Genomic DNA, 138901 nt, shown 5'->3' with positions numbered 1-138901 from the left:
GGGAGGGGCCAGGAGCCCTGCTCGCTTCAATCCCCTCACCGATAGACAGTTGCAGAAACTAGGATGCAAGAACCTTTCCTGGATGGGGTTTTGATTTTCACGAAAAGTGTGTCAGCTTTGCTTTCAGCATGAGTCTGATTTCCAAAAAATGCATTTTGAACAATTTAAAGATTTGATCTGCGTTGGCCGGGAATGGAACCCGGGTCAACTGCTTGGAAGGCAGCTATGCTCACCACTATACCACCAACGCCTGCCTGTCTGGGCTTTCTGATGGAGCGCCCCTTAGAAATAAGAATAAGTCATTGGCTGGGAATGAAAAAAGCTTGCGTTTGACGCAGAAGCAGTTCGCATCATGAGGTCTTGCCGGTCAGCCCAACATTTCCCCGGGACCCCTTAAAAAAGGAGCTTGGTTTTAAGTTTGGTTTGATTGAACAGTACATTTTGTTGGCTGGGCTGGGACCCTCTCCTATTTAGCGCAAGAGTGGAACGAGGCAGCAAGTTCAAGGAATGACATTGCATCCAGGCACTTACAGCTCTTTGTGCCCTAATGCCATGACACAAAAACATAATTTGAAAAAACTTAGCAGAGGATGGTTTCGATCCATCGACCTCTGGGTTATGGGCCCAGCACGCTTCCGCTGTGCCACTCTGCTGGTTGGAGAACAAGAGCTTTTCTGGGCTTTTACAGCCTACAAACCGACAACCCTAGACCCAGTTTCGAGTGAAGCGGGCAGTAGGCCTTACAAAGCCAAACAACCTGCAACCACGCACTCCCATCCCATGGCCTTTTGCAGACAGGCCTCATTTCTCTAGCTCACACCCTAACTGCCAACACCCCTTCCCCTTCTCTCTCTGTCTCTCTCTCTCTGTCTCTCTCTCTCATTCTCTCTCTCTCGCAAGTAGATACTTTACTTCCCAGGTGCAACAAAACAAGCCTTCTCGAGCTGGCAGATATGGGAAGGAAGGAAGGGCCAGTTTGGAAACTCAACTCAATTACCATAAATCCCCTGCTAAGGGTTATGGGGGGGGAGGAATGAAGGAACTTTGCTTCAGGGAAAGGGCTGCTGCTGCTTCAGCATGTGAGGAGCGCAGCCACACGTTTCACCTTCCTCAGTATGTTGGTTTACAGGATGAGAGAGATCCTGAAACCTCACTCTAATAGGCTGAGGTGCTGTGCTCGGTGGCCTGCTGGGACCTTTGCCCGTCAGGGCAAGGCGAATAGGCCTTTGTCAGGCCTTCGTCAGGGCTTTGTCGGGGAGGGGCCAGGAGCCCTGCTCGCTTCAATCCCCTCACCGATAGACAGTTGCAGAAACTAGGATGCAAGAACATTTCCTGGATGGGGTTTTGATTTTCGCGAAAAGTGTGTCAGCTTTGCTTTCAGCATGAGTCTGATTTCCCAAAAATGCATTTTGAACAATTTAAAGATTTGATCTGCGTTGGCCGGGAATCTAACCCGGGTCAACTGCTTGGAAGGCAGCTATGCTCACCACTATACCACCAACGCCTGCCGGTCTGGGCTATCTGATGGAGCGCCCCTTAGAAATAAGAATAAGTCATTGGCTGGGAATGAAAAAAGCTTGCGTTTGACGCAGAAGCAGTTCGCATCATGAGGTCTTGCCGGTCAGCCCAACATTTCCCCGGGACCCCTTAAAAAAGGAGCTTGGTTTTAAGTTTGGTTTGATTGAACAGTACATTTTGTTGGCTGGGCTGGGACCCTCTCCTATTTAGCGCAAGAGTGGAACGAGGCAGCAAGTTCAAGGAATGACATTGCATCCAGGCACTTACAGCTCTTTGTGCCCTAATGCCATGACACAAAAACATAATTTGAAAAAACTTAGCAGAGGATGGTTTCGATCCATCGACCTCTGGGTTATGGGCCCAGCATGCTTCCGCTGCGCCACTCTGCTGGTTGGAGAACAAGAGCTTTTCTGGGCTTTTACAGCCTACAAACCGACAACCCTAGACCCAGTTTCGAGTGAAGCGGGCAGTAGGCCTTACAAAGCCAAACAACCTGCAACCACGCACTCCCATCCCATGGCCTTTTGCAGACAGGCCTCATTTCTCTAGCTCACACCCTAACTGCCAACACCCCTTCCCCTTCTCTCTCTGTCTCTCTCTCTCTGTCTCTCTCTCTCATTCTCTCTCTCTCGCAAATAGATACTTTACTTCCCAGGTGCAACAAAACAAGCATTCTCGAGCTGGCAGATATGGGAAGGAAGGAAGGAAGGGCCAGTTTGGAAACTCAACTCAATTACCATAAATCCCCTGCTAAGGGTTATGGGAGGGAGGAATGAAGGAACTTTGCTTCAGAGAAAGGGCTGCTGCTGCTTCAGCATGTGAGGAGCGCAGCCACACGTTTCACCTTCCTCAGTATGTTGGTTTACAGGATGAGAGAGATCCTGAAACCTCACTCTAATAGGCTGAGGTGCTGTGCTCGGTGGCCTGCTGGGACCTTTGCCCGTCAGGGCAAGGCGAATAGGCCTTTGTCAGGCCTTCGTCAGGGCTTTGTCGGGGAGGGGCCAGGAGCCCTGCTCGCTTCAATCCCCTCACCGATAGACAGTTGCAGAAACTAGGATGCAAGAACCTTTCCTGGATGGGGTTTTGATTTTCGCGAAAAGGGTGTCAGCTTTGCTTTCAGCATGAGTCTGATTTCCAAAAAATGCATTTTGAACAATTTAAAGATTTGATCTGCGTTGGCCGGGAATCGAACCCGGGTCAACTGCTTGGTAGGCAGCTATGCTCACCACTATACCACCAACTCCTGCCTGTCTGGACTATCTGATGGAGCGCCCCTTAGAAATAAGAATAAGTCATTGGCTGGGAATGAAAAAAGCTTGCGTTTGACGCAGAAGCAGTTCGCATCATGAGGTCTTGCCGGTCAGCCCAACATTTCCCCGGGACCCCTTAAAAAAGGAGCTTGGTTTTAAGATTGGTTTGATTGAACAGTACATTTTGTTGGCTGGGCTGGGACCCTCTCCTATTTAGCGCAAGAGTGGAACGAGGCAGCAAGTTCAAGGAATGACATTGCATCCAGGCACTTACAGCTCTTTGTGCCCTAATGCCATGACACAAAAACATAATTTGAAAAAACTTAGCAGAGGATGGTTTCGATCCATCGACCTCTGGGTTATGGGCCCAGCACGCTTCCGCTGTGCCACTCTGCTGGCTGGAGAACGAGAGCTTTTCGGGGCTTTTACAGCCTACAAACCGACAACCCTAGACCCAGTTTCGAGTGAAGCGGGCAGTATCCCTTACAAAGCCAAACAACCTGCAACCACGCACTCCCATCCCATGGCCTTTTGCAGACAGGCCTCATTTCTCTAGCTCACACCCTAACTGCCAACACCCCTTCCCCTTCTCTCTCTGTCTCTCTCTCTCTGTCTCTCTCTCTCATTCTCTCTCTCTCGCAAATAGATGCTTTACTTCCCAGGTGCAACAAAACAAGCCTTCTCGAGCTGGCAGATATGGGAAGGAAGGAAGGAAGGGCCAGTTTGGAAACTCAACTCAATTACCATAAATCCCCTGCTAAGGGTTATGGGAGGGAGGAATGAAGGAACTTTGCTTCAGGGAAAGGGCTGCTGCTGCTTCAGCATGTGAGGAGCACAGCCACACGTTTCACCTTCCTCAGTATGTTGGTTTACAGGATGAGAGAGATCCTGAAACCTCACTCTAATAGGCTGAGGTGCTGTGCTCGGTGGCCTGCTGGGACCTTTGCCCGTCAGGGCAAGGCGAATAGGCCTTTGTCAGGCCTTTGTCGGGGAGGGGCCAGGAGCCCTGCTCGCTTCAATCCCCTCACCGATAGACAGTTGCAGAAACTAGGATGCAAGAACCTTTCCTGGATGGGGTTTTGATTTTCACGAAAAGTGTGTCAGCTTTGCTTTCAGCATGAGTCTGATTTCCAAAAAATGCATTTTGAACAATTTAAAGATTTGATCTGCGTTGGCCGGGAATGGAACCCGGGTCAACTGCTTGGAAGGCAGCTATGCTCACCATTATACCACCAACGCCTGCCTGTCTGGGCTATCTGATGGAGCGCCCCTTAGAAATAAGAATAAGTCATTGGCTGGGAATGAAAAAAGCTTGCGTTTGACGCAGAAGCAGTTCGCATCATGAGGTCTTGCCGGTCAGCCCAACATTTCCCCGGGACCCCTTAAAAAAGGAGCTTGGTTTTAAGTTTGGTTTGATTGAACAGTACATTTTGTTGGCTGGGCTGGGTCCCTCTCCTATTTAGCGCAAGAGTGGAACGAGGCAGCAAGTTCAAGGAATGACATTGCATCCAGGCACTTACAGCTCTTTTTGCCCTAATGCCATGACACAAAAACATAATTTGAAAAAAGTTAGCAGAGGATGGTTTCGATCCATCGACCTCTGGGTTATGGGCCCAGCACGCTTCCGCTGCGCCACTCTGCTGGTTGGAGAACAAGAGCTTTTCTGGGCTTTTACAGCCTACAAACCGACAACCCTAGACCCAGGTTCGAGTGAAGCGGGCAGTAGGCCTTACAAAGCCAAACAACCTGCAACCACGCACTCCCATCCCATGGCCTTTTGCAGACAGGCCTCATTTCTCTAGCTCACACCCTAACTGCCAACACCCCTTCCCCTTCTCTCTCTGTCTCTCTCTCTCTGTCTCTCTCTCTCATTCTCTCTCTCTCGCAAGTAGATACTTTACTTCCCAGGTGCAACAAAACAAGCCTTCTCGAGCTGGCAGATATGGGAAGGAAGGAAGGAAGGGCCAGTTTGGAAACTCAACTCAATTACCATAAATCCCCTGGTAAGGGTTATGGGGGGGAGGAATGAAGGAACTTTGCTTCAGGGAAAGGGCTGCTGCTGCTTCAGCATGTGAGGAGCGCAGCCACACGTTTCACCTTCCTCAGTATGTTGGTTTACAGGATGAGAGAGATCCTGAAACCTCACTCTAATAGGCTGAGGTGCTGTGCTCGGTGGCCTGCTGGGACCTTTGCCCGTCAGGGCAAGGCGAATAGGCCTTTGTCAGGCCTTCGTCAGGTCTTTGTCGGGGAGGGGCCAGGAGCCCTGCTCGCTTCAATCCCCTCACCGATAGACAGTTGCAGAAACTAGGATGCAAGAACATTTCCTGGATGGGGTTTTGATTTTCGCGAAAAGTGTGTCAGCTTTGCTTTCAGCATGAGTCTGATTTCCCAAAAATGCATTTTGAACAATTTAAAGATTTGATCTGCGTTGGCCGGGAATCGAACCCGGGTCAACTGCTTGGAAGGCAGCTATGCTCACCACTATACCACCAACGCCTGCCTGTCTGAGTTCTCTGATGGAGCGCCCCTTAGAAATAAGAATAAGTCATTGGCTGGGAATGAAAAAAGCTTGCTTTTGACGCAGAAGCAGTTCGCATCATGAGGTCTTGCCGGTCAGCCCAACATTTCCCCGGGACCCCTTAAAAAAGGAGCTTGGTTTTAAGTTTGGTTTGATTGAACAGTACATTTTGTTGGCTGGGCTGGGACCCTCTCCTATTTAGCGCAAGAGTGGAACGAGGCAGCAAGTTCAAGGAATGACATTGCATCCAGGCACTTACAGCTCTTTGTGCCCTAATGCCATGACACAAAAACATAATTTGAAAAAACTTAGCAGAGGATGGTTTCGATCCATCGACCTCTGGGTTATGGGCCCAGCACGCTTCCGCTGCGCCACTCTGCTGGTTGGAGAACAAGAGCTTTTCTGGGCTTTTACAGCCTACAAACCGACAACCCTAGACCCAGTTTCGAGTGAAGCGGGCAGTAGGCCTTACAAAGCCAAACAACCTGCAACCACGCACTCCCATCCCATGGCCTTTTGCAGACAGGCCTCATTTCTCTAGCTCACACCCTAACTGCCAACACCCCTTCCCCCTTCTCTCTCTGTCTCTCTCTCTCTGTCTCTCTCTCTCATTCTCTCTCTCTCGCAAGTAGATACTTTACTTCCCAGGTGCAACAAAACAAGCCTTCTCGAGCTGGCAGATATGGGAAGGAAGGAAGGGCCAGTTTGGAAACTCAACTCAATTACCATAAATCCCCTGCTAAGGGTTATGGGAGGGAGGAATGAAGGAACTTTGCTTCAGGGAAAGGGCTGCTGCTGCTTCAGCATGTGAGGAGCGCAGCCACACGTTTCACCTTCCTCAGTATGTTGGTTTACAGGATGAGAGAGATCCTGAAACCTCACTCTAATAGGCTGAGGTGCTGTGCTCGGTGGCCTGCTGGGACCTTTGCCGGTCAGGGCAAGGCGAATAGGCCTTTGTCAGGCCTTCGTCAGGGCTTTGTCGGGGAGGGGCCAGGAGCCCTGCTCGCTTCAATCCCCTCACCGATAGACAGTTGCAGAAACTAGGATGCAAGAACCTTTCCTGGATGGGGTTTTGATTTTCGCGAAAAGTGTGTCAGCTTTGCTTTCAGCATGAGTCTGATTTCCAAAAAATGCATTTTGAACAATTTAAAGATTTGATCTGCGTTGGCCGGGAATCGAACCCGGGTCAACTGCTTGGAAGGCAGCTATGCTCACCACTATACCACCAACGCCTGCCTGTCTGAGCTCTCTGATGGAGCGCCCCTTAGAAATAAGAATAAGTCATTGGCTGGGAATGAAAAAAGCTTGCGTTTGACGCAGAAGCAGTTCGCATCATGAGGTCTTGCCGGTCAGCCCAACATTTCCCCGGGACCCCTTAAAAAAGGAGCTTGGTTTTAAGTTTGGTTTGATTGAACAGTACATTTTGTTGGCTGGGCTGGGACCCTCTCCTATTTAGCGCAAGAGTGGAACGAGGCAGCAAGTTCAAGGAATGACATTGCATCCAGGCACTTACAGCTCTTTGTGCCCTAATGCCATGACACAAAAACATAATTTGAAAAAACTTAGCAGAGGATGGTTTCGATCCATCGACCTCTGGGTTATGGGCCCAGCACGCTTCCGCTGTGCCACTCTGCTGGCTGGAGAACGAGAGCTTTTCGGGGCTTTTACAGCCTACAAACCGACAACCCTAGACCCAGTTTCGAGTGAAGCGGGCAGTATCCCTTACAAAGCCAAACAACCTGCAACCACGCACTCCCATCCCATGGCCTTTTGCAGACAGGCCTCATTTCTCTAGCTCACACCCTAACTGCCAACACCCCTTCCCCTTCTCTCTCTGTCTCTCTCTCTCTCTGTCTCTCTCTCTCATTCTCTCTCTCTCGCAAATAGATACTTTACTTCCCAGGTGCAACAAAACAAGCCTTCTCGAGCTGGCAGATATGGGAAGGAAGGAAGGAAGGGCCAGTTTGGAAACTCAACTCAATTACCATAAATCCCCTGCTAAGGGTTATGGGAGGGAGGAATGAAGGAACTTTGCTTCAGGGAAAGGGCTGCTGCTGCTTCAGCATGTGAGGAGCACAGCCACACGTTTCACCTTCCTCAGTATGTTGGTTTACAGGATGAGAGAGATCCTGAAACCTCACTCTAATAGGCTGAGGTGCTGTGCTCGGTGGCCTGCTGGGACCTTTGCCCGTCAGGGCAAGGCGAATAGGCCTTTGTCAGGCCTTTGTCGGGGAGGGGCCAGGAGCCCTGCTCGCTTCAATCCCCTCACCGATAGACAGTTGCAGAAACTAGGATGCAAGAACCTTTCCTGGATGGGGTTTTGATTTTCACGAAAAGTGTGTCAGCTTTGCTTTCAGCATGAGTCTGATTTCCAAAAAATACATTTTGAACAATTTAAAGATTTGATCTGCGTTGGCCGGGAATCGAACCCGGGTCAACTGCTTGGAAGGCAGCTATGCTCACCACTATACCACCAATGCCTGCCTGTCTGGGCTATGTGATGGAGCGCCCCTTAGAAATAAGAATAAGTCATTGGCTGGGAATGAAAAAAGCTTGCGTTTGACGCAGAAGCAGTTCGCATCATGAGGTCTTGCCGGTCAGCCCAACATTTCCCCGGGACCCCTTAAAAAAGGAGCTTGGTTTTAAGTTTGGTTTGATTGAACAGTACATTTCGTTGGCTGGGCTGGGACCCTCTCCTATTTAGCGCAAGAGTGGAACGAGGCAGCAAGTTCAAGGAATGACATTGCATCCAGGCACTTACAGCTCTTTGTGCCCTAATGCCATGACACAAAAACATAATTTGAAAAAACTTAGCAGAGGATGGTTTCTATCCATCGACCTCTGGGTTATGGGCCCAGCACGCTTCCGCTGCGCCACTCTGCTGGTTGGAGAACAAGAGCTTTTCTGGGCTTTTACAGCCTACAAACCGACAACCCTAGACCCAGTTTCGAGTGAAGCGGGCAGTAGGCCTTACAAAGCCAAACAACCTGCAACCACGCACTCCCATCCCATGGCCTTTTGCAGACAGGCCTCATTTCTCTAGCTCACACCCTAACTGCCAACACCCCTTCCCCTTCTCTCTCTGTCTCTCTCTCTCTCTGTCTCTCTCTCTCATTCTCTCTCTCTCGCAAATAGATACTTTACTTCCCAGGTGCAACAAAACAAGCCTTCTCGAGCTGGCAGATATGGGAAGGAAGGAAGGAAGGGCCAGTTTGGAAACTCAACTCAATTACCATAAATCCCCTGCTAAGGGTTATGGGAGGGAGGAATGAAGGAACTTTGCTTCAGGGAAAGGGCTGCTGCTGCTTCAGCATGTGAGGAGCACAGCCACACGTTTCACCTTCCTCAGTATGTTGGTTTACAGGATGAGAGAGATCCTGAAACCTCACTCTAATAGGCTGAGGTGCTGTGCTCGGTGGCCTGCTGGGACCTTTGCCCGTCAGGGCAAGGCGAATAGGCCTTTGTCAGGCCTTTGTCGGGGAGGGGCCAGGAGCCCTGCTCGCTTCAATCCCCTCACCGATAGACAGTTGCAGAAACTAGGATGCAAGAACCTTTCCTGGATGGGGTTTTGATTTTCACGAAAAGTGTGTCAGCTTTGCTTTCAGCATGAGTCTGATTTCCAAAAAATGCATTTTGAACAATTTAAAGATTTGATCTGCGTTGGCCGGGAATCGAACCCGGGTCAACTGCTTGGAAGGCAGCTATGCTCACCACTATACCACCAACGCCTGCCTGTCTGGGCTATCTGATGGAGCGCCCCTTAGAAATAAGAATAAGTCATTGGCTGGGAATGAAAAAAGCTTGCGTTTGACGCAGAAGCAGTTCGCGTCATGAGGTCTTGCCGCTCAGCCCAACATTTCCCCGGGACCCCTTAAAAAAGGAGCTTGGTTTTAAGTTTGGTTTGATTGAACAGTACATTTTGTTGGCTGGGCTGGGACCCTCTCCTATTTAGCGCAAGAGTGGAACGAGGTAGCAAGTTCAAGGAATGACATTGCATCCAGGCACTTACAGCTCTTTGTGCCCTAATGCCATGACACAAAAACATAATTTGAAAAAACTTAGCAGAGGATGGTTTCGATCCATCGACCTCTGGGTTATGGGCCCAGCACTGGGCCCAGCACGCTTCCGCTGCGCCACTCTGCTGGTGGGAGAACAAGAGCTTTTCTGGGCTTTTACAGCCTACAAACCGACAACCCTAGACCCAGTTTCGAGTGAAGCGGGCAGTAGGCCTTACAAAGCCAAACAACCTGCAACCACGCACTCCCATCCCATGGCCTTTTGCAGACAGGCCTCATTTCTCTAGCTCACACCCTAACTGCCAACACCCCTTCCCCTTCTCTCTCTGTCTCTCTCTCTCTGTCTCTCTCTCTCATTCTCTCTCTCTCGCAAATAGATACTTTACTTCCCAGGTGCAACAAAACAAGCCTTCTCGAGCTGGCAGATATGGGAAGGAAGGAAGGAAGGGCCAGTTTGGAAACTCAACTCAATTACCATAAATCCCCTGCTAAGGGTTATGGGAGGGAGGAATGAAGGAACTTTGCTTCAGGGAAAGGGCTGCTGCTGCTTCAGCATGTGATGAGCACAGCCACACGTTTCACCTTCCTCAGTATGTTGGTTTACAGGATGAGAGAGATCCTGAAACCTCACTCTAATAGGCTGAGGTGCTGTGCTCGGTGGCCTGCTGGGACCTTTGCCCATCAGGGCAAGGCGAATAGGCCTTTGTCAGGCCTTTGTCGGGGAGGGGCCAGGAGCCCTGCTCGCTTCAATCCCCTCACCGATAGACAGTTGCAGAAACTAGGATGCAAGAACCTTTCCTGGATGGGGTTTTGATTTTCACGAAAAGTGTGTCAGCTTTGCTTTCAGCATGAGTCTGATTTCCAAAAAATGCATTTTGAACAATTTAAAGATTTGATCTGCGTTGGCCGGGAATGGAACCCGGGTCAACTGCTTGGAAGGCAGCTATGCTCACCACTATACCACCAACGCCTGCCTGTCTGGGCTATCTGATGGAGCGCCCCTTAGAAATAAGAATAAGTCATTGGCTGGGAATGAAAAAAGCTTGCGTTTGACGCAGAAGCAGTTCGCATCATGAGGTCTTGCCGGTCAGCCCAACATTTCCCCGGGACCCCTTAAAAAAGGAGCTTGGTTTTAAGTTTGGTTTGATTGAACAGTACATTTTGTTGGCTGGGCTGGGACCCTCTCCTATTTAGCGCAAGAGTGGAACGAGGCAGCAAGTTCAAGGAATGACATTGCATCCAGGCACTTACAGCTCTTTGTGCCCTAATGCCATGACACAAAAACATAATTTGAAAAAACTTAGCAGAGGATGGTTTCGATCCATCGACCTCTGGGTTATGGGCCCAGCACGCTTCCGCTGCGCCACTCTGCTGGTTGGAGAACAAGAGCTTTTCTGGGCTTTTACAGCCTACAAACCGACAACCCTAGACCCAGTTTCGAGTGAAGCGGGCAGTAGGCCTTACAAAGCCAAACAACCTGCAACCACGCACTCCCATCCCATGGCCTTTTGCAGACAGGCCTCATTTCTCTAGCTCACACCCTAACTGCCAACACCCCTTCCCCTTCTCTCTCTGTCTCTCTCTCTCTGTCTCTCTCTCTCATTCTCTCTCTCTCACAAATAGATACTTTACTTCCCAGGTGCAACAAAACAAGCCTTCTCGAGCTGGCAGATATGGGAAGGAAGGAAGGAAGGGCCAGTTTGGAAACTCAACTCAATTACCATAAATCCCCTGCTAAGGGTTATGGGAGGGAGGAATGAAGGAACTTTGCTTCAGGGAAAGGGCTGCTGCTGCTTCAGCATGTGAGGAGCGCAGCCACACGTTTCACCTTCCTCAGTATGTTGGTTTACAGGATGAGAGAGATCCTGAAACCTCACTCTAATAGGCTGAGGGGCTGTGCTCGGTGGCCTGGTGGGACCTTTGCCCGTCAGGGCAAGGCGAATAGGCCTTTGTCAGGCCTTCGTCAGGGCTTTGTCGGGGAGGGGCCAGGAGCCCTGCTCGCTTCAATCCCCTCACCGATAGACAGTTGCAGAAACTAGGATGCAAGAACCTTTCCTGGATGGGGTTTTGATTTTCACGAAAAGTGTGTCAGCTTTGCTTTCAGCATGAGTCTGATTTCCAAAAAATGCATTTTGAACAATTTAAAGATTTGATCTGCGTTGGCAGGGAAGCGAACCCGGGTCAACTGCTTGGAAGGCAGCTATGCTCACCACTATACCACCAACGCCTGCCTGTCTGGGCTATGTGATGGAGCGCCCCTTAGAAATAAGAATAAGTCATTGGCTGGGAATGAAAAAAGCTTGCGTTTGACGCAGAAGCAGTTCGCATCATGAGGTCTTGCCGGTCAGCCCAACATTTCCCCGGGACCCCTTAAAAAAGGAGCTTGGTTTTAAGTTTGGTTTGATTGAACAGTACATTTTGTTGGCTGGGCTGGGACCCTCTCCTATTTAGCGCAAGAGTGGAACGAGGCAGCAAGTTCAAGGAATGACATTGCATCCAGGCACTTACAGCTCTTTGTGCCCTAATGCCATGACACAAAAACATAATTTGAAAAAACTTAGCAGAGGATGGTTTCGATCCATCGACCTCTGGGTTATGGGCCCAGCACGCTTCCGCTGCGCCACTCTGCTGGTTGGAGAACAAGAGCTTTTCTGGGCTTTTACAGCCTACAAACCGACAACCCTAGACCCAGTTTCGAGTGAAGCGGGCAGTAGGCCTTACAAAGCCAAACAACCTGCAACCACGCACTCCCATCCCATGGCCTTTTGCAGACAGGCCTCATTTCTCTAGCTCACACCCTAACTGCCAACACCCCTTCCCCTTCTCTCTCTGTCTCTCTCTCTCTGTCTCTCTCTCTCATTCTCTCTCTCTCGCAAATAGATACTTTACTTCCCAGGTGCAACAAAACAAGCCTTCTCGAGCTGGCAGATATGGGAAGGAAGGAAGGAAGGGCCAGTTTGGAAACTCAACTCAATTACCATAAATCCCCTGCTAAGGGTTATGGGAGGGAGGAATGAAGGAACTTTGCTTCAGGGAAAGGGCTGCTGCTGCTTCAGCATGTGAGGAGCACAGCCACACGTTTCACCTTCCTCAGTATGTTGGTTTACAGGATGAGAGAGATCCTGAAACCTCACTCTAATAGGCTGAGGTGCTGTGCTCGGTGGCCTGCTGGGACCTTTGCCCGTCAGGGCAAGGCGAATAGGCCTTTGTCAGGCCTTTGTCGGGGAGGGGCCAGGAGCCCTGCTCGCTTCAATCCCCTCACCGATAGACAGTTGCAGAAACTAGGATGCAAGAACCTTTCCTGGATGGGGTTTTGATTTTCACGAAAAGTGTGTCAGCTTTGCTTTCAGCATGAGTCTGATTTCCAAAAAATGCATTTTGAACAATTTAAAGATTTGATCTGCGTTGGCCGGGAATGGAATCCGGGTCAACTGCTTGGAAGGCAGCTATGCTCACCACTATACCACCAACGCCTGCCTGTCTGGGCTATCTGATGGAGCGCCCCTTAGAAATAAGAATAAGTCATTGGCTGGGAATGAAAAAAGCTTGCGTTTGACGCAGAAGCAGTTTGCATCATGAGGTCTTGCCGGTCAGCCCAACATTTCCCCGGGACCCCTTAAAAAAGGAGCTTGGTTTTAAGTTTGGTTTGATTGAACAGTACATTTTGTTGGCTGGGCTGGGACCCTCTCCTATTTAGCGCAAGAGTGGAACGAGGCAGCAAGTTCAAGGAATGACATTGCATCCAGGCACTTACAGCTCTTTGTGCCCTAATGCCATGACACAAAAACATAATTTGAAAAAACTTAGCAGAGGATGGTTTCGATCCATCGACCTCTGGGTTATGGGCCCAGCACGCTTCCGCTGCGCCACTCTGCTGGTTGGAGAACAAGAGCTTTTCTGGGCTTTTACAGCCTACAAACCGACAACCCTAGACCCAGTTTCGAGTGAAGCGGGCAGTAGGCCTTACAAAGCCAAACAACCTGCAACCACGCACTCCCATCCCATGGCCTTTTGCAGACAGGCCTCATTTCTCTAGCTCACACCCTAACTGCCAACACCCCTTCCCCTTCTCTCTCTGTCTCTCTCTCTCTGTCTCTCTCTCTCATTCTCTCTCTCTCGCAAGTAGATACTTTACTTCCCAGGTGCAACAAAACAAGCCTTCTCGAGCTGGCAGATATGGGAAGGAAGGAAGGGCCAGTTTGGAAACTCAACTCAATTACCATAAATCCCCTGCTAAGGGTTATGGGGGGGGAGGAATGAAGGAACTTTGCTTCAGGGAAAGGGCTGCTGCTGCTTCAGCATGTGAGGAGCGCAGCCACACGTTTCACCTTCCTCAGTATGTTGGTTTACAGGATGAGAGAGATCCTGAAACCTCACTCTAATAGGCTGAGGTGCTGTGCTCGGTGGCCTGCTGGGACCTTTGCCCGTCAGGGCAAGGCGAATAGGCCTTTGTCAGGCCTTCGTCAGGGCTTTGTCGGGGAGGGGCCAGGAGCCCTGCTCGCTTCAATCCCCTCACCGATAGACAGTTGCAGAAACTAGGATGCAAGAACATTTCCTGGATGGGGTTTTGATTTTCGCGAAAAGTGTGTCAGCTTTGCTTTCAGCATGAGTCTGATTTCCCAAAAATGCATTTTGAACAATTTAAAGATTTGATCTGCGTTGGCCGGGAATCTAACCCGGGTCAACTGCTTGGAAGGCAGCTATGCTCACCACTATACCACCAACGCCTGCCGGTCTGGGCTATCTGATGGAGCGCCCCTTAGAAATAAGAATAAGTCATTGGCTGGGAATGAAAAAAGCTTGCGTTTGACGCAGAAGCAGTTCGCATCATGAGGTCTTGCCGGTCAGCCCAACATTTCCCCGGGACCCCTTAAAAAAGGAGCTTGGTTTTAAGTTTGGTTTGATTGAACAGTACATTTTGTTGGCTGGGCTGGGACCCTCTCCTATTTAGCGCAAGAGTGGAACGAGGCAGCAAGTTCAAGGAATGACATTGCATCCAGGCACTTACAGCTCTTTGTGCCCTAATGCCATGACACAAAAACATAATTTGAAAAAACTTAGCAGAGGATGGTTTCGATCCATCGACCTCTGGGTTATGGGCCCAGCATGCTTCCGCTGCGCCACTCTGCTGGTTGGAGAACAAGAGCTTTTCTGGGCTTTTACAGCCTACAAACCGACAACCCTAGACCCAGTTTCGAGTGAAGCGGGCAGTAGGCCTTACAAAGCCAAACAACCTGCAACCACGCACTCCCATCCCATGGCCTTTTGCAGACAGGCCTCATTTCTCTAGCTCACACCCTAACTGCCAACACCCCTTCCCCTTCTCTCTCTGTCTCTCTCTCTCTGTCTCTCTCTCTCATTCTCTCTCTCTCGCAAATAGATACTTTACTTCCCAGGTGCAACAAAACAAGCATTCTCGAGCTGGCAGAAATGGGAAGGAAGGAAGGAAGGGCCAGTTTGGAAACTCAACTCAATTACCATAAATCCCCTGCTAAGGGTTATGGGAGGGAGGAATGAAGGAACTTTGCTTCAGGGAAAGGGCTGCTGCTGCTTCAGCATGTGAGGAGCGCAGCCACACGTTTCACCTTCCTCAGTATGTTGGTTTACAGGATGAGAGAGATCCTGAAACCTCACTCTAATAGGCTGAGGTGCTGTGCTCGGTGGCCTGCTGGGACCTTTGCCCGTCAGGGCAAGGCGAATAGGCCTTTGTCAGGCCTTCGTCAGGGCTTTGTCGGGGAGGGGCCAGGAGCCCTGCTCGCTTCAATCCCCTCACCGATAGACAGTTGCAGAAACTAGGATGCAAGAACCTTTCCTGGATGGGGTTTTGATTTTCGCGAAAAGGGTGTCAGCTTTGCTTTCAGCATGAGTCTGATTTCCAAAAAATGCATTTTGAACAATTTAAAGATTTGATCTGCGTTGGCCGGGAATCGAACCCGGGTCAACTGCTTGGTAGGCAGCTATGCTCACCACTATACCACCAACTCCTGCCTGTCTGGACTATCTGATGGAGCGCCCCTTAGAAATAAGAATAAGTCATTGGCTGGGAATGAAAAAAGCTTGCGTTTGACGCAGAAGCAGTTCGCATCATGAGGTCTTGCCGGTCAGCCCAACATTTCCCCGGGACCCCTTAAAAAAGGAGCTTGGTTTTAAGATTGGTTTGATTGAACAGTACATTTTGTTGGCTGGGCTGGGACCCTCTCCTATTTAGCGCAAGAGTGGAACGAGGCAGCAAGTTCAAGGAATGACATTGCATCCAGGCACTTACAGCTCTTTGTGCCCTAATGCCATGACACAAAAACATAATTTGAAAAAACTTAGCAGAGGATGGTTTCGATCCATCGACCTCTGGGTTATGGGCCCAGCACACTTCCGCTGTGCCACTCTGCTGGCTGGAGAACGAGAGCTTTTCGGGGCTTTTACAGCCTACAAACCGACAACCCTAGACCCAGTTTCGAGTGAAGCGGGCAGTATCCCTTACAAAGCCAAACAACCTGCAACCACGCACTCCCATCCCATGGCCTTTTGCAGACAGGCCTCATTTCTCTAGCTCACACCCTAACTGCCAACACCCCTTCCCCTTCTCTCTCTGTCTCTCTCTCTCTGTCTCTCTCTCTCATTCTCTCTCTCTCGCAAATAGATGCTTTACTTCCCAGGTGCAACAAAACAAGCCTTCTCGAGCTGGCAGATATGGGAAGGAAGGAAGGAAGGGCCAGTTTGGAAACTCAACTCAATTACCATAAATCCCCTGCTAAGGGTTATGGGAGGGAGGAATGAAGGAACTTTGCTTCAGGGAAAGGGCTGCTGCTGCTTCAGCATGTGAGGAGCACAGCCACACGTTTCACCTTCCTCAGTATGTTGGTTTACAGGATGAGAGAGATCCTGAAACCTCACTCTAATAGGCTGAGGTGCTGTGCTTGGTGGCCTGCTGGGACCTTTGCCCGTCAGGGCAAGGCGAATAGGCCTTTGTCAGGCCTTTGTCGGGGAGGGGCCAGGAGCCCTGCTCGCTTCAATCCCCTCACCGATAGACAGTTGCAGAAACTAGGATGCAAGAACCTTTCCTGGATGGGGTTTTGATTTTCACGAAAAGTGTGTCAGCTTTGCTTTCAGCATGAGTCTGATTTCCAAAAAATGCATTTTGAACAATTTAAAGATTTGATCTGCGTTGGCCGGGAATGGAACCCGGGTCAACTGCTTGGAAGGCAGCTATGCTCACCATTATACCACCAACGCCTGCCTGTCTGGGCTATCTGATGGAGCGCCCCTTAGAAATAAGAATAAGTCATTGGCTGGGAATGAAAAAAGCTTGCGTTTGACGCAGAAGCAGTTCGCATCATGAGGTCTTGCCGGTCAGCCCAACATTTCCCCGGGACCCCTTAAAAAAGGAGCTTGGTTTTAAGTTTGGTTTGATTGAACAGTACATTTTGTTGGCTGGGCTGGGACCCTCTCCTATTTAGCGCAAGAGTGGAACGAGGCAGCAAGTTCAAGGAATGACATTGCATCCAGGCACTTACAGCTCTTTTTGCCCTAATGCCATGACACAAAAACATAATTTGAAAAAAGTTAGCAGAGGATGGTTTCGATCCATCGACCTCTGGGTTATGGGCCCAGCACGCTTCCGCTGCGCCACTCTGCTGGTTGGAGAACAAGAGCTTTTCTGGGCTTTTACAGCCTACAAACCGACAACCCTAGACCCAGTTTCGAGTGAAGCGGGCAGTAGGCCTTACAAAGCCAAACAACCTGCAACCACGCACTCCCATCCCATGGCCTTTTGCAGACAGGCCTCATTTCTCTAGCTCACACCCTAACTGCCAACACCCCTTCCCCTTCTCTCTCTGTCTCTCTCTCTCTGTCTCTCTCTCTCATTCTCTCTCTCTCGCAAGTAGATACTTTACTTCCCAGGTGCAACAAAACAAGCCTTCTCGAGCTGGCAGATATGGGAAGGAAGGAAGGAAGGGCCAGTTTGGAAACTCAACTCAATTACCATAAATCCCCTGGTAAGGGTTATGGGGGGGAGGAATGAAGGAACTTTGCTTCAGGGAAAGGGCTGCTGCTGCTTCAGCATGTGAGGAGCGCAGCCACACGTTTCACCTTCCTCAGTATGTTGGTTTACAGGATGAGAGAGATCCTGAAACCTCACTCTAATAGGCTGAGGTGCTGTGCTCGGTGGCCTGCTGGGACCTTTGCCCGTCAGGGCAAGGCGAATAGGCCTTTGTCAGGCCTTTGTCGGGGAGGGGCCAGGAGCCCTGCTCGCTTCAATCCCCTCACCGATAGACAGTTGCAGAAACTAGGATGCAAGAACCTTTCCTGGATGGGGTTTTGATTTTCACGAAAAGTGTGTCAGCTTTGCTTTCAGCATGAGTCTGATTTCCAAAAAATGCATTTTGAACAATTTAAAGATTTGATCTGCGTTGGCCGGGAATGGAACCCGGGTCAACTGCTTGGAAGGCAGCTATGCTCACCACTATACCACCAACGCCTGCCTGTCTGGGCTATCTGATGGAGCGCCCCTTAGAAATAAGAATAAGTCATTGGCTGGGAATGAAAAAAGCTTGCGTTTGACGCAGAAGCAGTTCGCATCATGAGGTCTTGCCGGTCAGCCCAACATTTCCCCGGGACCCCTTAAAAAAGGAGCTTGGTTTTAAGTTTGGTTTGATTGAACAGTACATTTTGTTGGCTGGGCTGGGACCCTCTCCTATTTAGCGCAAGAGTGGAACGAGGCAGCAAGTTCAAGGAATGACATTGCATCCAGGCACTTACAGCTCTTTGTGCCCTAATGCCATGACACAAAAACATAATTTGAAAAAACTTAGCAGAGGATGGTTTCGATCCATCGACCTCTGGGTTATGGGCCCAGCACGCTTCCGCTGCGCCACTCTGCTGGTTGGAGAACAAGAGCTTTTCTGGGCTTTTACAGCCTACAAACCGACAACCCTAGACCCAGTTTCGAGTGAAGCGGGCAGTAGGCCTTACAAAGCCAAACAACCTGCAACCACGCACTCCCATCCCATGGCCTTTTGCAGACAGGCCTCATTTCTCTAGCTCACACCCTAACTGCCAACACCCCTTCCCCTTCTCTCTCTGTCTCTCTCTCTCTGTCTCTCTCTCTCATTCTCTCTCTCTCGCAAGTAGATACTTTACTTCCCAGGTGCAACAAAACAAGCCTTCTCGAGCTGGCAGATATGGGAAGGAAGGAAGGGCCAGTTTGGAAACTCAACTCAATTACCATAAATCCCCTGCTAAGGGTTATGGGGGGGGAGGAATGAAGGAACTTTGCTTCAGGGAAAGGGCTGCTGCTGCTTCAGCATGTGAGGAGCGCAGCCACACGTTTCACCTTCCTCAGTATGTTGGTTTACAGGATGAGAGAGATCCTGAAACCTCACTCTAATAGGCTGAGGTGCTGTGCTCGGTGGCCTGCTGGGACCTTTGCCCGTCAGGGCAAGGCGAATAGGCCTTTGTCAGGCCTTCGTCAGGGCTTTGTCGGGGAGGGGCCAGGAGCCCTGCTCGCTTCAATCCCCTCACCGATAGACAGTTGCAGAAACTAGGATGCAAGAACATTTCCTGGATGGGGTTTTGATTTTCGCGAAAAGTGTGTCAGCTTTGCTTTCAGCATGAGTCTGATTTCCCAAAAATGCATTTTGAACAATTTAAAGATTTGATCTGCGTTGGCCGGGAATCTAACCCGGGTCAACTGCTTGGAAGGCAGCTATGCTCACCACTATACCACCAACGCCTGCCGGTCTGGGCTATCTGATGGAGCGCCCCTTAGAAATAAGAATAAGTCATTGGCTGGGAATGAAAAAAGCTTGCGTTTGACGCAGAAGCAGTTCGCATCATGAGGTCTTGCCGGTCAGCCCAACATTTCCCCGGGACCCCTTAAAAAAGGAGCTTGGTTTTAAGTTTGGTTTGATTGAACAGTACATTTTGTTGGCTGGGCTGGGACCCTCTCCTATTTAGCGCAAGAGTGGAACGAGGCAGCAAGTTCAAGGAATGACATTGCATCCAGGCACTTACAGCTCTTTGTGCCCTAATGCCATGACACAAAAACATAATTTGAAAAAACTTAGCAGAGGATGGTTTCGATCCATCGACCTCTGGGTTATGGGCCCAGCATGCTTCCGCTGCGCCACTCTGCTGGTTGGAGAACAAGAGCTTTTCTGGGCTTTTACAGCCTACAAACCGACAACCCTAGACCCAGTTTCGAGTGAAGCGGGCAGTAGGCCTTACAAAGCCAAACAACCTGCAACCACGCACTCCCATCCCATGGCCTTTTGCAGACAGGCCTCATTTCTCTAGCTCACACCCTAACTGCCAACACCCCTTCCCCTTCTCTCTCTGTCTCTCTCTCTCTGTCTCTCTCTCTCATTCTCTCTCTCTCGCAAATAGATACTTTACTTCCCAGGTGCAACAAAACAAGCATTCTCGAGCTGGCAGATATGGGAAGGAAGGAAGGAAGGGCCAGTTTGGAAACTCAACTCAATTACCATAAATCCCCTGCTAAGGGTTATGGGAGGGAGGAATGAAGGAACTTTGCTTCAGGGAAAGGGCTGCTGCTGCTTCAGCATGTGAGGAGCGCAGCCACACGTTTCACCTTCCTCAGTATGTTGGTTTACAGGATGAGAGAGATCCTGAAACCTCACTCTAATAGGCTGAGGTGCTGTGCTCGGTGGCCTGCTGGGACCTTTGCCCGTCAGGGCAAGGCGAATAGGCCTTTGTCAGGCCTTCGTCAGGGCTTTGTCGGGGAGGGGCCAGGAGCCCTGCTCGCTTCAATCCCCTCACCGATAGACAGTTGCAGAAACTAGGATGCAAGAACCTTTCCTGGATGGGGTTTTGATTTTCGCGAAAAGGGTGTCAGCTTTGCTTTCAGCAAGAGTCTGATTTCCAAAAAATGCATTTTGAACAATTTAAAGATTTGATCTGCGTTGGCCGGGAATCGAACCCGGGTCAACTGCTTGGTAGGCAGCTATGCTCACCACTATACCACCAACTCCTGCCTGTCTGGACTACCTGATGGAGCGCCCCTTAGAAATAAGAATAAGTCATTGGCTGGGAATGAAAAAAGCTTGCGTTTGACGCAGAAGCAGTTCGCATCATGAGGTCTTGCCGGTCAGCCCAACATTTCCCCGGGACCCCTTAAAAAAGGAGCTTGGTTTTAAGATTGGTTTGATTGAACAGTACATTTTGTTGGCTGGGCTGGGACCCTCTCCTATTTAGCGCAAGAGTGGAACGAGGCAGCAAGTTCAAGGAATGACATTGCATCCAGGCACTTACAGCTCTTTGTGCCCTAATGCCATGACACAAAAACATAATTTGAAAAAACTTAGCAGAGGATGGTTTCGATCCATCGACCTCTGGGTTATGGGCCCAGCACGCTTCCGCTGTGCCACTCTGCTGGCTGGAGAACGAGAGCTTTTCGGGGCTTTTACAGCCTACAAACCGACAACCCTAGACCCAGTTTCGAGTGAAGCGGGCAGTATCCCTTACAAAGCCAAACAACCTGCAACCACGCACTCCCATCCCATGGCCTTTTGCAGACAGGCCTCATTTCTCTAGCTCACACCCTAACTGCCAACACCCCTTCCCCTTCTCTCTCTGTCTCTCTCTCTCTGTCTCTCTCTCTCATTCTCTCTCTCTCGCAAATAGATGCTTTACTTCCCAGGTGCAACAAAACAAGCCTTCTCGAGCTGGCAGATATGGGAAGGAAGGAAGGAAGGGCCAGTTTGGAAACTCAACTCAATTACCATAAATCCCCTGCTAAGGGTTATGGGAGGGAGGAATGAAGGAACTTTGCTTCAGGGAAAGGGCTGCTGCTGCTTCAGCATGTGAGGAGCACAGCCACACGTTTCACCTTCCTCAGTATGTTGGTTTACAGGATGAGAGAGATCCTGAAACCTCACTCTAATAGGCTGAGGTGCTGTGCTTGGTGGCCTGCTGGGACCTTTGCCCGTCAGGGCAAGGCGAATAGGCCTTTGTCAGGCCTTTGTCGGGGAGGGGCCAGGAGCCCTGCTCGCTTCAATCCCCTCACCGATAGACAGTTGCAGAAACTAGGATGCAAGAACCTTTCCTGGATGGGGTTTTGATTTTCACGAAAAGTGTGTCAGCTTTGCTTTCAGCATGAGTCTGATTTCCAAAAAATGCATTTTGAACAATTTAAAGATTTGATCTGCGTTGGCCGGGAATGGAACCCGGGTCAACTGCTTGGAAGGCAGCTATGCTCACCATTATACCACCAACGCCTGCCTGTCTGGGCTATCTGATGGAGCGCCCCTTAGAAATAAGAATAAGTCATTGGCTGGGAATGAAAAAAGCTTGCGTTTGACGCAGAAGCAGTTCGCATCATGAGGTCTTGCCGGTCAGCCCAACATTTCCCCGGGACCCCTTAAAAAAGGAGCTTGGTTTTAAGTTTGGTTTGATTGAACAGTACATTTTGTTGGCTGGGCTGGGACCCTCTCCTATTTAGCGCAAGAGTGGAACGAGGCAGCAAGTTCAAGGAATGACATTGCATCCAGGCACTTACAGCTCTTTTTGCCCTAATGCCATGACACAAAAACATAATTTGAAAAAAGTTAGCAGAGGATGGTTTCGATCCATCGACCTCTGGGTTATGGGCCCAGCACGCTTCCGCTGCGCCACTCTGCTGGTTGGAGAACAAGAGCTTTTCTGGGCTTTTACAGCCTACAAACCGACAACCCTAGACCCAGTTTCGAGTGAAGCGGGCAGTAGGCCTTACAAAGCCAAACAACCTGCAACCACGCACTCCCATCCCATGGCCTTTTGCAGACAGGCCTCATTTCTCTAGCTCACACCCTAACTGCCAACACCCCTTCCCCTTCTCTCTCTGTCTCTCTCTCTCTGTCTCTCTCTCTCATTCTCTCTCTCTCGCAAGTAGATACTTTACTTCCCAGGTGCAACAAAACAAGCCTTCTCGAGCTGGCAGATATGGGAAGGAAGGAAGGAAGGGCCAGTTTGGAAACTCAACTCAATTACCATAAATCCCCTGGTAAGGGTTATGGGGGGGAGGAATGAAGGAACTTTGCTTCAGGGAAAGGGCTGCTGCTGCTTCAGCATGTGAGGAGCGCAGCCACACGTTTCACCTTCCTCAGTATGTTGGTTTACAGGATGAGAGAGATCCTGAAACCTCACTCTAATAGGCTGAGGTGCTGTGCTCGGTGGCCTGCTGGGACCTTTGCCCGTCAGGGCAAGGCGAATAGGCCTTTGTCAGGCCTTCGTCAGGTCTTTGTCGGGGAGGGGCCAGGAGCCCTGCTCGCTTCAATCCCCTCACCGATAGACAGTTGCAGAAACTAGGATGCAAGAACATTTCCTGGATGGGGTTTTGATTTTCGCGAAAAGTGTGTCAGCTTTGCTTTCAGCATGAGTCTGATTTCCCAAAAATGCATTTTGAACAATTTAAAGATTTGATCTGCGTTGGCCGGGAATCGAACCCGGGTCAACTGCTTGGAAGGCAGCTATGCTCACCACTATACCACCAACGCCTGCCTGTCTGAGCTCTCTGATGGAGCGCCCCTTAGAAATAAGAATAAGTCATTGGCTGGGAATGAAAAAAGCTTGCGTTTGACGCAGAAGCAGTTCGCATCATGAGGTCTTGCCGGTCAGCCCAACATTTCCCCGGGACCCCTTAAAAAAGGAGCTTGGTTTTAAGATTGGTTTGATTGAACAGTACATTTTGTTGGCTGGGCTGGGACCCTCTCCTATTTAGCGCAAGAGTGGAACGAGGCAGCAAGTTCAAGGAATGACATTGCATCCAGGCACTTACAGCTCTTTGTGCCCTAATGCCATGACACAAAAACATAATTTGAAAAAACTTAGCAGAGGATGGTTTCGATCCATCGACCTCTGGGTTATGGGCCCAGCACGCTTCCGCTGCGCCACTCTGCTGGTTGGAGAACAAGAGCTTTTCTGGGCTTTTACAGCCTACAAACCGACAACCCTAGACCCAGTTTCGAGTGAAGCGGGCAGTAGGCCTTACAAAGCCAAACAACCTGCAACCACGCACTCCCATCCCATGGCCTTTTGCAGACAGGCCTCATTTCTCTAGCTCACACCCTAACTGCCAACACCCCTTCCCCTTCTCTCTCTGTCTCTCTCTCTCTGTCTCTCTCTCTCATTCTCTCTCTCTCGCAAGTAGATACTTTACTTCCCAGGTGCAACAAAACAAGCCTTCTCGAGCTGGCAGATATGGGAAGGAAGGAAGGGCCAGTTTGGAAACTCAACTCAATTACCATAAATCCCCTGCTAAGGGTTATGGGAGGGAGGAATGAAGGAACTTTGCTTCAGGGAAAGGGCTGCTGCTGCTTCAGCATGTGAGGAGCGCAGCCACACGTTTCACCTTCCTCAGTATGTTGGTTTACAGGATTAGAGAGATCCTGAAACCTCACTCTAATAGGCTGAGGTGCTGTGCTCGGTGGCCTGCTGGGACCTTTGCCGGTCAGGGCAAGGCGAATAGGCCTTTGTCAGGCCTTCGTCAGGGCTTTGTCGGGGAGGGGCCAGGAGCCCTGCTCGCTTCAATCCCCTCACCGATAGACAGTTGCAGAAACTAGGATGCAAGAACCTTTCCTGGATGGGGTTTTGATTTTCACGAAAAGTGTGTCAGCTTTGCTTTCAGCATGAGTCTGATTTCCAAAAAATGCATTTTGAACAATTTAAAGATTTGATCTGCGTTGGCCGGGAATGGAACCCGGGTCAACTGCTTGGAAGGCAGCTATGCTCACCACTATACCACCAACGCCTGCCTGTCTGGGCTATCTGATGGAGCGCCCCTTAGAAATAAGAATAAGTCATTGGCTGGGAATGAAAAAAGCTTGCGTTTGACGCAGAAGCAGTTCGCATCATGAGGTCTTGCCGGTCAGCCCAACATTTCCCCGGGACCCCTTAAAAAAGGAGCTTGGTTTTAAGTTTGGTTTGATTGAACAGTACATTTTGTTGGCTGGGCTGGGACCCTCTCCTATTTAGCGCAAGAGTGGAACGAGGCAGCAAGTTCAAGGAATGACATTGCATCCAGGCACTTACAGCTCTTTGTGCCCTAATGCCATGACACAAAAACATAATTTGAAAAAACTTAGCAGAGGATGGTTTCGATCCATCGACCTCTGGGTTATGGGCCCAGCACGCTTCCGCTGCGCCACTCTGCTGGTTGGAGAACAAGAGCTTTTCTGGGCTTTTACAGCCTACAAACCGACAACCCTAGACCCAGTTTCGAGTGAAGCGGGCAGTAGGCCTTACAAAGCCAAACAACCTGCAACCACGCACTCCCATCCCATGGCCTTTTGCAGACAGGCCTCATTTCTCTAGCTCACACCCTAACTGCCAACACCCCTTCCCCTTCTCTCTCTGTCTCTCTCTCTCTGTCTCTCTCTCTCATTCTCTCTCTCTCACAAATAGATACTTTACTTCCCAGGTGCAACAAAACAAGCCTTCTCGAGCTGGCAGATATGGGAAGGAAGGAAGGAAGGGCCAGTTTGGAAACTCAACTCAATTACCATAAATCCCCTGCTAAGGGTTATGGGAGGGAGGAATGAAGGAACTTTGCTTCAGGGAAAGGGCTGCTGCTGCTTCAGCATGTGAGGAGCGCAGCCACACGTTTCACCTTCCTCAGTATGTTGGTTTACAGGATGAGAGAGATCCTGAAACCTCACTCTAATAGGCTGAGGGGCTGTGCTCGGTGGCCTGCTGGGACCTTTGCCCGTCAGGGCAAGGCGAATAGGCCTTTGTCAGGCCTTCGTCAGGGCTTTGTCGGGGAGGGGCCAGGAGCCCTGCTCGCTTCAATCCCCTCACCGATAGACAGTTGCAGAAACTAGGATGCAAGAACCTTTCCTGGATGGGGTTTTGATTTTCACGAAAAGTGTGTCAGCTTTGCTTTCAGCATGAGTCTGATTTCCAAAAAATGCATTTTGAACAATTTAAAGATTTGATCTGCGTTGGCAGGGAAGCGAACCCGGGTCAACTGCTTGGAAGGCAGCTATGCTCACCACTATACCACCAACGCCTGCCTGTCTGGGCTATGTGATGGAGCGCCCCTTAGAAATAAGAATAAGTCATTGGCTGGGAATGAAAAAAGCTTGCGTTTGACGCAGAAGCAGTTCGCATCATGAGGTCTTGCCGGTCAGCCCAACATTTCCCCGGGACCCCTTAAAAAAGGAGCTTGGTTTTAAGTTTGGTTTGATTGAACAGTACATTTTGTTGGCTGGGCTGGGACCCTCTCCTATTTAGCGCAAGAGTGGAACGAGGCAGCAAGTTCAAGGAATGACATTGCATCCAGGCACTTACAGCTCTTTGTGCCCTAATGCCATGACACAAAAACATAATTTGAAAAAACTTAGCAGAGGATGGTTTCGATCCATCGACCTCTGGGTTATGGGCCCAGCACGCTTCCGCTGCGCCACTCTGCTGGTTGGAGAACAAGAGCTTTTCTGGGCTTTTACAGCCTACAAACCGACAACCCTAGACCCAGTTTCGAGTGAAGCGGGCAGTAGGCCTTACAAAGCCAAACAACCTGCAACCACGCACTCCCATCCCATGGCCTTTTGCAGACAGGCCTCATTTCTCTAGCTCACACCCTAACTGCCAACACCCCTTCCCCTTCTCTCTCTGTCTCTCTCTCTCTGTCTCTCTCTCTCATTCTCTCTCTCTCGCAAATAGATACTTTACTTCCCAGGTGCAACAAAACAAGCCTTCTCGAGCTGGCAGATATGGGAAGGAAGGAAGGAAGGGCCAGTTTGGAAACTCAACTCAATTACCATAAATCCCCTGCTAAGGGTTATGGGAGGGAGGAATGAAGGAACTTTGCTTCAGGGAAAGGGCTGCTGCTGCTTCAGCATGTGAGGAGCACAGCCACACGTTTCACCTTCCTCAGTATGTTGGTTTACAGGATGAGAGAGATCCTGAAACCTCACTCTAATAGGCTGAGGTGCTGTGCTCGGTGGCCTGCTGGGACCTTTGCCCGTCAGGGCAAGGCGAATAGGCCTTTGTCAGGCCTTTGTCGGGGAGGGGCCAGGAGCCCTGCTCGCTTCAATCCCCTCACCGATAGACAGTTGCAGAAACTAGGATGCAAGAACCTTTCCTGGATGGGGTTTTGATTTTCACGAAAAGTGTGTCAGCTTTGCTTTCAGCATGAGTCTGATTTCCAAAAAATGCATTTTGAACAATTTAAAGATTTGATCTGCGTTGGCCGGGAATGGAACCCGGGTCAACTGCTTGGAAGGCAGCTATGCTCACCACTATACCACCAACGCCTGCCTGTCTGGGCTATCTGATGGAGCGCCCCTTAGAAATAAGAATAAGTCATTGGCTGGGAATGAAAAAAGCTTGCGTTTGACGCAGAAGCAGTTTGCATCATGAGGTCTTGCCGGTCAGCCCAACATTTCCCCGGGACCCCTTAAAAAAGGAGCTTGGTTTTAAGTTTGGTTTGATTGAACAGTACATTTTGTTGGCTGGGCTGGGACCCTCTCCTATTTAGCGCAAGAGTGGAACGAGGCAGCAAGTTCAAGGAATGACATTGCATCCAGGCACTTACAGCTCTTTGTGCCCTAATGCCATGACACAAAAACATAATTTGAAAAAACTTAGCAGAGGATGGTTTCGATCCATCGACCTCTGGGTTATGGGCCCAGCACGCTTCCGCTGCGCCACTCTGCTGGTTGGAGAACAAGAGCTTTTCTGGGCTTTTACAGCCTACAAACCGACAACCCTAGACCCAGTTTCGAGTGAAGCGGGCAGTAGGCCTTACAAAGCCAAACAACCTGCAACCACGCACTCCCATCCCATGGCCTTTTGCAGACAGGCCTCATTTCTCTAGCTCACACCCTAACTGCCAACACCCCTTCCCCTTCTCTCTCTGTCTCTCTCTCTCTGTCTCTCTCTCTCATTCTCTCTCTCTCGCAAGTAGATACTTTACTTCCCAGGTGCAACAAAACAAGCCTTCTCGAGCTGGCAGATATGGGAAGGAAGGAAGGGCCAGTTTGGAAACTCAACTCAATTACCATAAATCCCCTGCTAAGGGTTATGGGGGGGGAGGAATGAAGGAACTTTGCTTCAGGGAAAGGGCTGCTGCTGCTTCAGCATGTGAGGAGCGCAGCCACACGTTTCACCTTCCTCAGTATGTTGGTTTACAGGATGAGAGAGATCCTGAAACCTCACTCTAATAGGCTGAGGTGCTGTGCTCGGTGGCCTGCTGGGACCTTTGCCCGTCAGGGCAAGGCGAATAGGCCTTTGTCAGGCCTTCGTCAGGGCTTTGTCGGGGAGGGGCCAGGAGCCCTGCTCGCTTCAATCCCCTCACCGATAGACAGTTGCAGAAACTAGGATGCAAGAACATTTCCTGGATGGGGTTTTGATTTTCGCGAAAAGTGTGTCAGCTTTGCTTTCAGCATGAGTCTGATTTCCCAAAAATGCATTTTGAACAATTTAAAGATTTGATCTGCGTTGGCCGGGAATCTAACCCGGGTCAACTGCTTGGAAGGCAGCTATGCTCACCACTATACCACCAACGCCTGCCGGTCTAGGCTATCTGATGGAGCGCCCCTTAGAAATAAGAATAAGTCATTGGCTGGGAATGAAAAAAGCTTGCGTTTGACGCAGAAGCAGTTCGCATCATGAGGTCTTGCCGGTCAGCCCAACATTTCCCCGGGACCCCTTAAAAAAGGAGCTTGGTTTTAAGTTTGGTTTGATTGAACAGTACATTTTGTTGGCTGGGCTGGGACCCTCTCCTATTTAGCGCAAGAGTGGAACGAGGCAGCAAGTTCAAGGAATGACATTGCATCCAGGCACTTACAGCTCTTTGTGCCCTAATGCCATGACACAAAAACATAATTTGAAAAAACTTAGCAGAGGATGGTTTCGATCCATCGACCTCTGGGTTATGGGCCCAGCATGCTTCCGCTGCGCCACTCTGCTGGTTGGAGAACAAGAGCTTTTCTGGGCTTTTACAGCCTACAAACCGACAACCCTAGACCCAGTTTCGAGTGAAGCGGGCAGTAGGCCTTACAAAGCCAAACAACCTGCAACCACGCACTCCCATCCCATGGCCTTTTGCAGACAGGCCTCATTTCTCTAGCTCACACCCTAACTGCCAACACCCCTTCCCCTTCTCTCTCTGTCTCTCTCTCTCTGTCTCTCTCTCTCATTCTCTCTCTCTCGCAAATAGATACTTTACTTCCCAGGTGCAACAAAACAAGCATTCTCGAGCTGGCAGATATGGGAAGGAAGGAAGGAAGGGCCAGTTTGGAAACTCAACTCAATTACCATAAATCCCCTGCTAAGGGTTATGGGAGGGAGGAATGAAGGAACTTTGCTTCAGGGAAAGGGCTGCTGCTGCTTCAGCATGTGAGGAGCGCAGCCACACGTTTCACCTTCCTCAGTATGTTGGTTTACAGGATGAGAGAGATCCTGAAACCTCACTCTAATAGGCTGAGGTGCTGTGCTCGGTGGCCTGCTGGGACCTTTGCCCGTCAGGGCAAGGCGAATAGGCCTTTGTCAGGCCTTCGTCAGGGCTTTGTCGGGGAGGGGCCAGGAGCCCTGCTCGCTTCAATCCCCTCACCGATAGACAGTTGCAGAAACTAGGATGCAAGAACCTTTCCTGGATGGGGTTTTGATTTTCGCGAAAAGGGTGTCAGCTTTGCTTTCAGCATGAGTCTGATTTCCAAAAAATGCATTTTGAACAATTTAAAGATTTGATCTGCGTTGGCCGGGAATCGAACCCGGGTCAACTGCTTGGTAGGCAGCTATGCTCACCACTATACCACCAACTCCTGCCTGTCTGGACTATCTGATGGAGCGCCCCTTAGAAATAAGAATAAGTCATTGGCTGGGAATGAAAAAAGCTTGCGTTTGACGCAGAAGCAGTTCGCATCATGAGGTCTTGCCGGTCAGCCCAACATTTCCCCGGGACCCCTTAAAAAAGGAGCTTGGTTTTAAGATTGGTTTGATTGAACAGTACATTTTGTTGGCTGGGCTGGGACCCTCTCCTATTTAGCGCAAGAGTGGAACGAGGCAGCAAGTTCAAGGAATGACATTGCATCCAGGCACTTACAGCTCTTTGTGCCCTAATGCCATGACACAAAAACATAATTTGAAAAAACTTAGCAGAGGATGGTTTCGATCCATCGACCTCTGGGTTATGGGCCCAGCACGCTTCCGCTGGGCCACTCTGCTGGTTGGAGAACAAGAGCTTTTCTGGGCTTTTACAGCCTACAAACCGACAACCCTAGACCCAGTTTCGAGTGAAGCGGGCAGTAGGCCTTACAAAGCCAAACAACCTGCAACCACGCACTCCCATCCCATGGCCTTTTGCAGACAGGCCTCATTTCTCTAGCTCACACCCTAACTGCCAACACCCCTTCCCCTTCTCTCTCTGTCTCTCTCTCTCTGTCTCTCTCTCTCATTCTCTCTCTCTCGCAAGTAGATACTTTACTTCCCAGGTGCAACAAAACAAGCCTTCTCGAGCTGGCAGATATGGGAAGGAAGGAAGGGCCAGTTTGGAAACTCAACTCAATTACCATAAATCCCCTGCTAAGGGTTATGGGAGGGAGGAATGAAGGAACTTTGCTTCAGGGAAAGGGCTGCTGCTGCTTCAGCATGTGAGGAGCGCAGCCACACGTTTCACCTTCCTCAGTATGTTGGTTTACAGGATTAGAGAGATCCTGAAACCTCACTCTAATAGGCTGAGGTGCTGTGCTCGGTGGCCTGCTGGGACCTTTGCCGGTCAGGGCAAGGCGAATAGGCCTTTGTCAGGCCTTCGTCAGGGCTTTGTCGGGGAGGGGCCAGGAGCCCTGCTCGCTTCAATCCCCTCACCGATAGACAGTTGCAGAAACTAGGATGCAAGAACCTTTCCTGGATGGGGTTTTGATTTTCACGAAAAGTGTGTCAGCTTTGCTTTCAGCATGAGTCTGATTTCCAAAAAATGCATTTTGAACAATTTAAAGATTTGATCTGCGTTGGCCGGGAATGGAACCCGGGTCAACTGCTTGGAAGGCAGCTATGCTCACCACTATACCACCAACGCCTGCCTGTCTGGGCTATCTGATGGAGCGCCCCTTAGAAATAAGAATAAGTCATTGGCTGGGAATGAAAAAAGCTTGCGTTTGACGCAGAAGCAGTTCGCATCATGAGGTCTTGCCGGTCAGCCCAACATTTCCCCGGGACCCCTTAAAAAAGGAGCTTGGTTTTAAGTTTGGTTTGATTGAACAGTACATTTTGTTGGCTGGGCTGGGACCCTCTCCTATTTAGCGCAAGAGTGGAACGAGGCAGCAAGTTCAAGGAATGACATTGCATCCAGGCACTTACAGCTCTTTGTGCCCTAATGCCATGACACAAAAACATAATTTGAAAAAACTTAGCAGAGGATGGTTTCGATCCATCGACCTCTGGGTTATGGGCCCAGCACGCTTCCGCTGCGCCACTCTGCTGGTTGGAGAACAAGAGCTTTTCTGGGCTTTTACAGCCTACAAACCGACAACCCTAGACCCAGTTTCGAGTGAAGCGGGCAGTAGGCCTTACAAAGCCAAACAACCTGCAACCACGCACTCCCATCCCATGGCCTTTTGCAGACAGGCCTCATTTCTCTAGCTCACACCCTAACTGCCAACACCCCTTCCCCTTCTCTCTCTGTCTCTCTCTCTCTGTCTCTCTCTCTCATTCTCTCTCTCTCACAAATAGATACTTTACTTCCCAGGTGCAACAAAACAAGCCTTCTCGAGCTGGCAGATATGGGAAGGAAGGAAGGAAGGGCCAGTTTGGAAACTCAACTCAATTACCATAAATCCCCTGCTAAGGGTTATGGGAGGGAGGAATGAAGGAACTTTGCTTCAGGGAAAGGGCTGCTGCTGCTTCAGCATGTGAGGAGCGCAGCCACACGTTTCACCTTCCTCAGTATGTTGGTTTACAGGATGAGAGAGATCCTGAAACCTCACTCTAATAGGCTGAGGGGCTGTGCTCGGTGGCCTGCTGGGACCTTTGCCCGTCAGGGCAAGGCGAATAGGCCTTTGTCAGGCCTTCGTCAGGGCTTTGTCGGGGAGGGGCCAGGAGCCCTGCTCGCTTCAATCCCCTCACCGATAGACAGTTGCAGAAACTAGGATGCAAGAACCTTTCCTGGATGGGGTTTTGATTTTCACGAAAAGTGTGTCAGCTTTGCTTTCAGCATGAGTCTGATTTCCAAAAAATGCATTTTGAACAATTTAAAGATTTGATCTGCGTTGGCAGGGAAGCGAACCCGGGTCAACTGCTTGGAAGGCAGCTATGCTCACCACTATACCACCAACGCCTGCCTGTCTGGGCTATGTGATGGAGCGCCCCTTAGAAATAAGAATAAGTCATTGGCTGGGAATGAAAAAAGCTTGCGTTTGACGCAGAAGCAGTTCGCATCATGAGGTCTTGCCGGTCAGCCCAACATTTCCCCGGGACCCCTTAAAAAAGGAGCTTGGTTTTAAGTTTGGTTTGATTGAACAGTACATTTTGTTGGCTGGGCTGGGACCCTCTCCTATTTAGCGCAAGAGTGGAACGAGGCAGCAAGTTCAAGGAATGACATTGCATCCAGGCACTTACAGCTCTTTGTGCCCTAATGCCATGACACAAAAACATAATTTGAAAAAACTTAGCAGAGGATGGTTTCGATCCATCGACCTCTGGGTTATGGGCCCAGCACGCTTCCGCTGCGCCACTCTGCTGGTTGGAGAACAAGAGCTTTTCTGGGCTTTTACAGCCTACAAACCGACAACCCTAGACCCAGTTTCGAGTGAAGCGGGCAGTAGGCCTTACAAAGCCAAACAACCTGCAACCACGCACTCCCATCCCATGGCCTTTTGCAGACAGGCCTCATTTCTCTAGCTCACACCCTAACTGCCAACACCCCTTCCCCTTCTCTATCTGTCTCTCTCTCTCTGTCTCTCTCTCTCATTCTCTCTCTCTCGCAAATAGATACTTTACTTCCCAGGTGCAACAAAACAAGCCTTCTCGAGCTGGCAGATATGGGAAGGAAGGAAGGAAGGGCCAGTTTGGAAACTCAACTCAATTACCATAAATCCCCTGCTAAGGGTTATGGGAGGGAGGAATGAAGGAACTTTGCTTCAGGGAAAGGGCTGCTGCTGCTTCAGCATGTGAGGAGCACAGCCACACGTTTCACCTTCCTCAGTATGTTGGTTTACAGGATGAGAGAGATCCTGAAACCTCACTCTAATAGGCTGAGGTGCTGTGCTCGGTGGCCTGCTGGGACCTTTGCCCGTCAGGGCAAGGCGAATAGGCCTTTGTCAGGCCTTTGTCGGGGAGGGGCCAGGAGCCCTGCTCGCTTCAATCCCCTCACCGATAGACAGTTGCAGAAACTAGGATGCAAGAACCTTTCCTGGATGGGGTTTTGATTTTCACGAAAAGTGTGTCAGCTTTGCTTTCAGCATGAGTCTGATTTCCAAAAAATGCATTTTGAACAATTTAAAGATTTGATCTGCGTTGGCCGGGAATGGAACCCGGGTCAACTGCTTGGAAGGCAGCTATGCTCACCACTATACCACCAACGCCTGCCTGTCTGGGCTATCTGATGGAGCGCCCCTTAGAAATAAGAATAAGTCATTGGCTGGGAATGAAAAAAGCTTGCGTTTGACGCAGAAGCAGTTTGCATCATGAGGTCTTGCCGGTCAGCCCAACATTTCCCCGGGACCCCTTAAAAAAGGAGCTTGGTTTTAAGTTTGGTTTGATTGAACAGTACATTTTGTTGGCTGGGCTGGGACCCTCTCCTATTTAGCGCAAGAGTGGAACGAGGCAGCAAGTTCAAGGAATGACATTGCATCCAGGCACTTACAGCTCTTTGTGCCCTAATGCCATGACACAAAAACATAATTTGAAAAAACTTAGCAGAGGATGGTTTCGATCCATCGACCTCTGGGTTATGGGCCCAGCACGCTTCCGCTGCGCCACTCTGCTGGTTGGAGAACAAGAGCTTTTCTGGGCTTTTACAGCCTACAAACCGACAACCCTAGACCCAGTTTCGAGTGAAGCGGGCAGTAGGCCTTACAAAGCCAAACAACCTGCAACCACGCACTCCCATCCCATGGCCTTTTGCAGACAGGCCTCATTTCTCTAGCTCACACCCTAACTGCCAACACCCCTTCCCCTTCTCTCTCTGTCTCTCTCTCTCTGTCTCTCTCTCTCATTCTCTCTCTCTCGCAAGTAGATACTTTACTTCCCAGGTGCAACAAAACAAGCCTTCTCGAGCTGGCAGATATGGGAAGGAAGGAAGGGCCAGTTTGGAAACTCAACTCAATTACCATAAATCCCCTGCTAAGGGTTATGGGGGGGGAGGAATGAAGGAACTTTGCTTCAGGGAAAGGGCTGCTGCTGCTTCAGCATGTGAGGAGCGCAGCCACACGTTTCACCTTCCTCAGTATGTTGGTTTACAGGATGAGAGAGATCCTGAAACCTCACTCTAATAGGCTGAGGTGCTGTGCTCGGTGGCCTGCTGGGACCTTTGCCCGTCAGGGCAAGGCGAATAGGCCTTTGTCAGGCCTTCGTCAGGGCTTTGTCGGGGAGGGGCCAGGAGCCCTGCTCGCTTCAATCCCCTCACCGATAGACAGTTGCAGAAACTAGGATGCAAGAACATTTCCTGGATGGGGTTTTGATTTTCGCGAAAAGTGTGTCAGCTTTGCTTTCAGCATGAGTCTGATTTCCCAAAAATGCATTTTGAACAATTTAAAGATTTGATCTGCGTTGGCCGGGAATCTAACCCGGGTCAACTGCTTGGAAGGCAGCTATGCTCACCACTATACCACCAACGCCTGCCGGTCTGGGCTATCTGATGGAGCGCCCTTTAGAAATAAGAATAAGTCATTGGCTGGGAATGAAAAAAGCTTGCGTTTGACGCAGAAGCAGTTCGCATCATGAGGTCTTGCCGGTCAGCCCAACATTTCCCCGGGACCCCTTAAAAAAGGAGCTTGGTTTTAAGTTTGGTTTGATTGAACAGTACATTTTGTTGGCTGGGCTGGGACCCTCTCCTATTTAGCGCAAGAGTGGAACGAGGCAGCAAGTTCAAGGAATGACATTGCATCCAGGCACTTACAGCTCTTTGTGCCCTAATGCCATGACACAAAAACATAATTTGAAAAAACTTAGCAGAGGATGGTTTCGATCCATCGACCTCTGGGTTATGGGCCCAGCATGCTTCCGCTGCGCCACTCTGCTGGTTGGAGAACAAGAGCTTTTCTGGGCTTTTACAGCCTACAAACCGACAACCCTAGACCCAGTTTCGAGTGAAGCGGGCAGTAGGCCTTACAAAGCCAAACAACCTGCAACCACGCACTCCCATCCCATGGCCTTTTGCAGACAGGCCTCATTTCTCTAGCTCACACCCTAACTGCCAACACCCCTTCCCCTTCTCTCTCTGTCTCTCTCTCTCTGTCTCTCTCTCTCATTCTCTCTCTCTCGCAAATAGATACTTTACTTCCCAGGTGCAACAAAACAAGCATTCTCGAGCTGGCAGATATGGGAAGGAAGGAAGGAAGGGCCAGTTTGGAAACTCAACTCAATTACCATAAATCCCCTGCTAAGGGTTATGGGAGGGAGGAATGAAGGAACTTTGCTTCAGGGAAAGGGCTGCTGCTGCTTCAGCATGTGAGGAGCGCAGCCACACGTTTCACCTTCCTCAGTATGTTGGTTTACAGGATGAGAGAGATCCTGAAACCTCACTCTAATAGGCTGAGGTGCTGTGCTCGGTGGCCTGCTGGGACCTTTGCCCGTGAGGGCAAGGCGAATAGGCCTTTGTCAGGCCTTCGTCAGGGCTTTGTCGGGGAGGGGCCAGGAGCCCTGCTCGCTTCAATCCCCTCACCGATAGACAGTTGCAGAAACTAGGATGCAAGAACCTTTCCTGGATGGGGTTTTGATTTTCGCGAAAAGGGTGTCAGCTTTGCTTTCAGCATGAGTCTGATTTCCAAAAAATGCATTTTGAACAATTTAAAGATTTGATCTGCGTTGGCCGGGAATCGAACCCGGGTCAACTGCTTGGTAGGCAGCTATGCTCACCACTATACCACCAACTCCTGCCTGTCTGGACTATCTGATGGAGCGCCCCTTAGAAATAAGAATAAGTCATTGGCTGGGAATGAAAAAAGCTTGCGTTTGACGCAGAAGCAGTTCGCATCATGAGGTCTTGCCGGTCAGCCCAACATTTCCCCGGGACCCCTTAAAAAAGGAGCTTGGTTTTAAGATTGGTTTGATTGAACAGTACATTTTGTTGGCTGGGCTGGGACCCTCTCCTATTTAGCGCAAGAGTGGAACGAGGCAGCAAGTTCAAGGAATGACATTGCATCCAGGCACTTACAGCTCTTTGTGCCCTCATGCCATGACACAAAAACATAATTTGAAAAAACTTAGCAGAGGATGGTTTCGATCCATCGACCTCTGGGTTATGGGCCCAGCACGCTTCCGCTGCGCCACTCTGCTGGTTGGAGAGCAAGAGCTTTTCTGGGCTTTTACAGCCTACAAACCGACAACCCTAGACCCAGTTTCGAGTGAAGCGGGCAGTAGGCCTTACAAAGCCAAACAACCTGCAACCACGCACTCCCATCCCATGGCCTTTTGCAGACAGGCCTCATTTCTCTAGCTCACACCCTAACTGCCAACACCCCTTCCCCTTCTCTCTCTGTCTCTCTCTCTCTGTCTCTCTCTCTCATTCTCTCTCTCTCGCAAGTAGATACTTTACTTCCCAGGTGCAACAAAACAAGCCTTCTCGAGCTGGCAGATATGGGAAGGAAGGAAGGGCCAGTTTGGAAACTCAACTCAATTACCATAAATCCCCTGCTAAGGGTTATGGGAGGGAGGAATGAAGGAACTTTGCTTCAGGGAAAGGGCTGCTGCTGCTTCAGCATGTGAGGAGCGCAGCCACACGTTTCACCTTCCTCAGTATGTTGGTTTACAGGATTAGAGAGATCCTGAAACCTCACTCTAATAGGCTGAGGTGCTGTGCTCGGTGGCCTGCTGGGACCTTTGCCGGTCAGGGCAAGGCGAATAGGCCTTTGTCAGGCCTTCGTCAGGGCTTTGTCGGGGAGGGGCCAGGAGCCCTGCTCGCTTCAATCCCCTCACCGATAGACAGTTGCAGAAACTAGGATGCAAGAACCTTTCCTGGATGGGGTTTTGATTTTCACGAAAAGTGTGTCAGCTTTGCTTTCAGCTTGAGTCTGATTTCCAAAAAATGCATTTTGAACAATTTAAAGATTTGATCTGCGTTGGCCGGGAATGGAACCCGGGTCAACTGCTTGGAAGGCAGCTATGCTCACCACTATACCACCAACGCCTGCCTGTCTGGGCTATCTGATGGAGCGCCCCTTAGAAATAAGAATAAGTCATTGGCTGGGAATGAAAAAAGCTTGCGTTTGACGCAGAAGCAGTTCGCATCATGAGGTCTTGCCGGTCAGCCCAACATTTCCCCGGGACCCCTTAAAAAAGGAGCTTGGTTTTAAGTTTGGTTTGATTGAACAGTACATTTTGTTGGCTGGGCTGGGACCCTCTCCTATTTAGCGCAAGAGTGGAACGAGGCAGCAAGTTCAAGGAATGACATTGCATCCAGGCACTTACAGCTCTTTGTGCCCTAATGCCATGACACAAAAACATAATTTGAAAAAACTTAGCAGAGGATGGTTTCGATCCATCGACCTCTGGGTTATGGGCCCAGCACGCTTCCGCTGCGCCACTCTGCTGGTTGGAGAACAAGAGCTTTTCTGGGCTTTTACAGCCTACAAACCGACAACCCTAGACCCAGTTTCGAGTGAAGCGGGCAGTAGGCCTTACAAAGCCAAACAACCTGCAACCACGCACTCCCATCCCATGGCCTTTTGCAGACAGGCCTCATTTCTCTAGCTCACACCCTAACTGCCAACACCCCTTCCCCTTCTCTCTCTGTCTCTCTCTCTCTGTCTCTCTCTCTCATTCTCTCTCTCTCACAAATAGATACTTTACTTCCCAGGTGCAACAAAACAAGCCTTCTCGAGCTGGCAGATATGGGAAGGAAGGAAGGAAGGGCCAGTTTGGAAACTCAACTCAATTACCATAAATCCCCTGCTAAGGGTTATGGGAGGGAGGAATGAAGGAACTTTGCTTCAGGGAAAGGGCTGCTGCTGCTTCAGCATGTGAGGAGCGCAGCCACACGTTTCACCTTCCTCAGTATGTTGGTTTACAGGATGAGAGAGATCCTGAAACCTCACTCTAATAGGCTGAGGGGCTGTGCTCGGTGGCCTGCTGGGACCTTTGCCCGTCAGGGCAAGGCGAATAGGCCTTTGTCAGGCCTTCGTCAGGGCTTTGTCGGGGAGGGGCCAGGAGCCCTGCTCGCTTCAATCCCCTCACCGATAGACAGTTGCAGAAACTAGGATGCAAGAACCTTTCCTGGATGGGGTTTTGATTTTCACGAAAAGTGTGTCAGCTTTGCTTTCAGCATGAGTCTGATTTCCAAAAAATGCATTTTGAACAATTTAAAGATTTGATCTGCGTTGGCAGGGAAGCGAACCCGGGTCAACTGCTTGGAAGGCAGCTATGCTCACCACTATACCACCAACGCCTGCCTGTCTGGGCTATGTGATGGAGCGCCCCTTAGAAATAAGAATAAGTCATTGGCTGGGAATGAAAAAAGCTTGCGTTTGACGCAGAAGCAGTTCGCATCATGAGGTCTTGCCGGTCAGCCCAACATTTCCCCGGGACCCCTTAAAAAAGGAGCTTGGTTTTAAGTTTGGTTTGATTGAACAGTACATTTTGTTGGCTGGGCTGGGACCCTCTCCTATTTAGCGCAAGAGTGGAACGAGGCAGCAAGTTCAAGGAATGACATTGCATCCAGGCACTTACAGCTCTTTGTGCCCTAATGCCATGACACAAAAACATAATTTGAAAAAACTTAGCAGAGGATGGTTTCGATCCATCGACCTCTGGGTTATGGGCCCAGCACGCTTCCGCTGCGCCACTCTGCTGGTTGGAGAACAAGAGCTTTTCTGGGCTTTTACAGCCTACAAACCGACAACCCTAGACCCAGTTTCGAGTGAAGCGGGCAGTAGGCCTTACAAAGCCAAACAACCTGCAACCACGCACTCCCATCCCATGGCCTTTTGCAGACAGGCCTCATTTCTCTAGCTCACACCCTAACTGCCAACACCCCTTCCCCTTCTCTCTCTGTCTCTCTCTCTCTGTCTCTCTCTCTCATTCTCTCTCTCTCGCAAATAGATACTTTACTTCCCAGGTGCAACAAAACAAGCCTTCTCGAGCTGGCAGATATGGGAAGGAAGGAAGGAAGGGCCAGTTTGGAAACTCAACTCAATTACCATAAATCCCCTGCTAAGGGTTATGGGAGGGAGGAATGAAGGAACTTTGCTTCAGGGAAAGGGCTGCTGCTGCTTCAGCATGTGAGGAGCACAGCCACACGTTTCACCTTCCTCAGTATGTTGGTTTACAGGATGAGAGAGATCCTGAAACCTCACTCTAATAGGCTGAGGTGCTGTGCTCGGTGGCCTGCTGGGACCTTTGCCCGTCAGGGCAAGGCGAATAGGCCTTTGTCAGGCCTTTGTCGGGGAGGGGCCAGGAGCCCTGCTCGCTTCAATCCCCTCACCGATAGACAGTTGCAGAAACTAGGATGCAAGAACCTTTCCTGGATGGGGTTTTGATTTTCACGAAAAGTGTGTCAGCTTTGCTTTCAGCATGAGTCTGATTTCCAAAAAATGCATTTTGAACAATTTAAAGATTTGATCTGCGTTGGCCGGGAATGGAACCCGGGTCAACTGCTTGGAAGGCAGCTATGCTCACCACTATACCACCAACGCCTGCCTGTCTGGGCTATCTGATGGAGCGCCCCTTAGAAATAAGAATAAGTCATTGGCTGGGAATGAAAAAAGCTTGCGTTTGACGCAGAAGCAGTTTGCATCATGAGGTCTTGCCGGTCAGCCCAACATTTCCCCGGGACCCCTTAAAAAAGGAGCTTGGTTTTAAGTTTGGTTTGATTGAACAGTACATTTTGTTGGCTGGGCTGGGACCCTCTCCTATTTAGCGCAAGAGTGGAACGAGGCAGCAAGTTCAAGGAATGACATTGCATCCAGGCACTTACAGCTCTTTGTGCCCTAATGCCATGACACAAAAACATAATTTGAAAAAACTTAGCAGAGGATGGTTTCGATCCATCGACCTCTGGGTTATGGGCCCAGCACGCTTCCGCTGCGCCACTCTGCTGGTTGGAGAACAAGAGCTTTTCTGGGCTTTTACAGCCTACAAACCGACAACCCTAGACCCAGTTTCGAGTGAAGCGGGCAGTAGGCCTTACAAAGCCAAACAACCTGCAACCACGCACTCCCATCCCATGGCCTTTTGCAGACAGGCCTCATTTCTCTAGCTCACACCCTAACTGCCAACACCCCTTCCCCTTCTCTCTCTGTCTCTCTCTCTCTGTCTCTCTCTCTCATTCTCTCTCTCTCGCAAGTAGATACTTTACTTCCCAGGTGCAACAAAACAAGCCTTCTCGAGCTGGCAGATATGGGAAGGAAGGAAGGGCCAGTTTGGAAACTCAACTCAATTACCATAAATCCCCTGCTAAGGGTTATGGGGGGGGAGGAATGAAGGAACTTTGCTTCAGGGAAAGGGCTGCTGCTGCTTCAGCATGTGAGGAGCGCAGCCACACGTTTCACCTTCCTCAGTATGTTGGTTTACAGGATGAGAGAGATCCTGAAACCTCACTCTAATAGGCTGAGGTGCTGTGCTCGGTGGCCTGCTGGGACCTTTGCCCGTCAGGGCAAGGCGAATAGGCCTTTGTCAGGCCTTCGTCAGGGCTTTGTCGGGGAGGGGCCAGGAGCCCTGCTCGCTTCAATCCCCTCACCGATAGACAGTTGCAGAAACTAGGATGCAAGAACATTTCCTGGATGGGGTTTTGATTTTCGCGAAAAGTGTGTCAGCTTTGCTTTCAGCATGAGTCTGATTTCCCAAAAATGCATTTTGAACAATTTAAAGATTTGATCTGCGTTGGCCGGGAATCTAACCCGGGTCAACTGCTTGGAAGGCAGCTATGCTCACCACTATACCACCAACGCCTGCCGGTCTGGGCTATCTGATGGAGCGCCCCTTAGAAATAAGAATAAGTCATTGGCTGGGAATGAAAAAAGCTTGCGTTTGACGCAGAAGCAGTTCGCATCATGAGGTCTTGCCGGTCAGCCCAACATTTCCCCGGGACCCCTTAAAAAAGGAGCTTGGTTTTAAGTTTGGTTTGATTGAACAGTACATTTTGTTGGCTGGGCTGGGACCCTCTCCTATTTAGCGCAAGAGTGGAACGAGGCAGCAAGTTCAAGGAATGACATTGCATCCAGGCACTTACAGCTCTTTGTGCCCTAATGCCATGACACAAAAACATAATTTGAAAAAACTTAGCAGAGGATGGTTTCGATCCATCGACCTCTGGGTTATGGGCCCAGCATGCTTCCGCTGCGCCACTCTGCTGGTTGGAGAACAAGAGCTTTTCTGGGCTTTTACAGCCTACAAACCGACAACCCTAGACCCAGTTTCGAGTGAAGCGGGCAGTAGGCCTTACAAAGCCAAACAACCTGCAACCACGCACTCCCATCCCATGGCCTTTTGCAGACAGGCCTCATTTCTCTAGCTCACACCCTAACTGCCAACACCCCTTCCCCTTCTCTCTCTGTCTCTCTCTCTCTGTCTCTCTCTCTCATTCTCTCTCTCTCGCAAATAGATACTTTACTTCCCAGGTGCAACAAAACAAGCATTCTCGAGCTGGCAGATATGGGAAGGAAGGAAGGAAGGGCCAGTTTGGAAACTCAACTCAATTACCATAAATCCCCTGCTAAGGGTTATGGGAGGGAGGAATGAAGGAACTTTGCTTCAGGGAAAGGGCTGCTGCTGCTTCAGCATGTGAGGAGCGCAGCCACACGTTTCACCTTCCTCAGTATGTTGGTTTACAGGATGAGAGAGATCCTGAAACCTCACTCTAATAGGCTGAGGTGCTGTGCTCGGTGGCCTGCTGGGACCTTTGCCCGTCAGGGCAAGGCGAATAGGCCTTTGTCAGGCCTTCGTCAGGGCTTTGTCGGGGAGGGGCCAGGAGCCCTGCTCGCTTCAATCCCCTCACCGATAGACAGTTGCAGAAACTAGGATGCAAGAACCTTTCCTGGATGGGGTTTTGATTTTCGCGAAAAGGGTGTCAGCTTTGCTTTCAGCATGAGTCTGATTTCCAAAAAATGCATTTTGAACAATTTAAAGATTTGATCTGCGTTGGCCGGGAATCGAACCCGGGTCAACTGCTTGGTAGGCAGCTATGCTCACCACTATACCACCAACTCCTGCCTGTCTGGACTATCTGATGGAGCGCCCCTTAGAAATAAGAATAAGTCATTGGCTGGGAATGAAAAAAGCTTGCGTTTGACGCAGAAGCAGTTCGCATCATGAGGTCTTGCCGGTCAGCCCAACATTTCCCCGGGACCCCTTAAAAAAGGAGCTTGGTTTTAAGATTGGTTTGATTGAACAGTACATTTTGTTGGCTGGGCTGGGACCCTCTCCTATTTAGCGCAAGAGTGGAACGAGGCAGCAAGTTCAAGGAATGACATTGCATCCAGGCACTTACAGCTCTTTGTGCCCTAATGCCATGACACAAAAACATAATTTGAAAAAACTTAGCAGAGGATGGTTTCGATCCATCGACCTCTGGGTTATGGGCCCAGCACGCTTCCGCTGTGCCACTCTGCTGGCTGGAGAACGAGAGCTTTTCGGGGCTTTTACAGCCTACAAACCGACAACCCTAGACCCAGTTTCGAGTGAAGCGGGCAGTATCCCTTACAAAGCCAAACAACCTGCAACCACGCACTCCCATCCCATGGCCTTTTGCAGACAGGCCTCATTTCTCTAGCTCACACCCTAACTGCCAACACCCCTTCCCCTTCTCTCTCTGTCTCTCTCTCTCTGTCTCTCTCTCTCATTCTCTCTCTCTCGCAAGTAGATACTTTACTTCCCAGGTGCAACAAAACAAGCCTTCTCGAGCTGGCAGATATGGGAAGGAAGGAAGGGCCAGTTTGGAAACTCAACTCAATTACCATAAATCCCCTGCTAAGGGTTATGGGAGGGAGGAATGAAGGAACTTTGCTTCAGGGAAAGGGCTGCTGCTGCTTCAGCATGTGAGGAGCGCAGCCACACGTTTCACCTTCCTCAGTATGTTGGTTTACAGGATTAGAGAGATCCTGAAACCTCACTCTAATAGGCTGAGGTGCTGTGCTCGGTGGCCTGCTGGGACCTTTGCCGGTCAGGGCAAGGCGAATAGGCCTTTGTCAGGCCTTCGTCAGGGCTTTGTCGGGGAGGGGCCAGGAGCCCTGCTCGCTTCAATCCCCTCACCGATAGACAGTTGCAGAAACTAGGATGCAAGAACCTTTCCTGGATGGGGTTTTGATTTTCACGAAAAGTGTGTCAGCTTTGCTTTCAGCATGAGTCTGATTTCCAAAAAATGCATTTTGAACAATTTAAAGATTTGATCTGCGTTGGCCGGGAATGGAACCCTGGTCAACTGCTTGGAAGGCAGCTATGCTCACCACTATACCACCAACGCCTGCCTGTCTGGGCTATCTGATGGAGCGCCCCTTAGAAATAAGAATAAGTCATTGGCTGGGAATGAAAAAAGCTTGCGTTTGACGCAGAAGCAGTTCGCATCATGAGGTCTTGCCGGTCAGCCCAACATTTCCCCGGGACCCCTTAAAAAAGGAGCTTGGTTTTAAGTTTGGTTTGATTGAACAGTACATTTTGTTGGCTGGGCTGGGACCCTCTCCTATTTAGCGCAAGAGTGGAACGAGGCAGCAAGTTCAAGGAATGACATTGCATCCAGGCACTTACAGCTCTTTGTGCCCTAATGCCATGACACAAAAACATAATTTGAAAAAACTTAGCAGAGGATGGTTTCGATCCATCGACCTCTGGGTTATGGGCCCAGCACGCTTCCGCTGCGCCACTCTGCTGGTTGGAGAACAAGAGCTTTTCTGGGCTTTTACAGCCTACAAACCGACAACCCTAGACCCAGTTTCGAGTGAAGCGGGCAGTAGGCCTTACAAAGCCAAACAACCTGCAACCACGCACTCCCATCCCATGGCCTTTTGCAGACAGGCCTCATTTCTCTAGCTCACACCCTAACTGCCAACACCCCTTCCCCTTCTCTCTCTGTCTCTCTCTCTCTGTCTCTCTCTCTCATTCTCTCTCTCTCACAAATAGATACTTTACTTCCCAGGTGCAACAAAACAAGCCTTCTCGAGCTGGCAGATATGGGAAGGAAGGAAGGAAGGGCCAGTTTGGAAACTCAACTCAATTACCATAAATCCCCTGCTAAGGGTTATGGGAGGGAGGAATGAAGGAACTTTGCTTCAGGGAAAGGGCTGCTGCTGCTTCAGCATGTGAGGAGCGCAGCCACACGTTTCACCTTCCTCAGTATGTTGGTTTACAGGATGAGAGAGATCCTGAAACCTCACTCTAATAGGCTGAGGGGCTGTGCTCGGTGGCCTGCTGGGACCTTTGCCCGTCAGGGCAAGGCGAATAGGCCTTTGTCAGGCCTTCGTCAGGGCTTTGTCGGGGAGGGGCCAGGAGCCCTGCTCGCTTCAATCCCCTCACCGATAGACAGTTGCAGAAACTAGGATGCAAGAACCTTTCCTGGATGGGGTTTTGATTTTCACGAAAAGTGTGTCAGCTTTGCTTTCAGCATGAGTCTGATTTCCAAAAAATGCATTTTGAACAATTTAAAGATTTGATCTGCGTTGGCAGGGAAGCGAACCCGGGTCAACTGCTTGGAAGGCAGCTATGCTCACCACTATACCACCAACGCCTGCCTGTCTGGGCTATGTGATGGAGCGCCCCTTAGAAATAAGAATAAGTCATTGGCTGGGAATGAAAAAAGCTTGCGTTTGACGCAGAAGCAGTTCGCATCATGAGGTCTTGCCGGTCAGCCCAACATTTCCCCGGGACCCCTTAAAAAAGGAGCTTGGTTTTAAGTTTGGTTTGATTGAACAGTACATTTTGTTGGCTGGGCTGGGACCCTCTCCTATTTAGCGCAAGAGTGGAACGAGGCAGCAAGTTCAAGGAATGACATTGCATCCAGGCACTTACAGCTCTTTGTGCCCTAATGCCATGACACAAAAACATAATTTGAAAAAACTTAGCAGAGGATGGTTTCGATCCATCGACCTCTGGGTTATGGGCCCAGCACGCTTCCGCTGCGCCACTCTGCTGGTTGGAGAACAAGAGCTTTTCTGGGCTTTTACAGCCTACAAACCGACAACCCTAGACCCAGTTTCGAGTGAAGCGGGCAGTAGGCCTTACAAAGCCAAACAACCTGCAACCACGCACTCCCATCCCATGGCCTTTTGCAGACAGGCCTCATTTCTCTAGCTCACACCCTAACTGCCAACACCCCTTCCCCTTCTCTCTCTGTCTCTCTCTCTCTGTCTCTCTCTCTCATTCTCTCTCTCTCGCAAATAGATACTTTACTTCCCAGGTGCAACAAAACAAGCCTTCTCGAGCTGGCAGATATGGGAAGGAAGGAAGGAAGGGCCAGTTTGGAAACTCAACTCAATTACCATAAATCCCCTGCTAAGGGTTATGGGAGGGAGGAATGAAGGAACTTTGCTTCAGGGAAAGGGCTGCTGCTGCTTCAGCATGTGAGGAGCACAGCCACACGTTTCACCTTCCTCAGTATGTTGGTTTACAGGATGAGAGAGATCCTGAAACCTCACTCTAATAGGCTGAGGTGCTGTGCTCGGTGGCCTGCTGGGACCTTTGCCCGTCAGGGCAAGGCGAATAGGCCTTTGTCAGGCCTTTGTCGGGGAGGGGCCAGGAGCCCTGCTCGCTTCAATCCCCTCACCGATAGACAGTTGCAGAAACTAGGATGCAAGAACCTTTCCTGGATGGGGTTTTGATTTTCACGAAAAGTGTGTCAGCTTTGCTTTCAGCATGAGTCTGATTTCCAAAAAATGCATTTTGAACAATTTAAAGATTTGATCTGCGTTGGCCGGGAATGGAACCCGGGTCAACTGCTTGGAAGGCAGCTATGCTCACCACTATACCACCAACGCCTGCCTGTCTGGGCTATCTGATGGAGCGCCCCTTAGAAATAAGAATAAGTCATTGGCTGGGAATGAAAAAAGCTTGCGTTTGACGCAGAAGCAGTTCGCATCATGAGGTCTTGCCGGTCAGCCCAACATTTCCCCGGGACCCCTTAAAAAAGGAGCTTGGTTTTAAGTTTGGTTTGATTGAACAGTACATTTTGTTGGCTGGGCTGGGACCCTCTCCTATTTAGCGCAAGAGTGGAACGAGGCAGCAAGTTCAAGGAATGACATTGCATCCAGGCACTTACAGCTCTTTGTGCCCTAATGCCATGACACAAAAACATAATTTGAAAAAACTTAGCAGAGGATGGTTTCGATCCATCGACCTCTGGGTTATGGGCCCAGCACGCTTCCGCTGCGCCACTCTGCTGGTTGGAGAACAAGAGCTTTTCTGGGCTTTTACAGCCTACAAACCGACAACCCTAGACCCAGTTTCGAGTGAAGCGGGCAGTAGGCCTTACAAAGCCAAACAACCTGCAACCACGCACTCCCATCCCATGGCCTTTTGCAGACAGGCCTCATTTCTCTAGCTCACACCCTAACTGCCAACACCCCTTCCCCTTCTCTCTCTGTCTCTCTCTCTCTGTCTCTCTCTCTCATTCTCTCTCTCTCGCAAGTAGATACTTTACTTCCCAGGTGCAACAAAACAAGCCTTCTCGAGCTGGCAGATATGGGAAGGAAGGAAGGGCCAGTTTGGAAACTCAACTCAATTACCATAAATCCCCTGCTAAGGGTTATGGGGGGGGAGGAATGAAGGAACTTTGCTTCAGGGAAAGGGCTGCTGCTTCTTCAGCATGTGAGGAGCGCAGCCACACGTTTCACCTTCCTCAGTATGTTGGTTTACAGGATGAGAGAGATCCTGAAACCTCACTCTAATAGGCTGAGGTGCTGTGCTCGGTGGCCTGCTGGGACCTTTGCCCGTCAGGGCAAGGCGAATAGGCCTTTGTCAGGCCTTCGTCAGGGCTTTGTCGGGGAGGGGCCAGGAGCCCTGCTCGCTTCAATCCCCTCACCGATAGACAGTTGCAGAAACTAGGATGCAAGAACATTTCCTGGATGGGGTTTTGATTTTCGCGAAAAGTGTGTCAGCTTTGCTTTCAGCATGAGTCTGATTTCCCAAAAATGCATTTTGAACAATTTAAAGATTTGATCTGCGTTGGCCGGGAATCTAACCCGGGTCAACTGCTTGGAAGGCAGCTATGCTCACCACTATACCACCAACACCTGCCGGTCTGGGGTATCTGATGGAGCGCCCCTTAGAAATAAGAATAAGTCATTGGCTGGGAATGAAAAAAGCTTGCGTTTGACGCAGAAGCAGTTCGCATCATGAGGTCTTGCCGGTCAGCCCAACATTTCCCCGGGACCCCTTAAAAAAGGAGCTTGGTTTTAAGTTTGGTTTGATTGAACAGTACATTTTGTTGGCTGGGCTGGGACCCTCTCCTATTTAGCGCAAGAGTGGAACGAGGCAGCAAGTTCAAGGAATGACATTGCATCCAGGCACTTACAGCTCTTTGTGCCCTAATGCCATGACACAAAAACATAATTTGAAAAAACTTAGCAGAGGATGGTTTCGATCCATCGACCTCTGGGTTATGGGCCCAGCACGCTTCCGCTGCGCCACTCTGCTGGTTGGAGAACAAGAGCTTTTCTGGGCTTTTACAGCCTACAAACCGACAACCCTAGACCCAGTTTCGAGTGAAGCGGGCAGTAGGCCTTACAAAGCCAAACAACCTGCAACCACGCACTCCCATCCCATGGCCTTTTGCAGACAGGCCTCATTTCTCTAGCTCACACCCTAACTGCCAACACCCCTTCCCCTTCTCTCTCTGTCTCTCTCTCTCTGTCTCTCTCTCTCATTCTCTCTCTCTCGCAAATAGATACTTTACTTCCCAGGTGCAACAAAACAAGCATTCTCGAGCTGGCAGATATGGGAAGGAAGGAAGGAAGGGCCAGTTTGGAAACTCAACTCAATTACCATAAATCCCCTGCTAAGGGTTATGGGAGGGAGGAATGAAGGAACTTTGCTTCAGGGAAAGGGCTGCTGCTGCTTCAGCATGTGAGGAGCGCAGCCACACGTTTCACCTTCCTCAGTATGTTGGTTTACAGGATGAGAGAGATCCTGAAACCTCACTCTAATAGGCTGAGGTGCTGTGCTCGGTGGCCTGCTGGGACCTTTGCCCGTCAGGGCAAGGCGAATAGGCCTTTGTCAGGCCTTCGTCAGGGCTTTGTCGGGGAGGGGCCAGGAGCCCTGCTCGCTTCAATCCCCTCACCGATAGACAGTTGCAGAAACTAGGATGCAAGAACCTTTCCTGGATGGGGTTTTGATTTTCGCGAAAAGTGTGTCAGCTTTGCTTTCAGCATGAGTCTGATTTCCAAAAAATGCATTTTGAACAATTTAAAGATTTGATCTGCGTTGGCCGGGAATCAAACCCGGGTCAACTGCTTGGTAGGCAGCTATGCTCACCACTATACCACCAACTCCTGCCTGTCTGGACTATCTGATGGAGCGCCCCTTAGAAATAAGAATAAGTCATTGGCTGGGAATGAAAAAAGCTTGCGTTTGACGCAGAAGCAGTTCGCATCATGAGGTCTTGCCGGTCAGCCCAACATTTCCCCGGGACCCCTTAAAAAAGGAGCTTGGTTTTAAGATTGGTTTGATTGAACAGTACATTTTGTTGGCTGGGCTGGGACCCTCTCCTATTTAGCGCAAGAGTGGAACGAGGCAGCAAGTTCAAGGAATGACATTGCATCCAGGCACTTACAGCTCTTTGTGCCCTAATGCCATGACACAAAAACATAATTTGAAAAAACTTAGCAGAGGATGGTTTCGATCCATCGACCTCTGGGTTATTGGCCCAGCACGCTTCCGCTGTGCCACTCTGCTGGCTGGAGAACGAGAGCTTTTCGGGGCTTTTACAGCCTACAAACCGACAACCCTAGACCCAGTTTCGAGTGAAGCGGGCAGTATCCCTTACAAAGCCAAACAACCTGCAACCACGCACTCCCATCCCATGGCCTTTTGCAGACAGGCCTCATTTCTCTAGCTCACACCCTAACTGCCAACACCCCTTCCCCTTCTCTCTCTGTCTCTCTCTCTCTGTCTCTCTCTCTCATTCTCTCTCTCTCGCAAATAGATGCTTTACTTCCCAGGTGCAACAAAACAAGCCTTCTCGAGCTGGCAGATATGGGAAGGAAGGAAGGAAGGGCCAGTTTGGAAACTCAACTCAATTACCATAAATCCCCTGCTAAGGGTTATGGGAGGGAGGAATGAAGGAACTTTGCTTCAGGGAAAGGGCTGCTGCTGCTTCAGCATGTGAGGAGCACAGCCACACGTTTCACCTTCCTCAGTATGTTGGTTTACAGGATGAGAGAGATCCTGAAACCTCACTCTAATAGGCTGAGGTGCTGTGCTCGGTGGCCTGCTGGGACCTTTGCCCGTCAGGGCAAGGCGAATAGGCCTTTGTCAGGCCTTTGTCGGGGAGGGGCCAGGAGCCCTGCTCGCTTCAATCCCCTCACCGATAGACAGTTGCAGAAACTAGGATGCAAGAACCTTTCTTGGATGGGGTTTTGATTTTCACGAAAAGTGTGTCAGCTTTGCTTTCAGCATGAGTCTGATTTCCAAAAAATGCATTTTGAACAATTTAAAGATTTGATCTGCGTTGGCCGGGAATGGAACCCGGGTCAACTGCTTGGAAGGCAGCTATGCTCACCATTATACCACCAACGCCTGCCTGTCTGGGCTATCTGATGGAGCGCCCCTTAGAAATAAGAATAAGTCATTGGCTGGGAATGAAAAAAGCTTGCGTTTGACGCAGAAGCAGTTCGCATCATGAGGTGTTGCCGGTCAGCCCAACATTTCCCCGGGACCCCTTAAAAAAGGAGCTTGGTTTTAAGTTTGGTTTGATTGAACAGTACATTTTGTTGGCTGGGCTGGGACCCTCTCCTATTTAGCGCAAGAGTGGAACGAGGCAGCAAGTTCAAGGAATGACATTGCATCCAGGCACTTACAGCTCTTTTTGCCCTAATGCCATGACACAAAAACATAATTTGAAAAAAGTTAGCAGAGGATGGTTTCGATCCATCGACCTCTGGGTTATGGGCCCAGCACGCTTCCGCTGCGCCACTCTGCTGGTTGGAGAACAAGAGCTTTTCTGGGCTTTTACAGCCTACAAACCGACAACCCTAGACCCAGTTTCGAGTGAAGTGGGCAGTAGGCCTTACAAAGCCAAACAACCTGCAACCACGCACTCCCATCCCATGGCCTTTTGCAGACAGGCCTCATTTCTCTAGCTCACACCCTAACTGCCAACACCCCTTCCCCTTCTCTCTCTGTCTCTCTCTCTCTGTCTCTCTCTCTCATTCTCTCTCTCTCGCAAGTAGATATTTTACTTCCCAGGTGCAACAAAACAAGCCTTCTCGAGCTGGCAGATATGGGAAGGAAGGAAGGAAGGGCCAGTTTGGAAACTCAACTCAATTACCATAAATCCCCTGGTAAGGGTTATGGGGGGGAGGAATGAAGGAACTTTGCTTCAGGGAAAGGGCTGCTGCTGCTTCAGCATGTGAGGAGCGCAGCCACACGTTTCACCTTCCTCAGTATGTTGGTTTACAGGATGAGAGAGATCCTGAAACCTCACTCTAATAGGCTGAGGTGCTGTGCTCGGTGGCCTGCTGGGACCTTTGCCCGTCAGGGCAAGGCGAATAGGCCTTTGTCAGGCCTTCGTCAGGTCTTTGTCGGGGAGGGGCCAGGAGCCCTGCTCGCTTCAATCCCCTCACCGATAGACAGTTGCAGAAACTAGGATGCAAGAACATTTCCTGGATGGGGTTTTGATTTTCGCGAAAAGTGTGTCAGCTTTGCTTTCAGCATGAGTCTGATTTCCCAAAAATGCATTTTGAACAATTTAAAGATTTGATCTGCGTTGGCCGGGAATCGAACCCGGGTCAACTGCTTGGAAGGCAGCTATGCTCACCACTATACCACCAACGCCTGCCTGTCTGAGCTCTCTGATGGAGCGCCCCTTAGAAATAAGAATAAGTCATTGGCTGGGAATGAAAAAAGCTTGCGTTTGACGCAGAAGCAGTTCGCATCATGAGGTCTTGCCGGTCAGCCCAACATTTCCCCGGGACCCCTTAAAAAAGGAGCTTGGTTTTAAGTTTGGTTTGATTGAACAGTACATTTTGTTGGCTGGGCTGGGACCCTCTCCTATTTAGCGCAAGAGTGGAACGAGGCAGCAAGTTCAAGGAATGACATTGCATCCAGGCACTTACAGCTCTTTGTGCCCTAATGCCATGACACAAAAACATAATTTGAAAAAACTTAGCAGAGGATGGTTTCGATCCATCGACCTCTGGGTTATGGGCCCAGCACGCTTCCGCTGCGCCACTCTGCTGGTTGGAGAACAAGAGCTTTTCTGGGCTTTTACAGCCTACAAACCGACAACCCTAGACCCAGTTTCGAGTGAAGCGGGCAGTAGGCCTTACAAAGCCAAACAACCTGCAACCACGCACTCCCATCCCATGGCCTTTTGCAGACAGGCCTCATTTCTCTAGCTCACACCCTAACTGCCAACACCCCTTCCCCTTCTCTCTCTGTCTCTCTCTCTCTGTCTCTCTCTCTCATTCTCTCTCTCTCGCAAGTAGATACTTTACTTCCCAGGTGCAACAAAACAAGCCTTCTCGAGCTGGCAGATATGGGAAGGAAGGAAGGAAGGGCCAGTTTGGAAACTCAACTCAATTACCATAAATCCCCTGCTAAGGGTTATGGGAGGGAGGAATGAAGGAACTTTGCTTCAGGGAAAGGGCTGCTGCTGCTTCAGCATGTGAGGAGCGCAGCCACACGTTTCACCTTCCTCAGTATGTTGGTTTACAGGATGAGAGAGATCCTGAAACCTCACTCTAATAGGCTGAGGTGCTGTGCTCGGTGGCCTGCTGGGACCTTTGCCGGTCAGGGCAAGGCGAATAGGCCTTTGTCAGGCCTTCGTCAGGGCTTTGTCGGGGAGGGGCCAGGAGCCCTGCTCGCTTCAATCCCCTCACCGATAGACAGTTGCAGAAACTAGGATGCAAGAACCTTTCCTGGATGGGGTTTTGATTTTCGCGAAAAGTGTGTCAGCTTTGCTTTCAGCATGAGTCTGATTTCCAAAAAATGCATTTTGAACAATTTAAAGATTTGATCTGCGTTGGCCGGGAATCGAACCCGGGTCAACTGCTTGGAAGGCAGCTATGCTCACCACTATACCACCAACACCTGCCTGTCTGAGCTCTCTGATGGAGCGCCCCTTAGAAATAAGAATAAGTCATTGGCTGGGAATGAAAAAAGCTTGCGTTTGACGCAGAAGCAGTTCGCATCATGAGGTCTTGCCGGTCAGCCCAACATTTCCCCGGGACCCCTTAAAAAAGGAGCTTGGTTTTAAGTTTGGTTTGATTGAACAGTACATTTTGTTGGCTGGGCTGGGACCCTCTCCTATTTAGCGCAAGAGTGGAACGAGGCAGCAAGTTCAAGGAATGACATTGCATCCAGGCACTTACAGCTCTTTGTGCCCTAATGCCATGACACAAAAACATAATTTGAAAAAACTTAGCAGAGGATGGTTTCGATCCATCGACCTCTGGGTTATGGGCCCAGCACGCTTCCGCTGTGCCACTCTGCTGGCTGGAGAACGAGAGCTTTTCGGGGCTTTTACAGCCTACAAACCGACAACCCTAGACCCAGTTTCGAGTGAAGCGGGCAGTATCCCTTACAAAGCCAAACAACCTGCAACCACGCACTCCCATCCCATGGCCTTTTGCAGACAGGCCTCATTTCTCTAGCTCACACCCTAACTGCCAACACCCCTTCCCCTTCTCTCTCTGTCTCTCTCTCTCTCTGTCTCTCTCTCTCATTCTCTCTCTCTCGCAAATAGATACTTTACTTCCCAGGTGCAACAAAACAAGCCTTCTCGAGCTGGCAGATATGGGAAGGAAGGAAGGAAGGGCCAGTTTGGAAACTCAACTCAATTACCATAAATCCCCTGCTAAGGGTTATGGGAGGGAGGAATGAAGGAACTTTGCTTCAGGGAAAGGGCTGCTGCTGCTTCAGCATGTGAGGAGCACAGCCACACGTTTCACCTTCCTCAGTATGTTGGTTTACAGGATGAGAGAGATCCTGAAACCTCACTCTAATAGGCTGAGGTGCTGTGCTCGGTGGCCTGCTGGGACCTTTGCCCGTCAGGGCAAGGCGAATAGGCCTTTGTAAGGCCTTTGTCGGGGAGGGGCCAGGAGCCCTGCTCGCTTCAATCCCCTCACCGATAGACAGTTGCAGAAACTAGGATGCAAGAACCTTTCCTGGATGGGGTTTTGATTTTCACGAAAAGTGTGTCAGCTTTGCTTTCAGCATGAGTCTGATTTCCAAAAAATACATTTTGAACAATTTAAAGATTTGATCTGCGTTGGCCAGGAATCGAACCCGGGTCAACTGCTTGGAAGGCAGCTATGCTCACCACTATACCACCAACGCCTGCCTGTCTGGTCTATGTGATGGAGCGCCCCTTAGAAATAAGAATAAGTCATTGGCTGGGAATGAAAAAAGCTTGCGTTTGACGCAGAGGCAGTTCGCATCATGAGGTCTTGCCGGTCAGCCCAACATTTCCCCGGGACCCCTTAAAAAAGGAGCTTGGTTTTAAGTTTGGTTTGATTGAACAGTACATTTCGTTGGCTGGGCTGGGACCCTCTCCTATTTAGCGCAAGAGTGGAACGAGGCAGCAAGTTCAAGGAATGACATTGCATCCAGGCACTTACAGCTCTTTGTGCCCTAATGCCATGACACAAAAACATAATTTGAAAAAACTTAGCAGAGGATGGTTTCTATCCATCGACCTCTGGGTTATGGGCCCAGCACGCTTCCGCTGCGCCACTCTGCTGGTTGGAGAACAAGAGCTTTTCTGGGCTTTTACAGCCTACAAACCGACAACCCTAGACCCAGTTTCGAGTGAAGCGGGCAGTAGGCCTTACAAAGCCAAACAACCTGCAACCACGCACTCCCATCCCATGGCCTTTTGCAGACAGGCCTCATTTCTCTAGCTCACACCCTAACTGCCAACACCCCTTCCCCTTCTCTCTCTGTCTCTCTCTCTCTCTGTCTCTCTCTCTCATTCTCTCTCTCTCGCAAATAGATACTTTACTTCCCAGGTGCAACAAAACAAGCCTTCTCGAGCTGGCAGATATGGGAAGGAAGGAAGGAAGGGCCAGTTTGGAAACTCAACTCAATTACCATAAATCCCCTGCTAAGGGTTATGGGAGGGAGGAATGAAGGAACTTTGCTTCAGGGAAAGGGCTGCTGCTGCTTCAGCATGTGAGGAGCACAGCCACACGTTTCACCTTCCTCAGTATGTTGGTTTACAGGATGAGAGAGATCCTGAAACCTCACTCTAATAGGCTGAGGTGCTGTGCTCGGTGGCCTGCTGGGACCTTTGCCCGTCAGGGCAAGGCGAATAGGCCTTTGTCAGGCCTTTGTCGGGGAGGGGCCAGGAGCCCTGCTCGCTTCAATCCCCTCACCGATAGACAGTTGCAGAAACTAGGATGCAAGAACCTTTCCTGGATGGGGTTTTGATTTTCACGAAAAGTGTGTCAGCTTTGCTTTCAGCATGAGTCTGATTTCCAAAAAATGCATTTTGAACAATTTAAAGATTTGATCTGCGTTGGCCGGGAATCGAACCCGGGTCAACTGCTTGGAAGGCAGCTATGCTCACCACTATACCACCAACGCCTGCCTGTCTGGGCTATCTGATGGAGCGCCCCTTAGAAATAAGAATAAGTCATTGGCTGGGAATGAAAAAAGCTTGCGTTTGACGCAGAAGCAGTTCGCATCATGAGGTCTTGCCGCTCAGCCCAACATTTCCCCGGGACCCCTTAAAAAAGGAGCTTAGTTTTAAGTTTGGTTTGATTGAACAGTACATTTTGTTGGCTGGGCTGGGACCCTCTCCTATTTAGCGCAAGAGTGTAACGAGGTAGCAAGTTCAAGGAATGACATTGCATCCAGGCACTTACAGCTCTTTGTGCCCTAATGCCATGACACAAAAACATAATTTGAAAAAACTTAGCAGAGGATGGTTTCGATCCATCGACCTCTGGGTTATGGGCCCAGCACTGGGCCCAGCACGCTTCCGCTGCGCCACTCTGCTGGTGGGAGAACAAGAGCTTTTCTGGGCTTTTACAGCCTACAAACCGACAACCCTAGACCCAGTTTCGAGTGAAGCGGGCAGTAGGCCTTACAAAGCCAAACAACCTGCAACCACGCACTCCCATCCCATGGCCTTTTGCAGACAGGCCTCATTTCTCTAGCTCACACCCTAACTGCCAACACCCCTTCCCCTTCTCTCTCTGTCTCTCTCTCTCTGTCTCTCTCTCTCTCATTCTCTCTCTCTCGCAAATAGATACTTTACTTCCCAGGTGCAACAAAACAAGCCTTCTCGAGCTGGCAGATATGGGAAGGAAGGAAGGAAGGGCCAGTTTGGAAACTCAACTCAATTACCATAAATCCCGTGCTAAGGGTTATGGGAGGGAGGAATGAAGGAACTTTGCTTCAGGGAAAGGGCTGCTGCTGCTTCAGCATGTGAGGAGCGCAGCCACATGTTTCACCTTCCTCAGTATGTTGGTTTAAAGGATGAGAGAGATCCTGAAACCTCACTCTAATAGGCTGAGGTGCTGTGCTCGGTGGCCTGCTGGGACCTTGGCCCGTCAGGGCAAGGCGAATAGGCCTTTGTCAGGCCTTTGTCGGGGAGGGGCCAGGAGCCCTGCTCGCTTCAATCCCCTCACCGATAGACAGTTGCAGAAACTAGGATGCAAGAACCTTTCCTGGATGGGGTTTTGATTTTCACGAAAAGTGTGTCAGCTTTGCTTTCAGCATGAGTCTGATTTCCAAAAAATGCATTTCGAACAATTTAAAGATTTGATCTGCTTTGGCCGGGAATCGAACCCGGGTCAACTGCTTGGAAGGCAGCTATGCTCACCACTATACCACCAACGCCTGCCTGTCTGGGCTATGTGATGGAGCGCCCCTTAGAAATAAGAATAAGTCATTGGCTGGGAATGAAAAAAGCTTGCGTTTGACGCAGAAGCAGTTCGCATCATGAGGTCTTGCCGGTCAGCCCAACATTTCCCCGGGACCCCTTAAAAAAGGAGCTTGGTTTTAAGTTTGGTTTGATTGAACAGTACATTTTGTTGGCTGGGCTGGGACCCTCTCCTATTTAGCGCAAGAGTGGAACGAGGCAGCAAGTTCAAGGAATGACATTGCATCCAGGCACTTACAGCTCTTTGTGCCCTAATGCCATGACACAAAAACATAATTTGAAAAAACTTAGCAGAGGATGGTTTCGATCCATCGACCTCTGGGTTATGGGCCCAGCACACTTCCGCTGCGCCACTCTGCTGGTTGCAGAACAAGAGCTTTTCTGGGCTTTTACAGCCTACAAACCGACAACCCTAGACCCAGTTTCGAGTGAAGCGGGCAGTAGGCCTTACAAAGCCAAACAACCTGCAACCACGCACTCCCATCCCATGGCCTTTTGCAGACAGGCCTCATTTCTCTAGCTCGCACCCTAACTGCCAACACCCCTTCCCCTTCTCTCTCTGTCTCTCTCTCTCTCTGTCTCTCTCTCTCATTCTCTCTCTCTCGCAAATAGATACTTTACTTCCCAGGTGCAACAAAACAAGCCTTCTCGAGCTGGCAGATATGGGAAGGAAGGAAGGAAGGGCCAGTTTGGAAACTCAACTCAATTACCATAAATCCCCTGCTAAGGGTTATGGGAGGGAGGAATGAAGGAACTTTGCTTCAGGGAAAGGGCTGCTGCTGCTTCAGCATGTGAGGAGCGCAGCCACACGTTTCACCTTCCTCAGTATGTTGGTTTACAGGATGAGAGAGATCCTGAAACCTCACTCTAATAGGCTGAGGTGCTGTGCTCGGTGGCCTGCTGGGACCTTGGCCCGTCAGGGCAAGGCGAATAGGCCTTTGTCAGGCCTTCGTCAGGGCTTTGTCGGGGAGGGGCCAGGAGCCCTGCTCACTTCAATCCCCTCACCGATAGACAGTTGCAGAAACTAGGATGCAAGAACCTTTCCTGGATGGGGTTTTGATTGTCACGAAAAGTGTGTCAGCTTTGCTTTCAGCATGAGTCTGATTTCCAAAAAATGCATTTTGAACAATTTAAAGATTTGATCTGCGTTGGCCGGGAATCGAACCCGGGTCAACTGCTTGGAAGGCAGCTATGCTCACCACTATACCACCAACGCCTGCCTGTCTGGGCTATCTGATGGAGCGCCCCTTAGAAATAAGAATAAGTCATTGGCTGGGAATGAAAAAAGCTTGCGTTTGACGCAGTAGCAGTTCGCATCATGAGGTCTTGCCGGTCAGCCCAACATTTCCCCGGGACCCCTTAAAAAAGGAGCTTGGTTTTAAGTTTGGTTTGATTGAACAGTACATTTTGTTGGCTGGGCTGGGACCCTCTCCTATTTAGCGCAAGAGTGGAACGCGGCAGCAAGTTCAAGGAATGACATTGCATCCAGGCACTTACAGCTCTTTGTGCCCTAATGCCATGACACAAAAACATAATTTGAAAAAACTTAGCAGAGGATGGTTTCGATCCATCGACCTCTGGGTTATGGGCCCAGCACGCTTCCGCTGCGCCACTCTGCTGGTTGGAGAACAAGAGCTTTTCTGGGCTTTTACAGCCTACAAACCGACAACCCTAGACCCAGTTTCGAGTGAAGCGGGCAGTAGGCCTTACAAAGCGAAACAACCTGCAACCACGCACTCCCATCCCATGGCCTTTTGCAGACAGGCCTCATTTCTCTAGCTCACACCCTAACTGCCAACACCCCTTCCCCTTCTCTCTCTGTCTCTCTCTCTCTGTCTCTCTCTCTCATTCTCTCTCTCTCGCAAATAGATACTTTACTTCCCAGGTGCAACAAAACAAGCCTTCTCGAGCTGGCAGATATGGGAAGGAAGGAAGGGCCAGTTTGGAAACTCAACTCAATTACCATAAATCCCCTGCTAAGGGTTATGGGAGGGAGGAATGAAGGAACTTTGCTTCAGGGAAAGGGCTGCTGCTGCTTCAGCATGTGAGGAGCACAGCCACACGTTTCACCTTCCTCAGTATGTTGGTTTACAGGATGAGAGAGATCCTGAAACCTCACTCTAATAGGCTGAGGTGCTGTGCTCGGTGGCCTGCTGGGACCTTTGCCCATCAGGGCAAGGCGAATAGGCCTTTGTCAGGCCTTTGTCGGGGAGGGGCCAGGAGCCCTGCTCGCTTCAATCCCCTCACCGATAGACAGTTGCAGAAACTAGGATGCAAGAACCTTTCCTGGATGGGGTTTTGATTTTCACGAAAAGTGTGTCAGCTTTGCTTTCAGCATGAGTCTGATTTCCAAAAAATGCATTTTGAACAATTTAAAGATTTGATCTGCGTTGGCCGGGAATGGAACCCGGGTCAACTGCTTGGAAGGCAGCTATGCTCACCACTATACCACCAACGCCTGCCTGTCTGGGCTATCTGATGGAGCGCCCCTTAGAAATAAGAATAAGTCATTGGCTGGGAATGAAAAAAGCTTGCGTTTGACGCAGAAGCAGTTCGCATCATGAGGTCTTGCCGGTCAGCCCAACATTTCCCCGGGACCCCTTAAAAAAGGAGCTTGGTTTTAAGTTTGGTTTGATTGAACAGTACATTTTGTTGGCTGGGCTGGGACCCTCTCCTATTTAGCGCAAGAGTGGAACGAGGTAGCAAGTTCAAGGAATGACATTGCATCCAGGCACTTACAGCTCTTTGTGCCCTAATGCCATGACACAAAAACATAATTTGAAAAAACTTAGCAGAGGATGGTTTCGATCCATCGACCTCTGGGTTATGGGCCCAGCACACTTCCGCTGCGCCACTCTGCTGGTTGCAGAACAAGAGCTTTTCTGGGCTTTTACAGCCTACAAACCGACAACCCTAGACCCAGTTTCGAGTGAAGCGGGCAGTAGGCCTTACAAAGCCAAACAACCTGCAACCACGCACTCCCATCCCATGGCCTTTTGCAGACAGGCCTCATTTCTCTAGCTCGCACCCTAACTGCCAACACCCCTTCCCCTTCTCTCTCTGTCTCTCTCTCTCTCTGTCTCTCTCTCTCATTCTCTCTCTCTCGCAAATAGATACTTTACTTCCCAGGTGCAACAAAACAAGCCTTCTCGAGCTGGCAGATATGGGAAGGAAGGAAGGAAGGGCCAGTTTGGAAACTCAACTCAATTACCATAAATCCCCTGCTAAGGGTTATGGGAGGGAGGAATGAAGGAACTTTGCTTCAGGGAAAGGGCTGCTGCTGCTTCAGCATGTGAGGAGCGCAGCCACACGTTTCACCTTCCTCAGTATGTTGGTTTACAGGATGAGAGAGATCCTGAAACCTCACTCTAATAGGCTGAGGTGCTGTGCTCGGTGGCCTGCTGGGACCTTGGCCCGTCAGGGCAAGGCGAATAGGCCTTTGTCAGGCCTTCGTCAGGGCTTTGTCGGGGAGGGGCCAGGAGCCCTGCTCGCTTCAATCCCCTCACCGATAGACAGTTGCAGAAACTAGGATGCAAGAACCTTTCCTGGATGGGGTTTTGATTGTCACGAAAAGTGTGTCAGCTTTGCTTTCAGCATGAGTCTGATTTCCAAAAAATGCATTTTGAACAATTTAAAGATTTGATCTGCGTTGGCCGGGAATCGAACCCGGGTCAACTGCTTGGAAGGCAGCTATGCTCACCACTATACCACCAACGCCTGCCTGTCTGGGCTATCTGATGGAGCGCCCCTTAGAAATAAGAATAAGTCATTGGCTGGGAATGAAAAAAGCTTGCGTTTGACGCAGTAGCAGTTCGCATCATGAGGTCTTGCCGGTCAGCCCAACATTTCCCCGGGACCCCTTAAAAAAGGAGCTTGGTTTTAAGTTTGGTTTGATTGAACAGTACATTTTGTTGGCTGGGCTGGGACCCTCTCCTATTTAGCGCAAGAGTGGAACGCGGCAGCAAGTTCAAGGAATGACATTGCATCCAGGCACTTACAGCTCTTTGTGCCCTAATGCCATGACACAAAAACATAATTTGAAAAAACTTAGCAGAGGATGGTTTCGATCCATCGACCTCTGGGTTATGGGCCCAGCACGCTTCCGCTGCGCCACTCTGCTGGTTGGAGAACAAGAGCTTTTCTGGGCTTTTACAGCCTACAAACCGACAACCCTAGACCCAGTTTCGAGTGAAGCGGGCAGTAGGCCTTACAAAGCCAAACAACCTGCAACCACGCACTCCCATCCCATGGCCTTTTGCAGACAGGCCTCATTTCTCTAGCTCACACCCTAACTGCCAACACCCCTTCCCCTTCTCTCTCTGTCTCTCTCTCTCTGTCTCTCTCTCTCATTCTCTCTCTCTCGCAAATAGATACTTTACTTCCCAGGTGCAACAAAACAAGCCTTCTCGAGCTGGCAGATATGGGAAGGAAGGAAGGGCCAGTTTGGAAACTCAACTCAATTACCATAAATCCCCTGCTAAGGGTTATGGGAGGGAGGAATGAAGGAACTTTGCTTCAGGGAAAGGGCTGCTGCTGCTTCAGCATGTGAGGAGCACAGCCACACGTTTCACCTTCCTCAGTATGTTGGTTTACAGGATGAGAGAGATCCTGAAACCTCACTCTGATAGGCTGAGGTGCTGTGCTCGGTGGCCTGCTGGGACCTTTGCCCATCAGGGCAAGGCGAATAGGCCTTTGTCAGGCCTTTGTCGGGGAGGGGCCAGGAGCCCTGCTCGCTTCAATCCCCTCACCGATAGACAGTTGCAGAAACTAGGATGCAAGAACCTTTCCTGGATGGGGTTTTGATTTTCACGAAAAGTGTGTCAGCTTTGCTTTCAGCATGAGTCTGATTTCCAAAAAATGCATTTTGAACAATTTAAAGATTTGATCTGCGTTGGCCGGGAATGGAACCCGGGTCAACTGCTTGGAAGGCAGCTATGCTCACCACTATACCACCAACGCCTGCCTGTCTGGGCTATCTGATGGAGCGCCCCTTAGAAATAAGAATAAGTCATTGGCTGGGAATGAAAAAAGCTTGCGTTTGACGCAGAAGCAGTTCGCATCATGAGGTCTTGCCGGTCAGCCCAACATTTCCCCGGGACCCCTTAAAAAAGGAGCTTGGTTTTAAGTTTGGTTTGATTGAACAGTACATTTTGTTGGCTGGGCTGGGACCCTCTCCTATTTAGCGCAAGAGTGGAACGAGGTAGCAAGTTCAAGGAATGACATTGCATCCAGGCACTTACAGCTCTTTGTGCCCTAATGCCATGACACAAAAACATAATTTGAAAAAACTTAGCAGAGGATGGTTTCGATCCATCGACCTCTGGGTTATGGGCCCAGCACTGGGCCCAGCACGCTTCCGCTGCACCACTCTGCTGGTGGGAGAACAAGAGCTTTTCTGGGCTTTTACAGCCTACAAACCGACAACCCTAGACCCAGTTTCGAGTGAAGCGGGCAGTAGGCCTTACAAAGCCAAACAACCTGCAACCACGCACTCCCATCCCATGGCCTTTTGCAGACAGGCCTCATTTCTCTAGCTCACACCCTAACTGCCAACACCCCTTCCCCTTCTCTCTCTGTCTCTCTCTCTCTCTGTCTCTCTCTCTCATTCTCTCTCTCTCGCAAATAGATACTTTACTTCCCAGGTGCAACAAAACAAGCCTTCTCGAGCTGGCAGATATGGGAAGGAAGGAAGGAAGGGCCAGTTTGGAAACTCAACTCAATTACAATAAATCCCCTGCTAAGGGTTATGGGAGGGAGGAATGAAGGAACTTTGCTTCAGGGAAAGGGCTGCTGCTGCTTCAGCATGTGAGGAGCACAGCCACACGTTTCACCTTCCTCAGTATGTTGGTTTACAGGATGAGAGAGATCCTGAAACCTCACTCTAATAGGCTGAGGTGCTGTGCTCGGTGGCCTGCTGGGACCTTTGCCCATCAGGGCAAGGCGAATAGGCCTTTGTCAGGCCTTTGTCGGGGAGGGGCCAGGAGCCCTGCTCGCTTCAATCCCCTCACCGATAGACAGTTGCAGAAACTAGGATGCAAGAACCTTTCCTGGATGGGGTTTTGATTTTCACGAAAAGTGTGTCAGCTTTGCTTTCAGCATGAGTCTGATTTCCAAAAAATGCATTTTGAACAATTTAAAGATTTGATCTGCGTTGGCCGGGAATGGAACCCGGGTCAACTGCTTGGAAGGCAGCTATGCTCACCACTATACCACCAACGCCTGCCTGTCTGGGCTATCTGATGGAGCGCCCCTTAGAAATAAGAATAAGTCATTGGCTGGGAATGAAAAAAGCTTGCGTTTGACGCAGAAGCAGTTCGCATCATGAGGTCTTGCCGGTCAGCCCAACATTTCCCCGGGACCCCTTAAAAAAGGAGCTTGGTTTTAAGTTTGGTTTGATTGAACAGTACATTTTGTTGGCTGGGCTGGGACCCTCTCCTATTTAGCGCAAGAGTGGAACGAGGCAGCAAGTTCAAGGAATGACATTGCATCCAGGCACTTACAGCTCTTTGTGCCCTAATGCCATGACACAAAAACATAATTTGAAAAAACTTAGCAGAGGATGGTTTCGATCCATCGACCTCTGGGTTATGGGCCCAGCACACTTCCGCTGCGCCACTCTGCTGGTTGGAGAACAAGAGCTTTTCTGGGCTTTTACAGCCTACAAACCGACAACCCTAGACCCAGTTTCGAGTGAAGCGGGCAGTAGGCCTTACAAAGCCAAACAACCTGCAACCACGCACTCCCATCCCATGGCCTTTTGCAGACAGGCCTCATTTCTCTAGCTCACACCCTAACTGCCAACACCCCTTCCCCTTCTCTCTCTGTCTCTCTCTCTCTGTCTCTCTCTCTCATTCTCTCTCTCTCACAAATAGATACTTTACTTCCCAGGTGCAACAAAACAAGCCTTCTTGAGCTGGCAGATATGGGAAGGAAGGAAGGAAGGGCCAGTTTGGAAACTCAACTCAATTACCATAAATCCCCTGCTAAGGGTTATGGGAGGGAGGAATGAAGGAACTTTGCTTCAGGGAAAGGGCTGCTGCTGCTTCAGCATGTGAGGAGCGCAGCCACACGTTTCACCTTCCTCAGTATGTTGGTTTACAGGATGAGAGAGATCCTGAAACCTCACTCTAATAGGCTGAGGGGCTGTGCTCGGTGGCCTGCTGGGACCTTTGCCCGTCAGGGCAAGGCGAATAGGCCTTTGTCAGGCCTTCGTCAGGGCTTTGTCGGGGAGGGGCCAGGAGCCCTGCTCGCTTCAATCCCCTCACCGATAGACAGTTGCAGAAACTAGGATGCAAGAACCTTTCCTGGATGGGGTTTTGATTTTCACGAAAAGTGTGTCAGCTTTGCTTTCAGCATGAGTCTGATTTCCAAAAAATGCATTTTGAACAATTTAAAGATTTGATCTGCGTTGGCAGGGAAGCGAACCCGGGTCAACTGCTTGGAAGGCAGCTATGCTCACCACTATACCACCAACGCCTGCCTGTCTGGGCTATGTGATGGAGCGCCCCTTAGAAATAAGAATAAGTCATTGGCTGGGAATGAAAAAAGCTTGCGTTTGACGCAGAAGCAGTTCGCATCATGAGGTCTTGCCGGTCAGCCCAACATTTCCCCGGGACCCCTTAAAAAAGGAGCTTGGTTTTAAGTTTGGTTTGATTGAACAGTACATTTTGTTGGCTGGGCTGGGACCCTCTCCTATTTAGCGCAAGAGTGGAACGAGGCAGCAAGTTCAAGGAATGACATTGCATCCAGGCACTTACAGCTCTTTGTGCCCTAATGCCATGACACAAAAACATAATTTGAAAAAACTTAGCAGAGGATGGTTTCGATCCATCGACCTCTGGGTTATGGGCCCAGCACGCTTCCGCTGCGCCACTCTGCTGGTTGGAGAACAAGAGCTTTTCTGGGCTTTTACAGCCTACAAACCGACAACCCTAGACCCAGTTTCGAGTGAAGCGGGCAGTAGGCCTTACAAAGCCAAACAACCTGCAACCACGCACTCCCATCCCATGGCCTTTTGCAGACAGGCCTCATTTCTCTAGCTCACACCCTAACTGCCAACACCACTTCCCCTTCTCTCTCTGTCTCTCTCTCTCTGTCTCTCTCTCTCATTCTCTCTCTCTCGCAAATAGATACTTTACTTCCCAGGTGCAACAAAACAAGCCTTCTCGAGCTGGCAGATATGGGAAGGAAGGAAGGAAGGGCCAGTTTGGAAACTCAACTCAATTACCATAAATCCCCTGCTAAGGGTTATGGGAGGGAGGAATGAAGGAACTTTGCTTCAGGGAAAGGGCTGCTGCTGCTTCAGCATGTGAGGAGCACAGCCACACGTTTCACCTTCCTCAGTATGTTGGTTTACAGGATGAGAGAGATCCTGAAACCTCACTCTAATAGGCTGAGGTGCTGTGCTCGGTGGCCTGCTGGGACCTTTGCCCGTCAGGGCAAGGCGAATAGGCCTTTGTCAGGCCTTTGTCGGGGAGGGGCCAGGAGCCCTGCTCGCTTCAATCCCCTCACCGATAGACAGTTGCAGAAACTAGGATGCAAGAACCTTTCCTGGATGGGGTTTTGATTTTCACGAAAAGTGTGTCAGCTTTGCTTTCAGCATGAGTCTGATTTCCAAAAAATGCATTTTGAACAATTTAAAGATTTGATCTGCGTTGGCCGGGAATGGAACCCGGGTCAACTGCTTGGAAGGCAGCTATGCTCACCACTATACCACCAACGCCTGCCTGTCTGGGCTATCTGCGCCCCTTAGAAATAAGAATAAGTCATTGGCTGGGAATGAAAAAAGCTTGCGTTTGACGCAGAAGCAGTTCGCATCATGAGGTCTTGCCGGTCAGCCCAACATTTCCCCGGGACCCCTTAAAAAAGGAGCTTGGTTTTAAGTTTGGTTTGATTGAACAGTACATTTTGTTGGCTGGGCTGGGACCCTCTCCTATTTAGCGCAAGAGTGGAACGAGGCAGCAAGTTCAAGGAATGACATTGCATCCAGGCACTTACAGCTCTTTGTGCCCTAATGCCATGACACAAAAACATAATTTGAAAAAACTTAGCAGAGGATGGTTTCGATCCATCGACCTCTGGGTTATGGGCCCAGCACGCTTCCGCTGCACCACTCTGCTGGTTGGAGAACAAGAGCTTTTCTGGGCTTTTACAGCCTACAAACCGACAACCCTAGACCCAGTTTCGAGTGAAGCGGGCAGTAGGCCTTACAAAGCCAAACAACCTGCAACCACGCACTCCCATCCCATGGCCTTTTGCAGACAGGCCTCATTTCTCTAGCTCACACCCTAACTGCCAACACCCCTTCCCCTTCTCTCTCTGTCTCTCTCTCTCTGTCTCTCTCTCTCATTCTCTCTCTCTCGCAAGTAGATACTTTACTTCCCAGGTGCAACAAAACAAGCCTTCTCGAGCTGGCAGATATGGGAAGGAAGGAAGGGCCAGTTTGGAAACTCAACTCAATTACCATAAATCCCCTGCTAAGGGTTATGGGGGGGGAGGAATGAAGGAACTTTGCTTCAGGGAAAGGGCTGCTGCTGCTTCAGCATGTGAGGAGCGCAGCCACACGTTTCACCTTCCTCAGTATGTTGGTTTACAGGATGAGAGAGATCCTGAAACCTCACTCTAATAGGCTGAGGTGCTGTGCTCGGTGGCCTGCTGGGACCTTTGCCCGTCAGGGCAAGGCGAATAGGCCTTTGTCAGGCCTTCGTCAGGGCTTTGTCGGGGAGGGGCCAGGAGCCCTGCTCGCTTCAATCCCCTCACCGATAGACAGTTGCAGAAACTAGGATGCAAGAACCTTTCCTGGATGGGGTTTTGATTTTCGCGAAAAGTGTGTCAGCTTTGCTTTCAGCATGAGTCTGATTTCCAAAAAATGCATTTTGAACAATTTAAAGATTTGACGAACCCGGGTCAACTGCTTGGAAGGCAGCTATGCTCACCACTATACCACCAACGCCTGCCTGTCTGAGCTCTCTGATGGAGCGCCCCTTAGAAATAAGAATAAGTCATTGGCTGGGAATGAAAAAAGCTTGCGTTTGACGCAGAAGCAGTTCGCATCATAAGGTCTTGCCGGTCAGCCCAACATTTCCCCGGGACCCCTTAAAAAAGGAGCTTGGTTTTAAGTTTGGTTTGATTGAACAGTACATTTTGTTGGCTGGGCTGGGACCCTCTCCTATTTAGCGCAAGAGTGGAACGAGGCAGCAAGTTCAAGGAATGACATTGCATCCAGGCACTTACAGCTCTTTGTGCCCTAATGCCATGACACAAAAACATAATTTGAAAAAACTTAGCAGAGGATGGTTTCGATCCATCGACCTCTGGGTTATGGGCCCAGCACGCTTCCGCTGCGCCACTCTGCTGGTTGGAGAACAAGAGCTTTTCTGGGCTTTTACAGCCTACAAACCGACAACCCTAGACCCAGTTTCGAGTGAAGCGGGCAGTAGGCCTTACAAAGCCAAACAACCTGCAACCACGCACTCCCATCCCATGGCCTTTTGCAGACAGGCCTCATTTCTCTAGCTCACACCCTAACTGCCAACACCCCTTCCCCTTCTCTCTCTGTCTCGCTCTCTCTGTCTCTCTCTCTCATTCTCTCTCTCTCGCAAATAGATACTTTACTTCCCAGGTGCAACAAAACAAGCATTCTCGAGCTGGCAGATATGGGAAGGAAGGAAGGAAGGGCCAGTTTGGAAACTCAACTCAATTACCATAAATCCCCTGCTAAGGGTTATGGGAGGGAGGAATGAAGGAACTTTGCTTCAGGGAAAGGGCTGCTGCTGCTTCAGCATGTGAGGAGCGCAGCCACACGTTTCACCTTCCTCAGTATGTTGGTTTACAGGATGAGAGAGATCCTGAAACCTCACTCTAATAGGCTGAGGTGCTGTGCTCGGTGGCCTGCTGGGACCTTTGCCCGTCAGGGCAAGGCGAATAGGCCTTTGTCAGGCCTTCGTCAGGGCTTTGTCGGGGAGGGGCCAGGAGCCCTGCTCGCTTCAATCCCCTCACCGATAGACAGTTGCAGAAACTAGGATGCAAGAACCTTTCCTGGATGGGGTTTTGATTTTCGCGAAAAGTGTGTCAGCTTTGCTTTCAGCATGAGTCTGATTTCCAAAAAATGCATTTTGAACAATTTAAAGATTTGATCTGCGTTGGCCGGGAATCGAACCCGGGTCAACTGCTTGGTAGGCAGCTATGCTCACCACTATACCACCAACTCCTGCCTGTCTGGACTATCTGATGGAGCGCCCCTTAGAAATAAGAATAAGTCATTGGCTGGGAATGAAAAAAGCTTGCGTTTGACGCAGAAGCAGTTCGCATCATGAGGTCTTGCCGGTCAGCCCAACATTTCCCCGGGACCCCTTAAAAAAGGAGCTTGGTTTTAAGATTGGTTTGATTGAACAGTACATTTTGTTGGCTGGGCTGGGACCCTCTCCTATTTAGCGCAAGAGTGGAACGAGGCAGCAAGTTCAAGGAATGACATTGCATCCAGGCACTTACAGCTCTTTGTGCCCTAATGCCATGACACAAAAACATAATTTGAAAAAACTTAGCAGAGGATGGTTTTGATCCATCGACCTCTGGGTTATGGGCCCAGCACGCTTCCGCTGTGCCACTCTGCTGGCTGGAGAACGAGAGCTTTTCGGGGCTTTTACAGCCTACAAACCGACAACCCTAGACCCAGTTTCGAGTGAAGCGGGCAGTATCCCTTACAAAGCCAAACAACCTGCAACCACGCACTCCCATCCCATGGCCTTTTGCAGACAGGCCTCATTTCTCTAGCTCACACCCTAACTGCCAACACCCCTTCCCCTTCTCTCTCTGTCTCTCTCTCTCTGTCTCTCTCTCTCATTCTCTCTCTCTCGCAAATAGATGCTTTACTTCCCAGGTGCAACAAAACAAGCCTTCTCGAGCTGGCAGATATGGGAAGGAAGGAAGGAAGGGCCAGTTTGGAAACTCAACTCAATTACCATAAATCCCCTGCTAAGGGTTATGGGAGGGAGGAATGAAGGAACTTTGCTTCAGGGAAAGGGCTGCTGCTGCTTCAGCATGTGAGGAGCACAGCCACACGTTTCACCTTCCTCAGTATGTTGGTTTACAGGATGAGAGAGATCCTGAAACCTCACTCTAATAGGCTGAGGTGCTGTGCTCGGTGGCCTGCTGGGACCTTTGCCCGTCAGGGCAAGGCGAATAGGCCTTTGTCAGGCCTTTGTCGGGGAGGGGCCAGGAGCCCTGCTCGCTTCAATCCCCTCACCGATAGACAGTTGCAGAAACTAGGATGCAAGAACCTTTCCTGGATGGGGTTTTGATTTTCACGAAAAGTGTGTCAGCTTTGCTTTCAGCATGAGTCTGATTTCCAAAAAATGCATTTTGAACAATTTAAAGATTTGATCTGCGTTGGCCGGGAATGGAACCCGGGTCAACTGCTTGGAAGGCAGCTATGCTCACCATTATACCACCAACGCCTGCCTTTCTGGGCTATGTGATGGAGCGCCCCTTAGAAATAAGAATAAGTCATTGGCTGGGAATGAAAAAAGCTTGCGTTTGACGCAGAAGCAGTTCGCATCATGAGGTCTTGCCGGTCAGCCCAACATTTCCCCGGGACCCCTTAAAAAAGGAGCTTGGTTTTAAGTTTGGTTTGATTGAACAGTACATTTTGTTGGCTGGGCTGGGACCCTCTCCTATTTAGCGCAAGAGTGGAACGAGGCAGCAAGTTCAAGGAATGACATTGCATCCAGGCACTTACAGCTCTTTTTGCCCTAATGCCATGACACAAAAACATAATTTGAAAAAAGTTAGCAGAGGATGGTTTCGATCCATCGACCTCTGGGTTATGGGCCCAGCACGCTTCCGCTGCGCCACTCTGCTGGTTGGAGAACAAGAGCTTTTCTGGGCTTTTACAGCCTACAAACCGACAACCCTAGACCCAGTTTCGAGTGAAGCGGGCAGTAGGCCTTACAAAGCCAAACAACCTGCAACCACGCACTCCCATCCCATGGCCTTTTGCAGACAGGCCTCATTTCTCTAGCTCACACCCTAACTGCCAACACCCCTTCCCCTTCTCTCTCTGTCTCTCTCTCTCTGTCTCTCTCTCTCATTCTCTCTCTCTCGCAAGTAGATACTTTACTTCCCAGGTGCAACAAAACAAGCCTTCTCGAGCTGGCAGATATGGGAAGGAAGGAAGGAAGGGCCAGTTTGGAAACTCAACTCAATTACCATAAATCCCCTGGTAAGGGTTATGGGGGGGAGGAATGAAGTAACTTTGCTTCAGGGAAAGGGCTGCTGCTGCTTCAGCATGTGAGGAGCGCAGCCACACGTTTCACCTTCCTCAGTATGTTGGTTTACAGGATGAGAGAGATCCTGAAACCTCACTCTAATAGGCTGAGGTGCTGTGCTCGGTGGCCTGCTGGGACCTTTGCCCGTCAGGGCAAGGCGAATAGGCCTTTGTCAGGCCTTCGTCAGGTCTTTGTCGGGGAGGGGCCAGGAGCCCTGCTCGCTTCAATCCCCTCACCGATAGACAGTTGCAGAAACTAGGATGCAAGAACATTTCCTGGATGGGGTTTTGATTTTCGCGAAAAGTGTGTCAGCTTTGCTTTCAGCATGAGTCTGATTTCCCAAAAATGCATTTTGAACAATTTAAAGATTTGATCTGCGTTGGCCGGGAATCGAACCCGGGTCAACTGCTTGGAAGGCAGCTATGCTCACCACTATACCACCAACGCCTGCCTGTCTGAGCTCTCTGATGGAGCGCCCCTTAGAAATAAGAATAAGTCATTGGCTGGGAATGAAAAAAGCTTGCGTTTGACGCAGAAGCAGTTCGCATCATGAGGTCTTGCCGGTCAGCCCAACATTTCCCCGGGACCCCTTAAAAAAGGAGCTTGGTTTTAAGTTTGGTTTGATTGAACAGTACATTTTGTTGGCTGGGCTGGGACCCTCTCCTATTTAGCGCAAGAGTGGAACGAGGCAGCAAGTTCAAGGAATGACATTGCATCCAGGCACTTACAGCTCTTTGTGCCCTAATGCCATGACACAAAAACATAATTTGAAAAAACTTAGCAGAGGATGGTTTCGATCCATCGACCTCTGGGTTATGGGCCCAGCACGCTTCCGCTGCGCCACTCTGCTGGTTGGAGAACAAGAGCTTTTCTGGGCTTTTACAGCCTACAAACCGACAACCCTAGACCCAGTTTCGAGTGAAGCGGGCAGTAGGCCTTACAAAGCCAAACAACCTGCAACCACGCACTCCCATCCCATGGCCTTTTGCAGACAGGCCTCATTTCTCTAGCTCACACCCTAACTGCCAACACCCCTTCCCCTTCTCTCTCTGTCTCTCTCTCTCTGTCTCTCTCTCTCATTCTCTCTCTCTCGCAAGTAGATACTTTACTTCCCAGGTGCAACAAAACAAGCCTTCTCGAGCTGGCAGATATGGGAAGGAAGGAAGGAAGGGCCAGTTTGGAAACTCAACTCAATTACCATAAATCCCCTGCTAAGGGTTATGGGAGGGAGGAATGAAGGAACTTTGCTTCAGGGAAAGGGCTGCTGCTGCTTCAGCATGTGAGGAGCGCAGCCACACGTTTCACCTTCCTCAGTATGTTGGTTTACAGGATGAGAGAGATCCTGAAACCTCACTCTAATAGGCTGAGGTGCTGTGCTCGGTGGCCTGCTGGGACCTTTGCCGGTCAGGGCAAGGCGAATAGGCCTTTGTCAGGCCTTCGTCAGGGCTTTGTCGGGGAGGGGCCAGGAGCCCTGCTCGCTTCAATCCCCTCACCGATAGACAGTTGCAGAAACTAGGATGCAAGAACCTTTCCTGGATGGGGTTTTGATTTTCGCGAAAAGTGTGTCAGCTTTGCTTTCAGCATGAGTCTGATTTCCAAAAAATGCATTTTGAACAATTTAAAGATTTGATCTGCGTTGGCCGGGAATCGAACCCGGGTCAACTGCTTGGAAGGCAGCTATGCTCACCACTATACCACCAACGCCTGCCTGTCTGCGCTCTCTGATGGAGCGCCCCTTAGAAATAAGAATAAGTCATTGGCTGGGAATGAAAAAAGCTTGAGTTTGACGCAGAAGCAGTTCGCATCATGAGGTCTTGCCGGTCAGCCCAACATTTCCCCGGGACCCCTTAAAAAAGGAGCTTGGTTTTAAGTTTGGTTTGATTGAACAGTACATTTTGTTGGCTGGGCTGGGACCCTCTCCTATTTAGCGCAAGAGTGGAACGAGGCAGCAATTTCAAGGAATGACATTGCATCCAGGCACTTACAGCTCTTTGTGCCCTAATGCCATGACACAAAAACATAATTTGAAAAAACTTAGCAGAGGATGGTTTCGATCCATCGACCTCTGGGTTATGGGCCCAGCACGCTTCCGCTGTGCCACTCTGCTGGCTGGAGAACGAGAGCTTTTCGGGGCTTTTACAGCCTACAAACCGACAACCCTAGACCCAGTTTCGAGTGAAGCGGGCAGTATCCCTTACAAAGCCAAACAACCTGCAACCACGCACTCCCATCCCATGGCCTTTTGCAGACAGGCCTCATTTCTCTAGCTCACACCCTAACTGCCAACACCCCTTCCCCTTCTCTCTCTGTCTCTCTCTCTCTCTGTCTCTCTCTCTCATTCTCTCTCTCTCGCAAATAGATACTTTACTTCCCAGGTGCAACAAAACAAGCCTTCTCGAGCTGGCAGATATGGGAAGGAAGGAAGGAAGGGCCAGTTTGGAAACTCAACTCAATTACCATAAATCCCCTGCTAAGGGTTATGGGAGGGAGGAATGAAGGAACTTTGCTTCAGGGAAAGGGCTGCTGCTGCTTCAGCATGTGAGGAGCACAGCCACACGTTTCACCTTCCTCAGTATGTTGGTTTACAGGATGAGAGAGATCCTGAAACCTCACTCTAATAGGCTGAGGTGCTGTGCTCGGTGGCCTGCTGGGACCTTTGCCCGTCAGGGCAAGGCGAATAGGCCTTTGTCAGGCCTTTGTCGGGGAGGGGCCAGGAGCCCTGCTCGCTTCAATCCCCTCACCGATAGACAGTTGCAGAAACTAGGATGCAAGAACCTTTCCTGGATGGGGTTTTGATTTTCACGAAAAGTGTGTCAGCTTTGCTTTCAGCATGAGTCTGATTTCCAAAAAATACATTTTGAACAATTTAAAGATTTGATCTGCGTTGGCCGGGAATCGAACCCGGGTCAACTGCTTGGAAGGCAGCTATGCTCACCACTATACCACCAACGCCTGCCTGTCTGGGCTATGTGATGGAGCGCCCCTTAGAAATAAGAATAAGTCATTGGCTGGGAATGAAAAAAGCTTGCGTTTGACGCAGAAGCAGTTCGCATCATGAGGTCTTGCCGGTCAGCCCAACATTTCCCCGGGACCCCTTAAAAAAGGAGCTTGGTTTTAAGTTTGGTTTGATTGAACAGTACATTTCGTTGGCTGGGCTGGGACCCTCTCCTATTTAGCGCAAGAGTGGAACGAGGCAGCAAGTTCAAGGAATGACATTGCATCCAGGCACTTACAGCTCTTTGTGCCCTAATGCCATGACACAAAAACATAATTTGAAAAAACTTAGCAGAGGATGGTTTCTATCCATCGACCTCTGGGTTATGGGCCCAGCACGCTTCCGCTGCGCCACTCTGCTGGTTGGAGAACAAGAGCTTTTCTGGGCTTTTACAGCCTACAAACCGACAACCCTAGACCCAGTTTCGAGTGAAGCGGGCAGTAGGCCTTACAAAGCCAAACAACCTGCAACCACGCACTCCCATCCCATGGCCTTTTGCAGACAGGCCTCATTTCTCTAGCTCACACCCTAACTGCCAACACCCCTTCCCCTTCTCTCTCTGTCTCTCTCTCTCTCTGTCTCTCTCTCTCATTCTCTCTCTCTCGCAAATAGATACTTTACTTCCCAGGTGCAACAAAACAAGCCTTCTCGAGCTGGCAGATATGGGAAGGAAGGAAGGAAGGGCCAGTTTGGAAACTCAACTCAATTACCATAAATCCCCTGCTAAGGGTTATGGGAGGGAGGAATGAAGGAACTTTGCTTCAGGGAAAGGGCTGCTGCTGCTTCAGCATGTGAGGAGCACAGCCACACGTTTCACCTTCCTCAGTATGTTGGTTTACAGGATGAGAGAGATCCTGAAACCTCACTCTAATAGGCTGAGGTGCTGTGCTCGGTGACCTGCTGGGACCTTTGCCCGTCAGGGCAAGGCGAATAGGCCTTTGTCAGGCCTTTGTCGGGGAGGGGCCAGGAGCCCTGCTCGCTTCAATCCCCTCACCGATAGACAGTTGCAGAAACTAGGATGCAAGAACCTTTCCTGGATGGGGTTTTGATTTTCACGAAAAGTGTGTCAGCTTTGCTTTCAGCATGAGTCTGATTTCCAAAAAATGCATTTTGAACAATTTAAAGATTTGATCTGCGTTGGCCGGGAATCGAACCCGGGTCAACTGCTTGGAAGGCAGCTATGCTCACCACTATACCACCAACGCCTGCCTGTCTGGGCTATCTGATGGAGCGCCCCTTAGAAATAAGAATAAGTCATTGGCTGGGAATGAAAAAAGCTTGCGTTTGACGCAGAAGCAGTTCGCATCATGAGGTCTTGCCGCTCAGCCCAACATTTCCCCGGGACCCCTTAAAAAAGGAGCTTGGTTTTAAGTTTGGTTTGATTGAACAGTACATTTTGTTGGCTGGGCTGGGACCCTCTCCTATTTAGCGCAAGAGTGGAACGAGGTAGCAAGTTCAAGGAATGACATTGCATCCAGGCACTTACAGCTCTTTGTGCCCTAATGCCATGACACAAAAACATAATTTGAAAAAACTTAGCAGAGGATGGTTTCGATCCATCGACCTCTGGGTTATGGGCCCAGCACTGGGCCCAGCACGCTTCCGCTGCGCCACTCTGCTGGTGGGAGAACAAGAGCTTTTCTGGGCTTTTACAGCCTACAAACCGACAACCCTAGACCCAGTTTCGAGTGAAGCGGGCAGTAGGCCTTACAAAGCCAAACAACCTGCAACCACGCACTCCCATCCCATGGCCTTTTGCAGACAGGCCTCATTTCTCTAGCTCACACCCTAACTGCCAACACCCCTTCCCCTTCTCTCTCTGTCTCTCTCTCTCTGTCTCTCTCTCTCTCATTCTCTCTCTCTCGCAAATAGATACTTTACTTCCCAGGTGCAACAAAACAAGCCTTCTCGAGCTGGCAGATATGGGAAGGAAGGAAGGAAGGGCCAGTTTGGAAACTCAACTCAATTACCATAAATCCCCTGCTAAGGGTTATGGGAGGGAGGAATGAAGGAACTTTGCTTCAGGGAAAGGGCTGCTGCTGCTTCAGCATGTGAGGAGCGCAGCCACATGTTTCACCTTCCTCAGTATGTTGGTTTAAAGGATGAGAGAGATCCTGAAACCTCACTCTAATAGGCTGAGGTGCTGTGCTCGGTGGCCTGCTGGGACCTTGGCCCGTCAGGGCAAGGCGAATAGGCCTTTGTCAGGCCTTTGTCGGGGAGGGGCCAGGAGCCCTGCTCGCTTCAATCCCCTCACCGATAGACAGTTGCAGAAACTAGGATGCAAGAACCTTTCCTGGATGGGGTTTTGATTTTCACGAAAAGTGTGTCAGCTTTGCTTTCAGCATGAGTCTGATTTCCAAAAAATGCATTTCGAACAATTTAAAGATTTGATCTGCTTTGGTCAACTGCTTGGAAGGCAGCTATGCTCACCACTATACCACCAACGCCTGCCTGTCTGGGCTATGTGATGGAGCGCCCCTTAGAAATAAGAATAAGTCATTGGCTGGGAATGAAAAAAGCTTGCGTTTGACGCAGAAGCAGTTCGCATCATGAGGTCTTGCCGGTCAGCCCAACATTTCCCCGGGACCCCTTAAAAAAGGAGCTTGGTTTTAAGTTTGGTTTGATTGAACAGTACATTTTGTTGGCTGGGCTGGGACCCTCTCCTATTTAGCGCAAGAGTGGAACGAGGCAGCAAGTTCAAGGAATGACATTGCATCCAGGCACTTACAGCTCTTTGTGCCCTAATGCCATGACACAAAAACATAATTTGAAAAAACTTAGCAGAGGATGGTTTCGATCCATCGACCTCTGGGTTATGGGCCCAGCACACTTCCGCTGCGCCACTCTGCTGGTTGCAGAACAAGAGCTTTTCTGGGCTTTTACAGCCTACAAACCGACAACCCTAGACCCAGTTTCGAGTGAAGCGGGCAGTAGGCCTTACAAAGCCAAACAACCTGCAACCACGCACTCCCATCCCATGGCCTTTTGCAGACAGGCCTCATTTCTCTAGCTCGCACCCTAACTGCCAACACCCCTTCCCCTTCTCTCTCTGTCTCTCTCTCTCTCTGTCTCTCTCTCTCATTCTCTCTCTCTCGCAAATAGATACTTTACTTCCCAGGTGCAACAAAACAAGCCTTCTCGAGCTGGCAGATATGGGAAGGAAGGAAGGAAGGGCCAGTTTGGAAACTCAACTCAATTACCATAAATCCCCTGCTAAGGGTTATGGGAGGGAGGAATGAAGGAACTTTGCTTCAGGGAAAGGGCTGCTGCTGCTTCAGCATGTGAGGAGCGCAGCCACACGTTTCACCTTCCTCAGTATGTTGGTTTACAGGATGAGAGAGATCCTGAAACCTCACTCTAATAGGCTGAGGTGCTGTGCTCGGTGGCCTGCTGGGACCTTGGCCCGTCAGGGCAAGGCGAATAGGCCTTTGTCAGGCCTTCGTCAGGGCTTTGTCGGGGAGGGGCCAGGAGCCCTGCTCGCTTCAATCCCCTCACCGATAGACAGTTGCAGAAACTAGGATGCAAGAACCTTTCCTGGATGGGGTTTTGATTGTCACGAAAAGTGTGTCAGCTTTGCTTTCAGCATGAGTCTGATTTCCAAAAAATGCATTTTGAACAATTTAAAGATTTGATCTGCGTTGGCCGGGAATCGAACCCGGGTCAACTGCTTGGAAGGCAGCTATGCTCACCACTATACCACCAACGCCTGCCTGTCTGGGCTATCTGATGGAGCGCCCCTTAGAAATAAGAATAAGTCATTGGCTGGGAATGAAAAAAGCTTGCGTTTGACGCAGTAGCAGTTCGCATCATGAGGTCTTGCCGGTCAGCCCAACATTTCCCCGGGACCCCTTAAAAAAGGAGCTTGGTTTTAAGTTTGGTTTGATTGAACAGTACATTTTGTTGGCTGGGCTGGGACCCTCTCCTATTTAGCGCAAGAGTGGAACGCGGCAGCAAGTTCAAGGAATGACATTGCATCCAGGCACTTACAGCTCTTTGTGCCCTAATGCCATGACACAAAAACATAATTTGAAAAAACTTAGCAGAGGATGGTTTCGATCCATCGACCTCTGGGTTATGGGCCCAGCACGCTTCCGCTGCGCCACTCTGCTGGTTGGAGAACAAGAGCTTTTCTGGGCTTTTACAGCCTACAAACCGACAACCCTAGACCCAGTTTCGAGTGAAGCGGGCAGTAGGCCTTACAAAGCGAAACAACCTGCAACCACGCACTCCCATCCCATGGCCTTTTGCAGACAGGCCTCATTTCTCTAGCTCACACCCTAACTGCCAACACCCCTTCCCCTTCTCTCTCTGTCTCTCTCTCTCTCTCTCATTCTCTCTCTCTCGCAAATAGATACTTTACTTCCCAGGTGCAACAAAACAAGCCTTCTCGAGCTGGCAGATATGGGAAGGAAGGAAGGAAGGGCCAGTTTGGAAACTCAACTCAATTACCATAAATCCCCTGCTAAGGGTTATGGGAGGGAGGAATGAAGGAACTTTGCTTCAGGGAAAGGGCTGCTGCTGCTTCAGCATGTGAGGAGCACAGCCACACGTTTCACCTTCCTCAGTATGTTGGTTTACAGGATGAGAGAGATCCTGAAACCTCACTCTAATAGGCTGAGGTGCTGTGCTCGGTGGCCTGCTGGGACCTTTGCCCATCAGGGCAAGGCGAATAGGCCTTTGTCAGGCCTTTGTCGGGGAGGGGCCAGGAGCCCTGCTCGCTTCAATCCCCTCACCGATAGACAGTTGCAGAAACTAGGATGCAAGAACCTTTCCTGGATGGGGTTTTGATTTTCACGAAAAGTGTGTCAGCTTTGCTTTCAGCATGAGTCTGATTTCCAAAAAATGCATTTTGAACAATTTAAAGATTTGATCTGCGTTGGCAGGGAAGCGAACCCGGGTCAACTGCTTGGAAGGCAGCTATGCTCACCACTATACCACCAACGCCTGCCTGTCTGGGCTATGTGATGGAGCGCCCCTTAGAAATAAGAATAAGTCATTGGCTGGGAATGAAAAAAGCTTGCGTTTGACGCAGAAGCAGTTCGCATCATGAGGTCTTGCCGGTCAGCCCAACATTTCCCCGGGACCCCTTAAAAAAGGAGCTTGGTTTTAAGTTTGGTTTGATTGAACAGTACATTTTGTTGGCTGGGCTGGGACCCTCTCCTATTTAGCGCAAGAGTGGAACGAGGCAGCAAGTTCAAGGAATGACATTGCATCCAGGCACTTACAGCTCTTTGTGCCCTAATGCCATGACACAAAAACATAATTTGAAAAAACTTAGCAGAGGATGGTTTCGATCCATCGACCTCTGGGTTATGGGCCCAGCACGCTTCCGCTGCGCCACTCTGCTGGTTGGAGAACAAGAGCTTTTCTGGGCTTTTACAGCCTACAAACCGACAACCCTAGACCCAGTTTCGAGTGAAGCGGGCAGTAGGCCTTACAAAGCCAAACAACCTGCAACCACGCACTCCCATCCCATGGCCTTTTGCAGACAGGCCTCATTTCTCTAGCTCACACCCTAACTGCCAACACCCCTTCCCCTTCTCTCTCTGTCTCTCTCTCTCTGTCTCTCTCTCTCATTCTCTCTCTCTCGCAAATAGATACTTTACTTCCCAGGTGCAACAAAACAAGCCTTCTCGAGCTGGCAGATATGGGAAGGAAGGAAGGAAGGGCCAGTTTGGAAACTCAACTCAATTACCATAAATCCCCTGCTAAGGGTTATGGGAGGGAGGAATGAAGGAACTTTGCTTCAGGGAAAGGGCTGCTGCTGCTTCAGCATGTGAGGAGCACAGCCACACGTTTCACCTTCCTCAGTATGTTGGTTTACAGGATGAGAGAGATCCTGAAACCTCACTCTAATAGGCTGAGGTGCTGTGCTCGGTGGCCTGCTGGGACCTTTGCCCGTCAGGGCAAGGCGAATAGGCCTTTGTCAGGCCTTTGTCGGGGAGGGGCCAGGAGCCCTGCTCGCTTCAATCCCCTCACCGATAGACAGTTGCAGAAACTAGGATGCAAGAACCTTTCCTGGATGGGGTTTTGATTTTCACGAAAAGTGTGTCAGCTTTGCTTTCAGCATGAGTCTGATTTCCAAAAAAAGCATTTTGAACAATTTAAAGATTTGATCTGCGTTGGCAGGGAATGGAACCCGGGTCAACTGCTTGGAAGGCAGCTATGCTCACCACTATACCACCAACGCCTGCCTGTCTGGGCTATCTGATGGAGCGCCCCTTAGAAATAAGAATAAGTCATTGGCTGGGAATGAAAAAAGCTTGCGTTTGACGCAGAAGCAGTTCGCATCATGAGGTCTTGCCGGTCAGCCCAACATTTCCCCGGGACCCCTTAAAAAAGGAGCTTGGTTTTAAGTTTGGTTTGATTGAACAGTACATTTTGTTGGCTGGGCTGGGACCCTCTCCTATTTAGCGCAAGAGTGGAACGAGGCAGCAAGTTCAAGGAATGACATTGCATCCAGGCCCTTACAGCTCTTTGTGCCCTAATGCCATGACACAAAAACATAATTTGAAAAAACTTAGCAGAGGATGGTTTCGATCCATCGACCTCTGGGTTATGGGCCCAGCACGCTTCCGCTGCGCCACTCTGCTGGTTGGAGAACAAGAGCTTTTCTGGGCTTTTACAGCCTACAAACCGACAACCCTAGACCCAGTTTCGAGTGAAGCGGGCAGTAGGCCTTACAAAGCCAAACAACCTGCAACCACGCACTCCCATCCCATGGCCTTTTGCAGACAGGCCTCATTTCTCTAGCTCACACCCTAACTGCCAACACCCCTTCCCCTTCTCTCTCTGTCTCTCTCTCTCTGTCTCTCTCTCTCATTCTCTCTCTCTCGCAAGTAGATACTTTGCTTCCCAGGTGCAACAAAACAAGCCTTCTCGAGCTGGCAGATATGGGAAGGAAGGAAGGGCCAGTTTGGAAACTCAACTCAATTACCATAAATCCCCTGCTAAGGGTTATGGGGGGGGAGGAATGAAGGAACTTTGCTTCAGGGAAAGGGCTGCTGCTGCTTCAGCATGTGAGGAGCGCAGCCACACGTTTCACCTTCCTCAGTATGTTGGTTTACAGGATGAGAGAGATCCTGAAACCTCACTCTAATAGGCTGAGGTGCTGTGCTCGGTGGCCTGCTGGGACCTTTGCCCGTCAGGGCAAGGCGAATAGGCCTTTGTCAGGCCTTCGTCAGGGCTTTGTCGGGGAGGGGCCAGGAGCCCTGCTCGCTTCAATCCCCTCACCGATAGACAGTTGCAGAAACTAGGATGCAAGAACATTTCCTGGATGGGGTTTTGATTTTCGCGAAAAGTGTGTCAGCTTTGCTTTCAGCATGAGTCTGATTTCCCAAAAATGCATTTTGAACAATTTAAAGATTTGATCTGCGTTGGCCGGGAATCTAACCCGGGTCAACTGCTTGGAAGGCAGCTATGCTCACCACTATACCACCAACGCCTGCCGGTCTGGGCTATCTGATGGAGCGCCCCTTAGAAATAAGAATAAGTCATTGGCTGGGAATGAAAAAAGCTTGCGTTTGACGCAGAAGCAGTTCGCATCATGAGGTCTTGCCGGTCAGCCCAACATTTCCCCGGGACCCCTTAAAAAAGGAGCTTGGTTTTAAGTTTGGTTTGATTGAACAGTACATTTTGTTGGCTGGGCTGGGACCCTCTCCTATTTAGCGCAAGAGTGGAACGAGGCAGCAAGTTCAAGGAATGACATTGCATCCAGGCACTTACAGCTCTTTGTGCCCTAATGCCATGACACAAAAACATAATTTGATAAAACTTAGCAGAGGATGGTTTCGATCCATCGACCTCTGGGTTATGGGCCCAGCACGCTTCCGCTGCGCCACTCTGCTGGTTGGAGAACAAGAGCTTTTCTGGGCTTTTACAGCCTACAAACCGACAACCCTAGACCCAGTTTCGAGTGAAGCGGGCAGTAGGCCTTACAAAGCCAAACAACCTGCAACCACGCACTCCCATCCCATGGCCTTTTGCAGACAGGCCTCATTTCTCTAGCTCACACCCTAACTGCCAACACCCCTTCCCCTTCTCTCTCTGTCTCTCTCTCTCTGTCTCTCTCTCTCATTCTCTCTCTCTCGCAAGTAGATACTTTACTTCCCAGGTGCAACAAAACAAGCCTTCTCGAGCTGGCAGATATGGGAAGGAAGGAAGGGCCAGTTTGGAAACTCAACTCAATTACCATAAATCCCCTGCTAAGGGTTATGGGGGGGGAGGAATGAAGGAACTTTGCTTCAGGGAAAGGGCTGCTGCTGCTTCAGCATGTGAGGAGCGCAGCCACACGTTTCACCTTCCTCAGTATGTTGGTTTACAGGATGAGAGAGATCCTGAAACCTCACTCTAATAGGCTGAGGTGCTGTGCTCGGTGGCCTGCTGGGACCTTTGCCCGTCAGGGCAAGGCGAATAGGCCTTTGTCAGGCCTTCGTCAGGGCTTTGTCGGGGAGGGGCCAGGAGCCCTGCTCGCTTCAATCCCCTCACCGATAGACAGTTGCAGAAACTAGGATGCAAGAACATTTCCTGGATGGGGTTTTGATTTTCGCGAAAAGTGTGTCAGCTTTGCTTTCAGCATGAGTCTGATTTCCCAAAAATGCATTTTGAACAATTTAAAGATTTGATCTGCGTTGGCCGGGAATCTAACCCGGGTCAACTGCTTGGAAGGCAGCTATGCTCACCACTATACCACCAACGCCTGCCGGTCTGGGCTATCTGATGGAGCGCCCCTTAGAAATAAGAATAAGTCATTGGCTGGGAATGAAAAAAGCTTGCGTTTGACGCAGAAGCAGTTCGCATCATGAGGTCTTGCCGGTCAGCCCAACATTTCCCCGGGACCCCTTAAAAAAGGAGCTTGGTTTTAAGTTTGGTTTGATTGAACAGTACATTTTGTTGGCTGGGCTGGGACCCTCTCCTATTTAGCGCAAGAGTGGAACGAGGCAGCAAGTTCAAGGAATGACATTGCATCCAGGCACTTACAGCTCTTTGTGCCCTAATGCCATGACACAAAAACATAATTTGAAAAAACTTAGCAGAGGATGGTTTCGATCCATCGACCTCTGGGTTATGGGCCCAGCACGCTTCCGCTGCGCCACTCTGCTGGTTGGAGAACAAAAGCTTTTCTGGGCTTTTACAGCCTACAAACCGACAACCCTAGACCCAGTTTCGAGTGAAGCGGGCAGTAGGCCTTACAAAGCCAAACAACCTGCAACCACGCACTCCCATCCCATGGCCTTTTGCAGACAGGCCTCATTTCTCTAGCTCACACCCTAACTGCCAACACCCCTTCCCCTTCTCTCTCTGTCTCTCTCTCTCTGTCTCTCTCTCTCATTCTCTCTCTCTCGCAAGTAGATACTTTACTTCCCAGGTGCAACAAAACAAGCCTTCTCGAGCTGGCAGATATGGGAAGGAAGGAAGGAAGGGCCAGTTTGGAAACTCAACTCAATTACCATAAATCCCCTGCTAAGGGTTATGGGGGGGAGGAATGAAGGAACTTTGCTTCAGGGAAAGGGCTGCTGCTGCTTCAGCATGTGAGGAGCGCAGCCACACGTTTCACCTTCCTCAGTATGTTGGTTTACAGGATGAGAGAGATCCTGAAACCTCACTCTAATAGGCTGAGGTGCTGTGCTCGGTGGCCTGCTGGGACCTTTGCCCGTCAGGGCAAGGCGAATAGGCCTTTGTCAGGCCTTCGTCAGGGCTTTGTCGGGGAGGGGCCAGGAGCCCTGCTCGCTTCAATCCCCTCACCGATAGACAGTTGCAGAAACTAGGATGCAAGAACCTTTCCTGGATGGGGTTTTGATTTTCGCGAAAAGTGTGTCAGCTTTGCTTTCAGCATGAGTCTGATTTCCAAAAAATGCTTTTTGAACAATTTAAAGATTTGACGAACCCGGGTCAACTGCTTGGAAGGCAGCTATGCTCACCACTATACCACCAACGCCTGCCTGTCTGAGCTCTCTGATGGAGCGCCCCTTAGAAATAAGAATAAGTCATTGGCTGGGAATGAAAAAAGCTTGCGTTTGACGCAGAAGCAGTTCGCATCATAAGGTCTTGCCGGTCAGCCCAACATTTCCCCGGGACCCCTTAAAAAAGGAGCTTGGTTTTAAGTTTGGTTTGATTGAACAGTACATTTTGTTGGCTGGGCTGGGACCCTCTCCTATTTAGCGCAAGAGTGGAACGAGGCAGCAAGTTCAAGGAATGACATTGCATCCAGGCACTTACAGCTCTTTGTGCCCTAATGCCATGACACAAAAACATAATTTGAAAAAACTTAGCAGAGGATGGTTTCGATCCATCGACCTCTGGGTTATGGGCCCAGCACGCTTCCGCTGCGCCACTCTGCTGGTTGGAGAACAAGAGCTTTTCTGGGCTTTTACAGCCTACAAACCGACAACCCTAGACCCAGTTTCGAGTGAAGCGGGCAGTAGGCCTTACAAAGCCAAACAACCTGCAACCACGCACTCCCATCCCATGGCCTTTTGCAGACAGGCCTCATTTCTCTAGCTCACACCCTAACTGCCAACACCCCTTCCCCTTCTCTCTCTGTCTCTCTCTCTCTGTCTCTCTCTCTCATTCTCTCTCTCTCGCAAATAGATACTTTACTTCCCAGGTGCAACAAAACAAGCATTCTCGAGCTGGCAGATATGGGAAGGAAGGAAGGAAGGGCCAGTTTGGAAACTCAACTCAATTACCATAAATCCCCTGCTAAGGGTTATGGGAGGGAGGAATGAAGGAACTTTGCTTCAGGGAAAGGGCTGCTGCTGCTTCAGCATGTGAGGAGCGCAGCCACACGTTTCACCTTCCTCAGTATGTTGGTTTACAGGATGAGAGAGATCCTGAAACCTCACTCTAATAGGCTGAGGTGCTGTGCTCGGTGGCCTGCTGGGACCTTTGCCCGTCAGGGCAAGGCGAATAGGCCTTTGTCAGGCCTTCGTCAGGGCTTTGTCGGGGAGGGGCCAGGAGCCCTGCTCGCTTCAATCCCCTCACCGATAGACAGTTGCAGAAACTAGGATGCAAGAACCTTTCCTGGATGGGGTTTTGATTTTCGCGAAAAGTGTGTCAGCTTTGCTTTCAGCATGAGTCTGATTTCCAAAAAATGCATTTTGAACAATTTAAAGATTTGATCTGCGTTGGCCGGGAATCGAACCCGGGTCAACTGCTTGGTAGGCAGCTATGCTCACCACTATACCACCAACTCCTGCCTGTCTGGACTATCTGATGGAGCGCCCCTTAGAAATAAGAATAAGTCATTGGCTGGGAATGAAAAAAGCTTGCGTTTGACGCAGAAGCAGTTCGCATCATGAGGTCTTGCCGGTCAGCCCAACATTTCCCCGGGACCCCTTAAAAAAGGAGCTTGGTTTTAAGATTGGTTTGATTGAACAGTACATTTTGTTGGCTGGGCTGGGACCCTCTCCTATTTAGCGCAAGAGTGGAACGAGGCAGCAAGTTCAAGGAATGACATTGCATCCAGGCACTTACAGCTCTTTGTGCCCTAATGCCATGACACAAAAACATAATTTGAAAAAACTTAGCAGAGGATGGTTTTGATCCATCGACCTCTAGGTTATGGGCCCAGCACGCTTCCGCTGTGCCACTCTGCTGGCTGGAGAACGAGAGCTTTTCGGGGCTTTTACAGCCTACAAACCGACAACCCTAGACCCAGTTTCGAGTGAAGCGGGCAGTATCCCTTACAAAGCCAAACAACCTGCAACCACGCACTCCCATCCCATGGCCTTTTGCAGACAGGCCTCATTTCTCTAGCTCACACCCTAACTGCCAACACCCCTTCCCCTTCTCTCTCTGTCTCTCTCTCTCTGTCTCTCTCTCTCATTCTCTCTCTCTCGCAAATAGATGCTTTACTTCCCAGGTGCAACAAAACAAGCCTTCTCGAGCTGGCAGATATGGGAAGGAAGGAAGGAAGGGCCAGTTTGGAAACTCAACTCAATTACCATAAATCCCCTGCTAAGGGTTATGGGAGGGAGGAATGAAGGAACTTTGCTTCAGGGAAAGGGCTGCTGCTGCTTCAGCATGTGAGGAGCACAGCCACACGTTTCACCTTCCTCAGTATGTTGGTTTACAGGATGAGAGAGATCCTGAAACCTCACTCTAATAGGCTGAGGTGCTGTGCTCGGTGGCCTGCTGGGACCTTTGCCCGTCAGGGCAAGGCGAATAGGCCTTTGTCAGGCCTTTGTCGGGGAGGGGCCAGGAGCCCTGCTCGCTTCAATCCCCTCACCGATAGACAGTTGCAGAAACTAGGATGCAAGAACCTTTCCTGGATGGGGTTTTGATTTTCACGAAAAGTGTGTCAGCTTTGCTTTCAGCATGAGTCTGATTTCCAAAAAATGCATTTTGAACAATTTAAAGATTTGATCTGCGTTGGCCGGGAATGGAACCCGGGTCAACTGCTTGGAAGGCAGCTATGCTCACCATTATACCACCAACGCCTGCCTGTCTGGGCTATGTGATGGAGCGCCCCTTAGAAATAAGAATAAGTCATTGGCTGGGAATGAAAAAAGCTTGCGTTTGACGCAGAAGCAGTTCGCATCATGAGGTCTTGCCGCTCAGCCCAACATTTCCCCGGGACCCCTTAAAAAAGGAGCTTGGTTTTAAGTTTGGTTTGATTGAACAGTACATTTTGTTGGCTGGGCTGGGACCCTCTCCTATTTAGCGCAAGAGTGGAACGAGGTAGCAAGTTCAAGGAATGACATTGCATCCAGGCACTTACAGCTCTTTGTGCCCTAATGCCATGACACAAAAACATAATTTGAAAAAACTTAGCAGAGGATGGTTTCGATCCATCGACCTCTGGGTTATGGGCCCAGCACACTTCCGCTGCGCCACTCTGCTGGTTGCAGAACAAGAGCTTTTCTGGGCTTTTACAGCCTACAAACCGACAACCCTAGACCCAGTTTCGAGTGAAGCGGGCAGTAGGCCTTACAAAGCCAAACAACCTGCAACCACGCACTCCCATCCCATGGCCTTTTGCAGACAGGCCTCATTTCTCTAGCTCGCACCCTAACTGCCAACACCCCTTCCCCTTCTCTCTCTGTCTCTCTCTCTCTCTGTCTCTCTCTCTCATTCTCTCTCTCTCGCAAATAGATACTTTACTTCCCAGGTGCAACAAAACAAGCCTTCTCGAGCTGGCAGATATGGGAAGGAAGGAAGGAAGGGCCAGTTTGGAAACTCAACTCAATTACCATAAATCCCCTGCTAAGGGTTATGGGAGGGAGGAATGAAGGAACTTTGCTTCAGGGAAAGGGCTGCTGCTGCTTCAGCATGTGAGGAGCGCAGCCACACGTTTCACCGTCCTCAGTATGTTGGTTTACAGGATGAGAGAGATCCTGAAACCTCACTCTAATAGGCTGAGGTGCTGTGCTCGGTGGCCTGCTGGGACCTTGGCCCGTCAGGGCAAGGCGAATAGGCCTTTGTCAGGCCTTCGTCAGGGCTTTGTCGGGGAGGGGCCAGGAGCCCTGCTCGCTTCAATCCCCTCACCGATAGACAGTTGCAGAAACTAGGATGCAAGAACCTTTCCTGGATGGGGTTTTGATTGTCACGAAAAGTGTGTCAGCTTTGCTTTCAGCATGAGTCTGATTTCCAAAAAATGCATTTTGAACAATTTAAAGATTTGATCTGCGTTGGCCGGGAATCGAACCCGGGTCAACTGCTTGGAAGGCAGCTATGCTCACCACTATACCACCAACGCCTGCCTGTCTGGGCTATCTGATGGAGCGCCCCTTAGAAATAAGAATAAGTCATTGGCTGGGAATGAAAAAAGCTTGCGTTTGACGCAGTAGCAGTTCGCATCATGAGGTCTTGCCGGTCAGCCCAACATTTCCCCGGGACCCCTTAAAAAAGGAGCTTGGTTTTAAGTTTGGTTTGATTGAACAGTACATTTTGTTGGCTGGGCTGGGACCCTCTCCTATTTAGCGCAAGAGTGGAACGCGGCAGCAAGTTCAAGGAATGACATTGCATCCAGGCACTTACAGCTCTTTGTGCCCTAATGCCATGACACAAAAACATAATTTGAAAAAACTTAGCAGAGGATGGTTTCGATCCATCGACCTCTGGGTTATGGGCCCAGCACGCTTCCGCTGCGCCACTCTGCTGGTTGGAGAACAAGAGCTTTTCTGGGCTTTTACAGCCTACAAACCGACAACCCTAGACCCAGTTTCGAGTGAAGCGGGCAGTAGGCCTTACAAAGCCAAACAACCTGCAACCACGCACTCCCATCCCATGGCCTTTTGCAGACAGGCCTCATTTCTCTAGCTCACACCCTAACTGCCAACACCCCTTCCCCTTCTCTCTCTGTCTCTCTCTCTCTGTCTCTCTCTCTCATTCTCTCTCTCTCGCAAATAGATACTTTACTTCCCAGGTGCAACAAAACAAGCCTTCTCGAGCTGGCAGATATGGGAAGGAAGGAAGGAAGGGCCAGTTTGGAAACTCAACTCAATTACCATAAATCCCCTGCTAAGGGTTATGGGAGGGAGGAATGAAGGAACTTTGCTTCAGGGAAAGGGCTGCTGCTGCTTCAGCATGTGAGGAGCACAGCCACACGTTTCACCTTCCTCAGTATGTTGGTTTACAGGATGAGAGAGATCCTGAAACCTCACTCTAATAGGCTGAGGTGCTGTGCTCGGTGGCCTGCTGGGACCTTTGCCCGTCAGGGCAAGGCGAATAGGCCTTTGTCAGGCCTTTGTCGGGGAGGGGCCAGGAGCCCTGCTCGCTTCAATCCCCTCACCGATAGACAGTTGCAGAAACTAGGATGCAAGAACCTTTCCTGGATGGGGTTTTGATTTTCACGAAAAGTGTGTCAGCTTTGCTTTCAGCATGAGTCTGATTTCCAAAAAATGCATTTTGAACAATTTAAAGATTTGATCTGCGTTGGCCGGGAATGGAACCCGGGTCAACTGCTTGGAAGGCAGCTATGCTCACCACTATACCACCAACGCCTGCCTGTCTGGGCTATCTGATGGAGCGCCCCTTAGAAATAAGAATAAGTCATTGGCTGGGAATGAAAAAAGCTTGCGTTTGACGCAGAAGCAGTTCGCATCATGAGGTCTTGCCGGTCAGCCCAACATTTCCCCGGGACCCCTTAAAAAAGGAGCTTGGTTTTAAGTTTGGTTTGATTGAACAGTACATTTTGTTGGCTGGGCTGGGACCCTCTCCTATTTAGCGCAAGAGTGGAACGAGGCAGCAAGTTCAAGGAATGACATTGCATCCAGGCACTTACAGCTCTTTGTGCCCTAATGCCATGACACAAAAACATAATTTGAAAAAACTTAGCAGAGGATGGTTTCGATCCATCGACCTCTGGGTTATGGGCCCAGCACGCTTCCGCTGCGCCACTCTGCTGGTTGGAGAACAAGAGCTTTTCTGGGCTTTTACAGCCTACAAACCGACAACCCTAGACCCAGTTTCGAGTGAAGCGGGCAGTAGGCCTTACAAAGCCAAACAACCTGCAACCACGCACTCCCATCCCATGGCCTTTTGCAGACAGGCCTCATTTCTCTAGCTCACACCCTAACTGCCAACACCCCTTCCCCTTCTCTCTCTGTCTCTCTCTCTCTGTCTCTCTCTCTCATTCTCTCTCTCTCACAAATAGATACTTTACTTCCCAGGTGCAACAAAACAAGTCTTCTCGAGCTGGCAGATATGGGAAGGAAGGAAGGAAGGGCCAGTTTGGAAACTCAACTCAATTACCATAAATCCCCTGCTAAGGGTTATGGGAGGGAGGAATGAAGGAACTTTGCTTCAGGGAAAGGGCTGCTGCTGCTTCAGCATGTGAGGAGCGCAGCCACACGTTTCACCTTCCTCAGTATGTTGGTTTACAGGATGAGAGAGATCCTGAAACCTCACTCTAATAGGCTGAGGGGCTGTGCTCGGTGGCCTGCTGGGACCTTTGCCCGTCAGGGCAAGGCGAATAGGCCTTTGTCAGGCCTTCGTCAGGGCTTTGTCGGGGAGGGGCCAGGAGCCCTGCTCGCTTCAATCCCCTCACCGATAGACAGTTGCAGAAACTAGGATGCAAGAACCTTTCCTGGATGGGGTTTTGATTTTCACGAAAAGTGTGTCAGCTTTGCTTTCAGCATGAGTCTGATTTCCAAAAAAAGCATTTTGAACAATTTAAAGATTTGATCTGCGTTGGCAGGGAATGGAACCCGGGTCAACTGCTTGGAAGGCAGCTATGCTCACCACTATACCACCAACGCCTGCCTGTCTGGGCTATCTGATGGAGCGCCCCTTAGAAATAAGAATAAGTCATTGGCTGGGAATGAAAAAAGCTTGCGTTTGACGCAGAAGCAGTTCGCATCATGAGGTCTTGCCGGTCAGCCCAACATTTCCCCGGGACCCCTTAAAAAAGGAGCTTGGTTTTAAGTTTGGTTTGATTGAACAGTACATTTTGTTGGCTGGGCTGGGACCCTCTCCTATTTAGCGCAAGAGTGGAACGAGGCAGCAAGTTCAAGGAATGACATTGCATCCAGGCACTTACAGCTCTTTGTGCCCTAATGCCATGACACAAAAACATAATTTGAAAAAACTTAGCAGAGGATGGTTTCGATCCATCGACCTCTGGGTTATGGGCCCAGCACGCTTCCGCTGCGCCACTCTGCTGGTTGGAGAACAAGAGCTTTTCTGGGCTTTTACAGCCTACAAACCGACAACCCTAGACCCAGTTTCGAGTGAAGCGGGCAGTAGGCCTTACAAAGCCAAACAACCTGCAACCACGCACTCCCATCCCATGGCCTTTTGCAGACAGGCCTCATTTCTCTAGCTCACACCCTAACTGCCAACACCCCTTCCCCTTCTCTCTCTGTCTCTCTCTCTCTGTCTCTCTCTCTCATTCTCTCTCTCTCGCAAGTAGATACTTTGCTTCCCAGGTGCAACAAAACAAGCCTTCTCGAGCTGGCAGATATGGGAAGGAAGGAAGGGCCAGTTTGGAAACTCAACTCAATTACCATAAATCCCCTGCTAAGGATTATGGGGGGGGAGGAATGAAGGAACTTTGCTTCAGGGAAAGGGCTGCTGCTGCTTCAGCATGTGAGGAGCGCAGCCACACGTTTCACCTTCCTCAGTATGTTGGTTTACAGGATGAGAGAGATCCTGAAACCTCACTCTAATAGGCTGAGGTGCTGTGCTCGGTGGCCTGCTGGGACCTTTGCCCGTCAGGGCAAGGCGAATAGGCCTTTGTCAGGCCTTCGTCAGGGCTTTGTCGGGGAGGGGCCAGGAGCCCTGCTCGCTTCAATCCCCTCACCGATAGACAGTTGCAGAAACTAGGATGCAAGAACATTTCCTGGATGGGGTTTTGATTTTCGCGAAAAGTGTGTCAGCTTTGCTTTCAGCATGAGTCTGATTTCCCAAAAATGCATTTTGAACAATTTAAAGATTTGATCTGCGTTGGCCGGGAATCTAACCCGGGTCAACTGCTTGGAAGGCAGCTATGCTCACCACTATACCACCAACGCCTGCCGGTCTGGGCTATCTGATGGAGCGCCCCTTAGAAATAAGAATAAGTCATTGGCTGGGAATGAAAAAAGCTTGCGTTTGACGCAGAAGCAGTTCGCATCATGAGGTCTTGCCGGTCAGCCCAACATTTCCCCGGGACCCCTTAAAAAAGGAGCTTGGTTTTAAGTTTGGTTTGATTGAACAGTACATTTTGTTGGCTGGGCTGGGACCCTCTCCTATTTAGCGCAAGAGTGGAACGAGGCAGCAAGTTCAAGGAATGACATTGCATCCAGGCACTTACAGCTCTTTGTGCCCTAATGCCATGACACAAAAACATAATTTGATAAAACTTAGCAGAGGATGGTTTCGATCCATCGACCTCTGGGTTATGGGCCCAGCACGCTTCCGCTGCGCCACTCTGCTGGTTGGAGAACAAGAGCTTTTCTGGGCTTTTACAGCCTACAAACCGACAACCCTAGACCCAGTTTCGAGTGAAGCGGGCAGTAGGCCTTACAAAGCCAAACAACCTGCAACCACGCACTCCCATCCCATGGCCTTTTGCAGACAGGCCTCATTTCTCTAGCTCACACCCTAACTGCCAACACCCCTTCCCCTTCTCTCTCTGTCTCTCTCTCTCTGTCTCTCTCTCTCATTCTCTCTCTCTCGCAAGTAGATACTTTACTTCCCAGGTGCAACAAAACAAGCCTTCTCGAGCTGGCAGATATGGGAAGGAAGGAAGGAAGGGCCAGTTTGGAAACTCAACTCAATTACCATAAATCCCCTGCTAAGGGTTATGGGGGGGAGGAATGAAGGAACTTTGCTTCAGGGAAAGGGCTGCTGCTGCTTCAGCATGTGAGGAGCGCAGCCACACGTTTCACCTTCCTCAGTATGTTGGTTTACAGGATGAGAGAGATCCTGAAACCTCACTCTAATAGGCTGAGGTGCTGTGCTCGGTGGCCTGCTGGGACCTTTGCCCGTCAGGGCAAGGCGAATAGGCCTTTGTCAGGCCTTCGTCAGGGCTTTGTCGGGGAGGGGCCAGGAGCCCTGCTCGCTTCAATCCCCTCACCGATAGACAGTTGCAGAAACTAGGATGCAAGAACCTTTCCTGGATGGGGTTTTGATTTTCGCGAAAAGTGTGTCAGCTTTGCTTTCAGCATGAGTCTGATTTCCAAAAAATGCATTTTGAACAATTTAAAGATTTGATCTGCGTTGGCCGGGAATCGAACCCGGGTCAACTACTTGGAAGGCAGCTATGCTCACCACTATACCACCAACGCCTGCCTGTCTGAGCTCTCTGATGGAGCGCCCCTTAGAAATAAGAATAAGTCATTGGCTGGGAATGAAAAAAGCTTGCGTTTGACGCAGAAGCAGTTCGCATCATGAGGTCTTGCCGGTCAGCCCAACATTTCCCCGGGACCCCTTAAAAAAGGAGCTTGGTTTTAAGATTGGTTTGATTGAACAGTACATTTTGTTGGCTGGGCTGGGACCCTCTCCTATTTAGCGCAAGAGTGGAACGAGGCAGCAAGTTCAAGGAATGACATTGCATCCAGGCACTTACAGCTCTTTGTGCCCTAATGCCATGACACAAAAACATAATTTGAAAAAACTTAGCAGAGGATGGTTTCGATCCATCGACCTCTGGGTTATGGGCCCAGCACGCTTCCGCTGTGCCACTCTGCTGGCTGGAGAACGAAAGCTTTTCGGGGCTTTTACAGCCTACAAACCGACAACCCTAGACCCAGTTTCGAGTGAAGCGGGCAGTATCCCTTACAAAGCCAAACAACCTGCAACCACGCACTCCCATCCCATGGCCTTTTGCAGACAGGCCTCATTTCTCTAGCTCACACCCTAACTGCCAACACCCCTTCCCCTTCTCTCTCTGTCTCTCTCTCTCTGTCTCTCTCTCTCATTCTCTCTCTCTCGCAAATAGATGCTTTACTTCCCAGGTGCAACAAAACAAGCCTTCTCGAGCTGGCAGATATGGGAAGGAAGGAAGGAAGGGCCAGTTTGGAAACTCAACTCAATTACCATAAATCCCCTGCTAAGGGTTATGGGAGGGAGGAATGAAGGAACTTTGCTTCAGGGAAAGGGCTGCTGCTGCTTCAGCATGTGAGGAGCACAGCCACACGTTTCACCTTCCTCAGTATGTTGGTTTACAGGATGAGAGAGATCCTGAAACCTCACTCTAATAGGCTGAGGTGCTGTGCTCGGTGGCCTGCTGGGACCTTTGCCCGTCAGGGCAAGGCGAATAGGCCTTTGTCAGGCCTTTGTCGGGGAGGGGCCAGGAGCCCTGCTCGCTTCAATCCCCTCACCGATAGACAGTTGCAGAAACTAGGATGCAAGAACCTTTCCTGGATGGGGTTTTGATTTTCACGAAAAGTGTGTCAGCTTTGCTTTCAGCATGAGTCTGATTTCCAAAAAAAGCATTTTGAACAATTTAAAGATTTGATCTGCGTTGGCCGGGAATGGAACCCGGGTCAACTGCTTGGAAGGCAGCTATGCTCACCATTATACCACCAACGCCTGCCTGTCTGGGCTATCTGATGGAGCGCCCCTTAGAAATAAGAATAAGTCATTGGCTGGGAATGAAAAAAGCTTGCATTTGACGCAGAAGCAGTTCGCATCATGAGGTCTTGCCGGTCAGCCCAACATTTCCCCGGGACCCCTTAAAAAAGGAGCTTGGTTTTAAGTTTGGTTTGATTGAACAGTACATTTTGTTGGCTGGGCTGGGACCGTCTCCTATTTAGCGCAAGAGTGGAACGAGGCAGCAAGTTCAAGGAATGACATTGCATCCAGGCACTTACAGCTCTTTTTGCCCTAATGCCATGACACAAAAACATAATTTGAAAAAAGTTAGCAGAGGATGGTTTCGATCCATCGACCTCTGGGTTATGGGCCCAGCACGCTTCCGCTGCGCCACTCTGCTGGTTGGAGAACAAGAGCTTTTCTGGGCTTTTACAGCCTACAAACCGACAACCCTAGACCCAGTTTCGAGTGAAGCGGGCAGTAGGCCTTACAAAGCCAAACAACCTGCAACCACGCACTCCCATCCCATGGCCTTTTGCAGACAGGCCTCATTTCTCTAGCTCACACCCTAACTGCCAACACCCCTTCCCCTTCTCTCTCTGTCTCTCTCTCTCTGTCTCTCTCTCTCATTCTCTCTCTCTCGCAAGTAGATACTTTACTTCCCAGGTGCAACAAAACAAGCCTTCTCGAGCTGGCAGATATGGGAAGGAAGGAAGGAAGGGCCAGTTTGGAAACTCAACTCAATTACCATAAATCCCCTGCTAAGGGTTATGGGGGGGAGGAATGAAGGAACTTTGCTTCAGGGAAAGGGCTGCTGCTGCTTCAGCATGTGAGGAGCGCAGCCACACGTTTCACCTTCCTCAGTATGTTGGTTTACAGGATGAGAGAGATCCTGAAACCTCACTCTAATAGGCTGAGGTGCTGTGCTCGGTGGCCTGCTGGGACCTTTGCCCGTCAGGGCAAGGCGAATAGGCCTTTGTCAGGCCTTCGTCAGGGCTTTGTCGGGGAGGGGCCAGGAGCCCTGCTCGCTTCAATCCCCTCACCGATAGACAGTTGCAGAAACTAGGATGCAAGAACATTTCCTGGATGGGGTTTTGATTTTCGCGAAAAGTGTGTCAGCTTTGCTTTCAGCATGAGTCTGATTTCCCAAAAATGCATTTTGAACAATTTAAAGATTTGATCTGCGTTGGCCGGGAATCGAACCCGGGTCAACTGCTTGGAAGGCAGCTATGCTCACCACTATACCACCAACGCCTGCCTGTCTGAGCTCTCTGATGGAGCGCCCCTTAGAAATAAGAATAAGTCATTGGCTGGGAATGAAAAAAGCTTGCGTTTGACGCAGAAGCAGTTCGCATCATGAGGTCTTGCCGGTCAGCCCAACATTTCCCCGGGACCCCTTAAAAAAGGAGCTTGGTTTTAAGTTTGGTTTGATTGAACAGTACATTTTGTTGGCTGGGCTGGGACCCTCTCCTATTTAGCGCAAGAGTGGAACGAGGCAGCAAGTTCAAGGAATGACATTGCATCCAGGCACTTACAGCTCTTTGTGCCCTAATGCCATGACACAAAAACATAATTTGAAAAAACTTAGCAGAGGATGGTTTCGATCCATCGACCTCTGGGTTATGGGACCAGCACGCTTCCGCTGTGCCACTCTGCTGGCTGGAGAACGAGAGCTTTTCGGGGCTTTTACAGCCTACAAACCGACAACCCTAGACCCAGTTTCGAGTGAAGCGGGCAGTATCCCTTACAAAGCCAAACAACCTGCAACCACGCACTCCCATCCCATGGCCTTTTGCAGACAGGCCTCATTTCTCTAGCTCACACCCTAACTGCCAACACCCCTTCCCCTTCTCTCTCTGTCTCTCTCTCTCTGTCTCTCTCTCTCATTCTCTCTCTCTCGCAAATAGATACTTTACTTCCCAGGTGCAACAAAACAAGCCTTCTCGAGCTGGCAGATATGGGAAGGAAGGAAGGAAGGGCCAGTTTGGAAACTCAACTCAATTACCATAAATCCCCTGCTAAGGGTTATGGGAGGGAGGAATGAAGGAACTTTGCTTCAGGGAAAGGGCTGCTGCTGCTTCAGCATGTGAGGAGCACAGCCACACGTTTCACCTTCCTCAGTATGTTGGTTTACAGGATGAGAGAGATCCTGAAACATCACTCTAATAGGCTGAGGTGCTGTGCTCGGTGGCCTGCTGGGACCTTTGCCCGTCAGGGCAAGGCGAATAGGCCTTTGTCAGGCCTTTGTCGGGGAGGGGCCAGGAGCCCTGCTCGCTTCAATCCCCTCACCGATAGACAGTTGCAGAAACTAGGATGCAAGAACCTTTCCTGGATGGGGTTTTGATTTTCACGAAAAGTGTGTCAGCTTTGCTTTCAGCATGAGTCTGATTTCCAAAAAATGCATTTTGAACAATTTAAAGATTTGATCTGCGTTGGCCGGGAATGGAACCCGGGTCAACTGCTTGGAAGGCAGCTATGCTCACCATTATACCACCAACGCCTGCCTGTCTGGGCTATCTGATGGAGCGCCCCTTAGAAATAAGAATAAGTCATTGGCTGGGAATGAAAAAAGCTTGCGTTTGACGCAGAAGCAGTTCGCATCATGAGGTCTTGCCGGTCAGCCCAACATTTCCCCGGGACCCCTTAAAAAGGAGCTTGGTTTTAAGTTTGGTTTGATTGAACAGTACATTTTGTTGGCTGGGCTGGGACCCTCTCCTATTTAGCGCAAGAGTGGAACGAGGCAGCAAGTTCAAGGAATGACATTGCATCCAGGCACTTACAGCTCTTTTTGCCCTAATGCCATGACACAAAAACATAATTTGAAAAAAGTTAGCAGAGGATGGTTTCGATCCATCGACCTCTGGGTTATGGGCCCAGCACGCTTCCGCTGCGCCACTCTGCTGGTTGGAGAACAAGAGCTTTTATGGGCTTTTACAGCCTACAAACCGACAACCCTAGACCCAGTTTCGAGTGAAGCGGGCAGTAGGCCTTACAAAGCCAAACAACCTGCAACCACGCACTCCCATCCCATGGCCTTTTGCAGACAGGCCTCATTTCTCTAGCTCACACCCTAACTGCCAACACCCCTTCCCCTTCTCTCTCTGTCTCTCTCTCTCTGTCTCTCTCTCTCATTCTCTCTCTCTCGCAAGTAGATACTTTACTTCCCAGGTGCAACAAAACAAGCCTTCTCGAGCTGGCAGATATGGGAAGGAAGGAAGGAAGGGCCAGTTTGGAAACTCAACTCAATTACCATAAATCCCCTGCTAAGGGTTATGGGGGGGAGGAATGAAGGAACTTTGCTTCAGGGAAAGGGCTGCTGCTGCTTCAGCATGTGAGGAGCGCAGCCACACGTTTCACCTTCCTCAGTATGTTGGTTTACAGGATGAGAGAGATCCTGAAACCTCACTCTAATAGGCTGAGGTGCTGTGCTCGGTGGCCTGCTGGGACCTTTGCCCGTCAGGGCAAGGCGAATAGGCCTTTGTCAGGCCTTCGTCAGGGCTTTGTCGGGGAGGGGCCAGGAGCCCTGCTCGCTTCAATCCCCTCACCGATAGACAGTTGCAGAAACTAGGATGCAAGAACCTTTCCTGGATGGGGTTTTGATTTTCACGAAAAGTGTGTCAGCTTTGCTTTCAGCATGAGTCTGATTTCCCAAAAATGCATTTTGAACAATTTAAAGATTTGATCTGCGTTGGCCGGGAATCGAACCCGGGTCAATTGCTTGGAAGGCAGCTATGCTCACCACTATACCACCAACGCCTGCCTGTCTGAGCTCTCTGATGGAGCGCCCCTTAGAAATAAGAATAAGTCATTGGCTGGGAATGAAAAAAGCTTGCGTTTGACGCAGAAGCAGTTCGCATCATGAGGTCTTGCCGCTCAGCCCAACATTTCCCCGGGACCCCTTAAAAAAGGAGCTTGGTTTTAAGTTTGGTTTGATTGAACAGTACATTTTGTTGGCTGGGCTGGGACCCTCTCCTATTTAGCGCAAGAGTGGAACGAGGTAGCAAGTTCAAGGAATGACATTGCATCCAGGCACTTACAGCTCTTTGTGCCCTAATGCCATGACACAAAAACATAATTTGAAAAAACTTAGCAGAGGATGGTTTCGATCCATCGACCTCTGGGTTATGGGCCCAGCACGCTTCCGCTGCGCCACTCTGCTGGTGGGAGAACAAGAGCTTTTCTGGGCTTTTACAGCCTACAAACCGACAACCCTAGACCCAGTTTCGAGTGAAGCGGGCAGTAGGCCTTACAAAGCCAAACAACCTGCAACCACGCACTCCCATCCCATGGCCTTTTGCAGACAGGCCTCATTTCTCTAGCTCACACCCTAACTGCCAATACCCCTTCCCCTTCTCTCTCTGTCTCTCTCTCTCTGTCTCTCTCTCTCTCATTCTCTCTCTCTCGCAAATAGATACTTTACTTCCCAGGTGCAACAAAACAAGCCTTCTCGAGCTGGCAGATATGGGAAGGAAGGAAGGAAGGGCCAGTTTGGAAACTCAACTCAATTACCATAAATCCCCTGCTAAGGGTTATGGGAGGGAGGAATGAAGGAACTTTGCTTCAGGGAAAGGGCTGCTGCTGCTTCAGCATGTGAGGAGCGCAGCCACATGTTTCACCTTCCTCAGTATGTTGGTTTACAGGATGAGAGAGATCCTGAAACCTCACTCTAATAGGCTGAGGTGCTGTGCTCGGTGGCCTGCTGGGACCTTGGCCCGTCAGGGCAAGGCGAATAGGCCTTTGTCAGGCCTTTGTCGGGGAGGGGCCAGGAGCCCTGCTCGCTTCAATCCCCTCACCGATAGACAGTTGCAGAAACTAGGATGCAAGAACCTTTCCTGGATGGGGTTTTGATTTTCACGAAAAGTGTGTCAGCTTTGCTTTCAGCATGAGTCTGATTTCCAAAAAATGCATTTTGAACAATTTAAAGATTTGATCTGCTTTGGCCGGGAATCGAACCCGGGTCAACTGCTTGGAAGGCAGCTATGCTCACCACTATACCACCAACGCCTGCCTGTCTGGGCTATGTGATGGAGCGCCCCTTAGAAATAAGAATAAGTCATTGGCTGGGAATGAAAAAAGCTTGCGTTTGACGCAGAAGCAGTTCGCATCATGAGGTCTTGCCGGTCAGCCCAACATTTCCCCGGGACCCCTTAAAAAAGGAGCTTGGTTTTAAGTTTGGTTTGATTGAACAGTACATTTTGTTGGCTGGGCTGGGACCCTCTCCTATTTAGCGCAAGAGTGGAACGAGGCAGCAAGTTCAAGGAATGACATTGCATCCAGGCACTTACAGCTCTTTGTGCCCTAATGCCATGACACAAAAACATAATTTGAAAAAACTTAGCAGAGGATGGTTTCGATCCATCGACCTCTGGGTTATGGGCACAGCACGCTTCCGCTGCGCCACTCTGCTGGTTGCAAAACAAGAGCTTTTCTGGGCTTTTACAGCCTACAAACCGACAACCCTAGACCCAGTTTCGAGTGAAGCGGGCAGTAGGCCTTACAAAGCCAAACAACCTGCAACCACGCACTCCCATCCCATGGCCTTTTGCAGACAGGCCTCATTTCTCTAGCTCGCACCCTAACTGCCAACACCCCTTCCCCTTCTCTCTCTGTCTCTCTCTCTCTCTGTCTCTCTCTCTCATTCTCTCTCTCTCGCAAATAGATACTTTACTTCCCAGGTGCAACAAAACAAGCCTTCTCGAGCTGGCAGATATGGGAAGGAAGGAAGGAAGGGCCAGTTTGGAAACTCAACTCAATTACCATAAATCCCCTGCTAAGGGTTATGGGAGGGAGGAATGAAGGAACTTTGCTTCAGGGAAAGGGCTGCTGCTGCTTCAGCATGTGAGGAGCGCAGCCACACGTTTCACCTTCCTCAGTATGTTGGTTTACAGGATGAGAGAGATCCTGAAACCTCACTCTAATAGGCTGAGGTGCTGTGCTCGGTGGCCTGCTGGGACCTTGGCCCGTCAGGGCAAGGCGAATAGGCCTTTGTCAGGCCTTCGTCAGGGCTTTGTCGGGGAGGGGCCAGGAGCCCTGCTCGCTTCAATCCCCTCACCGATAGACAGTTGCAGAAACTAGGATGCAAGAACCTTTCCTGGATGGGGTTTTGATTGTCACGAAAAGTGTGTCAGCTTTGCTTTCAGCATGAGTCTGATTTCCAAAAAATGCATTTTGAACAATTTAAAGATTTGATCTGCGTTGGCCGGGAATCGAACCCGGGTCAACTGCTTGGAAGGCAGCTATGCTCACCACTATACCACCAACGCCTGCCTGTCTGGGCTATCTGATGGAGCGCCCCTTAGAAATAAGAATAAGTCATTGGCTGGGAATGAAAAAAGCTTGCGTTTGACGCAGAAGCAGTTCGCATCATGAGGTCTTGCCGGTCAGCCCAACATTTCCCCGGGACCCCTTAAAAAAGGAGCTTGGTTTTAAGTTTGGTTTGATTGAACAGTACATTTTGTTGGCTGGGCTGGGACCCTCTCCTATTTAGCGCAAGAGTGGAACGAGGCAGCAAGTTCAAGGAATGACATTGCATCCAGGCACTGACAGCTCTTTGTGCCCTAATGCCATGACACAAAAACATAATTTGAAAAAACTTAGCAGAGGATGGTTTCGATCCATCAACCTCTGGGTTATGGGCCCAGCACGCTTCCGCTGCGCCACTCTGCTGGTTGGAGAACAAGAGCTTTTCTGGGCTTTTACAGCCTACAAACCGACAACCCTAGACCCAGTTTCGAGTGAAGCGGGCAGTAGGCCTTACAAAGCCAAACAACCTGCAACCACGCACTCCCATCCCATGGCCTTTTGCAGACAGGCCTCATTTCTCTAGCTCACACCCTAACTGCCAACACCCCTTCCCCTTCTCTCTCTGTCTCTCTCTCTCTGTCTCTCTCTCTCATTCTCTCTCTCTCGCAAATAGATACTTTACTTCCCAGGTGCAACAAAACAAGCCTTCTCGAGCTGGCAGATATGGGAAGGAAGGAAGGAAGGGCCAGTTTGGAAACTCAACTCAATTACCATAAATCCCCTGCTAAGGGTTATGGGAGGGAGGAATGAAGGAACTTTGCTTCAGGGAAAGGGCTGCTGCTGCTTCAGCATGTGAGGAGCACAGCCACACGTTTCACCTTCCTCAGTATGTTGGTTTACAGGATGAGAGAGATCCTGAAACCTCACTCTAATAGGCTGAGGTGCTGTGCTCGGTGGCCTGCTGGGACCTTTGCCCATCAGGGCAAGGCGAATAGGCCTTTGTCAGGCCTTTGTCGGGGAGGGGCCAGGAGCCCTGCTCGCTTCAATCCCCTCACCGATAGACAGTTGCAGAAACTAGGATGCAAGAACCTTTCCTGGATGGGGTTTTGATTTTCACGAAAAGTGTGTCAGCTTTGCTTTCAGCATGAGTCTGATTTCCAAAAAATGCATTTTGAACAATTTAAAGATTTGATCTGCGTTGGCCGGGAATGGAACCCGGGTCAACTGCTTGGAAGGCAGCTATGCTCACCACTATACCACCAACGCCTGCCTGTCTGGGCTATCTGATGGAGCGCCCCTTAGAAATAAGAATAAGTCATTGGCTGGGAATGAAAAAAGCTTGCGTTTGACGCAGAAGCAGTTCGCATCATGAGGTCTTGCCGGTCAGCCCAACATTTCCCCGGGACCCCTTAAAAAAGGAGCTTGGTTTTAAGTTTGGTTTGATTGAACAGTACATTTTGTTGGCTGGGCTGGGACCCTCTCCTATTTAGCGCAAGAGTGGAACGAGGCAGCAAGTTCAAGGAATGACATTGCATCCAGGCACTTACAGCTCTTTGTGCCCTAATGCCATGACACAAAAACATAATTTGAAAAAACTTAGCAGAGGATGGTTTCGATCCATCGACCTCTGGGTTATGGGCCCAGCACGCTTCCGCTGTGCCACTCTGCTGGTTGGAGAACGAGAGCTTTTCGGGGCTTTTACAGCCTACAAACCGACAACCCTAGACCCAGTTTCGAGTGAAGCGGGCAGTAGGCCTTACAAAGCCAAACAACCTGCAACCACGCACTCCCATCCCATGGCCTTTTGCAGACAGGCCTCATTTCTCTAGCTCACACCCTAACTGCCAACACCCCTTCCCCTTCTCTCACTGTCTCTCTCTCTGTCTCTCTCTCTCATTCTCTCTCTCTCGCAAATAGATACTTTACTTCCCAGGTGCAACAAAACAAGCCTTCTCGAGCTGGCAGATATGGGAAGGAAGGAAGGAAGGGCCAGTTTGGAAACTCAACTCAATTACCATAAATCCCCTGCTAAGGGTTATGGGAGGGAGGAATGAAGGAACTTTGCTTCAGGGAAAGGGCTGCTGCTGCTTCAGCATGTGAGGAGCGCAGCCACACGTTTCACCTTCCTCAGTATGTTGGTTTACAGGATGAGAGAGATCCTGAAACCTCACTCTAATAGGCTGAGGTGCTGTGCTCGGTGGCCTGCTGGGACCTTTGCCCGTCAGGGCAAGGCGAATAGGCCTTTGTCAGGCCTTCGTCAGGGCTTTGTCGGGGAGGGGCCAGGAGCCCTGCTCGCTTCAATCCCCTCACCGATAGACAGTTGCAGAAACTAGGATGCAAGAACCTTTCCTGGATGGGGTTTTGATTTTCACGAAAAGTGTGTCAGATTTGCTTTCAGCATGAGTCTGATTTCCAAAAAATGCATTTTGAACAATTTAAAGATTTGATCTGCGTTGGCCGGGAATCGAACCCGGGTCAACTGCTTGGAAGGCAGCTATGCTCACCACTATACCACCAAAGCCTGCCTGTCTGGGCTACCTGATGGAGCGCCCCTTAGAAATAAGAATAAGTCATTGGCTGGGAATGAAAAAAGCTTGCGTTTGACGCAGAAGCAGTTCGCATCATGAGGTCTTGCCGGTCAGCCCAACATTTCCCCGGGACCCCTTAAAAAAGGAGCTTGGTTTTAAGTTTGGTTTGATTGAACAGTACATTTTGTTGGCTGGGCTGGGACCCTCTCCTATTTAGCGCAAGAGTGGAACGAGGCAGCAAGTTCAAGGAATGACATTGCATCCAGGCACTTACAGCTCTTTGTGCCCTAATGCCATGACACAAAAACATAATTTGAAAAAACTTAGCAGAGGATGGTTTCGATCCATCGACCTCTGGGTTATGGGTCCAGCACGCTTCCGCTGCGCCACTCTGCTGGTTGGAGAACAAGAGCTTTTCTGGGCTTTTACAGCCTACAAACCGACAACCCTAGACCCAGTTTCGAGTGAAGCCGGCAGTAGGCCTTACAAAGCCAAACAACATGCAACCACGCACTCCCATCCCATGGCCTTTTGCAGACAGGCCTCATTTCTCTAGCTCACACCCTAACTGCCAACACCCCTTCCCCTTCTCTCTCTGTCTCTCTCTCTCTGTCTCTCTCTCTCATTCTCTCTCTCTCGCAAATAGATACTTTACTTCCCAGGTGCAACAAAACAAGCCTTCTCGAGCTGGCAGATATGGGAAGGAAGGAAGGAAGGGCCAGTTTGGAAACTCAACTCAATTACCATAAATCCCCTGCTAAGGGTTATGGGAGGGAGGAATGAAGGAACTTTGCTTCAGGGAAAGGGCTGCTGCTGCTTCAGCATGTGAGGAGTGCAGCCACACGTTTCACCTTCCTCAGTATGTTGGTTTACAGGATGAGAGAGATCCTGAAACCTCACTCTAATAGGCTGAGGTGCTGTGCTCGGTGGCCTGCTGGGACCTTTGCCCGTCAGGGCAAGGCGAATAGGCCTTCGTCAGGGCTTTGTCGGGGAGGGGCCAGGAGCCCTGCTCGCTTCAATCCCCTCACCGATAGACAGTTGCGGAAACTAGGATGCAAGAACCTTTCCTGGATGGGGTTTTGATTTTCGCGAAAAGTGTGTCAGCTTTGCTTTCAGCATGAGTCTGATTTCCCAAAAATGCATTTTGAACAATTTAAAGATTTGATCTGCGTTGGCCGGGAATCGAACCCGGGTCAACTGCTTGGAAGGCAGCTATGCTCACCACTATACCACCAACGCCTGCCTGTCTGGGCTATGTGATGGAGCGCCCCTTAGAAATAAGAATAAGTCTTTGGCTGGGAATGAAAAAAGCTTGCGTTTGACGCAGAAGCAGTTCGCATCATGAGGTCTTGCCGGTCAGCCCAACATTTCCCCGGGACCCCTTAAAAAAGGAGCTTGGTTTTAAGTTTGGTTTGATTGAACAGTACATTTTGTTGGCTGGGCTGGGACCCTCTCCTATTTAGTGCAAGAGTGGAACGAGCCAGCAAGTTCAAGGAATGACATTGCATCCAGGCACTTACAGCTCTTTGTGCCCTAATGCCATGACACAAAAACATAATTTGAAAAAACTTAGCAGAGGATGGTTTCGATCCATCGACCTCTGGGTTATGGGCCCAGCACGCTTCCGCTGCGCCACTCTGCTGGTTGGAGAACAAGAGCTTTTCTGGGCTTTTACAGCCTACAAACCGACAACCCTAGACCCAGTTTCGAGTGAAGCGGGCAGTAGGCCTTACAAAGCCAAACAACCTGCAACCATGCACTCCCATCCCATGGCCTTTTGCAGACAGGCCTCATTTCTCTAGCTCACACCCTAACTGCCAACACCCCTTCCCCTTCTCTCTCTGTCTCTCTCTCTCTGTCTCTCTCTCTCATTCTCTCTCTCTCGCAAATAGATACTTTACTTCCCAGGTGCAACAAAACAAGCCTTCTCGAGCTGGCAGATATGGGAAGGAAGGAAGGAAGGGCCAGTTTGGAAACTCAACTCAATTACCATAAATCCCCTGCTAAGGGTTATGGGAGGGAGGAATGAAGGAACTTTGCTTCAGGGAAAGGGCAGCTGCTGCTTCAGCATGTGAGGAGCGCAGCCACACGTTTCACCTTCCTCAGTATGTTGGTTTACAGGATGAGAGAGATCCTGAAACCTCACTCTAATAGGCTGAGGTGCTGTGCTCGGTGGCCTGCTGGGACCTTTGCCCGTCAGGGCAAGGCGAATAGGCCTTTGTCAGGCCTTCGTCAGGGCTTTGTCGGGGAGGGGCCAGGAGCCCTGCTCGCTTCAATCCCCTCACCGATAGACAGTTGCAGAAACTAGGATGCAAGAACCTTTCCTGGATGGGGTTTTGATTTTCGCGAAAAGTGTGTCAGCTTTGCTTTCAGCATGAGTCTGATTTCCCAAAAATGCATTTTGAACAATTTAAAGATTTGATCTGCGTTGGCCGGGAATCGAACCCGGGTCAACTGCTTGGAAGGCAGCTATGCTCACCACTATACCACCAACACCTGCTTGTCTGGGCTATGTGATGGAGCGCCCCTTAGAAATAAGAATAAGTCATTGGCTGGGAATGAAAAAAGCTTGCGTTTGACGCAGAAGCAGTTCGCATCATGAGGTCTTGCCGGTCAGCCCAACATTTCCCCGGGACCCCTTAAAAAAGGAGCTTGGTTTTAAGTTTGGTTTGATTGAACAGTACATTTTGTTGGCTGGGCTGGGACCCTCTCCTATTTAGCGCAAGAGTGGAACGAGGCAGCAAGTTCAAGGAATGACATTGCATCCAGGCACTTACAGCTCTTTGTGCCCTAATGCCATGACACAAAAACATAATTTGAAAAAATTTAGCAGAGGATGGTTTCGATCCATCAACCTCTGGGTTATGGGCCCAGCACACTTCCGCTGCGCCACTCTGCTGGTTGGAGAACAAGAGCTTTTCTGGGCTTTTACAGCCTACAAACCGACAACCCTAGACCCAGTTTCGAGTGAAGCGGGCAGTAGGCCTTACAAAGCCAAACAACCTGCAACCACGCACTCCCATCCCATGGCCTTTTGCAGACAGGCCTCATTTCTCTAGCTCACACCCTAACTGCCAACACCCCTTCCCCTTCTCTCTCTGTCTCTCTCTCTCTGTCTCTCTCTCTCATTCTCTCTCTCTCGCAAATAGATACTTTACTTCCCAGGTGCAACAAAACAAGCCTTCTCGAGCTGGCAGATATGGGAAGGAAGGAAGGAAGGGCCAGTTTGGAAACTCAACTCAATTACCATAAATCCCCTGCTAAGGGTTATGGGAGGGAGGAATGAAGGAACTTTGCTTCAGGGAAAGGGCTGCTGCTGCTTCAGCATGTGAGGAGCACAGCCACACGTTTCACCTTCCTCAGTATGTTGGTTTACAGGATGAGAGAGATCCTGAAACCTCACTCTAATAGGCTGAGGTGCTGTGCTCGGTGGCCTGCTGGGACCTTGGCCCGTCAGGGCAAGGCGAATAGGCCTTTGTCAGGCCTTTGTCGGGGAGGGGCCAGGAGCCCTGCTCGCTTCAATCCCCTCACCGATAGACAGTTGCAGAAACTAGGATGCAAGAACCTTTCCTGGATGGGGTTTTGATTTTCACGAAAAGTGTGTCAGCTTTGCTTTCAGCATGAGTCTGATTTCCAAAAAATGCATTTTGAACAATTTAAAGATTTGATCTGCGTTGGCAGGGAAGCGAACCCGGGTCAACTGCTTGGAAGGCAGCTATGCTCACCACTATACCATCAACGCCTGCCTGTCTGGGCTATCTGATGGAGCGCCCCTTAGAAATAAGAATAAGTCATTGGCTGGGAATGAAAAAAGCTTGCGTTTGACGCAGAAGCAGTTCGCATCATGAGGTCTTGCCGCTCAGCCCAACATTTCCCCGGGACCCCTTAAAAAAGGAGCTTGGTTTTAAGTTTGGTTTGATTGAACAGTACATTTTGTTGGCTGGGCTGGGACCCTCTCCTATTGAGCGCAAGAGTGGAACGAGGTAGCAAGTTCAAGGAATGACATTGCATCCAGGCACTTACAGCTCTTTGTGCCCTAATGCCATGACACAAAAACATAATTTGAAAAAACTTAGCAGAGGATGGTTTCGATCCATCGACCTCTGGGTTATGGGCCCAGCACGCTTCCGCTGCACCACTCTGCTGGTGGGAGAACAAGAGCTTTTCTGGGCTTTTACAGCCTACAAACCGACAACCCTAGACCCAGTTTCGAGTGAAGCGGGCAGTAGGCCTTACAAAGCCAAACAACCTGCAACCACGCACTCCCATCCCATGGCCTTTTGCAGACAGGCCTCATTTCTCTAGCTCACACCCTAACTGCCAACACCCCTTCCCCTTCTCTCTCTGTCTCTCTCTCTCTGTCTCTCTCTCTCTCATTCTCTCTCTCTCGCAAATAGATACTTTACTTCCCAGGTGCAACAAAACAAGCCTTCTCGAGCTGGCAGATATGGGAAGGAAGGAAGGAAGGGCCAGTTTGGAAACTCAACTCAATTACCATAAATCCCCTGCTAAGGGTTATGGGAGGGAGGAATGAAGGAACTTTGCTTCAGGGAAAGGGCTGCTGCTGCTTCAGCATGTGAGGAGCGCAGCCACATGTTTCACCTTCCTCAGTATGTTGGTTTACAGGATGAGAGAGATCCTGAAACCTCACTCTAATAGGCTGAGGTGCTGTGCTCGGTGGCCTGCTGGGACCTTGGCCCGTCAGGGCAAGGCGAATAGGCCTTTGTCAGGCCTTTGTCGGGGAGGGGCCAGGAGCCCTGCTCGCTTCAATCCCCTCACCGATAGACAGTTGCAGAAACTAGGATGCAAGAACCTTTCCTGGATGGGGTTTTGATTTTCACGAAAAGTGTGTCAGCTTTGCTTTCAGCATGAGTCTGATTTCCAAAAAATGCATTTTGAACAATTTAAAGATTTGATCTGCTTTGGCCGGGAATCGAACCCGGGTCAACTGCTTGGAAGGCAGCTATGCTCACCACTATACCACCAACGCCTGCCTGTCTGGGCTATGTGATGGAGCGCCCCTTAGAAATAAGAATAAGTCATTGGCTGGGAATGAAAAAAGCTTGCGTTTGACGCAGAAGCAGTTCGCATCATGAGGTCTTGCCAGTCAGCCCAACATTTCCCCGGGACCCCTTAAAAAAGGAGCTTGGTTTTAAGTTTGGTTTGATTGAACAGTACATTTTGTTGGCTGGGCTGGGACCCTCTCCTATTTAGCGCAAGAGTGGAACGAGGCAGCAAGTTCAAGGAATGACATTGCATCCAGGCACTTACAGCTCTTTGTGCCCTAATGCCATGACACAAAAACATAATTTGAAAAAACTTAGCAGAGGATGGTTTCGATCCATCGACCTCTGGGTTATGGGCCCAGCACACTTCCGCTGCGCCACTCTGCTGGTTGCAAAACAAGAGCTTTTCTGGGCTTTTACAGCCTACAAACCGACAACCCTAGACCCAGTTTCGAGTGAAGCGGGCAGTAGGCCTTACAAAACCAAACAACCTGCAACCACGCACTCCCATCCCATGGCCTTTTGCAGACAGGCCTCATTTCTCTAGCTCGCACCCTAACTGCCAACACCCCTTCCCCTTCTCTCTCTGTCTCTCTCTCTCTCTGTCTCTCTCTCTCATTCTCTCTCTCTCGCAAATAGATACTTTACTTCCCAGGTGCAACAAAACAAGCCTTCTCGAGCTGGCAGATATGGGAAGGAAGGAAGGAAGGGCCAGTTTGGAAACTCAACTCAATTACCATAAATCCCCTGCTAAGGGTTATGGGAGGGAGGAATGAAGGAACTTTGCTTCAGGGAAAGGGCTGCTGCTGCTTCAGCATGTGAGGAGCGCAGCCACACGTTTCACCTTCCTCAGTATGTTGGTTTACAGGAGGAGAGAGATCCTGAAACCTCACTCTAATAGGCTGAGGTGCTGTGCTCGGTGGCCTGCTGGGACCTTGGCCCGTCAGGGCAAGGCGAATAGGCCTTTGTCAGGCCTTCGTCAGGGCTTTGTCGGGGAGGGGCCAGGAGCCCTGCTCGCTTCAATCCCCTCACCGATAGACAGTTGCAGAAACTAGGATGCAAGAACCTTTCCTGGATGGGGTTTTGATTGTCACGAAAAGTGTGTCAGCTTTGCTTTCAGCATGAGTCTGATTTCCAAAAAATGCATTTTGAACAATTTAAAGATTTGATCTGCGTTGGCCGGGAATGGAACCCGGGTCAACTGCTTGGAAGGCAGCTATGCTCACCACTATACCACCAACGCCTGCCTGTCTGGGCTACCTGATGGAGCGCCCCTTAGAAATAAGAATAAGTCATTGGCTGGGAATGAAAAAAGCTTGCGTTTGACGCAGAAGCAGTTCGCATCATGAGGTCTTGCCGGTCAGCCCAACATTTCCCCGGGACCCCTTAAAAAATGAGCTTGGTTTTAAGTTTGGTTTGATTGAACAGTACATTTTGTTGGCTGGGCTGGGACCCTCTCCTATTTAGCGCAAGAGTGGAACGAGGCAGCAAGTTCAAGGAATGACATTGCATCCAGGCACTTACAGCTCTTTGTGCCCTAATGCCATGACACAAAAACATAATTTGAAAAAACTTAGCAGAGGATGGTTTCGATCCATCGACCTCTGGGTTATGGGCCCAGCACGCTTCCGCTGCGCCACTCTGCTGGTTGGAGAACAAGAGCTTTTCTGGGCTTTTACAGCCTACAAACCGACAACCCTAGACCCAGTTTCGAGTGAAGCGGGCAGTAGGCCTTACAAAGCCAAACAACCTGCAACCACGCACTCCCATCCCATGGCCTTTTGCAGACAGGCCTCATTTCTCTAGCTCACACCCTAACTGCCAACACCCCTTCCCCTTCTCTCTCTGTCTCTCTCTCTCTGTCTCTCTCTCTCATTCTCTCTCTCTCACAAATAGATACTTTACTTCCCAGGTGCAACAAAACAAGCCTTCTCGAGCTGGCAGATATGGGAAGGAAGGAAGGAAGGGCCAGTTTGGAAACTCAACTCAATTACCATAAATCCCCTGCTAAGGGTTATGGGAGGGAGGAATGAAGGAACTTTGCTTCAGGGAAAGGGCTGCTGCTGCTTCAGCATGTGAGGAGCGCAGCCACACGTTTCACCTTCCTCAGTATGTTGGTTTACAGGATGAGAGAGATCCTGAAACCTCACTCTAATAGGCTGAGGGGCTGTGCTCGGTGGCCTGCTGGGACCTTTGCCCGTCAGGGAAAGGCGAATAGGCCTTTGTCAGGCCTTCGTCAGGGCTTTGTCGGGGAGGGGCCAGGAGCCCTGCTCGCTTCAATCCCCTCACCGATAGACAGTTGCAGAAACTAGGATGCAAGAACCTTTCCTGGATGGGGTTTTGATTTTCACGAAAAGTGTGTCAGCTTTGCTTTCAGCATGAGTCTGATTTCCAAAAAATGCATTTTGAACAATTTAAAGATTTGATCTGCGTTGGCAGGGAAGCGAACCCGGGTCAACTGCTTGGAAGGCAGCTATGCTCACCACTATACCACCAACGCCTGCCTGTCTGGGCTATGTGATGGAGCGCCCCTTAGAAATAAGAATAAGTCATTGGCTGGGAATGAAAAAAGCTTGCGTTTGACGCAGAAGCAGTTCGCATCATGAGGTCTTGCCGCTCAGCCCAACATTTCCCCGGGACCCCTTAAAAAAGGAGCTTGGTTTTAAGTTTGGTTTGATTGAACAGTACATTTTGTTGGCTGGGCTGGGACCCTCTCCTATTTAGCGCAAGAGTGGAACGAGGCAGCAAGTTCAAGGAATGACATTGCATCCAGGCACTTACAGCTCTTTGTGCCCTAATGCCATGACACAAAAACATAATTTGAAAAAACTTAGCAGAGGATGGTTTCGATCCATCGACCTCTGGGTTATGGGCCCAGCACGCTTCCGCTGCGCCACTCTGCTGGTTGGAGAACAAAAGCTTTTCTGGGCTTTTACAGCCTACAAACCGACAACCCTAGACCCATTTTCGAGTGAAGCGGGCAGTAGGCCTTACAAAGCCAAACAACCTGCAACCACGCACTCCCATCCCATGGCCTTTTGCAGACAGGCCTCATTTCTCTAGCTCACACCCTAACTGCCAACACCCCTTCCCCTTCTCTCTCTGTCTCTCTCTCTCTGTCTCTCTCTCTCATTCTCTCTCTCTCGCAAATAGATACTTTACTTCCCAGGTGCAACAAAACAAGCCTTCTCGAGCTGGCAGATATGGGAAGGAAGGAAGGAAGGGCCAGTTTGGAAACTCAACTCAATTACCATAAATCCCCTGCTAAGGGTTATGGGAGGGAGGAATGAAGGAACTTTGCTTCAGGGAAAGGGCTGCTGCTGCTTCAGCATGTGAGGAGCACAGCCACACGTTTCACCTTCCTCAGTATGTTGGTTTACAGGATGAGAGAGATCCTGAAACCTCACTCTAATAGGCTGAGGTGCTGTGCTCGGTGGCCTGCTGGGACCTTTGCCCGTCAGGGCAAGGCGAATAGGCCTTTGTCAGGCCTTTGTCGGGGAGGGGCCAGGAGCCCTGCTCGCTTCAATCCCCTCACCGATAGACAGTTGCAGAAACTAGGATGCAAGAACCTTTCCTGGATGGGGTTTTGATTTTCACGAAAAGTGTGTCAGCTTTGCTTTCAGCATGAGTCTGATTTCCAAAAAATGCATTTTGAACAATTTAAAGATTTGATCTGCGTTGGCCGGGAATGGAACCCGGGTCAACTGCTTGGAAGGCAGCTATGCTCACCACTATACCACCAACGCCTGCCTGTCTGGGCTATCTGATGGAGCGCCCCTTAGAAATAAGAATAAGTCATTGGCTGGGAATGAAAAAAGCTTGCGTTTGACGCAGAAGCAGTTCGCATCATGAGGTCTTGCCGGTCAGCCCAACATTTCCCCGGGACCCCTTAAAAAAGGAGCTTGGTTTTAAGTTTGGTTTGATTGAACAGTACATTTTGTTGGCTGGGCTGGGACCCTCTCCTATTTAGCGCAAGAGTGGAACGAGGTAGCAAGTTCAAGGAATGACATTGCATCCAGGCACTTACAGCTCTTTGTGCCCTAATGCCATGACACAAAAACATAATTTGAAAAAACTTAGCAGAGGATGGTTTCGATCCATCGACCTCTGGGTTGGGCCCAGCACGCTTCCGCTGCGCCACTCTGCTGGTGGGAGAACAAGAGCTTTTCTGGGCTTTTACAGCCTACAAACCGACAACCCTAGACCCAGTTTCGAGTGAAGCGGGCAGTAGGCCTTACAAAGCCAAACAACCTGCAACCACGCACTCCCATCCCATGGCCTTTTGCAGACAGGCCTCATTTCTCTAGCTCACACCCTAACTGCCAACACCCCTTCCCCTTCTCTCTCTGTCTCTCTCTCTCTGTCTCTCTCTCTCTCATTCTCTCTCTCTCGCAAATAGATACTTTACTTCCCAGGTGCAACAAAACAAGCCTTCTCGAGCTGGCAGATATGGGAAGGAAGGAAGGAAGGGCCAGTTTGGAAACTCAACTCAATTACCATAAATCCCCTGCTAAGGGTTATGGGAGGGAGGAATGAAGGAACTTTGCTTCAGGGAAAGGGCTGCTGCTGCTTCAGCATGTGAGGAGCGCAGCCACATGTTTCACCTTCCTCAGTATGTTGGTTTACAGGATGAGAGAGATCCTGAAACCTCACTCTAATAGGCTGAGGTGCTGTGCTCGGTGGCCTGCTGGGACCTTGGCCCGTCAGGGCAAGGCGAATAGGCCTTTGTCAGGCCTTTGTCGGGGAGGGGCCAGGAGCCCTGCTCGCTTCAATCCCCTCACCGATAGACAGTTGCAGAAACTAGGATGCAAGAACCTTTCCTGGATGGGGTTTTGATTTTCACGAAAAGTGTGTCAGCTTTGCTTTCAGCATGAGTCTGATTTCCAAAAAATGCATTTTGAACAATTTAAAGATTTGATCTGCTTTGGGGTCAACTGCTTGGAAGGCAGCTATGCTCACCACTATACCACCAACGCCTGCCTGTCTGGGCTATGTGATGGGGCGCCCCTTAGAAATAAGAATAAGTCATTGGCTGGGAATGAAAAAAGCTTGCGTTTGACGCAGAAGCAGTTCGCATCATGAGGTCTTGCCAGTCAGCCCAACATTTCCCCGGGACCCCTTAAAAAAGGAGCTTGGTTTTAAGTTTGGTTTGATTGAACAGTACATTTTGTTGGCTGGGCTGGGACCCTCTCCTATTTAGCGCAAGAGTGGAACGAGGCAGCAAGTTCAAGGAATGACATTGCATCCAGGCACTTACAGCTCTTTGTGCCCTAATGCCATGACACAAAAACATAATTTGAAAAAACGTAGCAGAGGATGGTTTCGATCCATCGACCTCTGGGTTATGGGCCCAGCACACTTCCGCTGCGCCACTCGGCTGGTTGCAGAACAAGAGCTTTTCTGGGCTTTTACAGCCTACAAACCGACAACCCTAGACCCAGTTTCGAGTGAAGCGGGCAGTAGGCCTTACAAAGCCAAACAACCTGCAACCACGCACTCCCATCCCATGGCCTTTTGCAGACAGGCCTCATTTCTCTAGCTCGCACCCTAACTGCCAACACCCCTTCCCCTTCTCTCTCTGTCTCTCTCTCTCTCTGTCTCTCTCTCTCATTCTCTCTCTCTCGCAAATAGATACTTTACTTCCCAGGTGCAACAAAACAAGCCTTCTCGAGCTGGCAGATATGGGAAGGAAGGAAGGAAGGGCCAGTTTGGAAACTCAACTCAATTACCATAAATCCCCTGCTAAGGGTTATGGGAGGGAGGAATGAAGGAACTTTGCTTCAGGGAAAGGGCTGCTGCTGCTTCAGCATGTGAGGAGCGCAGCCACACGTTTCACCTTCCTCAGTATGTTGGTTTACAGGATGAGAGAGATCCTGAAACCTCACTCTAATAGGCTGAGGGGCTGTGCTCGGTGGCCTGCTGGGACCTTTGCCCGTCAGGGCAAGGCGAATAGGCCTTTGTCAGGCCTTCGTCAGGGCTTTGTCGGGGAGGGGCCAGGAGCCCTGCTCGCTTCAATCCCCTCACCGATAGACAGTTGCAGAAACTAGGATGCAAGAACCTTTCCTGGATGGGGTTTTGATTTTCACGAAAAGTGTGTCAGCTTTGCTTTCAGCATGAGTCTGATTTCCAAAAAATGCATTTTGAACAATTTAAAGATTTGATCTGCGTTGGCAGGAAAGCGAACCCGGGTCAACTGCTTGGAAGGCAGCTATGCTCACCACTATACCACCAACGCCTGCCTGTCTGGGCTATGTGATGGAGCGCCCCTTAGAAATAAGAATAAGTCATTGGCTGGGAATGAAAAAAGCTTGCGTTTGACGCAGAAGCAGTTCGCATCATGAGGTCTTGCCGGTCAGCCCAACATTTCGCCGGGACCCCTTAAAAAAGGAGCTTGGTTTTAAGTTTGGTTTGATTGAACAGTACATTTTGTTGGCTGGGCTGGGACCCTCTCCTATTTAGCGCAAGAGTGGAACGAGGCAGCAAGTTCAAGGAATGACATTGCATCCAGGCACTTACAGCTCTTTGTGCCCTAATGCCATGACACAAAAACATAATTTGAAAAAACTTAGCAGAGGATGGTTTCGATCCATCGACCTCTGGGTTATGGGCCCAGCACGCTTCCGCTGCGCCACTCTGCTGGTTGGAGAACAAGAGCTTTTCTGGGCTTTTACAGCCTACAAACCGACAACCCTAGACCCAGTTTCGAGTGAAGCGGGCAGTAGGCCTTACAAAGCCAAACAACCTGCAACCACGCACTCCCATCCCATGGCCTTTTGCAGACAGGCCTCATTTCTCTAGCTCACACCCTAACTGCCAACACCCCTTCCCCTTCTCTCTCTGTCTCTCTCTCTCTGTCTCTCTCTCTCATTCTCTCTCTCTCGCAAATAGATACTTTACTTCCCAGGTGCAACAAAACAAGCCTTCTCGAGCTGGCAGATATGGGAAGGAAGGAAGGAAGGGCCAGTTTGGAAACTCAACTCAATTACCATAAATCCCCTGCTAAGGGTTATGGGAGGGAGGAATGAAGGAACTTTGCTTCAGGGAAAGGGCTGCTGCTGCTTCAGCATGTGAGGAGCGCAGCCACACGTTTCACCTTCCTCAGTATGTTGGTTTACAGGATGAGAGAGATCCTGAAACCTCACTCTAATAGGCTGAGGGGCTGTGCTCGGTGGCCTGCTGGGACCTTTGCCCGTCAGGGCAAGGCGAATAGGCCTTTGTCAGGCCTTCGTCAGGGCTTTGTCGGGGAGGGGCCAGGAGCCCTGCTCGCTTCAATCCCCTCACCGATAGACAGTTGCAGAAACTAGGATGCAAGAACCTTTCCTGGATGGGGTTTTGATTTTCACGAAAAGTGTGTCAGCTTTGCTTTCAGCATGAGTCTGATTTCCAAAAAATGCATTTTGAACAATTTAAAGATTTGATCTGCGTTGGCAGGAAAGCGAACCCGGGTCAACTGCTTGGAAGGCAGCTATGCTCACTACTATACCACCAACGCCTGCCTGTCTGGGCTATGTGATGGAGCGCCCCTTAGAAATAAGAATAAGTCATTGGCTGGGAATGAAAAAAGCTTGCGTTTGACGCAGAAGCAGTTCGCATCATGAGGTCTTGCCGGTCAGCCCAACATTTCCCCGGGACCCCTTAAAAAAGGAGCTTGGTTTTAAGTTTGGTTTGATTGAACAGTACATTTTGTTGGCTGGGCTGGGACCCTCTCCTATTTAGCGCAAGAGTGGAACGAGGCAGCAAGTTCAAGGAATGACATTGCATCCAGGCACTTACAGCTCTTTGTGCCCTAATGCCATGACACAAAAACATAATTTGAAAAAACTTAGCAGAGGATGGTTTCGATCCATCGACCTCTGGGTTATGGGCCCAGCACGCTTCCGCTGCGCCACTCTGCTGGTTGGAGAACAAGAGCTTTTCTGGGCTTTTACAGCCTACAAACCGACAACCCTAGACCCAGTTTCGAGTGAAGCGGGCAGTAGGCCTTACAAAGCCAAACAACCTGCAACCACGCACTCCCATCCCATGGCCTTTTGCAGACAGGCCTCATTTCTCTAGCTCACACCCTAACTGCCAACACCCCTTCCCCTTCTCTCTCTGTCTCTCTCTCTCTGTCTCTCTCTCTCATTCTCTCTCTCTCGCAAATAGATACTTTACTTCCCAGGTGCAACAAAACAAGCCTTCTCGAGCTGGCAGATATGGGAAGGAAGGAAGGAAGGGCCAGTTTGGAAACTCAACTCAATTACCATAAATCCCCTGCTAAGGGTTATGGGAGGGAGGAATGAAGGAACTTTGCTTCAGGGAAAGGGCTGCTGCTGCTTCAGCATGTGAGGAGCACAGCCACACGTTTCACCTTCCTCAGTATGTTGGTTTACAGGATGAGAGAGATCCTGAAACCTCACTCTAATAGGCTGAGGTGCTGTGCTCGGTGGCCTGCTGGGACCTTTGCCCGTCAGGGCAAGGCGAATAGGCCTTTGTCAGGCCTTTGTCGGGGAGGGGCCAGGAGCCCTGCTCGCTTCAATCCCCTCACCGATAGACAGTTGCAGAAACTAGGATGCAAGAACCTTTCCTGGATGGGGTTTTGATTTTCACGAAAAGTGTGTCAGCTTTGCTTTCAGCATGAGTCTGATTTCCAAAAAATGCATTTTGAACAATTTAAAGATTTGATCTGCGTTGGCCGGGAATGGAACCCGGGTCAACTGCTTGGAAGGCAGCTATGCTCACCACTATACCACCAACGCCTGCCTGTCTGGGCTATCTGATGGAGCGCCCCTTAGAAATAAGAATAAGTCATTGGCTGGGAATGAAAAAAGCTTGCGTTTGACGCAGAAGCAGTTCGCATCATGAGGTCTTGCCGGTCAGCCCAACATTTCCCCGGGACCCCTTAAAAAAGGAGCTTGGTTTTAAGTTTGGTTTGATTGAACAGTACATTTTGTTGGCTGGGCTGGGACCCTCTCCTATTTAGCGCAAGAGTGGAACGAGGTAGCAAGTTCAAGGAATGACATTGCATCCAGGCACTTACAGCTCTTTGTGCCCTAATGCCATGACACAAAAACATAATTTGAAAAAACTTAGCAGAGGATGGTTTCGATCCATCGACCTCTGGGTTGGGCCCAGCACGCTTCCGCTGCGCCACTCTGCTGGTGGGAGAACAAGAGCTTTTCTGGGCTTTTACAGCCTACAAACCGACAACCCTAGACCCAGTTTCGAGTGAAGCGGGCAGTAGGCCTTACAAAGCCAAACAACCTGCAACCACGCACTCCCATCCCATGGCCTTTTGCAGACAGGCCTCATTTCTCTAGCTCACACCCTAACTGCCAACACCCCTTCCCCTTCTCTCTCTGTCTCTCTCTCTCTGTCTCTCTCTCTCTCATTCTCTCTCTCTCGCAAATAGATACTTTACTTCCCAGGTGCAACAAAACAAGCCTTCTCGAGCTGGCAGATATGGGAAGGAAGGAAGGAAGGGCCAGTTTGGAAACTCAACTCAATTACCATAAATCCCCTGCTAAGGGTTATGGGAGGGAGGAATGAAGGAACTTTGCTTCAGGGAAAGGGCTGCTGCTGCTTCAGCATGTGAGGAGCGCAGCCACATGTTTCACCTTCCTCAGTATGTTGGTTTACAGGATGAGAGAGATCCTGAAACCTCACTCTAATAGGCTGAGGTGCTGTGCTCGGTGGCCTGCTGGGACCTTGGCCCGTCAGGGCAAGGCGAATAGGCCTTTGTCAGGCCTTTGTCGGGGAGGGGCCAGGAGCCCTGCTCGCTTCAATCCCCTCACCGATAGACAGTTGCAGAAACTAGGATGCAAGAACCTTTCCTGGATGGGGTTTTGATTTTCACGAAAAGTGTGTCAGCTTTGCTTTCAGCATGAGTCTGATTTCCAAAAAATGCATTTTGAACAATTTAAAGATTTGATCTGCTTTGGGGTCAACTGCTTGGAAGGCAGCTATGCTCACCACTATACCACCAACGCCTGCCTGTCTGGGCTATGTGATGGAGCGCCCCTTAGAAATAAGAATAAGTCATTGGCTGGGAATGAAAAAAGCTTGCGTTTGACGCAGAAGCAGTTCGCATCATGAGGTCTTGCCAGTCAGCCCAACATTTCCCCGGGACCCCTTAAAAAAGGAGCTTGGTTTTAAGTTTGGTTTGATTGAACAGTACATTTTGTTGGCTGGGCTGGGACCCTCTCCTATTTAGCGCAAGAGTGGAACGAGGCAGCAAGTTCAAGGAATGACATTGCATCCAGGCACTTACAGCTCTTTGTGCCCTAATGCCATGACACAAAAACATAATTTGAAAAAACGTAGCAGAGGATGGTTTCGATCCATCGACCTCTGGGTTATGGGCCCAGCACACTTCCGCTGCGCCACTCGGCTGGTTGCAGAACAAGAGCTTTTCTGGGCTTTTACAGCCTACAAACCGACAACCCTAGACCCAGTTTCGAGTGAAGCGGGCAGTAGGCCTTACAAAGCCAAACAACCTGCAACCACGCACTCCCATCCCATGGCCTTTTGCAGACAGGCCTCATTTCTCTAGCTCGCACCCTAACTGCCAACACCCCTTCCCCTTCTCTCTCTGTCTCTCTCTCTCTCTGTCTCTCTCTCTCATTCTCTCTCTCTCGCAAATAGATACTTTACTTCCCAGGTGCAACAAAACAAGCCTTCTCGAGCTGGCAGATATGGGAAGGAAGGAAGGAAGGGCCAGTTTGGAAACTCAACTCAATTACCATAAATCCCCTGCTAAGGGTTATGGGAGGGAGGAATGAAGGAACTTTGCTTCAGGGAAAGGGCTGCTGCTGCTTCAGCATGTGAGGAGCGCAGCCACACGTTTCACCTTCCTCAGTATGTTGGTTTACAGGATGAGAGAGATCCTGAAACCTCACTCTAATAGGCTGAGGGGCTGTGCTCGGTGGCCTGCTGGGACCTTTGCCCGTCAGGGCAAGGCGAATAGGCCTTTGTCAGGCCTTCGTCAGGGCTTTGTCGGGGAGGGGCCAGGAGCCCTGCTCGCTTCAATCCCCTCACCGATAGACAGTTGCAGAAACTAGGATGCAAGAACCTTTCCTGGATGGGGTTTTGATTTTCACGAAAAGTGTGTCAGCTTTGCTTTCAGCATGAGTCTGATTTCCAAAAAATGCATTTTGAACAATTTAAAGATTTGATCTGCGTTGGCAGGAAAGCGAACCCGGGTCAACTGCTTGGAAGGCAGCTATGCTCACCACTATACCACCAACGCCTGCCTGTCTGGGCTATGTGATGGAGCGCCCCTTAGAAATAAGAATAAGTCATTGGCTGGGAATGAAAAAAGCTTGCGTTTGACGCAGAAGCAGTTCGCATCATGAGGTCTTGCCGGTCAGCCCAACATTTCCCCGGGACCCCTTAAAAAAGGAGCTTGGTTTTAAGTTTGGTTTGATTGAACAGTACATTTTGTTGGCTGGGCTGGGACCCTCTCCTATTTAGCGCAAGAGTGGAACGAGGCAGCAAGTTCAAGGAATGACATTGCATCCAGGCACTTACAGCTCTTTGTGCCCTAATGCCATGACACAAAAACATAATTTGAAAAAACTTAGCAGAGGATGGTTTCGATCCATCGACCTCTGGGTTATGGGCCCAGCACGCTTCCGCTGCGCCACTCTGCTGGTTGGAGAACAAGAGCTTTTCTGGGCTTTTACAGCCTACAAACCGACAACCCTAGACCCAGTTTCGAGTGAAGCGGGCAGTAGGCCTTACAAAGCCAAACAACCTGCAACCACGCACTCCCATCCCATGGCCTTTTGCAGACAGGCCTCATTTCTCTAGCTCACACCCTAACTGCCAACACCCCTTCCCCTTCTCTCTCTGTCTCTCTCTCTCTGTCTCTCTCTCTCATTCTCTCTCTCTCGCAAATAGATACTTTACTTCCCAGGTGCAACAAAACAAGCCTTCTCGAGCTGGCAGATATGGGAAGGAAGGAAGGAAGGGCCAGTTTGGAAACTCAACTCAATTACCATAAATCCCCTGCTAAGGGTTATGGGAGGGAGGAATGAAGGAACTTTGCTTCAGGGAAAGGGCTGCTGCTGCTTCAGCATGTGAGGAGCGCAGCCACACGTTTCACCTTCCTCAGTATGTTGGTTTACAGGATGAGAGAGATCCTGAAACCTCACTCTAATAGGCTGAGGGGCTGTGCTCGGTGGCCTGCTGGGACCTTTGCCCGTCAGGGCAAGGCGAATAGGCCTTTGTCAGGCCTTCGTCAGGGCTTTGTCGGGGAGGGGCCAGGAGCCCTGCTCGCTTCAATCCCCTCACCGATAGACAGTTGCAGAAACTAGGATGCAAGAACCTTTCCTGGATGGGGTTTTGATTTTCACGAAAAGTGTGTCAGCTTTGCTTTCAGCATGAGTCTGATTTCCAAAAAATGCATTTTGAACAATTTAAAGATTTGATCTGCGTTGGCAGGAAAGCGAACCCGGGTCAACTGCTTGGAAGGCAGCTATGCTCACTACTATACCACCAACGCCTGCCTGTCTGGGCTATGTGATGGAGCGCCCCTTAGAAATAAGAATAAGTCATTGGCTGGGAATGAAAAAAGCTTGCGTTTGACGCAGAAGCAGTTCGCATCATGAGGTCTTGCCGGTCAGCCCAACATTTCCCCGGGACCCCTTAAAAAAGGAGCTTGGTTTTAAGTTTGGTTTGATTGAACAGTACATTTTGTTGGCTGGGCTGGGACCCTCTCCTATTTAGCGCAAGAGTGGAACGAGGCAGCAAGTTCAAGGAATGACATTGCATCCAGGCACTTACAGCTCTTTGTGCCCTAATGCCATGACACAAAAACATAATTTGAAAAAACTTAGCAGAGGATGGTTTCGATCCATCGACCTCTGGGTTATGGGCCCAGCACGCTTCCGCTGCGCCACTCTGCTGGTTGGAGAACAAGAGCTTTTCTGGGCTTTTACAGCCTACAAACCGACAACCCTAGACCCAGTTTCGAGTGAAGCGGGCAGTAGGCCTTACAAAGCCAAACAACCTGCAACCACGCACTCCCATCCCATGGCCTTTTGCAGACAGGCCTCATTTCTCTAGCTCACACCCTAACTGCCAACACCCCTTCCCCTTCTCTCTCTGTCTCTCTCTCTCTGTCTCTCTCTCTCATTCTCTCTCTCTCGCAAATAGATACTTTACTTCCCAGGTGCAACAAAACAAGCCTTCTCGAGCTGGCAGATATGGGAAGGAAGGAAGGAAGGGCCAGTTTGGAAACTCAACTCAATTACCATAAATCCCCTGCTAAGGGTTATGGGAGGGAGGAATGAAGGAACTTTGCTTCAGGGAAAGGGCTGCTGCTGCTTCAGCATGTGAGGAGCACAGCCACACGTTTCACCTTCCTCAGTATGTTGGTTTACAGGATGAGAGAGATCCTGAAACCTCACTCTAATAGGCTGAGGTGCTGTGCTCGGTGGCCTGCTGGGACCTTTGCCCGTCAGGGCAAGGCGAATAGGCCTTTGTCAGGCCTTTGTCGGGGAGGGGCCAGGAGCCCTGCTCGCTTCAATCCCCTCACCGATAGACAGTTGCAGAAACTAGGATGCAAGAACCTTTCCTGGATGGGGTTTTGATTTTCACGAAAAGTGTGTCAGCTTTGCTTTCAGCATGAGTCTGATTTCCAAAAAATGCATTTTGAACAATTTAAAGATTTGATCTGCGTTGGCCGGGAATGGAACCCGGGTCAACTGCTTGGAAGGCAGCTATGCTCACCACTATACCACCAACGCCTGCCTGTCTGGGCTATCTGATGGAGCGGCCCTTAGAAATAAGAATAAGTCATTGGCTGGGAATGAAAAAAGCTTGCGTTTGACGCAGAAGCAGTTCGCATCATGAGGTCTTGCCGGTCAGCCCAACATTTCCCCGGGACCCCTTAAAAAAGGAGCTTGGTTTTAAGTTTGGTTTGATTGAACAGTACATTTTGTTGGCTGGGCTGGGACCCTCTCCTATTTAGCGCAAGAGTGGAACGAGGCAGCAAGTTCAAGGAATGACATTGCATCCAGGCACTTACAGCTCTTTGTGCCCTAATGCCATGACACAAAAACATAATTTGAAAAAAGTTAGCAGAGGATGGTTTCGATCCATCGACCTCTGGGTTATGGGCCCAGCACGCTTCCGCTGCGCCACTCTGCTGGTTGGAGAACAAGAGCTTTTCTGGGCTTTTACAGCCTACAAACCGACAACCCTAGACCCAGTTTCGAGTGAAGCGGGCAGTAGGCCTTACAAAGCCAAACAACCTGCAACCACGCACTCCCATCCCATGGCCTTTTGCAGACAGGCCTCATTTCTCTAGCTCACACCCTAACTGCCAACACCCCTTCCCCTTCTCTCTCTGTCTCTCTCTCTCTGTCTCTCTCTCTCATTCTCTCTCTCTCGCAAATAGATACTTTACTTCCCAGGTGCAACAAAACAAGCATTCTCGAGCTGGCAGATATGGGAAGGAAGGAAGGAAGGGCCAGTTTGGAAACTCAACTCAATTACCATAAATCCCCTGCTAAGGGTTATGGGAGGGAGGAATGAAGGAACTTTGCTTCAGGGAAAGGGCTGCTGCTGCTTCAGCATGTGAGGAGCGCAGCCACACGTTTCACCTTCCTCAGGATGTTGGTTTACAGGATGAGAGAGATCCTGAAACCTCACTCTAATAGGCTGAGGTGCTGTGCTCGGTGGCCTGCTGGGACCTTTGCCCGTCAGGGCAAGGCGAATAGGCCTTTGTCAGGCCTTCGTCAGGGCTTTGTCGGGGAGGGGCCAGGAGCCCTGCTCGCTTCAATCCCCTCACCGATAGACAGTTGCAGAAACTAGGATGCAAGAACCTTTCCTGGATGGGGTTTTGATTTTCGCGAAAAGTGTGTCAGCTTTGCTTTCAGCATGAGTCTGATTTCCAAAAAATGCATTTTGAACAATTTAAAGATTTGATCTGCGTTGGTCGGGAATCGAACCCGGGTCAACTGCTTGGTAGGCAGCTATGCTCACCACTATACCACCAACTCCTGCCTGTCTGGACTATCTGATGGAGCGCCCCTTAGAAATAAGAATAAGTCATTGGCTGGGAATGAAAAAAGCTTGCGTTTTACGCAGAAGCAGTTCGCATCATGAGGTCTTGCCGGTCAGCCCAACATTTCCCCGGGACCCCTTAAAAAAGGAGCTTGGTTTTAAGTTTGGTTTGATTGAACAGTACATTTTGTTGGCTGGGCTGGGACCCTCTCCTATTTAGCGCAAGAGTGGAACGAGGCAGCAAGTTCAAGGAATGACATTGCATCCAGGCACTTACAGCTCTTTGTGCCCTAATGCCATGACACAAAAACATAATTTGAAAAAACTTAGCAGAGGATGGTTTCGATCCATCGACCTCTGGGTTATGGGCCCAGCACGCTTCCGCTGTGCCACTCTGCTGGCTGGAGAACGAGTGCTTTTCGGGGCTTTTACAGCCTACAAACCGACAACCCTAGACCCAGTTTCGAGTGAAGCGGGCAGTATCCCTTACAAAGCCAAACAACCTGCAACCACGCACTCCCATCCCATGGCCTTTTGCAGACAGGCCTCATTTCTCTAGCTCACACCCTAACTGCCAACACCCCTTCCCCTTCTCTCTCTGTCTCTCTCTCTCTGTCTCTCTCTCTCATTCTCTCTCTCTCGCAAATAGATACTTTACTTCCCAGGTGCAACAAAACAAGCCTTCTCGAGCTGGCAGATATGGGAAGGAAGGAAGGAAGGGCCAGTTTGGAAACTCAACTCAATTACCATAAATCCCCTGCTAAGGGTTATGGGAGGGAGGAATGAAGGAACTTTGCTTCAGGGAAAGGGCTGCTGCTGCTTCAGCATGTGAGGAGCACAGCCACACGTTTCACCTTCCTCAGTATGTTGGTTTACAGGATGAGAGAGATCCTGAAACCTCACTCTAATAGGCTGAGGTGCTGTGCTCGGTGGCCTGCTGGGACCTTGGCCCGTCAGGGCAAGGCGAATAGGCCTTTGTCAGGCCTTCGTCAGGGCTTTGTCGGGGAGGGGCCAGGAGCCCTGCTCGCTTCAATCCCCTCACCGATAGACAGTTGCAGAAACTAGGATGCAAGAACCTTTCCTGGATGGGGTTTTGATTGTCACGAAAAGTGTGTCAGCTTTGCTTTCAGCATGAGTCTGATTTCCAAAAAATGCATTTTGAACAATTTAAAGATTTGATCTGCGTTGGCAGGGAATCGAACCCGGGTCAACTGCTTGGAAGGCAGCTATGCTCACCACTATACCACCAACGCCTGCCTGTCTGGGCTATCTGATGGAGCGCCCCTTAGAAATAAGAATAAGTCATTGGCTGGGAATGAAAAAAGCTTGCGTTTGACGCAGAAGCAGTTCGCATCATGAGGTCTTGCCGGTCAGCCCAACATTTCCCCGGGACCCCTTAAAAAAGGAGCTTGGTTTTAAGTTTGGTTTGATTGAACAGTACATTTTGTTGGCTGGGCTGGGACCCTCTCCTATTTAGCGCAAGAGTGGAACGAGGCAGCAAGTTCAAGGAATGACATTGCATCCAGGCACTTACAGCTCTTTGTGCCCTAATGCCATGACACAAAAACATAATTTGAAAAAACTTAGCAGAGGATGGTTTCGATCCATCGACCTCTGGGTTATGGGCCCAGCACGCTTCCGCTGCGCCACTCTGCTGGTTGGAGAACAAGAGCTTTTCTGGGCTTTTACAGCCTACAAACCGACAACCCTAGACCCAGTTTCGAGTGAAGCGGGCAGTAGGCCTTACAAAGCCAAACAACCTGCAACCACGCACTCCCATCCCATGGTCTTTTGCAGACAGGCCTCATTTCTCTAGCTCACACCCTAACTGCCAACACCCCTTCCCCTTCTCTCTCTGTCTCTCTCTCTCTGTCTCTCTCTCTCATTCTCTCTCTCTCGCAAATAGATACTTTACTTCCCAGGTGCAACAAAACAAGCCTTCTCGAGCTGGCAGATATGGGAAGGAAGGAAGGAAGGGCCAGTTTGGAAACTCAACTCAATTACCATAAATCCCCTGCTAAGGGTTATGGGAGGGAGGAATGAAGGAACTTTGCTTCAGGGAAAGGGCTGCTGCTGCTTCAGCATGTGAGGAGCACAGCCACACGTTTCACCTTCCTCAGTATGTTGGTTTACAGGATGAGAGAGATCCTGAAACCTCACTCTAATAGGCTGAGGTGCTGTGCTCGGTGGCCTGCTGGGACCTTTGCCCATCAGGGCAAGGCGAATAGGCCTTTGTCAGGCCTTTGTCGGGGAGGGGCCAGGAGCCCTGCTCGCTTCAATCCCCTCACCGATAGACAGTTGCAGAAACTAGGATGCAAGAACCTTTCCTGGATGGGGTTTTGATTTTCACGAAAAGTGTGTCAGCTTTGCTTTCAGCATGAGTCTGATTTCCAAAAAATGCATTTTGAACAATTTAAAGATTTGATCTGCGTTGGCCGGGAATGGAACCCGGGTCAACTGCTTGGAAGGCAGCTATGCTCACCACTATACCACCAACGCCTGCCTGTCTGGGCTATCTGATGGAGCGCCCCTTAGAAATAAGAATAAGTCATTGGCTGGGAATGAAAAAAGCTTGCGTTTGACGCAGAAGCAGTTCGCATCATGAGGTCTTGCCGGTCAGCCCAACATTTCCCCGGGACCCCTTAAAAAAGGAGCTTGGTTTTAAGTTTGGTTTGATTGAACAGTACATTTTGTTGGCTGGGCTGGGACCCTCTCCTATTTAGCGCAAGAGTGGAACGAGGCAGCAAGTTCAAGGAATGACATTGCATCCAGGCACTTACAGCTCTTTGTGCCCTAATGCCATGACACAAAAACATAATTTGAAAAAACTTAGCAGAGGATGGTCTCGATCCATCGACCTCTGGGTTATGGGCCCAGCACGCTTCCGCTGCGCCACTCTGCTGGTTGGAGAACAAGAGCTTTTCTGGGCTTTTACAGCCTACAAACCGACAACCCTAGACCCAGTTTCGAGTGAAGCGGGCAGTAGGCCTTACAAAGCCAAACAACCTGCAACCACGCACTCCCATCCCATGGCCTTTTGCAGACAGGCCTCATTTCTCTAGCTCACACCCTAACTGCCAACACCCCTTCCCCTTCTCTCTCTGTCTCTCTCTCTCTGTCTCTCTCTCTCATTCTCTCTCTCTCTCACAAATAGATACTTTACTTCCCAGGTGCAACAAAACAAGCCTTCTCGAGCTGGCAGATATGGGAAGGAAGGAAGGAAGGGCCAGTTTGGAAACTCAACTCAATTACCATAAATCCCCTGCTAAGGGTTATGGGAGGGAGGAATGAAGGAACTTTGCTTCAGGGAAAGGGCTGCTGCTGCTTCAGCATGTGAGGAGCGCAGCCACACGTTTCACCTTCCTCAGTATGTTGGTTTACAGGATGAGAGAGATCCTGAAACCTCACTCTAATAGGCTGAGGGGCTGTGCTCGGTGGCCTGCTGGGACCTTTGCCCGTCAGGGCAAGGCGAATAGGCCTTTGTCAGGCCTTCGTCAGGGCTTTGTCGGGGAGGGGCCAGGAGCCCTGCTCGCTTCAATCCCCTCACCGATAGACAGTTGCAGAAACTAGGATGCAAGAACCTTTCCTGGATGGGGTTTTGATTTTCACGAAAAGTGTGTCAGCTTTGCTTTCAGCATGAGTCTGATTTCCAAAAAATGCATTTTGAATAATTTAAAGATTTGATCTGCGTTGGCAGGGAAGCGAACCCGGGTCAACTGCTTGGAAGGCAGCTATGCTCACCACTATACCACCAACGCCTGCCTGTCTGGGATATGTGATGGAGCGCCCCTTAGAAATAAGAATAAGTCATTGGCTGGGAATGAAAAAAGCTTGCGTTTGACGCAGAAGCAGTTCGCATCATGAGGTCTTGCCGGTCAGCCCAACATTTCCCCGGGACCCCTTAAAAAAGGAGCTTGGTTTTAAGTTTGGTTTGATTGAACAGTACATTTTGTTGGCTGGGCTGGGACCCTCTCCTATTTAGCGCAAGAGTGGAACGAGGCAGCAAGTTCAAGGAATGACATTGCATCCAGGCACTTACAGCTCTTTGTGCCCTAATGCCATGACACAAAAACATAATTTGAAAAAACTTAGCAGAGGATGGTTTCGATCCATCGACCTCTGGGTTATGGGCCCAGCACGCTTCCGCTGCGCCACTCTGCTGGTTGGAGAACAAGAGCTTTTCTGGGCTTTTACAGCCTACAAACCGACAACCCTAGACCCAGTTTCGAGTGAAGCGGGCAGTAGGCCTTACAAAGCCAAACAACCTGCAACCACGCACTCCCATCCCATGGCCTTTTGCAGACAGGCCTCATTTCTCTAGCTCACACCCTAACTGCCAACACCCCTTCCCCTTCTCTCTCTGTCTCTCTCTCTCTGTCTCTCTCTCTCATTCTCTCTCTCTCGCAAATAGATACTTTACTTCCCAGGTGCAACAAAACAAGCCTTCTCGAGCTGGCAGATATGGGAAGGAAGGAAGGAAGGGCCAGTTTGGAAACTCAACTCAATTACCATAAATCCCCTGCTAAGGGTTATGGGAGGGAGGAATGAAGGAACTTTGCTTCAGGGAAAGGGCTGCTGCTGCTTCAGCATGTGAGGAGCACAGCCACACGTTTCACCTTCCTCAGTATGTTGGTTTACAGGATGAGAGAGATCCTGAAACCTCACTCTAATAGGCTGAGGTGCTGTGCTCGGTGGCCTGCTGGGACCTTTGCCCGTCAGGGCAAGGCGAATAGGCCTTTGTCAGGCCTTTGTCGGGGAGGGGCCAGGAGCCCTGCTCGCTTCAATCCCCTCACCGATAGACAGTTGCAGAAACTAGGATGCAAGAACCTTTCCTGGATGGGGTTTTGATTTTCACGAAAAGTGTGTCAGCTTTGCTTTCAGCATGAGTCTGATTTCCAAAAAATGCATTTTGAACAATTTAAAGATTTGATCTGCGTTGGCCGGGAATGGAACCCGGGTCAACTGCTTGGAAGGCAGCTATGCTCACCACTATACCACCAACGCCTGCCTGTCTGGGCTATCTGATGGAGCGCCCCTTAGAAATAAGAATAAGTCATTGGCTGGGAATGAAAAAAGCTTGCGTTTGACGCAGAAGCAGTTCGCATCATGAGGTCTTGCCGGTCAGCCCAACATTTCCCCGGGACCCCTTAAAAAAGGAGCTTGGTTTTAAGTTTGGTTTGATTGAACAGTACATTTTGTTGGCTGGGCTGGGACCCACTCCTATTTAGCGCAAGAGTGGAACGAGGCAGCAAGTTCAAGGAATGACATTGCATCCAGGCACTTACAGCTCTTTGTGCCCTAATGCCATGACACAAAAACATAATTTGAAAAAAGTTAGCAGAGGATGGTTTCGATCCATCGACCTCTGGGTTATGGGCCCAGCACGCTTCTGCTGCGCCACTCTGCTGGTTGGAGAACAAGAGCTTTTCTGGGCTTTTACAGCCTACAAACCGACAACCCTAGACCCAGTTTCGAGTGAAGCGGGCAGTAGGCCTTACAAAGCCAAACAACCTGCAACCACGCACTCCCATCCCATGGCCTTTTGCAGACAGGCCTCATTTCTCTAGCTCACACCCTAACTGCCAACACCCCTTCCCCTTCTCTCTCTCTCTCTGTCTCTCTCTCTCATTCTCTCTCTCTCGCAAATAGATACTTTACTTCCCAGGTGCAACAAAACAAGCATTCTCGAGCTGGCAGATATGGGAAGGAAGGAAGGAAGGGCCAGTTTGGAAACTCAACTCAATTACCATAAATCCCCTGCTAAGGGTTATGGGAGGGAGGAATGAAGGAACTTTGCTTCAGGGAAAGGGCTGCTGCTGCTTCAGCATGTGAGGAGCGCAGCCACACGTTTCACCTTCCTCAGTATGTTGGTTTACAGGATGAGAGAGATCCTGAAACCTCACTCTAATAGGCTGAGGTGCTGTGCTCGGTGGCCTGCTGGGACCTTTGCCCGTCAGGGCAAGGCGAATAGGCCTTTGTCAGGCCTTCGTCAGGGCTTTGTCGGGGAGGGGCCAGGAGCCCTGCTCGCTTCAATCCCCTCACCGATAGACAGTTGCAGAAACTAGGATGCAAGAACCTTTCCTGGATGGGGTTTTGATTTTCGCGAAAAGTGTGTCAGCTTTGCTTTCAGCATGAGTCTGATTTCCAAAAAATGCATTTTGAACAATTTAAAGATTTGATCTGCGTTGGTCGGGAATCGAACCCGGATCAACTGCTTGGTAGGCAGCTATGCTCACCACTATACCACCAACTCCTGCCTGTCTGGACTATCTGATGGAGCGCCCCTTAGAAATAAGAATAAGTCATTGGCTGGGAATGAAAAAAGCTTGCGTTTGACGCAGAAGCAGTTCGCATCATGAGGTCTTGCCGGTCAGCCCAACATTTCCCCGGGACCCCTTAAAAAAGGAGCTTGGTTTTAAGTTTGGTTTGATTGAACAGTACATTTTGTTGGCTGGGCTGGGACCCTCTCCTATTTAGCGCAAGAGTGGAACGAGGCAGCAAGTTCAAGGAATGACATTGCATCCAGGCACTTACAGCTCTTTGTGCCCTAATGCCATGACACAAAAACATAATTTGAAAAAACTTAGCAGAGGATGGTTTCGATCCATCGACCTCTGGGTTATGGGCCCAGCACGCTTCCGCTGTGCCACTCTGCGGGCTGGCGAACGAGAGCTTTTCGGGGCTTTTACAGCCTACAAACCGACAACCCTAGACCCAGTTTCGAGTGAAGCGGGCAGTATCCCTTACAAAGCCAAACAACCTGCAACCACGCACTCCCATCCCATGGCCTTTTGCAGACAGGCCTCATTTCTCTAGCTCACACCCTAACTGCCAACACCCCTTCCCCTTCTCTCTCTGTCTCTCTCTCTCTGTCTCTCTCTCTCATTCTCTCTCTCTCGCAAATAGATACTTTACTTCCCAGGTGCAACAAAACAAGCCTTCTCGAGCTGGCAGATATGGGAAGGAAGGAAGGAAGGGCCAGTTTGGAAACTCAACTCAATTACCATAAATCCCCTGCTAAGGGTTATGGGAGGGAGGAATGAAGGAACTTTGCTTCAGGGAAAGGGCTGCTGCTGCTTCAGCATGTGAGGAGCACAGCCACACGTTTCACCTTCCTCAGTATGTTGGTTTACAGGATGAGAGAGATCCTGAAACCTCACTCTAATAGGCTGAGGTGCTGTGCTCGGTGGCCTGCTGGGACCTTTGCCCGTCAGGGCAAGGCGAATAGGCCTTTGTCAGGCCTTTGTCGGGGAGGGGCCAGGAGCCCTGCTCGCTTCAATCCCCTCACCGATAGACAGTTGCAGAAACTAGGATGCAAGAACCTTTCCTGGATGGGGTTTTGATTTTCACGAAAAGTGTGTCAGCTTTGCTTTCAGCATGAGTCTGATTTCCAAAAAATGCATTTTGAACAATTTAAAGATTTGATCTGCGTTGGCCGGGAATTGAACCCGGGTCAACTGCTTGGAAGGCAGCTATGCTCACCACTATACCATCAACGCCTGCCTGTCTGGGCTATCTGATGGAGCGCCCCTTAGAAATAAGAATAAGTCATTGGCTGGGAATGAAAAAAGCTTGCGTTTGACGCAGAAGCAGTTCGCATCATGAGGTCTTGCCGGTCAGCCCAACATTTCCCCGGGACCCCTTAAAAAAGGAGCTTGGTTTTAAGTTTGGTTTGATTGAACAGTACATTTTGTTGGCTGGGCTGGGACCCTCTCCTATTTAGCGCAAGAGTGGAACGAGGCAGCAAGTTCAAGGAATGACATTGCATCCAGGCACTTACAGCACTTTGTGCCCTAATGCCATGACACAAAAACATAATTTGAAAAAACTTAGCAGAGGATGGTTTCGATCCATCGACCTCTGGGTTATGGGCCCTGCACGCTTCCGCTGCGCCACTCTGCTGGTTGGAGAGAAGAGCTTTTCTGGGCTTTTACAGCCTACAAACCGACAACCCTAGACCCAGTTTCGAGTGAAGCGGGCAGTAGGCCTTACAAAGCCAAACAACCTGCAACCACGCACTCCCATCCCATGGCCTTTTGCAGACAGGCCTCATTTCTCTAGCTCACACCCTAACTGCCAACACCCCTTCCCCTTCTCTCTCTGTCTCTCTCTCTCTGTCTCTCTCTCTCATTCTCTCTCTCTCACAAATAGATACTTTACTTCCCAGGTGCAACAAAACAAGCCTTCTCGAGCTGGCAGATATGGGAAGGAAGGAAGGAAGGGCCAGTTTGGAAACTCAACTCAATTACCATAAATCCCCTGCTAAGGGTTATGGGAGGGAGGAATGAAGGAACTTTGCTTCAGGGAAAGGGCTGCTGCTGCTTCAGCATGTGAGGAGCGCAGCCACACGTTTCACCTTCCTCAGTATGTTGGTTTACAGGATGAGAGAGATCCTGAAACCTCACTCTAATAGGCTGAGGGGCTGTGCTCGGTGGCCTGCTGGGACCTTTGCCCGTCAGGGCAAGGCGAATAGGCCTTTGTCAGGCCTTCGTCAGGGCTTTGTCGGGGAGGGGCCAGGAGCCCTGCTCGCTTCAATCCCCTCACCGATAGACAGTTGCAGAAACTAGGATGCAAGAACCTTTCCTGGATGGGGTTTTGATTTTCACGAAAAGTGTGTCAGCTTTGCTTTCAGCATGAGTCTGATTTCCAAAAAATGCATTTTGAACAATTTAAAGATTTGATCTGCGTTGGCAGGGAAGCAAACCCGGGTCAACTGCTTGGAAGGCAGCTATGCTCACCACTATACCACCAACGCCTGCCTGTCTGGGCTATGTGATGGAGCGTCCCTTAGAAATAAGAATAAGTCATTGGCTGGGAATGAAAAAAGCTTGCGTTTGACGCAGAAGCAGTTCGCATCATGAGGTCTTGCCGGTCAGCCCAACATTTCCCCGGGACCCCTTAAAAAAGGAGCTTGGTTTTAAGTTTGGTTTGATTGAACAGTACATTTTGTTGGCTGGGCTGGGACCCTCTCCTATTTAGCGCAAGAGTGGAACGAGGCAGCAAGTTCAAGGAATGACATTGCATCCAGGCACTTACAGCTCTTTGTGCCCTAATGCCATGACACAAAAACATAATTTGAAAAAAGTTAGCAGAGGATGGTTTCGATCCATCGACCTCTGGGTTATGGGCCCAGCACGCTTCCGCTGCGCCACTCTGCTGGTTGGAGAACAAGAGCTTTTCTGGGCTTTTACAGCCTACAAACCGACAACCCTAGACCCAGTTTCGAGTGAAGCGGGCAGTAGGCCTTACAAAGCCAAACAACCTGCAACCACGCACTCCCATCCCATGGCCTTTTGCAGACAGGCCTCATTTCTCTAGCTCACACCCTAACTGCCAACACCCCTTCCCCTTCTCTCTCTGTCTCTCTCTCTCTGTCTCTCTCTCTCATTCTCTCTCTCTCGCAAATAGATACTTTACTTCCCAGGTGCAACAAAACAAGCCTTCTCGAGCTGGCAGATATGGGAAGGAAGGAAGGAAGGGCCAGTTTGGAAACTCAACTCAATTACCATAAATCCCCTGCTAAGGGTTATGGGAGGGAGGAATGAAGGAACTTTGCTTCAGGGAAAGGGCTGCTGCTGCTTCAGCATGTGAGGAGCACAGCCACACGTTTCACCTTCCTCAGTATGTTGGTTTACAGGATGAGAGAGATCCTGAAACCTCACTCTAATAGGCTGAGGTGCTGTGCTCGGTGGCCTGCTGGGACCTTTGCCCGTCAGGGCAAGGCGAATAGGCCTTTGTCAGGCCTTTGTCGGGGAGGGGCCAGGAGCCCTGCTCGCTTCAATCCCCTCACTGATAGACAGTTGCAGAAACTAGGATGCAAGAACCTTTCCTGGATGGGGTTTTGATTTTCACGAAAAGTGTGTCAGCTTTGCTTTCAGCATGAGTCTGATTTCCAAAAAATGCATTTTGAACAATTTAAAGATTTGATCTGCGTTGGCCGAGAATGGAACCCGGGTCAACTGCTTGGAAGGCAGCTATGCTCACCACTATACCACCAACGCCTGCCTGTCTGGGCTATCTGATGGAGCGCCCCTTAGAAATAAGAATAAGTCATTGGCTGGGAATGAAAAAAGCTTGCGTTTGACGCAGAAGCAGTTCGCATCATGAGGTCTTGCCGGTCAGCCCAACATTTCCCCGGGACCCCTTAAAAAAGGAGCTTGGTTTTAAGTTTGGTTTGATTGAACAGTACATTTTGTTGGCTGGGCTGGGACCCTCTCCTATTTAGCGCAAGAGTGGAACGAGGCAGCAAGTTCAAGGAATGACATTGCATCCAGGCACTTACAGCTCTTTGTGCCCTAATGCCATGACACAAAAACATAATTTGAAAAAACTTAGCAGAGGATGGTTTCGATCCATCGACCTCTGGGTTATGGGCCCAGCACGCTTCCGCTGCGCCACTCTGCTGGTTGGAGAACAAGAGCTTTTCTGGGCTTTTACAGCCTACAAACCGACAACCCTAGACCCAGTTTCGAGTGAAGCGGGCAGTAGGCCTTACAAAGCCAAACAACCTGCAACCACGCACTCCCATCCCATGGCCTTTTGCAGACAGGCCTCATTTCTCTAGCTCACACCCTAACTGCCAACACCCCTTCCCCTTCTCTCTCTGTCTCTCTCTCTCTGTCTCTCTCTCTCATTCTCTCTCTCTCGCAAATAGATACTTTACTTCCCAGGTGCAACAAAACAAGCATTCTCGAGCTGGCAGATATGGGAAGGAAGGAAGGAAGGGCCAGTTTGGAAACTCAACTCAATTACCATAAATCCCCTGCTAAGGGTTATGGGAGGGAGGAATGAAGGAACTTTGCTTCAGGGAAAGGGCTGCTGCTGCTTCAGCATGTGAGGAGCGCAGCCACACGTTTCACCTTCCTCAGTATGTTGGTTTACAGGATGAGAGAAATCCTGAAACCTCACTCTAATAGGCTGAGGTGCTGTGCTCGGTGGCCTGCTGGGACCTTTGCCCGTCAGGGCAAGGCGAATAGGCCTTTGTCAGGCCTTCGTCAGGGCTTTGTCGGGGAGGGGCCAGGAGCCCTGCTCGCTTCAATCCCCTCACCGATAGACAGTTGCAGAAACTAGGATGCAAGAACCTTTCCTGGATGGGGTTTTGATTTTCGCGAAAAGTGTGTCAGCTTTGCTTTCAGCATGAGTCTGATTTCCAAAAAATGCATTTTGAACAATTTAAAGATTTGATCTGCGTTGGCCGGGAATCGAACCCGGGTCAACTGCTTGGTAGGCAGCTATGCTCACCACTATACCACCAACTCCTGCCTGTCTGGACTATCTGATGGAGCGCCCCTTAGAAATAAGAATAAGTCATTGGCTGGGAATGAAAAAAGCTTGCGTTTGACGCAGAAGCAGTTCGCATCATGAGGTCTTGCCGGTCAGCCCAACATTTCCCCGGGACCCCTTAAAAAAGGAGCTTGGTTTTAAGTTTGGTTTGATTGAACAGTACATTTTGTTGGCTGGGCTGGGACCCTCTCCTATTTAGCGCAAGAGTGGAACGAGGCAGCAAGTTCAAGGAATGACATTGCATCCAGGCACTTACAGCTCTTTGTGCCCTAATGCCATGACACAAAAACATACTTTGAAAAAACTTAGCAGAGGATGGTTTCGATCCATCGACCTCTGGGTTATGGGCCCAGCACGCTTCCGCTGCGCCACTCTGCTGGTTGGAGAACAAGAGCTTTTCTGGGCTTTTACAGCCTACAAACCGACAACCCTAGACCCAGTTTCGAGTGAAGCGGGCAGTAGGCCTTACAAAGCCAAACAACCTGCAACCACGCACTCCCATCCCATGGCCTTTTGCAGACAGGCCTCATTTCTCTAGCTCACACCCTAACTGCCAACACCCCTTCCCCTTCTCTCTCTGTCTCTCTCTCTCTGTCTCTCTCTCTCATTCTCTCTCTCTCGCAAATAGATACTTTACTTCCCAGGTGCAACAAAACAAGCATTCTCGAGCTGGCAGATATGGGAAGGAAGGAAGGAAGGGCCAGTTTGGAAACTCAACTCAATTACCATAAATCCCCTGCTAAGGGTTATGGGAGGGAGGAATGAAGGAACTTTGCTTCAGGGAAAGGGCTGCTGCTGCTTCAGCATGTGAGGAGCGCAGCCACACGTTTCACCTTCCTCAGTATGTTGGTTTACAGGATGAGAGAGATCCTGAAACCTCACTCTAATAGGCTGAGGTGCTGTGCTCGGTGGCCTGCTGGGACCTTTGCCCGTCAGGGCAAGGCGAATAGGCCTTTGTCAGGCCTTCGTCAGGGCTTTGTCGGGGAGGGGCCAGGAGCCCTGCTCGCTTCAATCCCCTCACCGATAGACAGTTGCAGAAACTAGGATGCAAGAACCTTTCCTGGATGGGGTTTTGATTTTCGCGAAAAGTGTGTCAGCTTTGCTTTCAGCATGAGTCTGATTTCCAAAAAATGCATTTTGAACAATTTAAAGATTTGATCTGCGTTGGCCGGGAATCGAACCCGGGTCAACTGCTTGGTAGGCAGCTATGCTCACCACTATACCACCAACTCCTGCCTGTCTGGACTATCTGATGGAGCGCCCCTTAGAAATAAGAATAAGTCATTGGCTGGGAATGAAAAAAGCTTGCGTTTGACGCAGAAGCAGTTCGCATCATGAGGTCTTGCCGGTCAGCCCAACATTTCCCCGGGACCCCTTAAAAAAGGAGCTTGGTTTTAAGTTTGGTTTGATTGAACAGTACATTTAGTTGGCTGGGCTGGGACCCTCTCCTATTTAGCGCAAGAGTGGAACGAGGCAGCAAGTTCAAGGAATGACATTGCATCCAGGCACTTACAGCTCTTTGTGCCCTAATGCCATGACACAAAAACATAATTTGAAAAAACTTAGCAGAGGATGGTTTCGATCCATCGACCTCTGGGTTATGGGCCCAGCACGCTTCCGCTGTGCCACTCTGCTGGCTGGAGAACGAGAGCTTTTCGGGGCTTTTACAGCCTACTAACCGACAACCCTAGACCCAGTTTCGAGTGAAGCGGGCAGTATCCCTTACAAAGCCAAACAACCTGCAACCACGCACTCCCATCCCATGGCCTTTTGCAGACAGGCCTCATTTCTCTAGCTCACACCCTAACTGCCAACACCCCTTCCCCTTCTCTCTCTGTCTCTCTCTCTCTGTCTCTCTCTCTCATTCTCTCTCTCTCGCAAATAGATACTTTACTTCCCAGGTGCAACAAAACAAGCCTTCTCGAGCTGGCAGATATGGGAAGGAAGGAAGGAAGGGCCAGTTTGGAAACTCAACTCAATTACCATAAATCCCCTGCTAAGGGTTATGGGAGGGAGGAATGAAGGAACTTTGCTTCAGGGAAAGGGCTGCTGCTGCTTCAGCATGTGAGGAGCGCAGCCACACGTTTCACCTTCCTCAGTATGTTGGTTTACAGGATGAGAGAGATCCTGAAACCTCACTCTAATAGGCTGAGGTGCTGTGCTCGGTGGCCTGCTGGGACCTTTGCCCGTCAGGGCAAGGCGAATAGGCCTTCGTCAGGGCTTTGTCGGGGAGGGGCCAGGAGCCCTGCTCGCTTCAATCCCCTCACCGATAGACAGTTGCGGAAACTAGGATGCAAGAACCTTTCCTGGATGGGGTTTTGATTTTCGCGAAAAGTGTGTCAGCTTTGCTTTCAGCATGAGTCTGATTTCCCAAAAATGCATTTTGAACAATTTAAAGATTTGATCTGCGTTGGCCGGGAATCGAACCCGGGTCAACTGCTTGGAAGGCAGCTATGCTCACCACTATACCAGCAACGCCTGCCTGTCTGGGCTATGTGATGGAGCGCCCCTTAGAAATAAGAATAAGTCTTTGGCTGGGAATGAAAAAAGCTTGCGTTTGACGCAGAAGAAGTTCGCATCATGAGGTCTTGCCGGTCAGCCCAACATTTCCCCGGGACCCCTTAAAAAAGGAGCTTGGTTTTAAGTTTGGTTTGATTGAACAGTACATTTTGTTGGCTGGGCTGGGACCCTCTCCTATTTAGTGCAAGAGTGGAACGAGGCAGCAAGTTCAAGGAATGACATTGCATCCAGGCACTTACAGCTCTTTGTGCCCTAATGCCATGACACAAAAACATAATTTGAAAAAACTTAGCAGAGGATGGTTTCGATCCATCAACCTCTGGGTTATGGGCCCATCCATCGACCTCTGGGTTATGGGCCCAGCACGCTTCCGCTGCGCCACTCTGCTGGTTGGAGAACAAGAGCTTTTCTGGGCTTTTACAGCCTACAAACCGACAACCCTAGACCCAGTTTCGAGTGAAGCGGGCAGTAGGCCTTACAAAGCCAAACAACCTGCAACCATGCACTCCCATCCCATGGCCTTTTGCAGACAGGCCTCATTTCTCTAGCTCACACCCTAACTGCCAACACCCCTTCCCCTTCTCTCTCTGTCTCTCTCTCTCTGTCTCTCTCTCTCATTCTCTCTCTCTCTCGCAAATAGATACTTTACTTCCCAGGTGCAACAAAACAAGCCTTCTCGAGCTGGCAGATATGGGAAGGAAGGAAGGAAGGGCCAGTTTGGAAACTCAACTCAATTACCATAAATCCCCTGCTAAGGGTTATGGGAGGGAGGAATGAAGGAACTTTGCTTCAGGGAAAGGGCAGCTGCTGCTTCAGCATGTGAGGAGCGCAGCCACACGTTTCACCTTCCTCAGTATGTTGGTTTACAGGATGAGAGAGATCCTGAAACCTCACTCTAATAGGCTGAGGTGCTGTGCTCGGTGGCCTGCTGGGACCTTTGCCCGTCAGGGCAAGGCGAATAGGCCTTTGTCAGGCCTTCGTCAGGGCTTTGTCGGGGAGGGGCCAGGAGCCCTGCTCGCTTCAATCCCCTCACCGATAGACAGTTGCAGAAACTAGGATGCAAGAACCTTTCCTGGATGGGGTTTTGATTTTCGCGAAAAGTGTGTCAGCTTTGCTTTCAGCATGAGTCTGATTTCCCAAAAATGCATTTTGAACAATTTAAAGATTTGATCTGCGTTGGCCGGGAATCGAACCCGGGTCAACTGCTTGGAAGGCAGCTATGCTCACCACTATACCACCAACACCTGCTTGTCTGGGCTATGTGATGGAGCGCCCCTTAGAAATAAGAATAAGTCATTGGCTGGGAATGAAAAAAGCTTGCGTTTGACGCAGAAGCAGTTCGCATCATGAGGTCTTGCCGGTCAGCCCAACATTTCCCCGGGACCCCTTAAAAAAGGAGCTTGGTTTTAAATTTGGTTTGATTGAACAGTACATTTTGTTGGCTGGGCTGGGACCCTCTCCTATTTAGCGCAAGAGTGGAACGAGGCAGCAAGTTCAAGGAATGACATTGCATCCAGGCACTTACAGCTCTTTGTGCCCTAATGCCATGACACAAAAACATAATTTGAAAAAACTTAGCAGAGGATGGTTTCGATCCATCGACCTCTGGGTTATGGGCCCAGCACGCTTCCGCTGCGCCACTCTGCTGGTTGGAGAACAAGAGCTTTTCTGGGCTTTTACAGCCTACAAACCGACAACCCTAGACCCAGTTTCGAGTGAAGCGGGCAGTAGGCCTTACAAAGCCAAACAACCTGCAACCACGCACTCCCATCCCATGGCCTTTTGCAGACAGGCCTCATTTCTCTAGCTCACACCCTAACTGCCAACACCCCTTCCCCTTCTCTCTCTGTCTCTCTCTCTCTGTCTCTCTCTCTCATTCTCTCTCTCTCGCAAATAGATACTTTACTTCCCAGGTGCAACAAAACAAGCCTTCTCGAGCTGGCAGATATGGGAAGGAAGGAAGGAAGGGCCAGTTTGGAAACTCAACTCAATTACCATAAATCCACTGCTAAGGGTTATGGGAGGGAGGAATGAAGGAACTTTGCTTCAGGGAAAGGGCTGCTGCTGCTTCAGCATGTGAGGAGCACAGCCACACGTTTCACCTTCCTCAGTATGTTGGTTTACAGGATGAGAGAGATCCTGAAACCTCACTCTAATAGGCTGAGGTGCTGTGCTCGGTGGCCTGCTGGGACCTTTGCCCGTCAGGGCAAGGCGAATAGGCCTTTGTCAGGCCTTTGTCGGGGAGGGGCCAGGAGCCCTGCTCGCTTCAATCCCCTCACCGATAGACAGTTGCAGAAACTAGGATGCAAGAACCTTTCCTGGATGGGGTTTTGATTTTCACGAAAAGTGTGTCAGCTTTGCTTTCAGCATGAGTCTGATTTCCAAAAAATGCATTTTGAACAATTTAAAGATTTGATCTGCGTTGGCCGGGAATTGAACCGGGGTCAACTGCTTGGAAGGCAGCTATGCTCACCACTGTACCATCAACGCCTGCCTGTCTGGGCTATCTGATGGAGCGCCCCTTAGAAATAAGAATAAGTCATTGGCTGGGAATGAAAAAAGCTTGCGTTTGACGCAGAAGCAGTTCGCATCATGAGGTCTTGCCGGTCAGCCCAACATTTCCCCGGGACCCCTTAAAAAAGGAGCTTGGTTTTAAGTTTGGTTTGATTGAACAGTACATTTTGTTGGCTGGGCTGGGACCCTCTCCTATTTAGCGCAAGAGTGGAACGAGGCAGCAAGTTCAAGGAATGACATTGCATCCAGGCACTTACAGCACTTTGTGCCCTAATGCCATGACACAAAAACATAATTTGAAAAAACTTAGCAGAGGATGGTTTCGATCCATCGACCTCTGGGTTATGGGCCCTGCACGCTTCCGCTGCGCCACTCTGCTGGTTGGAGAGAAGAGCTTTTCTGGGCTTTTACAGCCTACAAACCGACAACCATAGACCCAGTTTCGAGTGAAGCGGGCAGTAGGCCTTACAAAGCCAAACAACCTGCAACCACGCACTCCCATCCCATGGCCTTTTGCAGACAGGCCTCATTTCTCTAGCTCACACCCTAACTGCCAACACCCCTTCCCCTTCTCTCTCTGTCTCTCTCTCTCTGTCTCTCTCTCTCATTCTCTCTCTCTCGCAAATAGATACTTTACTTCCCAGGTGCAACAAAACAAGCCTTCTCGAGCTGGCAGATATGGGAAGGAAGGAAGGAAGGAAGGGCCAGTTTGGAAACTCAACTCAATTACTATAAATCCCCTGCTAAGGGTTATCGGAGGGAGGAATGAAGGAACTTTGCTTCAGGTAAAGGGCTGCTGCTGCTTCAGCATGTGAGGAGCGCAGCCACACGTTTCACCTTCCTCAGTATGTTGGTTTACAGGATGAGAGAGATCCTGAAACCTCACTCTAATAGGCTGAGGAGCTGTGCTCGGTGGCCTGCTGGGACCTTTGCCCGTCAGGGCAACGCGAATAGGCCTTCGTCAGGGCTTTGTCGGGGAGGGGCCAGGAGCCCTGCTCGCTTCAATCCCCTCACCGATAGACAGTTGCAGAAACTAGGATGCAAGAACCTTTCCTGGATGGGGTTTTGATTTTCACGAAAAGTGTGTCAGCTTTGCTTTCAGCATGAGTCTGATTTCCAAAAAATGCATTTTGAACAATTTAAAGATTTGATCTGCGTTGGCAGGGAAGCGAACCCGGGTCAACTGCTTGGAAGGCAGCTATGCTCACCACTATACCACCAACGCCTGCCTGTCTGGGCTATGTGATGGAGCGCCCCTTAGAAATAAGAATAAGTCATTGGCTGGGAATGAAAAAAGCTTGCGTTTGACGCAGAAGCAGTTCGCATCATGAGGTCTTGCCGGTCAGCCCAACATTTCCCCGGGACCCCTTAAAAAAGGAGCTTGGTTTTAAGTTTGGTTTGATTGAACAGTACATTTTGTTGGCTGGTCTGGGACCCTCTCCTATTTAGCGCAAGAGTGGAACGAGGCAGCAAGTTCAAGGAATGACATTGCATCCAGGCACTTACAGCTCTTTGTGCCCTAATGCCATGACACAAAAACATAATTTGAAAAAACTTAGCAGAGGATGGTTTCTATCCATCGACCTCTGGGTTATGGGCCCAGCACACTTCCGCTGCGCCACTCTGCTGGTTGGAGAACAAGAGCTTTTCTGGGCTTTTACAGCCTACAAACCGACAACCCTAGACCCAGTTTCGAGTGAAGCGGGCAGTAGGCCTTACAAAGCCAAACAACCTGCAACCACGCACTCCCATCCCATGGCCTTTTGCAGACAGGCCTCATTTCTCTAGCTCACACCCTAACTGCCAACACCCCTTCCCCTTCTCTCTCTGTCTCTCTCTCTCTGTCTCTCTCTCTCATTCTCTCTCTCTCGCAAATAGATACTTTACTTCCCAGGTGCAACAAAACAAGCCTTCTCGAGCTGGCAGATATGGGAAGGAAGGAAGGAAGGGCCAGTTTGGAAACTCAACTCAATTACCATAAATCCCCTGCTAAGGGTTATGGGAGGGAGGAATGAAGGAACTTTGCTTCAGGGAAAGGGCTGCTGCTGCTTCAGCATGTGAGGAGCGCAGCCACACGTTTCACCTTCCTCAGTATGTTGGTTTACAGGATGAGAGAGATCCTGAAACCTCACTCTAATAGGCTGAGGTGCTGTGCTCGGTGGCCTGCTGGGACCT

The 138901-nt window shown here is 50.0% G+C and overlaps 29 non-coding genes across 29 annotated transcripts; all 29 read right to left on the bottom strand.

Moving 5' to 3' along the window:
* Nucleotides 1–2689: 2689 nt before the first annotated feature.
* On the bottom strand, nt 2690–2761 carry TRNAG-ACC (transfer RNA glycine (anticodon ACC)). The gene has a single exon. It is a non-coding gene; the product is annotated as a tRNA-Gly (tRNA).
* A 2431-nt stretch (nt 2762–5192) lies between these two features.
* Nucleotides 5193–5264, bottom strand: TRNAG-UCC (transfer RNA glycine (anticodon UCC)). The gene has a single exon. It is a non-coding gene; the product is annotated as a tRNA-Gly (tRNA).
* A 1182-nt stretch (nt 5265–6446) lies between these two features.
* Nucleotides 6447–6518, bottom strand: TRNAG-UCC (transfer RNA glycine (anticodon UCC)). Its single transcript has one exon. It is a non-coding gene; the product is annotated as a tRNA-Gly (tRNA).
* Nucleotides 6519–8942: 2424 nt separating this feature from the next.
* Nucleotides 8943–9014, bottom strand: TRNAG-UCC (transfer RNA glycine (anticodon UCC)). Its single transcript has one exon. It is a non-coding gene; the product is annotated as a tRNA-Gly (tRNA).
* Nucleotides 9015–15214: 6200 nt separating this feature from the next.
* On the bottom strand, nt 15215–15286 carry TRNAG-ACC (transfer RNA glycine (anticodon ACC)). Its single transcript has one exon. It is a non-coding gene; the product is annotated as a tRNA-Gly (tRNA).
* A 4931-nt stretch (nt 15287–20217) lies between these two features.
* On the bottom strand, nt 20218–20289 carry TRNAG-ACC (transfer RNA glycine (anticodon ACC)). Its single transcript has one exon. It is a non-coding gene; the product is annotated as a tRNA-Gly (tRNA).
* Nucleotides 20290–22720: 2431 nt separating this feature from the next.
* Nucleotides 22721–22792, bottom strand: TRNAG-UCC (transfer RNA glycine (anticodon UCC)). Its single transcript has one exon. It is a non-coding gene; the product is annotated as a tRNA-Gly (tRNA).
* Nucleotides 22793–28987: 6195 nt separating this feature from the next.
* On the bottom strand, nt 28988–29059 carry TRNAG-ACC (transfer RNA glycine (anticodon ACC)). Its single transcript has one exon. It is a non-coding gene; the product is annotated as a tRNA-Gly (tRNA).
* A 6195-nt stretch (nt 29060–35254) lies between these two features.
* TRNAG-ACC (transfer RNA glycine (anticodon ACC)) lies at nt 35255–35326 on the bottom strand. Its single transcript has one exon. It is a non-coding gene; the product is annotated as a tRNA-Gly (tRNA).
* Nucleotides 35327–41521: 6195 nt separating this feature from the next.
* On the bottom strand, nt 41522–41593 carry TRNAG-ACC (transfer RNA glycine (anticodon ACC)). The gene has a single exon. It is a non-coding gene; the product is annotated as a tRNA-Gly (tRNA).
* Nucleotides 41594–47788: 6195 nt separating this feature from the next.
* TRNAG-ACC (transfer RNA glycine (anticodon ACC)) lies at nt 47789–47860 on the bottom strand. The gene has a single exon. It is a non-coding gene; the product is annotated as a tRNA-Gly (tRNA).
* A 2431-nt stretch (nt 47861–50291) lies between these two features.
* Nucleotides 50292–50363, bottom strand: TRNAG-UCC (transfer RNA glycine (anticodon UCC)). The gene has a single exon. It is a non-coding gene; the product is annotated as a tRNA-Gly (tRNA).
* Nucleotides 50364–54044: 3681 nt separating this feature from the next.
* On the bottom strand, nt 54045–54116 carry TRNAG-UCC (transfer RNA glycine (anticodon UCC)). The gene has a single exon. It is a non-coding gene; the product is annotated as a tRNA-Gly (tRNA).
* A 2447-nt stretch (nt 54117–56563) lies between these two features.
* Nucleotides 56564–56635, bottom strand: TRNAG-UCC (transfer RNA glycine (anticodon UCC)). Its single transcript has one exon. It is a non-coding gene; the product is annotated as a tRNA-Gly (tRNA).
* A 2429-nt stretch (nt 56636–59064) lies between these two features.
* TRNAG-UCC (transfer RNA glycine (anticodon UCC)) lies at nt 59065–59136 on the bottom strand. The gene has a single exon. It is a non-coding gene; the product is annotated as a tRNA-Gly (tRNA).
* A 7420-nt stretch (nt 59137–66556) lies between these two features.
* TRNAG-ACC (transfer RNA glycine (anticodon ACC)) lies at nt 66557–66628 on the bottom strand. Its single transcript has one exon. It is a non-coding gene; the product is annotated as a tRNA-Gly (tRNA).
* Nucleotides 66629–69059: 2431 nt separating this feature from the next.
* Nucleotides 69060–69131, bottom strand: TRNAG-UCC (transfer RNA glycine (anticodon UCC)). Its single transcript has one exon. It is a non-coding gene; the product is annotated as a tRNA-Gly (tRNA).
* Nucleotides 69132–70316: 1185 nt separating this feature from the next.
* Nucleotides 70317–70388, bottom strand: TRNAG-UCC (transfer RNA glycine (anticodon UCC)). Its single transcript has one exon. It is a non-coding gene; the product is annotated as a tRNA-Gly (tRNA).
* Nucleotides 70389–71564: 1176 nt separating this feature from the next.
* Nucleotides 71565–71636, bottom strand: TRNAG-UCC (transfer RNA glycine (anticodon UCC)). The gene has a single exon. It is a non-coding gene; the product is annotated as a tRNA-Gly (tRNA).
* A 1176-nt stretch (nt 71637–72812) lies between these two features.
* Nucleotides 72813–72884, bottom strand: TRNAG-UCC (transfer RNA glycine (anticodon UCC)). Its single transcript has one exon. It is a non-coding gene; the product is annotated as a tRNA-Gly (tRNA).
* A 2429-nt stretch (nt 72885–75313) lies between these two features.
* TRNAG-UCC (transfer RNA glycine (anticodon UCC)) lies at nt 75314–75385 on the bottom strand. The gene has a single exon. It is a non-coding gene; the product is annotated as a tRNA-Gly (tRNA).
* A 7416-nt stretch (nt 75386–82801) lies between these two features.
* Nucleotides 82802–82873, bottom strand: TRNAG-ACC (transfer RNA glycine (anticodon ACC)). Its single transcript has one exon. It is a non-coding gene; the product is annotated as a tRNA-Gly (tRNA).
* A 2433-nt stretch (nt 82874–85306) lies between these two features.
* On the bottom strand, nt 85307–85378 carry TRNAG-UCC (transfer RNA glycine (anticodon UCC)). The gene has a single exon. It is a non-coding gene; the product is annotated as a tRNA-Gly (tRNA).
* Nucleotides 85379–92823: 7445 nt separating this feature from the next.
* Nucleotides 92824–92895, bottom strand: TRNAG-UCC (transfer RNA glycine (anticodon UCC)). Its single transcript has one exon. It is a non-coding gene; the product is annotated as a tRNA-Gly (tRNA).
* A 4937-nt stretch (nt 92896–97832) lies between these two features.
* Nucleotides 97833–97904, bottom strand: TRNAG-UCC (transfer RNA glycine (anticodon UCC)). Its single transcript has one exon. It is a non-coding gene; the product is annotated as a tRNA-Gly (tRNA).
* Nucleotides 97905–101579: 3675 nt separating this feature from the next.
* TRNAG-UCC (transfer RNA glycine (anticodon UCC)) lies at nt 101580–101651 on the bottom strand. Its single transcript has one exon. It is a non-coding gene; the product is annotated as a tRNA-Gly (tRNA).
* An 18682-nt stretch (nt 101652–120333) lies between these two features.
* Nucleotides 120334–120405, bottom strand: TRNAG-ACC (transfer RNA glycine (anticodon ACC)). The gene has a single exon. It is a non-coding gene; the product is annotated as a tRNA-Gly (tRNA).
* Nucleotides 120406–131595: 11190 nt separating this feature from the next.
* On the bottom strand, nt 131596–131667 carry TRNAG-ACC (transfer RNA glycine (anticodon ACC)). Its single transcript has one exon. It is a non-coding gene; the product is annotated as a tRNA-Gly (tRNA).
* Nucleotides 131668–132852: 1185 nt separating this feature from the next.
* TRNAG-ACC (transfer RNA glycine (anticodon ACC)) lies at nt 132853–132924 on the bottom strand. The gene has a single exon. It is a non-coding gene; the product is annotated as a tRNA-Gly (tRNA).
* Nucleotides 132925–138901: the final 5977 nt, after the last annotated feature.

This window comes from Ambystoma mexicanum, chromosome 6q, assembly GCF_040938575.1.
Source record: "Ambystoma mexicanum isolate Mex_15411 chromosome 6q, UKY_AmexF1_1, whole genome shotgun sequence".
NCBI lineage: Eukaryota > Metazoa > Chordata > Amphibia > Caudata > Ambystomatidae > Ambystoma > Ambystoma mexicanum.
Note: the sequence above shows the minus strand (reverse complement) of the source record. Positions and strands in the feature narration are given on the sequence as shown.